At 46.7% G+C, this 144,179-nt stretch overlaps 1 pseudogene across 1 annotated transcript; it reads left to right on the plus strand.

Moving 5' to 3' along the window:
• Positions 1–19,166: 19,166 nt before the first annotated feature.
• LOC149362375 (calcium-activated chloride channel regulator 4A-like) lies at positions 19,167–68,041 on the plus strand (annotated as a pseudogene). The gene is made up of 13 exons (XR_016288994.1): positions 19,167–19,640; positions 22,319–22,580; positions 30,871–30,977; positions 36,143–36,313; positions 43,545–43,669; positions 46,148–46,253; positions 46,711–46,941; positions 49,857–50,147; positions 51,295–51,479; positions 52,714–52,975; positions 58,164–58,265; positions 60,627–60,824; positions 65,571–68,041. The product of XR_016288994.1 is annotated as a calcium-activated chloride channel regulator 4A-like (transcript).
• The last annotated feature ends 76,138 nt before the right edge of the window (positions 68,042–144,179 follow it).

Here is a 144,179-nt window from a genome sequence, read left to right on the forward strand (position 1 = left end):
GCTGTGCCCGCATTTATGGCAGCACACATGCTTTAACTTCTCGTCATTCCCGCGCGCCATCCTAGAATGACAAGATCGCACGTATTTCAGTGCTTCCTTGATACAGCCCGCTGCGTGTGCTGTAGTGAAGAACAAATATGTAGCGGCTCCATGGTACGAAGCAGGCGCTAATTTCCCGGATGGCGCGCCATCCTGGAATGACGCGCCATCCGGGAAATTAGCGCCTGCTTCGTATCACGGAGTCGCTACATTGTTGTTCTTCACTGCAGTACACGCAGCGGGCTGTATCAAGGAAGCACGGTACTGGCTCTATGGTTTTCCGAAAGAAAGCTGCACTGCGGCTTGGACGCTGCGAGCCAAGTGATGGAGGGCATAGTGACAAAAATAATCTAAGTGGTCACACTCGCCACTGGCCTCGCCTTCAGCCTAAGAACTTAATATGCATTTGAAGATTGCGGAAGTCTTCTTCACGTAGAGCCGCTCTGTGTAACACTGTAGCAATCCGCTGCTACCGTTCAGCCTCAGTGTGGCACCTAAGACCAGTGTTCCTCCATGCATGTACATTATGCATTCCCTGATATCAGCATCGAATTTTCCTTTCCACAGAAAGCGCACTTTCCAGTCTCGTTACAGCCACATTGAGAATTATTCAGGGGCTGCCCAAGTAACACACTATGTTCGGCCCTTGTGGTTCCCACATGATCAAATGTTACCGCGGCAACCCCTCTAATTCTTGCTTCGGTACCTAGCTGTCAGTAAGTAAGCAACCCAATTGGCGCTTGCCCCTCTTAATCCAATATGGGTCTCATAATGGCATTCATAGGAATGTCCGATTAAATTCCTACACCAAGCCCAATTTGGTCTCTTGTCGAATACTTGAGCGCCGATACAACATAAGTGTGTTCTCTATGTAGGAAGCCTCGTCTAATCCAAATAAGGATACCCATACCGCCCCCCCCCCCCGCTCTTTCGTAATAACCACTGTAGTTCCCACGTCGCCCATGCCAGGCCTAGAAAAGGCAGGTACCCACAGGTTGTCCCCGTCGATCTCTTGTCAGTGACTGGAGAGGTGTAACATAAACATGGACTCTATGCCAGAAAAAGTGCAGCAAGCCAAATGACTCTGATGATAGAATGCCACATTCGGTGCTGCATCGGCCGTAGGGGAGCTCAATAAATCGACGCGCGTGCATTCCATCATGGGTGCATGGTGCAGTTATTCAAACAGGGCATCTGGAGAAAGCCCAAATTGGGCTTTCCTGCAATGAACTAGCGTCGGTCTCGAGTCGGGCCGAATTTTTGCATTGGAGGAGCTAACATTGATGAAAAAAAAATGTTCCTCCTCAATGGCTATCTCATCTGTACAAAGTAGGATCAATAGGGGAGGTAGATGGGCTGCCAGCATTGGGTATTGTGGGCCGAATGTGGGTAACCCCAGACGTGCCGTTCAATGGCCTCATATAAGAACGATCGGGGAATGTGAGGGGAGCCAACTGGAGGCCGACGTGGGGCCCCGCTGGGAATCCCACATTGGTCCTACTGGAGCTCACAAGGGCTTCCCACATCGGACCAACAGGGGATACCACTTTATGGCCCACTTTGAGCTCCTTTGGCCGCGTTTGCCAGTGACACCCTAATTTCAGCTTGCCCAAATGAATACAGACGACTGACGTTGTGATAACACCGAACGAACTGCTCTGATACCGGATGTCTCTCCAAAGTTGTCCTGAAGTTTTTAGAATTTACCTTTTTGAGTTAGAAGAGCTTTTTTTTCGGCATAGCACTGGAATTGGTGCAGTCCTTCACAATATGGCTAATAAGTGCTATCTTTAGGGTCATTCATTACTATTTATTAGTTAACTTTTTAACTAGTACTGTTAGCCTCCCTATTATATCGAATGCGTACAGCCCACCATTAATTTCATCACTTTTTAGAACTCAGAATACTCGGCTAGCTTCTGCGCTGTGGCCCACCAAATTCTGTTCATTTTCATGAGTTACGTGCACTAGAGTGGCTGCTTTGCCTCGAAGCTTTTCGAAAAGGCGAGATGTAGGCAACTCCGCCTTCGAAATTCTAAAAACTAATACAGGTGTTACTTAGAGAGGCCTGCAGACGTGTAAATTATTAAGTGACTAACAACTTACGTAAAAGTTAACTACTCGATATATAACCAGCCAACTAGTTAGCACGCCTAGGGTATATTCTGATGCGCCACACTGCTGACACTGCTATTGAAACCAAAGTGCACTTTTGCGTCAAAAATCATAATTTAAAATATTGTACGACATCTTGGGTAAAGCACCCTCTATCTTTGGGGCACTAAACTAGACATTATTGCAAAAGGAGTCACGGCGCCACGTCTTTAAAATGTGTGTAGAAAGTGATGGCTGGCAGAACGTTCAAGAAAAGCGAGTGACCTTATTCAATATGCGGAGGAGGGCCTGGCCTATGCTGAGTATGGCAATGTCTATGGACGAGACACGCCAGGGTAACCGAGCTCGTCTTTTAATGTGGGTTTCTTGTTATATTACGAGGCATATATCAAGAGTAAGAAAAAAATTGAAATGGTGAAAATAGCTTGATTTTTTTTAGTCAGCCCCTACTCTGTTCAAGCAAGAAAAATTGCCTGCGCACTATTTAAGAGTGCCTGGAGCATCATAAACACTTCTGGCGATGGTAATCACAAAATGAACAAGGGAGGGGAAAACCTCAGGTTGCTTCAGCCAACGTTTCGACAAGGGGACTTGTCTTCGTCTGGGCAAAGCATTCATCATTGGCAGGGATTAAATAGGGCCTTCGCGCCGAGGAGGAAGGCCCCAGGGGTGGAGAAGGAAAGTGGTGTGAGAGGGGATGCGTGTCAGGAAGGGGAGGGAGCTGAATCTTGATTCGTTAAGCTGCAATTGTGGAAAAACTTATATCCGGGGGTGTGTAATGAATAAAGGCTTTGAAGGGGCTGCGACGGGGGGGGACGCTGGGTGGACCTGTAAAACTCAGATAAGAGGATTAGTCAGCGTGGCACAGGGAAATGAGAACAAGGCAAACAATAAAATAGGGTGGCACTGGAAGCAGATAGAAAGGGGGGGGCATTTCCAAGGAAGGACAGGGGGGGGGGGAATGGCTCGAGTTCAGAGAAAGCCAAAAGGTGGGGGCGGAGGGGGTAACACGAATGTCATGGTTTCCGAGAACTGATAGGGGATTAGGAGAAAAAAAAAGGTGAACAAAGAGAGGGGGTGAGAAGTCCGAAAATGTGGTGGAAGATATGACGTGGGAAGGGTGCAAAGAGCGATAATATACTTATGCGAGGTTCTAGGAAATGATCTGACCACGTGCAAGACATTTGTTAATTTAAATTTATGCTAACCCTGGAATGTGCCTGAGAGATTCCAGGTTTCCTCTGGACATGTTAATCCCTGTTGGTTGCAGTGTTTTAAAGTTGTGGATTAGGAATGCTTCTCTGTATTTTCTGTCCCTAGTCGATTTGAATCCTGACTGAAGAATGAACATTTTGAGTTAGTCGAATTTGTGATAGCGTTGATTAAAATGCGTCGACACTGCCTTCTGTTCATTCCGTGTTGTGTCAGCCCGGTGCCCGTTTAATCTGGCAATGATTGTTTGCCTGGTTTCTCCGATATATTGTTTCTGGCAGAACGAGCACTGGAGCATGTAGATAATATTGGACGATGTGCAGTCAAAACTGGTCTTTATATCGAAACTGAAATCGCTTGCCGTACTTTTAACCGTAGTGACCCTTTGTAAATGTTTGCATGTCTTGCATCTAGGTCGAGAGCATGAAGTTACTGGCGGTGCTGATTTCTCTACCGAGGCTAGCATGCACCAGTATGTCCAACAGGTTTGTGTTGCGTCTGTATGTTACCCTTGGTGCGTCGGGAAATAATTTCTTGAGACGGTCGTTACCAGTTAAAATGGGGTGGTATTTCCGCAGGATATTGTTTATGTTTGGAAGGTCGTTTGAGTATTTCGTTATAAGCGCAGGAGGTCGTTGACTGTTAGATTTTGTTCGTTTTTTTAAGAACTACATCTCGTTTCAATGTCGTTGCTCGTTGGAACGCATTATTAAGGGTTGTCTGTGGATAGTTTCTGGTGATTAGCGTGTTTTTTAGCGAGTGGAGGTGTGTCAGGTAGTCGTCGTCGTCGCTACATATTCTTCTTAGTGTCGTTGACTGTCCTACGAATATACCTTGTTTGCAGTGTCTTGGATGATGGCTAGTGAAATCTAAGTATTGCTATCGGTCAGTAGGCTTCCTGCAAAGTGTGGTTTTGAGCTTGCTATTTTCTAAATGGAAAGTGGTGTCAAGGAAATTGACTTGCGTTTTCGAGGAGTTGAAGGTGAATTTAATGCTGGAGAGGCATGAATTGAAATGTGTGACGAATGCCTTCAGGGTCTCAGCCCCATGCTCCCATATCATAAAAATGTCGTCTATGTAACGCAGGTATATAAGTGGCTTTTTTTAGAAATGAATTTAGAAGTTTAGATTCTAGTAGCCCCATAAAAATGTTCGCATATTTGGGCGCGAACGGGGTGCCCATGCTTGTTCCAAATACTTGAAGGTAGTAAGAAGAATCGAATTCAAAGTAGTTGAGTGTTAGTACCAATTCAAGTAGCGTGAGGAACACTTCAGTTTCGTGCGGGTGAGGACTTTGAGTTAGAATATTGGAGAGTGCGTCGATACCTTCATTTAAGGAAATATTTGTGTACAAAGCGGCGACGTCAATTTTGACAAGTATGCTATCTGCTGGGATAATGGAAGCGTCATTCAGAAACTCTATTATGCGGAGAAATTGCGGTGTATCCTCGACAAAGGAAGGGAGGTGGTTGGGAATATCTGTAAGATAGTTGTTCAGGATTATTGATACTCTGTGGGCGTGTTATTGTTTGTAACGATGGGCCTGGCGGGGATATCTGCGGTAGAGAAGTCTTCTGCGGAAACCTTATGGATTTTGGGAAGAAGGTAAAAGCGTCCTGCCTGTTTGTTTAGCGGCTTTAAGAAGTGGTAGTCGGACTGCGTGATTTGCGCCCAAATATGCGAACATTTTTATCGGGCTACTAGAATCTAAACTTCTAAATTAATTTCTAAAAAAACCTCTTATATACCTGCGTTACATAAACGACATTTTCATGATATGGGAGCATGGGGCTGAGACCCTAAAGGCATTCGTCACACATTTCAATTCATGCCACTCCAGCGTTAAATTAACCTTCAGCTCCTCTAAAACGCAAGTCAATTTCTTTGACACCACTGTCCATTTAGAAAATAGCAAGCTCGAAACCACTCTTTGCAGGAAGCCTACTGACCGACAGCAATACTTAGATTTCACTAGCCATCATCCAAGACACTGCAAACAAGGTATATTCGTAGGACAGGCAACGAGACTGAGAAGAAGATGTAGCGACGACGACGACTACCTGAAACACCTCCACTCGCTAAAAAACACACTAATCACCAGAAACCATCCGCCGACAACCCTTAATAATGCGTTCCAACGAGCAACCACTTTGAAACGAGATGTAGTTCTTAAAAAGCTAACAAAAGGTAACAGTCAACGACCACCTGCACTTATAACGAAATACTCAAACGCGCTTCCAAAACATAAACCATATCCTGCGGAAATACCACCCCATTTTAACTGGTAACGACCGTCTCAAGAAAATATTTCCCGAAGCACCAAGGGTAACATACAGACGCAACACAAACCTGAAGGACATCCTGGTTCACGCTAGGCTCGGTAAGAAACCACCACCTACAGTAACTTCATGCTCTCGACCTAGATGCAAGACATGCAAACATTTACAAAGGGTCACTACAGTTAAAAGTACGGCAAGCGATTTCAATTTCAATATAAAGACCAGTTTTGACTGCACATCGTCCAATATTATCTACATGCTCCAGTGGTCCTTCTGCCAGAAACAATATCTCGAAGAAACCGGGCAAACATTGAGTGCCAGATTAAACGGGCACCGGGCTGACACAACACGGAATGAACAGAAGGCAGTGTCGACCCATTTTAATCAACGCTATCACAAATTCGACGAACTAAAAATGTTCATTCTTCAATCAGGCTTCAAATCGACTAGGGACAAAAAATACAGAGAAGCATTCCTAACCCACAAATTTGAAACACTGCAACCAACAGGGATTAACATGTCCAGAGGAAACCTGGAATCTCTCAGTTACATTCCAGGGTTAGCATAAATTTAAATTAACAACTGTCTTGCACGTGGTCAGACCATTTCCTAGAACCTCGCATAAGTATATTATCGCTATTGGCACCCTTCCCACGTCATATCTTCCACCACATTTCCGGCCTTCTCATCGTCTCCCTTTGTTCACCTTTTTTTTTTCTCCTAATCCCCTACTATCACTTCTCGGAAACCATGACATTCCTGTTACCCCCTCCGCCCACACCTTTTGGCTTTCTCTGAACTCGAGCTATTCCCCCCCCCCCCCCCTGCCTTGTCCTTCCTTGGAAATGCCCCCCTTTCTTTCTGCTTCCAGTGCCAGCCTATTTTGTTTGCTTTGTTCTTATTTTCCTGTGCCACGCTGACTAATCCTCTTATCTGAGTTTTACAGGCCCACACAGCGCCTCCCCCCCAGTCGCAGCCCCTTCAAAGCGTTTGTTCATTTCCCACCCCCCGGATATAAGTTTTTCCACAATTGCAGCTTAACGAATCAAGATTCACCTCCCTCCCCTTCATGACACGCATCCCTTCTCACAGCACTTTCCTTCCCCCACCCGGGGCCTTCCTCCTCGGAGCGAAGGCTCTATTTAATCCCTGCCAATGATGAATGCTTTGCCCAGACGAAGACAAGTCCCCTTGTCGAAACGTTGGCTCAAGCAACCTGGGGTTTTCCCCTCAGTTGTTCATTTTGTGATCGCCAAGGACCATCTACCACACCCTCTCTCTACCATGGACTCTGGCGATGGTAGATGGATAGTGGGCAAGACTGCATAATAAGTAAATCGCCTTCTACCTATCCATTCAAAATACCAAAAGACTGGTACGTAACGGACTGGCTCTTGACGTCTAGCCGAATTCGTCTGCAAATACAGTCGCCGAACTCCAGCCAAAGCATTCGACATAACGCTCAGTTGCTTTAAACGAAGAACAGCTCGTTTCGATAGTTATGGTGGTCAGCGGCTGATCCGAAAGACGCGGGTTCGATCGTGGCCGCGACGGCCGCATATTGATGAAGGCGAAAAGCTTTAGGCCCATGTAATGTGCGGTATGAGTTCACGATAAAGAACTGCAGGTGGTCGATATTATCCGCAGCCGCCCACTACGGCGTCCCTCATTGCCTGAGTCACTTTGGGATGTCAAACCTAATAAACCAAACCAAACCCATTGTTCGTAATCAATACTGCATGAATCCTCCAGAGCTAAAAAAAATGACACGCGATAAATGTGCCGATCGGTCGGAAATATGCAGCATAACATTTCCATTCACGTTTTCAACACACGACAAAACACAGATATTTGTTTACATCCACCTAATTGCTACACAGGGTCTCCCGTCTGTCAGAGAGGAGCTCTCAGAATACTTCGTTGTTCGGCTGGGCAGGATCGCCGCTGGTATTCGACGCTTTTTGCGCCGCTTGCTGAAGGTCCGGCTTCCATGAGAATATCAATGAACCGTTACTGGAAGCTTTTTCCTATTCACCAAACTGGAAAAAAAAATAACTAAGACATTCGGCGCGTGAAGTGCTCGTATTATATCACCGCTCCTCTTCTTAGCTCACTTCTTTCCTCATCCCCCCCCCCCTTCCACTGTAGAAACCGGGGGAGGGGGGGGATTTTCCCGTGGCGGCCACCTTTAGTCTGCACATTCCTCCGCCGGTCTCAGAACTTTCGCCTCCATCTTAGCCATACGCTTCGTTCTTCCCGTGGCAGGTAACTCCCGGCCTGACAGTCTCCACTTTACCGCCTGGCAACCGTGGGATGTTGTAGGCAGTAGCTTCAGATAACACCGCCGATGGGCACTTGTTTCAGCAGTGCAGTGCTAATGCGACACATTAAAAGAAATGTTAGGACGGCACAAATGCCGCACTCGACATTGAAGAGCAATGAACTTTTTTTCCCCAAGTCCAATTTTTAGAGGAATTCCGCAATGTGAAGTTCATTTTCTATGTGTGTGTCCTGCTTTTGCGCACAAAAGACATAGGCAGCATTATGCTCTGCATCTCCTTGATCCTCGCCTTTTAAAAAACCGTGGCCACCGCAGTCGACTGCTCTCAAGGGCTACAAGGCACTGCTTTGCTACCTGAGAATTACTATGTTGAGTGAAAAATCACTACTGCTCTCCTCAGCGCTTTTATCCGTCCCTTTTCAATCCGCTCATCCCTCTTTTTCAGTGCAGTGTAGCCCATAAGAACACACTTCTGGTTAACATCCCTGCCCTCCCTCTTTCTATTTATCTCTTCCTCTAAAGGAAGAGTAGCTTTTTAATAAGGAAATACTTATTCAATAGCATCCTCCAAAGCGCAAGTATAGAAAGAAAACGCTATGCACTTTCGCTTAAACTGCGCAATTTGAAGAGGAATTCTCCTGCTCTGGAGTACGAACTTTGGACCAGCGCACCACTGAAGCAGCCGCTCTACCAACCGAATTAAAGGGAGCGCCAACCACATTTTAGGGAGAGAACAAATTCATCAGCAAACCGAAGTAGGAACTGTGATGGTGAAAAGTTTAAGGGAATCCCCAAGGTGGAGTGATTTGGAATGTCGGAGCATCGAGAGCGCGGGACACCGGGTGTGGGCAGCCAAGTTTGAAGGCTATTTCTCCCCGAAGCGAATTCGCCTGAATAACTTTCGGAATTAATTAACAATTATATTTCCTATTTCTTTCTAGGGACTCTTCACTATTGAATTTACGGCTGAAGTTGCACACAAGCCCTCTATTTTCAAGAATTTCAATTTTGGGCCTGCATTTCGTAAATTGCTAGTGAAAACATATCAATCGGTTTCTTCCCTTTCGGGACAGTAGGGACAACAAACTTCAGCGGCTTCTTTGAAGCGACCTATTTTTCAAAAATGCAAACCTTAAATATTCGAATCACGGCGTAGTTTTTTATCCAAGAACGCCCTCAAAATTCCCTCGAGTCCGTCACGTTTGCACGCGTAACATCCTTTAATGATAAAAAATCTTAACTGCCAATTATACCAAAACTGATTTTTTACATTTTTTTAAATTATGTTTGCTATGACGTGCAGTCTAACATGTCGGCCGCAGCACGAAAAATTATTTCCACAGAGAACACAGAGATGTGACTGCGTTCTCAATATGAGCGGTCGGGCGTGCGCCCTCCATCAGCCTCACAAACGTTTTTCCATAAAGCCTGCCGCAGATTCATTCATGGTACCTTTTAAGTATTAAACGAGAAGCGTATTGGCAGCGATGGCGTAGAGATAGAGCATCGGCCTCGCGTGCAAGAGGACCGGGGTTCGAATCCCGGTGCCACGCGATTCTCTACCGGGTTAAAAAGAAGAAAACTCCGAGAGTCAATGGAATTGCATAACCAGACCTGGAGTGCGGCCTGATGTCGGTGACCAGAACTGACCACGCACTTCCTCACCAGAACAGAATTTGGCGACCCTTGTGTAGTACCTGGCAGCAACTTTCTATGAACAAACCGATTAACCCTCGGCCCTCACTCCCCAGCGGCTGCGGAACGGCTGACCAAGGCGGCGGTCACATGTGTGACGCAGCGGAGGTTGCCAATATTTTCTGGCTCCGGACAGGCCGCCATTGGAAACTGAACCTGGCACCGTTTAACACAAGAACCTTATTCAGTGAAGCTAGCTTAGCAGTGCTGTTGGAGGAATTAGCGGGTATTAAATGGTATTTAATAGGGCTTAGTGAGGTTAGTAGGATAGGTGAGGCGTATACAGTACTAAAGGGCGGGCACGTACTGTGCTGTAGTGGATTAGCAGATAGACGAGAACTAGGTGCGGGATTCCTCATTAATCAGGATATAGCAGGCAACATCGAGGAGTTTTACAGTATTAACGAGAGAGTGGCAGCTATCGTAATTAGGCTTAATAAGAGGTACAAGCTGAAGGTGGTGCAGGCCTACGCGCCTACATCAAGCCATGATGACCAGATAGTTGAAAGTTTCTATGAGGATGTGGAATCGGCAATGACCATAGTAAAATCACAGTACACTGTACTGATGGGCGACTTTAATGCAAAGGTAGGTAAAAAGCAGGCTGGAGACAAGGCGGTAAGTGACTATGGCATAGGTTCTAGGAACTGTAGGGGAGAGTTATTAGTAGAGTTCGCAGATAGAAATAATTTACGAATTATGAATACCTTCTTCCGCAAACCAGCAAACAGGAAGTGGACATGGAGGAGCCCCAATGGTGAGACTAAAATGAAATAGACTTGATACTCTCCGCTCAGCCTGGCGTCGTAGAGGATGTGGAGGTCGTCGGAAAGGTCCGTTGTAGCGACCACACAATGGTAAGGTCTCGCATTAGCTTAGATTTCAAGAGGGAACGGAGGAAACTAGTGAAACGGAAGGCTATTAATGAGCTAGCTTTAAGAGGGAAGGTAGAAGAATTGAAAATATCGCTGGAGAACAGATTTTCCGCTTTAATTGAAGAAGACGACCGTATTGTTGAAACAATGATTGATAATCTCCCAGCTATGGTTGCAGAGTGCGCCGCAGAAAGGTGGTAGGATGGTTCGACAGGATGCCGGCAACTATCTCAAAAGACTAAATATCTGATTACGAAACGCCAAAGTATGAGGACATCTAACTCTACAGACACGATAGAACTCGCACAGCTACCAAAGTTAATGAATAAGCGCAAGGTTGCCGTCATAAAAATGTTTAACATGGAGAAAATTGAGCATGCTCTAAAGAACGGAGGTAGCCTAAAAGCAGTGAAGAGAAAACTAGGCATAGGTAAAAACCAGATGCATGCGCTAAGAGAAATAGAGAAAAAGACGGCAATGTCTTTAGCAATATGGATAAGAGTGTTAAAGCGTCCGAAGAGTTGTACACAAATCTATACTGTAGCGAATGCAATCATCAAGTTACTGAGAGAGGCGGTCGAGCGCAGCAATGGGACATCCCGCCAGTAACGAGGGAAGCAGAAAGGCCTAGGAGCAATGCAAAGTGGGAAAGCGGCTAGTGAGGATAAGGTAACAACAGATTTGTTGAAGGACGGAGGAGAGATTGTGCTAGAAAACTAGACACGCTGTATACGCAATGCTTTGTGACCTCGAGAGTACCAGAAGCTTGGAAGAACGCTAACCATATCTTAGTTCATAAGAAAGGAGACGTCAAGCACTTGAACAATTACCGACCGACCAGCTTACTGTCTGTTGCCTCCAAGGTATTTAATAAGGTAATCGCTAATAGAGTCCGGACATCCTTAGACTTCAATCAACCATATGATCAGGCAGGCTTTCGTAAAGGATACTCGACAATATACCAGATTCACACTATCAACCAGGTGATAGAGAAATGCGCCGAATATACCCAACCCCTATATATAGTCTTCATTGATTACGAGAAAGCATTTGACTCAGTGGAAACCTCAGCTGTCATGCTGGCATTGCAGGATTTAGGTACTGAAGAGTGTTATGTGAATATATTGGAAGATATTTATAACGACTGTAGTGCTACTATAGCCAGCAATAAAATTCCAAGAAGGAAAGGTGTCAAGCAGGGAGACACCATCTGGCAAATGTTATTCACCGCCTGCTTGCAGGAAGTATTCCGGGGCCTGAAATGGGAAGAGTTGGGGATAGCAGTTAATGGAGAATACCTGAGTAATTTGCGATTCGCTGATGACATTGCCTTGCTAAGCTACTCAGGACATGAACTGCAAAGCAAGATCAATGAGTTATACCGGCACAGCGAAACGGTGGGGTAAAAAATTAACATCCACAAAACCAAAGTAATGTTCGACAGTCTAGCAAGGAACAGCAGTTTGCAATTGGTAGCGGGGTTCTGGAGGTAGTAAGAGAATATGTCTACTTAGGTCAGGTAGTGACCGCTGCTCCGGATCATGAAAGGGAAATAACTAGAAGAATAAGAATCGGGTGGAGCGCATATGGCGGGTTCTCTGAGATCATGAATGGCAGTTCAGTTTCAGTTTCAGTTTATTACCCACAACAAGTACAGGGCATATACGGGGTATGGTGAGGGTGACGGGATAAAACCTGCGTCAAGGGCAGCTTGACTGGCCCCGTCTCCCCGAACAACATGGCAGCAAGCATGACAGTTCGTAAGTACATAAAATATATATCATGGGGAGAAAATCAAGGAACAATGGAAAAAATATACGAACAAGATAAGTGCATAAACAATGAATCAGTGCATTAGTTAAAAAATACAATCAAATCTTACAGTACCGGTTAGTTAATAATGTCGAATAATTTTTTCTTGGTTAGAACCCGCAGCTGCTCTTCCGTTAGCTTATATTTGTTTAGTGTACTAGGCAGCCTGTTTCGAAGCATCTGGAGACCGTAGTTAGTACGTGGCCGCGGAACGTGCCAGTGTTCATGGTGGCGGGTGGAGCAAGATGACATGTTAATCTGCAGTTCACCAATATACCTCAAGAGAAAATTATACAACAGCTGTATCTTACCGGTACTCACCTACGGGGCAGAAACGTGGAGGCTAAAAAAGCGGGTTCAGCTTAAGTTATGGACAACGCAGCGAGCTATGGAAAGAAAAATGATAGGTGTAACGTTAAGAGATCGGAAGTGGGCGGAGTGGGTGAAGGAACAAACGCTAGTTACTGACATTCTAGTTGAAATTAAGAGGAAGAAATGGGCTCTGGCAGGGCATGTAATGCGACGGCAAGATAACCGCTGGTCCATAAAGGTGACGGAGTGGATTCCAAGGGAAGGCAAACGTAGCAGGGGGCGGCAGAAAGTTAGGTAGGCGGATGAGATTAAGAAATTTGCGGGAATACGGTGGCCGCAACTGGCAAAATACCGGATAATTGGTGAGACATGGAAGAGGCCTTTGCCCTGCAGTGGGCGTAGTCAGGCTGATCATGATGAGGCTGATTAAAGGATAAGGCCTCAGGGAGTCTGGCTATGCTAGCATTAACATCCAGCAGGACACTGCCGCATTCCATCTAAATATGTTGAATTGTTTCTTCACATTTTCCATGTGCAGCACATGCCATCACCTTGTTTAAGTTTCTTCTCAAGAGTCGTCTTAGCCGGTGTGGGTGTGGACATCTCACTGTATTATGACATCTTCACCTTCCATTTGCACTCTACCTCTTCCTTTCGTTCTCTTTCATTTCTCCCCTGTAGATTAGCAGGCCAAGGTCACCCTTCCTCTATCAAACTATACTTTCTGTCTCCTTTTCACAGCCTTTTTCTAACTCGCCTGACTCGCCGCGTTGTCTAAGTAGAAAAGGCGCTCGGCTACTGAGCCGGAGTTCCCAGGTTGGAACCCTGACGCGGCGGCCGCGTTTTGATGAAAGCGGAATGCAAAAGGCACCCGTGTGCTCTGCGATGTCAGTGCGCGTTAAAGAACCCCAGATGGTCAAAATTATTCCGGAGACCTCTATAACGGCACCCCTTTCTCGCTTTCTTCTTTAACTCCTACCTTCCTCCCTTCCCTTACGGCGCGGTTCAGGTGTCCATCGAGATATATGAGACAGACACTGCGCCATTTTCTTTCTTCAAAACACAATTTACCCGAGTGTTGTGCGAGGTCCCTACACATTAAACATGCTCAGGTAGTCGAAATTATTCGGGAGGCCTCCACTACAGCACCTCCTTCGCTCTTTCTTTTTTAACGATCACCTTCCTCCCTGCCCTTACGGCATAGTTCGGCTGTCCAACCAGATTTGAGAGAATTACTGCGCCATTTCCATTCCTGAAAAACCAATTATCAATTTTCCGCCTAGGCCGCCGCAGTGGCTCAGTAGTTATGGTACTCGGCTGCTGACACGAAAGACGCGGGTTCGATCCCGGCCACGGCGGTCGAATTTCGATGGAGGCAAAATTCTAGACGCCCGTGTAATGTGGGATGTCAGTGCACGTTAAAGAACACAAGGTAGTCGAAATTTCCGGAGCCCTTCCCTTTGGCCTCCCTCAGAGCCAGAGTCGCTTTCGGACGTTAAAATCCCCATAAACCAAACTAAAAATAAATTGGTTTTTGTTTGTTTGCTTTGTTTTGTTTGCATGAACCTATTAAGCTATCACCTCATCGCTTCATGATCATCATCATCGTCATCATTAGCCTGACTACGCTCACTCCAGGGGAAAAGCCTCTCCCATCTCTTTTCAATTAACCCTGTCATTTGGCAACAGCAGCCACCCTATCCCAGCAAACTTCTTAACCTCATTCAACCACCGTACTTTCTACCGTCCTTCCTACGCATACCTTTTCTTGGAATCCCCTCTGTTCCCTTTAAGAGCCAGCGGTTATCTTGACTTCCCATAAAATGCCCTGCCCAAATCATTTCTTACTCTTGACTTCTACTTGAATGTAATTAACCCGCATTTGTTTCCTCACCTTTTCCGCCGCTTCCGCTCTTATAAGTTATACCTATCATTTTTCTTTCGATAGCTCGCTGCGTTGTCCTTAACTTAAACTGCACTATTTTCGTTAACCTCTGCGTTTCTTGCCTATAGATGAGTACGGTACAACTGTTGCATACTTTTCTCTGTAATGACAATGGTAAATTGCTGTTCATGATCTCAGAGAAACTGCCATATTCCCTCCATCCCATTCTTATAATAGTAAATATTTACTTCTCATGAGCCTGTTCAGCGGTCACTACCTGCCCTTAGTAGACGTATTGCCTCATCACTCCAGGCATGTGGAGACCAGGTGTGAATTGCTGTTGCCTTGCGAGAATGTTCAACATTGCTTTGGTTCCCTGCGTGTCAATTTTTATTACCACCCTTCTGGTCTGCCTATCCAACTCACTGATCATGCTTTGCATTTCGTCTCCTGAGTGACTTAGCAAGGCAATGTCATCATTACCTCTTATCCTCAACTTCTCCATATCCCCGCCTCGGAATACCTCCCGTGAAAAAGCAGTGAATGGCATTGGTCAGATTGTGCCCCCCTGCCTGGCACTCTTCCTTATCGGAATTTTATTGTTGAGTTTATGGATGACTTCGTTGCCGTACATTCGTTCCAATATTTTCATATAACGCTCTACACTCTGATTCCGCAATGCCTACATGACTGCTTAAGATCCCACTGAGTCAAATGCTTTATTGTAATCAGTGAAGGCCTTATATAGGGGTAGGCCGTGTTCTGCGCATTTTCCTATTGCTTTACTAATAGTGTGAATATGGTGCATTGTTGCGTACCCTTTAAGGAAGCCTGCCTTATCATTTGGTTGATCACAGTGTAAGGTTGTTCTTACTCTAGTAGTGATTACCTTAGTAAATAGCTTTTCGGTAACGAACACTAAGGTGACCGATCGGTAACTTTTTAAGTGCTTGAGGACTCTTTTTTATGCATTAAGATAAGTCTTAGCGTTCTGCCAAGGTTTTGTTACTTTCAAGATCACAAGGCATTGCGTATACTGGGAGACCAGTTTTCCTAGCACAATCTCATTTCCATTCTTCAAGAGATATGCTGTCGCATTGCCCAGACCAGCTGCTTTCCCCCTTTCCATTGCTTTGAAGGCCCTCTTTGCTTCCTGACCAGCGGAATGTCCCATTGCTGTGCTCAACTACCTGTCTTGTTAATATTATGATTACGCTGTCCACTGTATAGACTTGTGTAGAACTCTTCCGACACTTTCACTATCTTCTCCATATTGCTAATGGAGCTGCCCGCTTTGTCATTTAACCCATACATCTAGTCCTTGCCCTTGCCTAGTTGCCTCTTCACCGCTTTCAGACTACCTCTGTTCTATAGACAGAAGCCAACAGCCACAGAAACCAAGGGGCACAGGGGATTTTTTCTTTTAATTAATTTATTTATTTTGTGGTGTTGATCAATTTTTAATATTACTGAATATGTCATCGCTTAAAGTTAATTGATTAGAAAAGCAGAAGAAAAAACAACCTCATGCCGCCGGTGGGATCCGAACCCACGACCTCCGAATTACGCGTCCGGTGCTCTACCTCTGAGCTACGGCGACGGCTGTCAAATCTTCTGCTTTCGGGGGTATTTATGTTTACAAGTAACCTAACCTTGAGAGTGTTCATCAGCGCCACCCACGTTCATAAGCGGCGGACGTTGAACGCACTGAGTTACCGCAAGTGTGACGTAGAACGTCTTCGAACGGAGAGGGTGGAAGCTGTGTGAGAACCTTCTTATGCTTCCTATGGCATCAAGGCTGCCAAAATCGAAGCCCTCACTAAGCAATTAAGCAAACAAGGAAGGGGCATGAGGGGCTCGTTGTAAATATGACAGAAGCCAACAGCCACAGAAACCAAGGGGCACAGGGGATTTTTTTTAATTTATTTATTTATTTTGTGGTGTTGATCAATTTTTATTATTACTGAATATGTCATCGCTTAAAGTTAATTGATTAGAAAAGCAGAAGAAAAAACAACCTCATGCCGCCGGTGGGATCCGAACCCACGACCTCCGAGTTGGCTCGATTCTCTGTATAATAAACTTCCTTACGTCGGCTGCCTTACGCTTCTTTGTTAACGTTGATACATCTGGCAGTTCTGTTTTGTCTCTATGGTTAGACACTTTTATGCAGTGGCCTTTCTTAATCGGATTTTTCGTCTCCTGAGGTAGCTTGCGGTATCCTGTCGAGCCATCCTACCGCCTACTTCTATGCGCACTCCGTAATGATAGCTGTGGGCTCACCGTTCGTTGGTTGAACATTATGACCCTCCTCGGTTAAACCCGAATGTCTTTTGTGCATAAGTACCCTGAAATTCTGTACTTTCCCTTTTAGGTTAGGTTAGGTTTATGGCGTTTAACGTCCCAAAGCGACTAAGGCTATGAGAGACGCCGTAGTGGAGGGCTCCGGAAATTTCGACCACCTGGGGTTCTTTAACGTGCACTGACATCGCACAGTACACGGGCCTCTAGAATTTGTCCTCCACGCCTAACTCGTTAATGAGCTTCCGGTATCTTAGGTTCTCCTGTATTCTAATTCGACGTCTTGTCATCAGGTGGTTCCTTGAACCACCTTCCTTCACATCCTTAAGCGGAGATGAAATGTCCCCTCCCTTTTCGTGTTTCAGTTTGAACGCCGCGGCCTATTTGTTAAGGTATCTGAATAAAAATCTCAATAACGCGTCAACTTATTATGAAAGCGTTCTATTGAGCATATTGAATTAAAAGTCAATTTAAAGACAAATTATTTTTCTAAAGGTAGGACCGGAAGAGAAAAATCCTGAAGCACGCCACTCATATGGCGACGGCTTGAAACTTTTTTTTTTGTACCATTGGACCTGAACACTGAAACTTGCGGGCTGCCATATTGGAAGGCGAGGAAGCAAGCCTTCCGCCGAGCAGTAGAAATTACAAAGATAAAAAGGCCGCAAAGGAACAAGCGTTGATAAAACGCGGACTTCTCTACCATTTCACAATATACAGCAAGCAGCACTGCGGCTGATAAAGAATTTTTGGAGTACTTCCCGGTGGCTTCGGGCAAAGTAACCATGTAGCATCATTGAAAAGGAACGATTCGAAATGATTCTTCGACTTTTATAAACGCTAACTTTTCTTCATTCTTCTAGAGTTGAAAGTCGTATCCAGGCTTAAATAGCTTAAATAGCATAAGCTCCCCACGAGGTATGTGGGATCAAGGGTGCCGAAGGCCCATTGTGGCTACTCTTCTTTTCATAATCTATAATAACTACTGTCCTGACTCTATCGTCCCCCTATTGACTTATTCGCTGACGACTCTTAGATACCGTGCATCCAGGTACAACTTTGCCGTGTTAGCGCTACAAAATGAGAGTTTTTCCCATTAGTGTAAAATATTGCTAATGCACCTATATATTATGAAACACATGCTTATGCTTCTGTTGCGTGCTAATTCTGTCCCTGCTTAATATGTTTTCAATGACGCTTTCCTGGAACCCGTTTCAGGGTTTAAGAATTTAGGTGTGCATATAATATCTAACCTTATTAAAAAGTCTCAAAATAACTACACCATCGACAGCGCACATCAAACTGTGGGATATCTACATCGGATTTTTTAAATCCACATTCTGCAGTAAAACAATGTGAAGTCTACACACCTTACTAGAGGGCTAGAAAGGCGCACCTCGGAGAGCACTTATAGCGTAATTTACAAGTGGCCTAGTACTCAAAAGAACAGCACATCGTGCGAGCGCTTTCCCATGGTTTGTATTTCACTCGCCATTGCCCTAAAAACTATATCGAGTCCGCCAGAGAGCGGCGAGCCTCATCATTGCGCAACACAGGCCGTCGTTCCAACACTCTAGACAAGTGTGTAGAGAACTGTGCAAGTCATTAGTTCGGTTTAAGTTAGAATAAGCGCCTCCAATCTGGCACCCTCCATTTTTCGCACTTATATTTTGTAAATAATTGTGGGTAACTCAGCATGCTTCATGCTATTCATGTATAACCGCAAAAGCAGCGTCACATCATTCAAAAATACCCTATACCACTTCTTAAAAATTGTTAGACTGTTTATATCGCTGTTTCCTTTTTTGAAATTTGGACACAAGTTAAAGTCATCACGCCGTGCGAGTGCGCAGAACATAACTCATTCCTGCTAACTCTTGCTAGCCAATCTGCGGAAATGTGTGTGAGAATACAGGGACATGCATGCTTTATTTGCTGGAATCAGCACCAGACTACCGGGTCTCAAAGCAGCTCACATATGTTGCTTATACTGTGTTTGGACACACTTGCCGCCCAACAAAACGTTCATTGTCAATTATTCAAAGGGAAGTCCTCATGCGTACTGCCCATATCTTCTGTGATCCGGGATATGCATCACTTCATCCGTCTTGACGTTCACATTCCTTGTACGGTGATACAGCATGTATGTTTATTTTCAGGACAGAGGAAGCAGCCAGGGGAAGAGGGCAGGTGATGTATGTTGATTTTGAGGGCAGAGAGAAGACAGAAATGTGGGAGCGTTGTCACAACGTCTGCTACTCGCAATTATCGGTGGACAGTCAGCGCGGCATATGCGCTGACTGTGTGTGCGTTATCAGCCGACCTTGTTTGGCAGTCCTATCTGTTGCTTCCGCGACTGTTGTCCCGGAGACGCAGACGCCTCGCGAGGAGCGGCGCACCCTCGTAGCGCGCGTCACAGCGGGGTGCGGCGCCGATGACGGGGCGGGCGCCTGCCACCGTAACCCAGTGCCTGAGTCCTCAGTGTGTCCGCGCCTGTACGCAGTAGAATAAAGGCGACGACATCGCAGCGCTCGTTGCTGTCACCTTGTCGCTCTGTTTCGGAGCCCCTTCACCGAGTTTGCCGAGACACGGGAGCGAATATGGTCTGCTTTCGAAGACTTCACAACCATGGCAATCGCTTTTTTCGCCTAAGTTGTGTACAGGATCGTACACAATGCCGTGTTCACTGTGCACTGGTGCTCCTACTTCTTGTGGGCTTGCATGGACAGGCGAGTGCCACGATCCGTCTGGAAGATGACGGCGGCTACGTGGACGTAGTGGTCGCTGTGCACGAGGCGCTGCCTGTGGACCCAAGTTTCCTGGAACAGCTGAAGGTGAAGCACTAACTTTTTCGTTAGTGTTCCTGGTGCGCTGTCTGTACAAGAGCTTTAGTGTTCGTTACAGCATTTAGTAGAGCGTGATTGCTGACTTTGGTTCTCGACAGCGTTACACATCAGCTGGGAAGTAGCCCTCGTCCCCGTGAGCTGGACATAACCGGGCTGGTAGATTCGGTGCTATCTTTTTAAGTTTCTTTAGAAAACGTAAGTTTCAAATCCGTGCCTTTCTTAAAGAGAGCTTGATTTCGGACTGAGGTGTGCGGGGATTGCACTTTTTGAGCTTAAGGAGGTGCTGACGACCACAACTCCCGAGTAGTTTCATATAGGTATTGTTGTACCATCGAAGTAACCAGATTTACCACTGCTAAAGATATTCCTAGTTCTACCAGGCATGAACGTTATCCACCTCTTGTAGCTGCCATAAACCCACAACACAGCTATTAGGGTTATATTTATTTTCTTTTGCCATCTCCAGAAATAAAGGCCGGGTCAATGCTTCCATCTATTTAGGTGTACCACGCGTCCGCAACCGCAATTATATTCTTCGCCGCAGTGGACGTGGTAGGTTGTTGAACGCGCCCAGGAATATTTTGGCCACACTGCAAAGCAGAGCTTCCAAATGTCTTGCTACGCTAATTCACAGTCTAGCGACTGAAACACTAGCTTGCTACTGCGAAACGAACCCGGGAATTCGTAAGTACCTTCTTAGGTGTTCTCCTGAGCACAAAGCCCATTCGTAAAAGTGCTTCTCAGGCTGTTCCGCACAGCCCTTTTTCTGTGGTTATGACTTTCCAGAGGTTTTCTAAGACATCGCTAAGAAATGGAAGGCATATGATTTGATAGAACGAGGTTAGGACAACAGTTTTGTTACTTCATTACTGATGCGTTATTTACTACTTCTCTTTTTAAAATATAATCGTAAATCCCGCACCGCGAGTCAACCGCGCGATTTTTGCCAGTCCCTGCTGTGGGACATTTTGGTGTCGTGATCACTGCAGAAATACAGAAGACGCTTCTTCCAGTTCAGTAGGATTATGTCTCAGATGAGGCATCCGTGGAGGAACGTGCGCTGCTTCGGCATACGCTCAATATTCTCGAGTTTGGCGCTTTCATTTTCAATAATCAGCAGGCTTTTATGGCAGTGGACGCTCCCAGTAAATTGTCGAGACAAAGGTCATTGCTTATAATGCCTCGCAGTGTAGAATGCCTCAGCACAAACTTCGGTTTTAGGACCACTCAACTTATTTTGACAGTTGCTCGTCCTCAAAGTTTTGCATGGGGCGTTCAGACACAAAAATATTTCTTTAATTTTCGCTTCGCCAGGAAGCATTTCATACTGTCAGCGGGAAATTGTGTGGGAAACTATTCAGGTCTTTTTGTAGCTATTTTTCGTAATTGGAGCTTTCTCTTATACATTTAATAATAACAAGGTGCAGTCCGACGCAGTGTGCTCTTTTGGGCATGCTGTCCTAGCCGGGAGGCTTAAAGGGTAAGCGAAGAGCCTGGTTCTGTTGATGGAAGGTTCCGATGGCGTCACTTTTTTAAATTATGCACTTTCATGGATGTGTCATAACGAAAGGCTACATGATTTCTTTATACTGCGTGGCAGAAAATACTTTTAATGTTACTGGAATTCTTGTGTTGTGAAGGACCGAAGGCTGTGAGAGCAATCTAGACGCATAGTGACCGGAAGCTGGTATAAGAGGGCTTTTCTGTATAAGGATCTACGCATTCCTTCGAGATAAAACTCAATAACAATGGCACTAAACATGTATGTATAGTTAAACAGCAACGTCTCTTAGCCCATTACGTTTTCAGGATTAAGATGTGGGGGTGCATTCTGCATGGCGCACCTGATCTCACTATAAAGAAATGAGTAGAATAAACTTTGCGTATATGCAGTAATGTAAGGGCTACTCAGTTGCGTACAGCGTAAATTATTCTATAGAAGCACTCAATTAAAGAGAGGTCATATGCCAACTTAGGGTTCACCGTGTCTTCCTAAAATTTTGGCCACTTTTCAAGCAAACATGGCCAAATTCAGCAGACAACCTATATCTACTTTATTTTCCGCAGAACTTTCATTAGAAACACGTGAAATATAAAAGTTATGCTGTTTTCGAAGGATACGAGCAAGTTAATCGTGTATTTTTTTTCTTCGGGAGGGGAGAGGGTGGGGAGGGGGAGGGTTTTTGTGATGCCTTCTGTTTTATACATTTTACAATGCTAAACGCTATGGTAAGGTCCACCTGGGAAATGACATAGAATCCGTGTAGTAGCAACTAACATGGGTGAACTGGGACGCCAACCGCGAACGGGGAAAGCGCAAAATGTCTTCTTACTCCCTCCTTTATCCGTTCCCTTACGGCACGGTTTATGTTTCCCACGAGATATAAGATGGATACTGCGCCATTTCCTTTTCTCAAAAGCCAATTTTCAATTACGCCATTAAGGCATTTATGCGTTTAGAAAATGACAGATGTTTTACCGTGGTTAGGCCAAATGCAAAGTAGGTGCGCTCGCATTACGATTTTCACTTTCGTTTCGGTTCGAGGCCCGCTTTAAGAGGGCAGTGCAGTAACGGTGTGTTGTGGATCCATTTCTATGGATCGATGTCGATGAAGACAACAATGTGTTTACGTCTGCTGCTTGCCTTTGTGGTTTTCTCTTTGCAGTCTGTCCTCTCCAATTCTTCGGCTTTCCTTCACCGTGCCACTCGCGGCTACGTCCATCTACGTGACGTCACCATCGCACTCCCTCCTCATTGGCCGCCCGCGGAGCACGGGGATGCCCCGGCTTCTCTCCGCGCGCATGCGCCAATCCGAATCGTGACCGACGAGTACTCGCGGTGGCCACGCACAGAGCAGCCTCGGCCCTGCGGCCAACCTGGCGAGTACATCCTGATGCCCGTCAACGCTATCAGGCATCCACGGGCAGGTAAGTGCTTTACAATCTCTTCATTTTCGTCGTGATTAAAAGAAAAATAGTTTTGTTCTTAAACTTTGTTTTTATGTCACTGTATCAGAATTCTGTAAACAATTCGGGATGCAGCGCGAAAAAATCCATGGCACAACGTGAATAGTGATATAGGTGAAAATTTTAATTTAAATTGCAAAGCAACACTGCCTGTCCACGTAATAGAGGCACAGGTAGTTTTAAAGAAATAAAATATGCCCATAGTGAGCGCGCACAGCTGCAGTGATGTTCTACGAGACGCAAGTGTGCTGAAGAGGCATGGGTACTCGTAACTGGAGTGCGCAGTTGTCAAGCGCTAGCGCTTGCGCTCAATATTTATTCTTCATATTTGTTAATGCCATTGAAAAAATTAAAATTAGCATGGCGGAGTGTATCCTGGCGGAACTGGATGAGCAAGAATGAGCAGCGTCTTTCATGCATAGTGCCGACATGAGGGAGACTTGTTTTGATAACTGTGCACAGAAATGAAGAAAGTCAAGGGAGTAAGAAAAATTCGTCAGTTACACTTAAGACTCCTTACGTGTGGGAACGCGGAAGCATTAATGTCCCTGGGTGCACTGACCTCTACACGCACACATGCCCGTTTGACACCACCCGGAACGCTGAACGATTAATGAGTGCACCAGAATTTTTATATGAAAACTGGATTTTGAGGCAAGGAAACAGCGCGGTAAGTATCTCACATCTCTATGGCTACCTCAACTGCACCTAATGAAAAAAGCAGAGTCTTGGAAGGCATTAAACCAGGGTGTCGAACCGGAACCGAACCTGAACCGCAAACCGGAACAGAACCCGAATTTTCAGCCGGAACAGGAGCCGAACCGAACCCTTATTTTTTTCGGCATCTTGGAACTGAACCCGAACCAGAACGATTCAAAGGAACCGTTCCGAACCGCTTCGGGATTCGGTTCCGCGCGATTTTTTTTTTTGCAACGCCGCATACTTTTGGTTCAGACAAAATGAGATGGTCTAGCACGTAGGTTTACCTATCCGAAGCTGTCTGCGTTGGAAGCATGGGGCGAACCACAAAGAAGAGACACAGAGGCACACACATAGTGTGTGTCTCTGTGTCTCTTCTTTGTGGTTCGTCCCGTGTTTGCGCAACCTTCACCTCCACTACAGCGTCCATTATATAGCCTTCGTGTCCACTCGACACGTTAAACACGAGGTATTACTACTATTAGTACCAGTGCCCGCCGGGGTGGCTTAGTGGTTAAGGCGCTCGGCTGCTGACACGAAAGACGCGGGTTCGATCCCGGCTGCGGCGACTGAATTTCGATGAAGGCGAAATTCGAGAGGCCCGTGCGCTGTGCGATGTCAGTGCACGTTAAAGAACCCCAGGTGGTCGAAATTTCCGGAGCCCTCCAATACGGCGTCGCTCAAAGCCTCCTGAGTTGCTTCGGGACGTTCAACCCTAATAAACCAAACCAAAACTATTAGTACCAAATAAAGGATGGATAAATTGATGCAGCTTCTTTTTTTAGAGTCCGAATATTCTTTTCTGCACACGACAAAAAAAAAGCAAGGAAAGCGCGGGCTCTTGGCAGCGATGGAGATATCAGGAAAAAGTTATATACCGATTACACAAAGGGGGAATGTCGAAATGCATGCGTCCGCTGGCACGTGATAGTTATAACGCCCTGAAAGTTGCTACTGCAATGAAATATAACTGCGGTGACATTATTTCGTTACGCATTCGCTGAAGTGTTCTGCTTATAAAAAAAAATGATACCAGTCGCTTGCGGGTGGCTTCATGGCACTGTTCTCGGACTGCTAGATCTTGAATTCTCTGTTTAACGGCTTATATATACTTTTCGCGGTCATACTCCAGGTTCTTGGCGTCTTAGACGAGAGGCTTATGCTTGTTTGTGGTTTTTCGTAGAACACTTGGGCGACGGCTTACGTTGAGCATTCACAACAATGCGCCTCGGCTACATCGGGTGCAGGTGGGTGATGGGGGGACGAGTGAAGGTTGCTGAAGATGGGTTTTTACCAGTGAGTGCCCGCATGTTCGCCCACCGGAGTGTGCATCGAGGGTGGAGGCTGCACGCACGCACACAGCGTGGTTATATTTGGGAAAGCAGGCTAGACTGCTAACGCAGTAAAAAAGAGAAACTGAAACTAAAAGAGTATGCATACTCCGAGTTGGATTCGTACCAGTGGCGGCGCAACAGAAAAGCTTCGTTTAAGGCTTCTTCGTCATCTCCGAGGCTCCTTTTTATCTTTGTTACATCTAATATTAGGAACCTCTCTGACCCTTATCGTGCCTTGCTTGGTCTCGTCGAATAAAGCGATCTCGGCATAAGGCCTCACGCCACCACACATAAAAATTCCGGAACCAGTCAGCAGGTTGAACTTGCGTAACATATTCCTACTGCGTTAAAGAGCACTGTTGTTGGAACAGTGACCTCTTTGAACGCGGCGGTTCTGCGTGCTCATCCATCATGCGGGTTTTCCACACGCTAAGGAGTCCTATGAACACGAAGAGTTCGCACGGAATTCCGCAGACTTTCATCGCGGACAATGAAGTGCATGATCTCAATGCCTTTTGAGAGATTGCTGAAGTATTTCCCCCCCAAAAAAAAACACACAGCATCACGCAAAAAAAAAATAATTGCTCAATCATTTCTCGTTGGTCGCACAGGTCGCAATTCCCTGAACATGCCACAAACACCTCCATGCCGCGAAGGTACGGCCTAATGCCTAACGTCCATGTTTGAAGCGTGAAAAAATGTTTTCGCCACCGATTGAATCTACAGTCGAGCCCATTTATAACGATCCTGACGGTCACGCGGATTCCGTTAGATATACACGATGTTTGTAGTAAGTGGACCATCTCTATATAACAGCTAAAAATACTAAGGCTGCTAAAAGTGGCGTTTATTTCTTATAAAGCCGCGTTGGCCGGCAGTTACTCACTTTCTCAGTAGAGAGTTATAGCGTATCGTTACCTCGTTTACGTTACCTTTTACAGTATTACTGAACACCAGACTTTCCAGTCAGCGCTGCGCACGGCAGTGCCGCCTTTTATTGAATTTTTTGGTTGAAATGTTCTTTCCAGGGCACTATCGTGAAGGTTCAGAGGCGCTCTTTCGTTTTCTCGCTTACTACAGGCCACTAACTCTTCAACTTCGGGGGTAGTTTACAGCGCCTCCTCGTTCGCTGTAACCTAGTGCTGCGGCAAAATTTGTTCGCTGTATCTGCGGTAAATTGTCATTGCCCTTTTTAGTATATTGACGGTAGCACCGCAGCCTTTCGTAATAAGCGAGCATTCGTTATATCTGCTGTCGTTATAAGTGGATTCGACTACATCTGCTGAATTCGCTTTAATACACTGGTGTCAAGAAATGCTAGGTTTATGGTTTATTGGGGTTTAACGTCCCAAAGCAAAGACTATGAGGGACGCCGTAGTGAAGGGCTCCGGAAATTTCGACCACCTGGGGTTCTTTAACGGGCACTGACATCGCACAGCACACGGGCCTCTAGAATTTCGCCTTCATCGAAATTCAGCCACCGCGGCCGGGATCGAACCCGCGTCTTTCGGGCCAGCAGCCGAGCGCCGTAACCACTAAGCCACCGCGGCGGGAAAATGCTAGGTAAGGTTTCAGATATATAGGCAGAGGAAATAATGACAACCTTTGTCACCTGCCTTGCGGAGAGGTCGTACAGGTATCCTAAGGAAAAGCGAAGAGTGAGGAAACCGAATAGATCAGCACAAAGTTCTCTCACGACCATGTCCAGAAAAGACAGACGAGCACTGAGTATTCTGTTAAGCACAGCAGTCAAAAAGGGGTCGTTAGTACGTAGTTTTGTAAACAAATGCCCTGAAAGAAGTTTTTGTAAAATGGTGCACTACAAATTAACCAGACTCTTATAATAAGGGAGTAATTACTCATTGACGTCCGCCCGATCGAGCGCAGCCATACGGCCACAAAGGAAAGCTATACAGCTTTCACAGAAAATTCGTAGTTAAAGAAAAATTCGTCCTGGTCCGGGGTTCGAACCCGGGACCACCGCTACACCGGAGCAGTCGCTCTACCAATTGAGCTAACCGGGACGGCAAGCTTATGGTAGGGCGAGAGCGAATTGATCTATAACTCGAAGAGTGGGAACAGTGCTTTGACCAAATATTTAGGGGAATCCCCCAAGGTGGAGTAGATTTGTAATAAGGGAGTAATTACTCATGTAATTACCCGGGACCACCGGTGTAGCGGTGGTCACGGGTTCGAACCCCGGACCAGGACGAATTTTTCTTTAACTACGAAGTTTCTGTGAAAGCTGTATAGCTTTCCTTTGTGGCCGTATGGCTGCGCTCGGGTGGACGTCAATGAGTAATTACTCCCTTATTACAAATCTACTCCACCTTGGGGGATTCCCCTAAATATTTGGTCATAACCAGACTCTACCAAGGGCGCAAAAAGTTCTGCAGAGGCGCAGGTCCTTTTGTTAGAACCCCAGAAAAGTTACAAAAATTCTATATAGTGCAAGTATACCTTCTTTCTCGCAGAATGCTGCACTTGCAAGAATGTTGCGATGAAACTTCGCAACGATGTTGACAATTTGCGTCCATGCAGAAATGAAGCGTTCTCAATGTTCTCAATCCATCCGAATGCACTTTTTTTTATCAAACTCTTTTTATCAGTCGGAATTTCTCACATTGGCGAGAAGCCACGATTAGCTATGCTTTTGAAGTACTGAGCTATAGGAGCTCGAGATATATATTACGTGAGTCACAAAGGCGATATCGATGAGGTGATTCAAATAAAATGCGTTTGGTAGTCTCTTGATTTTAAGGACAGCCAGTGCTCTCACAAGGCTCTGGTTGGGTGGGGGATGGGCGGTTAAGGGGTTTCGTACCATGTAGTAAGGGGGGGGGGGGGGGGGGAGTGACTGGCAAGTCGGCTTCGGGGCTACGGTAAGGTGTCTCTCTGTATATATAGGTGCCGATACATGACAGCTTCGTTTACCAATAGTGCGCGGGACATTAGAGGCCACGTGCAGTGGTCACGTCGGCGTCCGCGTAAGAGCACTGCGTACAAGAAATTCCCGACTGACTCGAGCTTCAGGGAAGACCAATTACTCGCGCGACGGGTTCTCCGAAACTGCTAAAGACGGAGGGTTTTGTAGATGCAGAATTCACCGGCTTTTGGCCTTATACCTCATCAGATAGATTACGCGTACACATGATAGATTGTGCGTACACATAGCCAATTTTAATTAATTTCGACTTCATTTGATTTCGCTACTATTGCCGTAAATTCGCCTCTTTGCAGCGGACAATACATAAGTGGGTAAAGTGAGAACATCTCACATTAGTCCATTTTTTTGCACTTTTTATTCTATATATCAATGCGCGAGAAAAAAAGCAAACTGCATAACAATGTTGATTACAACCCATCTACGTTCTAAATTTTTTGTCCTGAACCCGTTTGAACCCGTTTGAACCGGTTCAGTACGGTCCGAACCGGTTCGAACCGGAACGAAATGTCGATCTGGAGCAGAACCCGGAACTGAACCCGAAAGGCGTGAACCCGAACCTGAACCGAACCCGAAAAAATTCCGGTTCGACACCCTGCATTAAACTAAAGAGGCTCATGTCATCGGTTCGAATCCCTGTCGCAAGCTAGCCTGGAACTTGACTAGCACAAATGAGCTATATGCAACCGGAAACCGTGTGCCGTGAGAAACCGTTTGCCGTGCGTAGTTCCGGGTGGTATCATAACATCTCTCGTTGCGCATAGATTACATGTGGTAGTCAAGTGGGAGGCTAGCTAGTCACTGCGTTCGAACCGACGACATATGCACCTTCAGTTTTATGCTTTCCCAGACTTTCGTAGCAGAATTGTGATGCGAGCGTTAGTCGTGCAGTTTCGGGTGGTATCATACCATGCGTTTGTGTGTGTGCAGGGGTGGGAGGGGGGGTGGTATTGAAAGAAAGAAGAAAGTGCATTTATTTAGCATAAAACATGAAATACGAAAACAAAACTTCAGGGACCCAACAAAATTTGTTTAAGGGTGCCGACCACTATAAGCGAATACATATGATGTAGACGACAGCAACAAATAACGCAACTATATAGCAGTTAGTATATTACAGCCCTCGACACTTGATATTAGTGAAAACATCAAGTAAACATATTATTTTTAGACAAAAAACTAAAACCAAAGCACTACGGATGTAGACTAAGATGGATTCAGTAGAAAATGTTTTATTTTTTTGAAAGGCATTAAGAATAGGTGAAATTTGAACATTATAATCAAGACTATTCCATCTTAAGTCATCTTAAGTGGCTGCGGAATTTTTTGTCTTGCCACCACTGGGATTTTCTGTACCATCTGCGAGTACACACACAGACTAACACGCATGCACGCCACCGGCTTCTCTCGTAATGTGTCTAGCAATACTTTTCTATTAATTCATTCGCGTAAAATGCGCTTGGGACCGAGCGGGTCAGTTCAGAGTAGAACTGCGCTAACGGAATGGGTACAAAACGCTGGATGGACATGAGGAAGCAATACCGCAGCAGCTACGCTTGGGACATCATTAGTTCTTGCCTGCCTGCTCCACTTATTTGCGCTCCTTCTGCGCCCTCTTCTGAAGGACATTTTAGCTCCTGTTAGATAAATAGCCGAGAAATATTCTCTTGAAGTCCATGTAGTTGTGCCATCTGTCGACCATTTCTCTTGAACAGAAAATATATATAACGAGTGTCCCTTTTCAGCACTCGTTAATAATGCCGCAAGTTGAAGGGCCAGCAAAGAGGCTACAGATGAGGCTACAGACAGCGTACCGAGTGATAGCAACAAGCAACTGCTATGTGTGAGGCCAAGCGAGAGACAGAAAGCTTCATAGTCTACGAAAGAATAGAACTTGAGGATGTTACATGCAGTGAACGGCAGTTGTGGCTTGTAACAGGAAAAATACCGCATGTTGTGATTCAATTGCAGAATGGATACCTTGAAAAGGAAGCGCCACAAGTGGGCAGCACAGAGTCATCTGAAGTCCGCAGAGTTGGAAATTGGCTGGGATAAGGTAGCCACTGACAACCGCAATGGTTTTCATTTCAAGCAATACCTTCGTCCTGCAGTGAGCGCAGCAGTATTGTTGACGATGATGAGGAGCGTCCGACAACTCGGTCAACTAATTTAGCTTCCGCTTAATAGTCTGTGCAATGTTTATAAATCCTTTGCTTCAGTTTTGTTTGAGATGTTCTGATGAAATTCTGGGGCTAATTCGCAAAACTCTGAGCGCATAACCCTTGCGTTACAAAGCCAAGTTGCGGCAATAGTAACAGGTTTAGAGCGCTTACTAGGAAAGCAGCCTTTGCTACACTTTACAGAGACGACCTTCCAGCAATGACACGTTCTAATTGGTAGTGCACCATATCACCGAGCCAGCAACTCTAGGAAAACGAAAAAGATCTTGAACACTTGGCCGTCCTTAAACATCACCTCTCGGACATCTCGTACAAGATTCGTTTTTTTACGTTTTTAGATTGTTCATGATCTCAGAATTGCTTGCATTTTTCTGAGGACGCTGCTGTCCTCTGATAAACTCTTCAAGGGCTGCAGACCTTCTGCTATAGATATTGTGTGCGTTCGTGGCAGTCGCTACCGCTTTCATGCTTAGTCCTGTTTCTCATGCAGGTTCATAGCTGAGGAGACGCCCAGTAGGACTGCTGATTGCTTGTTCAGTAGGTGCTTGGTACAGGGCGTGAAAGATTTCTTTAAAAAAATGCTCAAGCAAGGCTTGCGGAGGACTTGCACCTCTCACGATGCAGCATTGCCGTGAAGATCATTTTGACAATGCGAATCGCTGCGTAGAGATTTACTCTTATACCATTACTGACATGAGTGCAGTGGTTGTGACAAGTACTCGTCAATGATGGTGCTCCGCACATGCAAAGAGTTTTGGGATCAAAAAAGAAATGCGGGTCATTTCTGCCCACTCGCACGCTACTTAAAATGAGAACTGTGATCTTAGAAGCAGACCCGCCGAATGACGTGATGTCGAAAATTACACTTCAGGAGTTCTGCTGTCGTGACTTTACAGGCGCTGCATGATTTGTCTTGCACAACGATATCAAAGCGAGAGCGCAGTGCGTACGCTCAAAAGTTGAGAATGCACAGCGTGCAGGCCGTATGTTGTGCGGCGATTGTTTTGCGACGCCCCGCTTGAACGAGAAATGTAACTAACTGCGTTCACCATTTCAAGACTGGCATGACCTGGTTGCTGTCTTCGTTTCCGCAGACTACCTGATGGTACACGAGTGGGCTCACCTGCGGTACGGTGTTTTCGACGAGTTCGGCGCACCTGGTCACCCGCGGTACCCGGCCGTCTTCAAGCGCAGAGGACAGGCAAGACACTGACCACAGTAGAAAAAGAGGAAAAATATGTACAGTATGTGTCATACTTAGACGGAACACGACAATTCGTGAAAAGTAGCCCTCAGGAAGGAGCTGAAAAAAGATGCAGAGAACTCGAAAGAAGGAGCCTGAAGTCGCGCCCCTGATTCGTGCTGAAACAAACAAATCTCCAGCCGCCGCGGTGGCTCTGTGGTAATGGCGCTCGCCTGATGACCCGAAAGACGCGGGTTCGATCCCTGTCGCCGGCGGTCGAATTTCTGTGGAAGCGAAATTCTAGAGGCCTACGTAATTTGCGATGTCAGTGCATGCGATGTCAGTGAACCCCAGGGGGTCGAAATTTCCGGAGCCCTTCACTACGGCGTCCCATAGGTTGAGTTGCTTTGGGCCGTTAAACGCCAATAAAGTAAAGTGATCACCTCGTTAAGAGACGATTTAACAATTTCTCGTGTTCCCTCTAAGAATTTTGCGTACTGCACATAATAAGCGCATGCCGTACTGGCCTTGCAGCCAAAGACTATACCTCTATTTAATGTCGCTAATGAGACCTAATCGCTCGTAAGCTCTTAAAGCTTCGAGAAGCAATGTAGAAGCAAGTTCTAGTAGCCAGATGTAATCGAATGGCTGATACAACGTTGGTAGGTCCACATGCTAACAAATATTGTCTAATTTTCCCAAATGGGAAAATACACGCATTCAGGAACGCACAATGGCTGAAAATATGTGAACGGTCGTTCTGAAGAGCTGAAGCTATTTAATATTTTTGACATGTGACGAATCTGCCACTGATACTCTAAATAATATCTTCCTGTTAACTAAGTCACCATGATTAAGAATGGATGAATTGTTAGGCCTAATGCTGTTAGTTTCTTGTTTGGTCTGAATGTACCGCTATATCCGCTTTTAAACGAAATAAAATGACGTCTAGGAGTCTGGTCGATAGCGCACAGTCGTCTGTTGTGATAAAGGTCACTATGCAAGGCAGGGAAGTGTAAAACGAAATTTATCTAATGGAGGGCTCAACTTAGTGCATTGTCAAGCTCTCTTCTGAGCCGCATAGCGGAGCGCTTGAGGAACTTAACAAGGTGTAAAGTTGCTAAAGAGAAGACCAGTTTTTTTCCTTACAGAGGTTTAGAGCTCGAACAGTGCCGGAATTAAGTGTTCTACTGAACTTCTGCCAAACTTGTGCGTGCAGAGCATAAGAAAGGTCCGCAACTTTACTCCATCCTCTATCGATTTAGGCGTTACTCTTGATGGAAAATGCTTCAAGACTTTGCCAGAAAACAACGTGCCGAACTTGAAAGGACTGCAGTGGACTGTGTTGAAATTGGATCACTTTAAGGCATACATAAATATGTTGGGAACGAAGTAGACACAAACAGCATTAGAGGATAAAATGACTGGGAAACTGCATTGGTAAAATAAATTGGTGTAACCGCATCGTTTGCATGCGTATTAAGTCAGTATAGACGCGCCATTTTGGTGGCATATGTTTTATTGTGTACAACGGTGCGAAAAACACTTAGATGCATGAATCACCACGTGGGAGTCGCCTACGACCGCTAAATAATTAAGGGCACACATACATACATACATCTTTATTAACTCTCACAAGGTTACATTAGTAACAGAGGAGAGAGGACGCAAGGCAAAAAAGCTGCGTTGGTGCAGCTTGAGGGCCACCCTGCGCCCTCTGCCGGCGGTATCGCCTGGCACCTAATCACAACAGCAGAGGAAGAGCGCGCTCACAAGCACAAAAGAAAATACAGCCACAAAATATATACATTAACATTTGCATGATGTTATGCTTCTATTATCACTCGACTTTATTTGCCAAAAGAAACTGCTAAAAATTTTTATGTACAGGAAACGCATTTATAATCAACCGAGATACAAATCAAGTAGAAAGAAGATACACAAAGCTATATATATATGTTCTAATCATGAAGTCAAAATTATGCACATTCAAACAAAGGAATAAGTGTTATTAATTTATGCCGTCAAGTCTTTTCAAGTATGTTGTTGTTCTTGTGCAGAATATTGAGGTGGTGTGGTAGACTATATGTCGGTGACTGCTTACCGTATGTAGTGCGGCAGAAAGGTACGGACCATGACATTTTGTTCCGTGTGTTATAAGATGGAATCGAACGAATGAGGTTGAAACTTGATAAGAGGAGATCATTCTTAGTTGAAACAGCATTTTTATACATAGAGATTAACTTGAATGGGAATAACTCTGAGATTTTCATGATACTGAACCTTGCAAAATAGGAACCCGTATGAGTACACCACGGCACATTAGCTATTAATCTAATTGGTCATTTTTGCGCCATTAGAATTTTCATTTGGTTTTGCTTGGTTGTTGTCCCCGAGACCATAAGACAATAAGTTATATGTGGCAATATTAATGCATTGTAAATTAATATTTTAACTCTAGGCGGAAGTGTGTGCCTCTGGCGGCATAGGATGTCATTAATCTTGTTTATTTTAGCGCAGATATTCTCAGTATGCTTATCCCAATTAAGTGATTCGGTCCAAACAACACCAAGACATTTCACAGCTGTCACGACATCAATTTTTTTGTTTGGTAACCAAAGGTCAAAATTTGCACGCACCGTTCTGTTTTTAGCTCGGAATAATATTGCTTTGGTCTTCGTGATGTTTACCCTTAGGTAGTTCTTAAAGGACCGTTGACGCAGGAATTCTAAGAACTTATTGTCGTGTTCTAGCAGGTCTGTTTCTGTGTTACCTGAGGAAAGCATTGTGAGGTCGTCTGCATACGCTATTATGTTGACAGGAAGGGTAGCAGAAAATAAATCATTAATGTAAATATTAAATAATAGTTGGCCCAGAATGCTGCCTTGTGGTACACCAGAGAGGATAGCTTGCGAGGTTGATATAATGTTATTAAGGGAGACCATTTGTTTAAGATATTTCAGATATGAGTCAATTAAAGATAAGCTGTTACCTCTAATTCCACAGTTATTGAGTTTATGTACCAGTAAAGCATGATTAAGCAGGTCAAATGCTTTGGAAAATTACACAAATATTCCTAGTACAAGAAGCTTTTCCTCAAACGCATTTATTATTATTTCTTTTCGCTTAATTAGTGCCGTTTCCGTGGACCTTTGTTTTCTGAAACCAAACTGACTGTCTGACAGAACTGAATGTTTGACTAGAAAAGTATTGATTCTCACATAAATAATCTTTTCCAGACCTTTGGATAATATCGGACGAATGGAAATAGGCCTGTAGTTAGCCATATCTGAGGTAGCACCACCTTTGTGAATGACAGCCACTTTTGCTACCTGCATTTCTTTTGGAAACATGCCAGATTATATAGCTAGATTATAGATATGCATTAGTATTGGAGCTAGTATGTCAATTACGAATTTGAAGCGTTTGATCTGAAAGCCATCTTTATCTTCAGCTCTGCTATTTCTTAGATTTCTAAACACTGTCACTATTTCACCTTCATCAGTGGGATACATGAACAGGGATTCCGGAATGCATGGTGTATTATACGCGTAACCCACAGGTATGTCAGAGGGGCAGCATAACGTTTTGGTTATGTTAACAAAGTAATTATTAAATTAATTACACAGTTCCTCCCCACCTATTGGTTTACCATCTTTCATTATTGTCGTAATAGTTGTTTTTGAGGTGCGATTTAGTAATTTGATCAGTTGGTCCCACTGGTTGTTAACACTTATATTGGACCCCACCGAAAACGCATTACTAAAATAGCTTAGCTTAGCAGTTCGCAATTCTTTATTCAGCTGGTTTCGGTATTTCTTATATTTCTCAAGCTTGGAAGGCTCCCGTGATTTCATGAATTGCGCAAGCATTTTCTCTTTGGTCCTTATTTTGCGCAGCAGTTCTTGCGTAACCCACGGCTTATTTGGATTGCGTTTGCGCGGACGGACTAGTGGAAAACATTTATCATAGACAGTTTTAACTTTGAACAAAAAGGCATTGTACGCCTTAATCACGTCTTTTAAAGACAGCACATCGCCCCAACTAGTTTCATATAACATGGAACGAAAACGGTCGAGTGTGGTTATATAAACGCGTCGAAAATGTGGAGAGGGTGCTGCGGGGACTCGATAAAGGCGTTCGGCTGGGACGAAGGCAAAAACAGGGAGATGGTCATTTAAGTCGGATAGTACTGTGCCAGCTTTTGTTTCGCATTTTTCGGTGTTCGTGATTACAATATCGATACAGGAAGATGTGGTGCACGTGATGCGTGTAGGTACTTCGATAAGATTTAAAAAGCCATATGCATCTAGTAGGCTTATGAATTCTTGTTGTGCTGCTGAATGAAATCGCGTATCAACATTCAAATCACCCGATAAAAATAATATTTGCTGGTTTGTTACGTAATCAAACAGGCTTTCGAGAACGTCTAGGCACCCTCTCAAATTTCCATCAGGAGGACGGTACAGAACGGCAAATACGTCATTCCCACCTTCAACTGTCACGATTTCAATAACTACGGTAGAAACTGTGAATTCTTTTTGTTTTCTTTTGCAGTTTGTGTGTTCAATATCTATAACGACACACCGCCACCTCGGCGCCCAGGTCTATTGAGAGCAAAACCGGTATCTCCAAAAATATCATCTGCGACCTCTATTGACGGCTACTAACTAAAGTGGTTAAAATATGTGACAAAGGAAAGCCTTGCAAACCAACTCATAACGCAAACTGAACAAAAGCATGGACCATTGGTTTAGTGCTGCGCACAACAATAAAAAAAGAGAAAATGAAAGAACAAACGGCATGCGATATAATTGTTTACTCGCGATAAGGACGATGTGCACAATGGCAGAACATGACAGGCAACTAGTGACAGGCAACCAGATTTGTACACAGAAAGCGCCCACAAAGGAAAAATAAAGGTTATCAAGGGTGGCAGACAGCTGAGGTGGAGGGGGAAGTAAAGAAAAAATGTAAGTGTAGCGGTGTAGCTATTGGCCCAATGCTTCAATCATTCACGGATGCCTTTTTCGTAGAAGGGAAGCTTACTGTTGTTAACCGATTAAGCTTAGCACTATGAGCACAGCGGCACTGACGTACGCAATGCAGAAGCCTGCAGTCGAACACGCCGTCGAAGCGCCCTCTTTGCTGACCATGCGCAACGTGTCTTCTGTGCTGCGCAGACGCTGTTCAACACGTGTAGCGCCACCATCGTGACGTCACCACAGATGCAGGACGGTTCGCCCTGCGAAATCATCGAGGGCAGCCTGGAAGAGGACTGCATCGACTTCGAACCCGTGGCGGAGCTGACCAATGCGCGCTCATCCGTCATGTTCCTGCCTCCGCTCCCTACGGCAAGTGCACGAAGACCCGTGAGAGTGTCCCGATGACACCACACGCACACACACGCACACGCACACAGATGCTCACAAAGTGCAACTGATCACTAAAAAAACATTTGAGTGTGAAGGTACGGAAAGGTTTTGTTCCTAAGCGATCTCGAGAGAAGTTACATTGATAGCGAGGAATCGAAAATGTAGTTCTGCAAAGCCCAAAGCATCAGGGACCTGCATAGCTGGCATAATTTTTGGCCGATAATGATTAGTTAGCTTTCCATGTGGCAATGTTTGCTCGTTATTTTCTACCATTTTTATCGAGAGCCTTCCCAAAATTGTACTGAACAAAAAAGTTGCTGTTTTCGCAGCCTAAGTACTAAACCAGATACCTTGAATTTGTGTGCACGCGATTATTTACTCAGTGCATACTTATTCAGTGCACACACGCAAAAAGAGCTATGTAGCTCATTTTGTTCAATCTGATGAGCATTTTTATTCTGAATGTACAGAGTACAAAAGCCATGATCATACTTTATGTGAAGGCACCCGTATATGAGACCTATTGCAGTCCATGTGTTGTTTGTAGCACTTCGATTTAGTAACTGCGTAAATGTCTAGCAAAAATTCACGACGTCACATCGCCTGAGCTGTTATCGTTTTCGCACTAACCGCATTTGTTCCCTCTCGTTAGTCTGCTGAGCTATTTAATGCAATATTCACCTTTTTTTTTATTTCATGAAACAGTACATACAAATTGTCTGTAGCTATAATCTTCACGGCTATAGAAGGGCGCGAATATGAAAAAAAGAGAGTATAGGGAGAAGAATATATGGCAGTAGCTTATGATGAAGACACAACACACACACCAGCCAAAGCAAGTAAATACTCGGCACGCTGAATAAAACAAAAGAAAAAAAATGAGCCAACAACAGATGCAAAAATCAAATAACACAAACTCTTTCACTCACAAATTTTTGTGGACTAAAAAAAAAAGCTGTTTTGAGGCTACCAAAAAATTATGCTTGTACTTGATGTCAAAAATGCTTCAGTTATTAAACGGGAGCCGTTAACCTCTTGTAATCTTTGACCATTTGTGGCAGGTTTCCTACAGGAGTTCAATATTAGTGACTTTTCCTGTTTGTCTTATCCGTGATTTCAACGGTGTACGAGGCAAGGGATGATTATTTCTTATTACTGCGTTTGCTGCTTGAGTTATCTTCTGTTGGTGTTCCTTTGATGCCGGTAATCTGCAAAGTTGCTGGAACGATCTCCGAATAAGGTCAGCAGTCAATGAAAAATTTGCAATACGAACAGTATATTTCTGTGGTCGAATCACGGCACTGGCCTTACGTTTCATTACTTCAGTCCTAAAATCGAATAAATATCATAACTGCTGTGCAGAAACGTGTCCCGGTGGTTTAGTGGCCATCGTACTCAGCTGGTAAATCTAAGTATGTGGAATCGAATCTTGACCGCGGTAGCCACATTTTAATGGAGGCGAAATGCGAAAACGCCAATGTCACTGTGCGATTTCAGTCCACTACAACACACTGCACTCCATATCATTACGTACCCTTCGCAATGGGCTCTTTTACAGCTTATGTTGTGTTATTGCACCACTCCGTTACTCACGAGTAGCTTTGCGATTTTGAACCCTGCATGCCATTCCAAAACATACGATGTCATACTATGGCACAGCATAGAGAAGAATAGGCTCGACAACAGGAAAAAAAAAACCGCATCATGCCTACAAAAGAAAAACCGAAACCTTGTCTGGCGCTTACAAAAGCTTGACCACCAAGACCTAGTTGAGCGGAAAAAATATATTAAGACGGAAGCCTTCAATGTCTCATCGTTGTAAGCAGCTGTCGTCGACAGAAATGTCACGCTTTTCAATTGGTCGAAATGGTCGTGACCTCACAGTGCGCGAATTTCAAACTGGGCCAATTGTACTTTGGCTAGTAACCATGCAACCAATTGAAGGGGTCGTATAGTGACGTTCCAAGTAAGTGGGACCAAGCTTAGTTATTGCTTAATTACCCAATTAGCCTAATTAACTTTTCTAGTCAGGCCATATAAATAAATAAAACCAAGTAGGAAATTGGTCGAGCTCGGGAATCGAACCCCGGTCTTCGGCGTGCGAGACGAGCATGCTATCCACTCCGCCATGCCAGCTCGATGGTTTGGAATGAACAAAGGCGCGTCTAGTGAATACGGTGTCTTCGCTCACTCCCAGCCTCCTCCCTTCAATTCCGGCGAGGTTTAGGTGTCCACAGAGATATGAGAGACAGATACATTTCCTTTCCTAAAAAACCAATTTACCGACGAGCGAGGCGTAGAACCTAATGAGCGATGGCGTTCTATGGACTCCCTGGCAGCGTTGCAAGACGCTGTCGCGTTCCACACTCAGAGGCGAAGCTTAACATCTTAACCACACATCTGTGACCACACTTTAGGTCAAAAATGGCTGAGGCTTAACTTGGTTAAGCCTGGAGAATGCGAAGCATCATCGTGTCGCGTAATTTGAAGGCGCACAACCACAGCGACGGCGCGAGGTGGGCCCCCGTTGATTGATTGATTGATTGATTGATTGATTGATTGATTGATTGATTGATTGATTGATTGATTGATTGATTGATTGATTGATTGATTGATTGATTGATTGATTGATTGATAACTTTTATTTCCACCGATGTAGGAGGCCCCCTACTCCCCGTCCCTGGCACGCAGGCCTAGGGAACGGGGGACGGGACCTCCGCGACTAAAGACTGGCGAAGATACATTGTCTCTTCGCGGCTTCAGCCGCCAGGCGGACAGCTCGTTTCTGGTCGGCGGGGACCTCGCTTCGCAGAAGGGCCTCCCAGGCTTCTCTGCTCTTAATATTGTCCTCAGCACCCGGGGATCCAGGGCATTGCTAAATTATATGATCGAGGGTCCCCCTCGCTCCGCAGGTCTTACATTTGTCACCTTTTTTATCGTCTAACGTGGTTTGAAATAACCAGACAGGGTTAACGAAATTTCCGGCCTGTAATCGTCGCCAGGCGATGGCCTCTGTATTGGTTAAGTTTGGATCTGGTGGTGGCCTTAGACGCCTGCCTAACCTGTAGTGCACGGCGATTTCCGCGTACGTTTTCAAACGTTCGTCCATCCCCTGGGGGTCGGGCGGCTCTACAGTTACCCGGAAGTAGAGATCTCGGGCTAACATGTGGGCCGCCTCGTTACCGGGGACGGATGCGTGTGCTAGGACCCAAATTAAGGTAATCTTGCGATCAATTTTGGCTGCGGACAGAATTCGAGCCGTTTCTGGCGAGACCCTGCCCTTTCCGATGTTGCAGATTGCTGTTTTGCTGTCACTAAGAATCAAACTAGCCTTGGTTCCGGCGCAAGCAAGGGCTATTGCGACCTCCTCGGCCATATCTATGTTTCTACTCCTAATGGAGGCGGCAGCGACTGGTGCACCTCGGCCGTCGACTACTGAGGCGACCGCCGCCCCCGACCTGTCACTCGCTGCGTCCACGTAGGCAACCTCATTTGCCCTCAAATTTCCGGCCCTTTTAACCAGCGCCTCCGCCCTCTTCTCCCGTCTTTCCCGGTGATGTTCTGGGTGCATGTTGCGGGGGAGGGGAGGAACGATGATATTCTCGCGACATTGTGGCGGTAGGGCGACCTTGTCGCATATATCCCTATCTACTTTTCGGCCGACCCACTCTAAGATGGTCCGGCCCGTATTTGTTGTACTCAGTCTGTCGAGCTGGGCGATTCGCACCGCCTCGGCGAGTTCAATCCAAGTATTATGCACCCCCATTTCCAACAGGCGGTCTGTAGAGGTGGAGATAGGTAGGCCCAACGCCCTCTTGACGCAATGCCGAATAATTGCGTCGATCTTCTCTCTCTCGTTTACCCTAATATCGAGAAATGGCGTGGCATAGCATATTCGGCTAATAATAAACGCCTGCGTCAGTTTCAAGAGGCTGCTTTCTTTGAGGCCCCTGCCCTTCAGCGCGACCCTCCTAAAGATCCCTGTTACTTGCGCAGCGTAGTTGCTGAGCTTCTTGATCGTTCCTTCATTGTAACCGTCCTCTTGGATAAAAAGTCCGAGGATCCTGATGTGATTAACTTTCGGTACAGCTTTGCCCTGTACCTTAATTTCAAAATTCCAGTCGCGCTTGCACCGGAGCGCTTTCGGATTGTTAACAAAAAGTTCTGATTTCTGCGGCGAAAACACAAGGCCCCTTTCGGCCGCGTAGGACACTACAGTGTCTGCCGCTGCCTGCAGCCGCTCTTCTATGCTACCGTCACTACCACTGTTCAACCATATGTTGATGTCATCTGCGTACAAGCTAAATTTTATGCCGTCTATGTTCCTGAGTGCGGCGGGAAGGCCCCTCATTGCCACGTTAAAAAGGAAGGGGGAGAGCACCGATCCCTGTGGCGTTCCCTTACTTCCCAGGTAAACCTTGGGGAATTCTAAGTCCTGAAATTTTAGTTTTATCGTCCTGTGCGACAGGAACTCCTTGATGTAATTATACATCCTTTCACCGACACCTATGTCCTGAAGCCCCGCAAGGACGGCCGCATGCTTAACATTGTCGAAGGCTTTGGTTAGATCTAAACCTAAAATCACCTTCGCGTCTTTGGATCTCGAATTTATAATGTCATGTTGCAAGCGAAGCATCACGTCCTGCGTACACAAGCCCGGCCGGAACCCGACCATCTCGTGCGGCCACAGGTCGTTCTGCTCCATGAAGCGTGTCAGTCTAGCCTGGATGACGCGTTCCATAAGCTTTTCTACGCACGAGGTTAGGGAAATTGGTCTCAGATTTTCTAATCCGGGCGGTTTACCCGGCTTAGGGATTAGCACCACGTTTGCAGTTTTCCATTGCTGAGGGAAACGGCCGCTACTCCATACTTCCTGCATGTATTTCGCGAGCGCCGTTATGGACATGTCGTCCAGATTTCTTAATAACTTGTTCGTAACCCCGTCTGGGCCGGGGGCCGATCGCGTCTTTAAAGTCAAAATTTCGGCCCTAACCTCCGCCTCTGTTATGGGCGCATCGAGAGTCTCGTTAGGAGGGCCCTTGTACTGCGGAAGGGGGAGGGATTCTGTGTCGCCGATATAGGTGTTTACTAATTTTGCCACGAGCTCCGCGTCCGTCCCCTCGAACGCGTGCCTGGCCTTCGCCAATCTAGTGCCCGATTGTGTTTTTGAGCTATCAGGGTCCAGGAGATGTCGCAGCAGGCCCCACGTCTTGGAAAGGCTCATATTGCCTTCCATTTCATCACATCTACTACACCAGTTTTGCTCAGAAAGTTTAATTGCGTATTCCTCAATTTCCTTATTATGCCTGGCTATTCTTCGCCTCAAATTTCTGTTCCATCTCTGAGTGCGGAGACGCTTTTCAATGCCTCGTTTAGCTTCCCACATGTGCAAGAGTTTGCTGTCGGCGGTTGTCGGTGCGTCTTCCTCCTGTAGGGTCATGGTAGCGGCCTTAACTTGGCGCATGAGGGCTTCCACCCATTCGTCGATACTCCACTGTCGTGACGTCATCGTGTCACGCGGTGCGACGTCATGTATCACGTGATTTGGAGGCGCACAACCACAGCGACGGCGCGAGGTGGGCCCCCGTGTCTCTACTGTCGTGACGTCATCGTGTCACGTGGTGTGACGTCATGTATCACGTGATTTGGAGGCGCATAACCACGGTGAAGGGCTGAAGTGGTAGCTAAAGTAGTATGCTTCGCATAAAAAAAAGTGCCCCCCTGAATTTTGACGGCTGTCCACCGAGATATGCGAGACAGTAATTCTAGAGGCCCGTGTACTGTGCGATGTCAGTGCACGTTAAAGAACCCCAGGTGGTCCAAATTTCCGGAGCCCTCCACTACGGCGTCTCTGATAGCCTTAGTCGCTTTGGGACGTTAAACCCCATAAACCAAACCAAACCAGTTACTGCGTAATTTTCTTTCCTCAATTACAATTTCATTTTCTTCAGTACGGGCCCTCATTGTCTTCTTTCACTCCAACTTCCTCCCTTCCTCTACGGTGCGGTTCAGGTGTCCACCGAGATGACAGATAATTACTGCGCCATTTCCTTTCCTCAAAAAGCGTTGCGTTCAAAGGGCAAGGCATCGCGCCGAACGGGTGGTGGCGTTCCGTGGACTCCCTGGCAGCGCTACAACACGCTGTCGCGTTCGACTCCTAAAGGCGAAGCTTAAGCGTCATTAATTAGGAGTTAATTAGTATTCGGTTGGTTGGTTGGTTGGTTTGGTTTATGGTGTTTAATGTCCCAAAGCGACTAAGGCTATGAGAGACGCCGTAGTGGAGGGCTCCGGAAATTTCGACCACCTGGGGTTCTTTAACGTGCACTGACATCGCACAGTACACGGGCCTCGAATTTCTCCTCCAAAGAAAGTATTCAGGCAAAAATAAGTAATTAACCATTAATTAGTGATTTGTCATCACTTAGTAATTAGTACTCAATTTTATGTGACGCCACCAGTGCCACAGAAGCAGCGAAAGTGGTGCGGAAAACGCTTCCGCCTCTACGCACTTTAGACAGTCAAAGTGCCCGCTGAATTTTTTTGTTTTTTTTTCTTACATTTATTTTTAACATCGGAATAGTCGATTAACAGAAGGAAAAAAATTTTTGCCCTGATGCACCGCCCTTAAAGAGGAAGTGATTCACGCAGGATATGTTGGCGAGAGCAATGAGGTGTTCACTTTTCAGTTTCGTTGTATTGTATACTTTATTTCGTGAGAATTTCTGCGAACGACTTCTTATTATTGTTCGTGGTATTTTGAGCCGTTATAACCCGCGCTATATGCCAGGCAAAAAATTAATTTCTAACCGAAATTAGGAAGTATTATAGGCCGGAATACACAAAATGAAGAAACGTGCTTCACAATCGCCCTTCAATAAACAGATTGTCGCTCGTTACCAAGAGCGGTAATCACGAATACCTTTAATTGAATACCGTATCTATGGTACTGTCAGTGTTGCTCTGCCATGACACAACAAGGCGACTCCTATGAAGCAGCACCATTAGATGAAAAGTCAAAGAGCGCATGAGTGTTGCGGTGCGTACTTTTAAACGCCCTTTTCCATGTGCGCCTTCTGTTCCACTAGCGTTTGTGGCGTCTTCTCCTGTCTTAGCCCTTGTTGTTACGCGGTAGTTATTATGCCCTCTCACCCTTCTGTCCCGCCTTTCAACGCCTTCTCAAGACTGGCAAGACGAGCTTCGAACCTTGCAGGTTGACTCCTTTTGCGACGACAGCTCAGAGCTGGCCCACAACGGAGACGCCCCTTCGCCGCAGAACGCCTTATGCGACGGTCGGAGCACGTGGAGCGTGATCTCCGGCACGGAGGACATGCGGCGGTGAGTCTAGCCTTCGCTTTGCAGAGATCTAAAGCCATCATTGACAGTGTCTGACTGGTTTTATTCCACATATTATTACATTTAAAGCACCCAGCGGTTTTTTTACCAATACCACAGTAGCTAATACCTCGCATTCACTGTACCTATGCGCATTCTTCTGTGGGCTATCCCTGGATTCATCTCCATGAAAGCATTACTTTTCGACGTACTCCTCCTGACCTCGCTCTAGCGTGCATCTATGAAGCCGGCTTGGCCAGTGTTGCAACAGGGACGAGCTCAATTTTCTCAGGCGTATGCTGGACAGAAATGCGCGGGGCAAATAATTCAAACTAGTGACATAAAGGAGAAAGCCGTGGGATAACAAGGTTGGCTAACAATCCGCTATGCGCGCTCTGAAGCTGCTGAGGGTTTAAAATGAAGAATCTTGTGTGCTCATCAGGTTATAAACATCTGTCGTTCGCATTGAGGTTCAGGTACGAGTGCGCCAATTGGCGAATTGTCGCCTGCTGCTCCCATTCTGAAGCGATATTGTTAATGCTATTTTGACGTGATACTGAATGCGGACGAAAGGAGGTTGCGTAGCAGGTTATGATGTCACCGTGAATCAGCGCAAAAAATATGATTAAGTAGAACGTGTTGTCGGGCTAGTTGGTTCAATACTTCATACATGGCAGTTGCGCGAAACACACACACACAAGACAGGTTACGGGACGAGCGCTAACTTACAACTGATTTTATTCAAAATGCAAAGCACATATTTAAAGGAAGAAAATAGAATGCACTTTGAGCATGCGCATCGAAATTATACATCATGTGGCAATAAGTAGCATACCAAGGTCTGAACTTACATCGTCCTATCGAGAAAGGCTACCTCACTATTGTACAGTGCAACCGAAGAATCACTGATACATGCTTGTCCTCTTTTCTTTATGAAATACGCTTCCATCACTTCACGTGCAATTGAATCTCGACTTTTACCCAGAACTCTGATCTCATTAAGCCGTGGCCGACAGTGACTGCAGGACAGACAATGCTTTGCCAAATTTGATCCCTCCCCCGTTGTTAGCGATAACCCATGTTCCCGTGCACGATCGTTCAAGCAGCGTCCAGTCTGGCCTACGTACGTTTTTCCAGAAGTCAGTAGTATTTCGTAGACAACTCCGATGCGCATGCTCAAAGTGCATTCTATTTTCTTCCTTTAAATATGTGCTTTGCATTTTGAAAAAAATCAGTTGTAAGTTTGCGCTCGTCCCGTAACCTGTCTTGTGTGTGTGTGTTTCGCGCAACTGTCATGTCTGAAACGCAAAAAAGAGTGTACAAATGTGGGTCGGAGCCCAGGTTCCGTGGTTACAAACTCGATAACAGTTATGACGCAAAAGTCACGGGAGGTTCAAATCTATTGAAAAGCAATGAGCAGGGAACATTATTTAGATCACATACCGAAATAAATATTTTTACACAAAATGAAAATTGAATAATCATGTACTTCCCACAGGTTTTAAACGTTGGAAAAAGTTGGCAAATTCGAAGACGTCTTTACTAACTGTCCTTTTATTGCAAAATATTGCAGAAAGAAAAAACGGGAGATGTCAAAATGAAAAATTCACGCCATGATAAGTAAAATAATTAACATTGCTCCCTTCATTATTTACGGATGATAAACTGCGGATAACACGCAGGCGCTCATCAAATCAAGAGCAGAATTTAGAATTTTTTTCCGTAAAGCTGCCAGTGAAATATTACGACAGAAAAATGTTTGCCTGTTTTGGTGTTGGGCTTAGCAGTTGCATAAATTTCCTTTGAGCAGGCTTCCCGCAGCTCTGGCAGCTTACACTTTGACATCCTTTCTATAAATACGCTTCAAGAAACCGTTTATTCAAAATGTTAGAGCATGTAGTTCCGCGGGCACAAATAAAAATTGCTCGCATCTTCACTCATGGCATGATGGGTTGTACACCGGCATCACAGGTTAAAAATACACTATGTAGATAGTAAGGAAGTACTACCTTGCTTTGTATTCATTGGACATGTGTTTTACAAGGTAGGTTGCATGTGCATAATGACTTCTATTAGGCGCAACGAAGGCTACGCTATGCACCACTAGAGTACTCAATTTAGGCCTAAGAGATTTTAACCTAGCTCACGCAGTCAACCGCACTCCGAATTGTGTATTGCTCAGTTAAAGTTTCTACCTGGGACAGCAGAAGCACTAAGAAGGCACTGCAGCATTCGTTTCTTGGAGCTCGGAATTCATGTCCGTTGCTTCGTATCACCTAAAGCCGAGTTCTTTGTAAGCGTCATATTTACACTTTCTCTGTTCAGCACAACTAGGTGCATCAGAATTCATTATGAAGAAGGCCTCACTGCGCTCCTTCTAAGGGCGGTTACTCTATCGAAATGATGACATACATGAAGATAACGCTTGTTCTGAACCCTCTATGCCCAGTTCACCAACTGTCCACGACTTCTTGAACGCAGGCTCAAGGGGCCATCGCCTTTGCAGCCTACTCGAATTCGAGTTGTGCGCTCTGGATCCAGGCCTGGGCGTTTGGTTCTTGCCATGGACGTCTCTGCAAGCATGGCGGTGAGATTAATATCAGTTTCAGTGCCGCGATGGCTAAGATAAGCTGACCGCAGACAACAGCGTATATCAGAAAACACGAGGATACATACTTGCAGAAAACTGGTATTAACACGTCAAGTCAACGGTGACACGAAGCGTTCATGGGGTACCTTTGTTGAAGACGGAATTCGCTACAGCATTCTTTACGCGCTCCCATACCACGGGTAAGCCAGCCGCGTCGAGTTTTTGGAGGAAAGCTGTCCCAGCTGTGAGTTTGGACCACACGGCGCGGCTCTCCGAGACGCGGTAGAGGCCGTCTCTCAGTACAGAATATCCTGACAGGCGATCGAATTGTGTGATCTCCGAAAGAGTAACCTCGCCTTTATTCATTAGTCTCTCTCTCTCTTCCTCTCTCTCGGAAAGCGTAGACTTTCTCGTTTCTCTGAGCCATTGTGCCGTCCGCATTCTGGAACTGCAGCAAGGAGACCGCTTGGTGCAACTGCACCGAGCCGTGGGCCGGTTCCTGGAGGACGGAGCGCCCGACAATACCTTGGAGGTGTCGCTAGTCGCGTTCAACCAGAGGGCGAGGGTGGTGGCGCCCCTCATAAGGCTGAACGCAACCGTGCGGAAGAGGCTGAGGGAGACCGCACGGCGTGTGACGGTCGGAGGAAGGACGTCGCTCGGCGCTGGGCTCATAGCGGCGCTCAAGGTAGGCTAGAAAACGTGAGGAGCGAATTGTAACGCCTAGGAATTACACGGCTGAGTAAACCTTCTAAAAGTTCCATCGAGCACCAGGCTATACTGATTTCTGCTCCCCAACAAGTGTGCCTACACTGTCATCGCCACGATATGCGTAGAAACAAACGCAACATTCTCTACAGCGTTCTTCTATTTGCCTCCCAATCTTCCCTCCAACTAAAGCGTCCTCTTAAGTATAGGCCCATCTTGATTTGGTGGCCGCACAGGCAGCATCAGGAGCGGCCACCTCTCGCCTATTTCGAGCAGTCACCGACATGCAGAGGAGTCCTGTACAGTTTTTGCTATGGCCATACTACGGGCCCTTCGGCTGTGATTTACTGTGGTTATGATCCCATACCGTTCGAGCCGTCAATGCAAAAACTCTGACCTTCACTGTGGCTCTTCTTTTATAATGCTGTATAAAAAATTCCTTTTATGAATTAAGTGACTGGAGCATTATGACAGATTGGGATCGAAGCTACCCTGCGTAGCTGAGGGAACCTTCAGTGACAAGGTTTATTTGCGATGCAAAGCCTTGATTACGTGCAAAACGCCCCTTGCCGTCATGTGTTCCTCGTAGCCCCGAGCTCTTACCCATTAAAATGGGCGAGGGGTGCTCTACAGTGCAGCTATCTCGGTCTCCCGTTTTCTCTGGCGAATGATGAGAAATCTAGGAGCTTCTCGCTTCCAGTGCACTCACACAACCTTTTGGAAACAGCTTGTCACTGGTATATTTGCATTTGTATTAAATTCGGATGATTCAAAATTGTTCTTTAGCTCGACTAATGAAGTTGGTTTGTTTAAAATGGCAAATAATGCGTTGTCTAAACTACTGAAATGATCCGAAATATACAGCTTAAAAATAAATGAGAAAAAACAAAAACAATTTCATTTCCACCTAAATATAAACGTTTGGCCTCTAGTCGTGCGCTAAAATTAGGACCTAATGAAAGATATATCGTAAGGAACATAAAATACTTGTTGTCCTATTCTCCAGTCAGATGACATGGCACAGTCATGTTGTGCAAATAGCTAAAAAACTCTCATCTGCTGTAGGTGCCTTATTTCAAAGTATTATCTTTTTCCGCTATCCATTAGACTACAAGTTTACCACGCACTCTTCCGTTCACACCTAAACTATTGCACACTAGTATGGGGAACGACTACAAAAAAAAAACGTCGGTACACTTCTGCATCTAGAAAAAAAAGCCATATGTGTTGCACAAACAATGTGCCATATTAACATCCTTCAGCCGCACTATTTCGTCAGCATCATGTCATCAATATCGAGCCTCTTTTTAGTTACCGACTCCTCTACCACTTTTATTTTGCTAATCAAAGGAATGAACAATTCTTAATGATACTCTTAGGTGCAACGTTACGCTGCAATATTTCTAAAGCACGTGCCCCTGAAAAATTGTTGATTCCACACCACGGCACTAATTACCATCTCCAATCATTAAGCTGTACAGTGCCAGTATTACTAAATAAGATCAGTGCATCTAGTTTTAATAACGCTTGAATAACGCGCAAATTTTTGCGTTCAATGTTTCTAGAGTGACCCGTGTTTGCTGTTTCTAGCGTGAAATGCTAACGCGTACAGTAAAAGCATACACATGGTAGTTTGACCTCTCATATCTGCAATTATCGCTTTTTTTGCAGTATCTTGTGCATGTAAACCCTAAATATCGCAACATGTTGTAATATGTTAAAACTAAATATCGTTTTGATTCATTTACTTCAGCTCTTACTTTTGTAAATTTGTGACAAATGTGACTGTGATAAAATGTGATAGCAGTTGATACCTTCTATAATATTTTTTTTGGTACTGCTGTCACTGTTTCCTGCCGCCGGTTTACAGGCCTCGTCAAGCTGTTGCTACAGCCTTTTGCCTAGGAGAACGTCAACATCGTAAAATATTAAAAATAAAGATGAACTGAATTGATTTGAATATGCGGTTAGGAAAGAAGGAAAGATACCCAGGTTGGAGAATAGGTACGAAAACGCCCGTGTAATAAACGGGTACATGTAAAGGGATACTTTCCGTAGAACTCCACGGCGGAAATAGAGCATTCAATAATCGTGCTATATTATAGGCCTTGAATATGCGGTGAGCACACACACATGTGCATATCCTTCGAATACATCTCACTGCATTCGGAAATGAGTGCAAAAATAGCTCGTAGAAAATTATTCTTGAGTGCTCAGTACACTCGATTCGCATGGGCAAATAAAAGTCATTAATGGTTAGCTTTAATCGACCGCCAAGGCGCGCATCGTTTATCAGCACGGGGTTTATCCTGCAGAAGCGCTGTAGTTATTGTTCTTCTGAGCGGACGAAAAAGAGCCAGCTGTCCCAGCTTTATTGTGCATGTATCGCGCAGGAAAAACGACAGTAGAGGTCCTGGGAAGGGTGCTCTAAGCGTTCTTTTAAATGCCTTGTTCCCGCTTAGCGCTCTCGTGGCAGCTCTAGTAGAAGTTGCTTGTCAGTGGCGCAGCGGCAACTCCGCCAGTTATAGCCATGAAGAGCCAACAACACGCAGGAAAATTATTATTAATCTGTTCATGTTCTTGCCGGGTCATGGATAATTACAACGAGTCCCACGCGAGTAACGCAATCCTCACGTGTTTTCTCTGCACATCGTCTAACAAGGATTAGGGACAATACCGTCTCCTGGACAAACCGGCTTCGCTCCACGATTTAGATGGGCAGTGCAAGCACAGTCGTACTCAGAAGTAAAAGGCATACAAAAGGACTTTTCATGTTTGATACACTTCGCTCTAAATTTCGCGTTCGCCTGCATCAGATGCCTAGAAAAACAAGCTCAGCATATAGGTCGCTTAAGAAGGCGTCAATATGTGAGAGAAACTTACTTGGTGGTCCAGATACTGAAGTCAGCCGGCTCAGAAGGGAGTGCCGTGGTTCTTGTAACTGATGGTGAAGAAAACACGCCTCCTTTCCTGGCCAATATTCTGCCGGAGTTGGTGGGGGCCAAGGTAACGCTGCATGCTTTGGCCGTGACGGCCGAGGCCCAAGCCACGCTTGACAAGATAGCTCAGGACACTGGTGGACGAGCGTTCACGGCTTCCGGCTCAGATGATGCGGTCTCCAGCATCCTGGATGCTTTCTCCTCGGTCGCTGCCGAGCAGCTAGCTGAAGCTGGACGCCCAGTGACGGTGAGCAGAAAAGCGCACACACGCATTTGGGTCGAATGTCCTCCTTCGCCTGGTAGTACCACTTTCTGCTTGTCAAACTATGCTCTAGCCAAAGAGTCCTCTTCAATTCCTTCTCTTCCATTTGGTCGCTTACCACTGGTGTGTCTATGGCCGATCTCAGCGATGCCCCTGGGCTCTCCGTCATGATCCCTCTTTTCCCTCATTTTCCTCACTTTTTTTTTTACGCCGCTTTAACGCGGCCGCTTCTGGCGAGTTTTAACTCGCCATTTAATCAGCGCTACCTTCGGAGCCTCCCCGTCTCGACTGTAAGCATTGACCCCTTTCGCGCCTTTTTAAGCCAGCCAGCACTCGTCGCGGGTTGGGTTCGCCGGCCTTTGGCGCCACTGAGTCCTGTCGCTCCTTTCGCCAATCTTTTTCTTCTCCGTTTATTTTTTTTTCTCCGCAGCCATCTTGCCTCCCAGATTTCACTCTCTGCAGAAAAACAGCTTAACAGCACACCATGCGTGTGTTCTATTTCTTGTTCAACCTATAGCCTTAAGTGCGTATACACACTCTTTTCTGCAATGATTGCTTTTAACCAACAAGCCGAACTCCAGAGTGCTCTCAAGATACAATAATGTTTGCGCTTGCAAGTCCTTACCGTGCGTAGGAGACAAGGCAGTCGTTCTTGATAAAGGTAAAGCATTGGGGCGTAAAATATTAGTCCCAGCTATAGACCCACTGAGGTCTTTTTGTGAACATGCCGCTGTAGCTTATTCCATGTGGTGGTTTCCGTTGACAGACGAAGGTATTCTGCATAACTTAATACTTAGGACTCAGCTCAGTGGCTGTATTTTTTGTTGTCCTGCGACTACTGGGTTTGAAATGTATTTCAGAAGGCATGCCCGCACGTGAAGTTTTTTGGATCTTTAGTTGTGCGGCATGCTGATATTTTCGAAGAAATGGCAAGGGACACGCTAAAAACTCCACAGATGTCTCTGCCATGAGAGTATCGTAAAAGTCATCACTTTATCTTCACTGCTTTTTAACTCTAAAGTAAATTCTTCGCCAAACCGAACCTCATGCTCTTTGTGACTTCACTTCTTGTCAACGGTATTGATGTGCACAGTGTATTCTGCGGTATTTGCGCACTCTTTCACGCGTACAGGTGGTCAGCGAGTGGTCGTGAACGGTACCCGCATTGAGGTGCCCCTCGACGAAGAGCTGGGTCGGAACACGCAGTTCGTGAGCTCTTCGCAGCGGCTGGAAGCAGTCAGTCCATCTGGAGAACACTTTGTTGGCACCTACGACACCGATCTCCAAAGAAGCAAGCTTGTGCTTGACAAAGCATTGGTGAGGCCGCATTTTGGCGCACACTTGAGTATATTTTCTACGCTCTAATGCATAAATAGAACACTAGGAAAATCGGTTTGTCTAATAAAAAAATGGCCTGTTCACGCTTGTGGTAAGGCGAATTTCACTGAAAACAGGGTTGGTGCAAAATTATGATGTTGGCCCTAGTGTTTCGTAAATCTTGGTGGGTGTGTGATATCTCTCTTGAGTTGTTACCACTACACTTGCAATAGCGCCACGGGCAACCTGTAGCGAATGTATTGCACTGAGAATGCTGAAGTGGTAGGGAACACAAACCAATGATGGCGGAGGAGGGTACGCGGGCAGGATGGGCGCCCGTCATGCGTAAGACTGTACGTCACAGTGGAACACGCAAGGTCGCTCATCCAGCCATTTAAGGCGAGCTTCAAGCGGAACAAGCGCAGGAATGAGAAATGTTGAGACGAGAGCAGGAGGGCGGAGAGCGCTACAGACGACAATGAAAAAACTATAACATTCTTGCCACACAGAGCAATCGCTGCCGAAAACATACGGACGACACCCGCATAAAGTCTGTGACGAAAGTATGCATGTCACTCCTTAAATGGCTTGCGTGTTCACCATTGTATATTGGGTAGTGAAGGGTCTGAGAACTTTCTCACCTGCTGTTTGCAGTATTTGGGCGTCAAGAGTAATGCAGAAACATCAAGGCTGCCTCGTGCACTAGGTTTTGAAAATTTTCGTCGTAAATTTCCTGCCTTGAACAAAAACTGAATGCATATGTCTAAAGTGCACAACTGCGCTCAGTGCACATTGTCGGTAAAGCTTATTTACAGTACATTGGAAGTCATATTAAATTCTTCAGAAACCTTGAGCGTACGAAAACCGGTCATGGTGCAATGTGGATGGTAACGATAGCAACAAGTGGGAGTAAATTAACCTGCATCCGGGAGCTGCTCCGTTGAGGGAATGCTCGAAAGATTCCTTTCAGCGCTCCGAATAAGATGCCTTCTATAAGCCCTTGTCATTGAAAGTACTGCTTGTTTTGTCTCTAAGGCTTTCTCTAAATTTTTCCGGGATTTCTATTGCGGAAGCACCATTGGAAAAGCCACAAAGCATGGTCCCGGATTAAAATAAGTGGAGGAAAGGGCTCATCAATTTACTTGTTGCCCGATTCGGGGTTCCTTCAAATATTCTTCGCTTGTTAGGTTCTGTCCGTAACACCCAACATTTAACGACGACCTCTGCCATGCAGACGGGACGCTGGACTCTGCAGCTGTCGGAGCCCGGACGTATATCCGTCACCTCGGAGCCGACGGGCACCGACCGGCCGATCCGACTGCGGGCCTTCCTCGCCAACGGTGTGCTGGAAAGGGCCGCCGCACACTTGCCTCCGGCAGTGGTGCACGCCGAGCTGATGCGCGGAGCCACGCCTGTGCCGGATGCCCACATCACGGCATCGGTGCGTACGGCACGGGGCAGAGAAGTCAGCTTGCTTCTAAGGGACGACGGCGCCGGTGAGTGGGAGTGACGTCCCATGTGCTCGAATGTGTGCTGCAACGGTGGCTGCTCTCGATCAGCCACAATGAGAGAAGCCAGCAGTTTTTATTGCGAAAGCAATACTACGCCAGGTCTAACCACTCGTCGCGTGGTCCGCGGACCCCCCTGCTCCTCGAGGAGCCGCCGCAGCGGCTAACAGGTGGTGTGACGTCAGCCTCTCCGTTGCTATGGCGATTTGTGACGTCAGCTCGCTCTTTCCACAACAGTCAGGATGAGCCGGTCGTGCCGCGCTCCTCGAGGAGTCTCGCCATGGAAGTCACCGACGAAGACTCTATGTCTGAATCTACTTGCTCTACTGCTTCTGAACAGTTTAAATCTAAGGCGGCAGCCAAGCAAGCTAGGAAGAATGCAAGAAAGAGGCTACAACGTGCCCAAGAAACGGAAGAACAAGAAGATGAACGACTGCGGAAACGACGAGAAGCCGAAGCAGCTAAACGGAATGAAGCCAAGCGGAAACACATCCCCAGGAAACAGAGGAACAACGAGAAGAACGTTTACGAAAATTATGAGAATCAGAAGAAGCTAGGGAAGCTAAGCTTTCGCAACCAACCAGTTTTAACCAGAGCTAAACCATGCCAATTTTTTTTATGATCGCAGCTGCGGAGGCAAAACCTTACTAGGAATTCAGGCCAGCATTCTGAGCCGCTTGCTAATACTATAGGGCGCTGGGCAAGAAACTAACGTCGGGATTATTTGTTAAAAAAATGCTGCGGAAGCAAGAGCTAGATTGATAACCTCTTTTTCTATGCAGTGTTGCGTTAGACTACTAGGGTACGGTGAGATTTATACATGGGTGCGGATGCGTTGGCTTATTTCCCTGCAGTGTGTGGCGAGAAAGTCGAAAGAAGCATAAACAAATTATGAAGTCATGGATTGCAAGGGAGCTGCATATCAGAAGAGAAAAATCGAACGTTTCCCTACTTTATCAAAAACGGAGACCCATGTCTTGTGAGTAAGTTGAAACAATTAAACAAAGTAATTACTAAACAAACTGACCATAGGTGTCAAGAATGCAAAGTCAAATTATTTACAAAATAAATTCTAGAATCTTCAGCCTGACGGCAGAATTCAGCGAACATGTTGAAAAACAAATTTACAAGGAACCAAGCTTGATGCAGAGTGAAGGAAATACATATTGACAATCTGCTTTTAACTGGGAAGAATCTAGGAAATGCATGAAATGGCACATTGTCAAAGTAGATGTTTACTAAAGAGGATACGACAGTGCATATGGCAGCATGAAAGTCGACAGCTTGGTAGGGCTCATTTTGCTTGCTCCGACAGGAACTTCGGAAATCAGAAACATAAAATTCATCTCCTCTGCGGTGGTCACGGGGTAAAAGTCTTGCCTAGTAAACGCCTATTATGTTGATAAGTCCTATATTATCGCACATAATAAATGAAACGCTTTTTAGCGGAGATGTTCCAGACGAGTTAAAGAATGCAAAACCTACACCTATTTATAAAGATAGTGATGAAAATCACATCACTAACTACAGACTAATCTCAATTCTCACAGTGTTTTTGAAAGTATTTGAATATGTCTTAACTCACAGGTTAGGGGCTTTTTAAGAAGCACCGAGCGATAACATATCCTCAATGTGCTTTTCAAGCGAACAAATCAGCAGAGCTTGGACTCCTTGATATCAAGGATACACCAATTTAAAATATTGAAAAAATTGCTTACTCTGCTTATTTCTAGCGAAGCCTTTGATACTGCTCATTATAACATTCTCTTTAAAACAACTGGAAATATATGGCATTCGAGGAGCAGCGCTGAACCTGCCTGGAAGTAAGTAGTCGGAACGCTGCCAATATATACGGGTTAATAATCGGCCCTCCATCAGAAATAGTCTGATGGAGGGCTCCATCAGGGTCTATTTCTGTACCCTTCATTTTTCTTATTTACATAAACGAAGTTACAGCAATGCCTGGCTGACCACAGAATTATAATGCATGCACACTGTACTAATGCACTTTTTACCGGAGAAACAGCGGACTTTCTTGAGAACTCTGTTAAAGGTGTACTGAAGACGAGCTCGAGAACTCAATCTAAACGTTCCCAGCATTCTTCGAAACTTCAATTTATTGCCCTGCGCAGTCGATTTCCGTAATTAAATAGGATTAACGTCCGGCTCCCACCTTTTTTCTTTAATTCCCCGCATACGTTGGGAGGAGTCGACCAAAGCATGGAGTGCCTTTCAGGCAGTCGCGTGGAGACTTTGTTTTCGCTTTAATTTTGTTTCTTTTAGATTTCCGTGAATAAATAGGTCTAGCCAGAAAGTACATACCTGCAAATTAGGCCCACGGAAACAAAAATACGCGTGGACTCATTGCTTTCACCGATCACTACGCATGACTCCGCCGATGGCAGAGCGTCAAGCCACCACGGGACTGGCGGAAAGGTTTGTCAACTCCTCCCACCGTTTGCGGGGAATTAAAAAAATGCGGGAGCCCGACGCTAATCCGATTTAAATTACAGAAATCGGCTGCACAGGGCCATAATTCGAAGTTTCCAAGAACGCTCCAAACGTGCAGATCGAGTTCCAGCTAAAAGGCTTCGGACAAACCGTTTGACTCTAGATATAAATAACACAAAGTACTTAATTTTTAAGCCAAAAGCAAACAAGCTTCTAGCACGGTTAGCCTTACATTTGAAGGACGCTCGCTTGAACGGGTAGCCGAACAAAATTATGGGGATGTTCGGTTCATTCATGGCCTCTGATAGAATACTCGTATTAATAAAGTTAAATCAAGTCTGTCTCGCACTATAGGCTGCATTTATAAAGTGCATCTAATACATAATCGCTTAAAACAAGCACTGTACTAATCTTTAGTTTACTACAAAATAAGTCATGGTATCCTTATTTGGGTAACTGCAACAAATTTTTAGTAATAACAAAGAAAATATTAGCATACTGAAAGTCTATAAAGGAAATAAGCACTCTGTGAGAACGAAGGCATTATTTGCCAAATGTAATATTTTTAAGCCTGACCACGCGAAAATTATTGCAATGGAACCATAGATACAGGCCGCATACTTTCTCAGTACATAGTTCAAGGGCATACATCATTTGATACCCAAAACGAAAAATGCCGCAAGGTAGAACTATCTAAGGAAGTCAAGCATTACCTTTCGAAATAACTAAAGTTTTGAACAGAAGGTATATACAGACAGACTTCAACAAAGGGGCACAAACTTTTCAAAATACTGTGAGAAGTTTCTTGTGTATAGGAGCATTAAATTTCCATTGCTGTAATCATTCCAAAAAGTGTAACCTATGTTCTTTCTTGCATTTTTTCTTCTCATTTCCTACGAACTGTGGTCTGATCTACTGTCTTAGCTTCGCGATGAATATCACGGTTGTGCCTGATGGTGTAGAAACTGCTGACCTAAAACTAATGTGTAGTGCTTGCATTCGTTTGATATTATAGACTGTGTTTCCGGTGTACCATTCAAATATTTTTTATATTGTACCTATCATCTCTAGGTATAGAAAGTCAAATTGTTTGCACTGACATATTATTCTGACAGCAACTAGTCTCTTTTGAATTATTGTTCTTGTCTGATCCTAAGTCGACCCCTTGATTGAACTTTGTAATGGTTTTTTTCATGTATTCTGTGCAAGGGGGCCTGGGCTATTGTCAGGTGCCCCGTCGCATTTAGCCTCGGCCGCCTCTTTGCCTTTGTCCAAGGAAACAAGAAAGAAAGAACGAAAGCAAGAAACGGAGAAAGAGAGAAAGAAAGAAATAAGGAAAGATAGAAAGAAAGAAAGAAAGAAAGAAAGAAGGAAAGAAAGAAAGAGAGAAAGGAAGAAAGAAAGAAAGAAAGAAAGAAAGAAAGGAAGAGAGAAAGAAAGAAAGAAAGAAAGAAAGAAAGAAGGAAAGAAAGAAAGAAAGAAAGAAAGAAAGAAAGAAAGAAAGAAAAAGAAAAAAAGAAAGAAAGAAAGAAAGAAAGGAAGAAAGAAAGAAAGAAAGAAAGAAAGAAAGAAAGAAAGAAAGAAAGAAAGGAAGAAGGAAAGAAAGAAAGAAAGACTTTCTATAGAGTGCAGTCGAGCTCACTCCAAATGAACCTGACTGTCGCGCGGTTTTCCTTCGTTGTATCCGAGGTTCGTAATAACTGGACCTCTCATTTTACAGCTAGAAATACGAAGTCCAACAAACAAGAGGCTTGTTTTTTACAAAAGCTCGTTATGCGCATCGGCTTCTTCAAAAGAGACCACATACCGGCGCTTTGCAAGCCTTCGAAAGCAATCATCAGTTGCTAGATACTTCAAAGACTTGCACTCTGCGGCCTCTGAGTTTAATGCCTTTTTCTCTCAGGTCTACGTGGTATTTCCTTTATCCCACCATGAGCTTCCAAGGTCTTCATATTGCAGAGCTTCTCCAGCTTTTCTCCGCTATAATATATCTCAGGATCTTCATAACCTAATCTTTAACTTGAATAGAAAGCGGCAGGCATTGAAAATATCAAAATCATTCACCTCCAACGTAATTTGGCGGTACTGCAATCGGTACTTCTTTCCATGTTGAACACTTTCAGTACTGACTCCTTCATTCCACACAATGTAAAAGACTCTGGAGGTAGGGCGTCAGCCCTGATATTGCCATCGAAACCTGGATGTTCGGGGACGAAGGAGATGGTGTGATCATGTTGCTATATTTGGGATATTAGTCGTATTATACGCTGTCTCTAAACTGTCTACTGTTCCGTCATGCTCAAAGCCGCTGTCACTCGGCTTTATCACTTTTTGATGAGAGACCCGACTAGGATGGCCTCTAATTATCGCATGCTCACGCAATTTTTTCGAGATCGTTCTACTTTGTTTTAGATGCGTTCTTCTGCTTTTCTAGCGCACTGCCGACCGCGGAAGAGATTCTGGTCTTGGACAGCCACCAGGCACGCTTGCTGCTTTAACCGCTACAGTGGGCGCAAATCATCCCAATAAGCAGTTTCTATTTTAAGCTTGTCGGTATTCCTAATTGCCAAACTGCCGCCACCACTGCATCTCAATATTAACAAGTTCATCGTAGAATTCCTTGCATCATAAAGCTACTGAGAAAGTAATTCATGACCTTAATTTGTTTTCCGAAGTATGGTTCACTTTGCCCACTATAGTCTCACTCCCTGCACCTCTGACGCAGGAACTGATGTCACCTCTGGAGACGGAGTGTACAGTGCAGCGTTTGGCACCTTCGACGAGCCCGGCCGCTACGCAGTTCGGGTGCGCTCCCGGAACCGCCGGGGTACGTCCCACGATGCCCTCTGCAGGTGGTCGATTTATGTGACAGCAGTGGCAGCAGTTAGAGAGGAGACGAAATTCAACGCTACTAGACCTGCATGGAAGTAAAGAACTTGGAATGAGGAAAAAGACCGCTATATACTGCATTACAGATCTGTACTGAGAGAAAATAGAAATCGATAAAATTTGAGCGTATGCTATACGAGTGAAATAGGTTATTTTGTCCAGGGTGGCTTACTTGAAGGGTGTACGTAACAATCATAATGATTTTGGCAAAATCCACTGTGATTTATATTCTGCAACGATTTGTTCGCTGCAGAGTTGAGTTTTGGGACGCGCCCAAAATTTACATTCACCAATACTTTGTGTACCTTCGGTCGAGGATAAATATTTACGAGGTCTCTCGAAATCAGTTCGGAGTGCTTCAATGTGCTCTGCGCCTATCTCTCAGCAGCCTCACCCACGGTGCGTCTCCTCATCAGACCCGCTGCACGCAGAGGCAGGTCGGTATTCCTTACTGCCAGACTGTCGCCACCACTACGTATCAATATTAATGACTTCATCATAGAATTCCTCGCATAATCAAAGTGCCCGCGTGAGAAAGTAATTCATGACTCTAACCTGTGTGCGGAAGTTTAGTTCACTTTGTCCACTATAGTAGCGATCCCTCCACCTCTGCCGCAGGAAGTGAAGTCGCCGCTGGAGACGGAGTGTACAGTGCAGCGTTTGGCACCTTCGACGTGCCCGGCCGCCATGCGGTTCGGGTGCGCTCTCGGAACCGCCGTGGTACGTCACACGATGCACTCTGCAGGTTGTTGATTTATATCACAGGGGTGGCAGCAATAGGTGAGGTGCGTTTCCAGATTCAGCGCAGAGGCTCATGGGAAGGTCGTCTGCTACCGATACTTCCGGTTCCAAATTTCTTCCCCTGCTCGCTTGCTTCACGGCAGTCCCTGTGGTAATTCACTTCTTACACTAATTTATTTTCACTGCAACACCACTGATCGTATTGCATCGTCGCAAGACCAACCAGACGTCGACTCTCTTCTGCTTCGTAGCGTTTTTTCGCATGAAGTACAACTAAAATAGTGTAAACGGTAGGAGGCTTTCTACGCGTATGCAGTACGATGTGTTCAGACGCGCTCTGCGCAAGGTTGCATGTTTGGATAGTCTGCTAGCCCACTGGCAGCTTTTACACTCTTTGAGGCAAATTCATCTATCGTTTGCTAAACTGTGCAAGCTCAGCCTTTGTTGTTTTCGTGGTGCAGCAAAAAAAAAAACGCTATATATAATGACCAACGCGTTATACTTGTTCAACCGTGCACACAGCCGAGTGCCGTGCATAAGCAGAACAGGCAGTCTACGCTGCGAATATTATAACCACGAGAATACACTCGTACCTTTCGTAATTGTCATTTTCTGCGCTCCGGAGGCGTTCATGCACAGCACGAGCTGATCTTACGGTGATGCTGTGCAATACGCAGTGTCGCAGCACAAAGAGATTAGCGAATAAACGAAGCCCGAATGCACGGCAATTGCTATGCAGAAGGCATTGCGTGGGAGAGACTTGGAACCGGAATTAGCTGGCAGACAATTTTTCCATGGTTGTTTGCATTCACTGTAAAAACGCACTTCACTTATTAGAGAGGAGGCGAAATACAATGCTACTAAACCTGCACGGAAATAAAAAACTACGAATAAAAAAAATGCCACTATATACTGCATTACTGCTGTCTACAGTATAAGTGAGAGCAAATAGAGATTGATAAAACTTGATCGTATGCAATACGGGTGAAGAGGGTTATTTTGTAGAGGAAACGTTACTTGAAGGTAATTGATTTATTGGGCTTTAACGTCCCAAAGCAACTCAGGCTATGAGGGACACCGTAGTGAAGGGCTCCGGATATTCCCACCACCAAGGGTTCTTTAACGTGCCCTGACATCGCACAGTACACGGGCCTCTAGAATTTCGCCTTCATTGAACTTCGGCCACCACGGCCGGGATCGAACCAGCATCTTTTGGGTCAACAGCCGAGCGCCATAACCACTGACCCCCCGCCGCGGGGTGATTACTTGAAGGGTGTACGTAAGAATTATAACGGTTTTGGCAAAATTCACTGTGACTGACATACTGCAACGATGTTCTCGGTGTGGAATCAAGTGTTGGGACACGCCCAAAATTTAGATTTACCAATACTGTGTGTACGCCAGGTAGAGGTTGAATATTTATGTGGTCATTCGAAATCAGTTCGAAGTACTTCAATGTGCTGTGCATCCTGGCAAGTGAACTTAGCGCACCAGACTGCGCGTATCTTTTAACAACCTTACTCAGGGTGTGTCTGCTCATCTGATCCGCTGCACGCAGAGGCAGATGGCAAGGAGCCCAGCATCTTTCGTTACGCTGACGCTGGTGGTCTTTGGGTGGGCGCCGTGGAGGGTGGCCTCGTGTACCCACCTTCCACTGTACGGGACCTGCGCGTGCTGGGAGCGAAACGCACTGCCCTGGGAGGACTGGTCACCCTCGCTTGGACTGCGCCTGGAGACCAGCTGGACGAGGGCACGTGTGAGTGGTGCCGAGATTCTCTTGCGTAGATTCTTACTGTCCTATTGTTCTTAGCTCTTCGTTCAGTTTTGCGCCATCGCCGGCATCCAAAATCCCACCTACAGCCGCCACAGTTAAAAATCAATCTTCAATCTATGAGCGCAACGACTTCTGTAAATGAGGCGGATGAGCTATCTACTAGGCAACCGCTACAGTGGTCGGGTGCTTGGTGAGAAGTTTGTAAGCAAACATTCTAGGAAGTAGTTTTAGGAACTGCTTTAGCTGTTGTTAGCTCTTTATTCGGTTTTGCGCCGTTGGCGGCGGCATCCGCAAGTCGACCGCCGAGCCCCAACCGATTAAAAAAGGGTAGGGTATTAACGTACCTGATCCGACTGCATGTGTGAAAGCCCGTCTTTTTGCTAGTTGGCAGAAGTTGTTGCTTTGCCGAGTCATCGGCATGTCTGCCGACGATATTAGACTCAGATTAAGCTCTGATGGAGGTTAAGATCATCTTATCTGTTCGCGGCGGAGATGGAAGGTGATGAGGATGTGCAAAACACAACGCCAGAGAGTGTTGCAGCTTGTTTGGATCTGCACCAAACTAGTCAATTCCCCACCGTGGGAATGTTCCATCGCCTTTTCGGCAACAACAACACGAGGCGCGATCGGCTGTGGCTATAGCTTAATGCTTTCGTGCAGTGACCAGGGAAGGTGATCAAATCTCGCTGCCTTTCGTTGAAAAGCCAGTCACGGAAATATTTATTTTGTCTCTGCACCCTGAGGGTCATGGAGACTCTAAGATTCTTTGTTTTGTTTGATCCCGCGAAGTGGTGTTTTAGCCCTGAAAAGCACGTCCCACATACGAGCCCAGGATCTGCCACCGAGCGTCTCTAGCATACGGGCCTCATAGTTCTATGTCCCTTCTAACACGACTGCGTTCTTTCGTGATCACAAGGCCTCTAACACACTTGTATCTGTTCTCTCAATAGTTTATTGCGTTAGCACTACTATCCGCGTTGTCGCAAAAACCCAATACCTGGAGTTGATTTTGCATTTGTGACAGGTGGAAGGGTGGTTGCCAATCTTTCTTACAAATTTCGATCGGCAGACCCATCTTTTTCCACCGTGATTTGTCGTGTCTGGTCTTTCCCCTTTTGCAGGGGTTCGACACAGAAAGGAGAGTGAGATGCAGATAGACCGTACAGAAATAAGTAGATAAAATAAAATAAATACAACTAAAAATGACGAAATAAGCATGGACAGGGAAAATGAGAGTGGTACCCGGTGGAAATAAATGGAGAGTGCCCTGAACATGTAAGGAATAGGAAGGGACAGTATTTCCCTACATCTTATATATTCTGCCCACACTTCATTTTTTGTATCACACGAGGTGAAAACATGGGTTTTGCGATTTTGCGAAATCGATAGTTTAAATCCCTGCTTAAAGTCGAATAAACGTTTGTGCAACCTGATCATTTTTTCAGGAATAGTGCGCAAAAATTTCTGTTGGAAGCGGTGCGAAAATATTGCTTGGCTCCTAGAATTCTTGCATAAAACAAATCGCAAGCATTATTGGAAAAGTAAAGCATTTTAATGAGGACTGTTTTTAGGACATATATGGCAAAAGAAGGAATACGTAGAACATGAGGCTGAAGGGTTTTCTGAGTACTAATCTCTTTTTTTATTTATCGTCGGTCAAGATTTGTATTTTAAACGATCACAAAATTTTTATTTTGGCACTGAAATCAAAAAACTGGAGGCCGAACTTCCACGGAGGATTAACAAAAAAACGACCCTTCCAATTTTCTTCAAAATGTCCCCGAAAGAAATCTGGTAATTCTGGAAGGACCAGAAACTTCTCAATTAGTGTTAAAACTATAAAAATAAACGCTTCACGCACACCATATTTTGTTCAGAGACTTTTTCCGGATATCGTTTCTTAAAAAGAACAAAGGTCCTCAATTTGAATTAGAACATAGTTCATGTTCTGGGATTTCAGTTAGCATATTAGAATGATCGGAGAAAGTGCTTCGTGAGCACTGTTTTGCCTCTCAGCCCAGTGTTAATCACGCTCTACTTTAATATAAGTCCATTATTCACGTAACCTCTCCAGGTGTCGCTAACGCCAGCAAAAACAAATATTCTCTCCTTCTCAGCTTCAATGTTCTGTTGTTTTGATATTTAGCTATGGTGAGTGTTGTTTAGTTATTACATTTCTTTAGTTCTTGTCTATTAACAAATTTTTTACCTGCGCTGACTTCCCCCTTGAATTTATTGGCGTTTTAAGAAGGGCGACTTTTTCAAATTTACATATCTGTACCTCGTTCTCAGAAGAATGCTTTATAGTGCAACACGGCAGTTGATGTACCGCAACGCAGTAGTTACAGTGAGTGCAAGAATGAGCTGGATTGAGCAGCAGTCATTGGACTGCAGCTAGAGGGATCTCTGGGAAGGAAAAAAAAGTAAAGAAAAGAGGCTTATCAATTTCTACAACCTATAAGTCTAAAAATTGGCACTGCGTGCTGATAAAGCAAATACGTCGACGGTTTGACGAGAAGTTTATCTTGTGCGCCTAAAATTAAAAGTGAAACATTATGTGCAGACAAAATTTGTCACCAGCTGCTAAATTACCTGTTCTTTAAGAGCAACGAAAATGGGGATTATCTATGAAAACATCAAACCAAAGCGCTGCGAGAAGTTGACAAGAGCACACGAGCATGCCGAAAAACTTTCTCTAAAATAAGCAAGAGTGGTCCCATATTTCTGTTCATTCTACCTGACGTTCTATGTGGCGGCATATCCATCTCACAGTGCAGTAACCGATCGAATTTTTTTTTCCCCACTGATGCTGCTTGGAGTAATATGGGCATCGTACAGTCCTCTAAGCGCTTAATCTTACTTGTGAAGCTCTGAACCATGGAATATGCCAACTGGATTGCATGCGATATCTTTAAAAGAGTGGTAACTGTGGTGAGGAACACAGAACTGTATTTGGCGCTTTAGCAAGCATAGGGCCATGATGCACGAATGATACCTGGTGCTGGGTGCCGTCCTGTCCGCGATTCTTGTAACCCTTCCAATTTTGATTTGCTACCATATTGTGCACCGCCTTGTCAACAACGAGAGCAAGACTATGGAACTTGCTCCGCACCTTTCATTTCACTTCATTTTATTGCCTTAAAGACCCCGCTTTTTGGGTATTACAAAAGTGTTTGAGTAAAGAAATGCTTCCTCATGAGATCGTTGCACAGAGTATTTAAGCAGTCAAGAAAGATCTCTGGACAGGTTATGGCAGTTAAATCGTTGTAAAGGCCATTCTAGCCATGATCCAAAAAGGGGAAGCTTTGGGCCAGTTGGTCTGACATGTTGGAGAGGAGGAATAACCGCGAACTTGACAGGACTGAAGAACGAGAACCGCTCGTCCTGTCCTCTTCTCGTATTTCAGTCCTGTCAAGTTCGCGGTTACTCCTCCTCTCCAACATCTAGCCATGATCTTTGAAGAACCAGCGCAAAAGCAAAACGAACTAGAGTAGAAGGGGACCGAAGTGAACGGCTCGCAGTCGGCAGCAGTCCGAACGAAGACGCGGAAAATGGGACGGTGCGGGTCTGTTGGCAAGAAACTTCTTGCGGATGGCCAGTGCGAGGACATATGCGAGGTGCTCGTCTGGTGTGACCGATTCGTTAAGCAAAGTAAAAAAAGAGCTAATGTAACAGACAAAGAGAAGCAGCAACACGACGTTGATGGGCCGGACCTGTCGTACATGATTCTATATTAAGTTATGGTACACTGATGTCTATCAATAGGCAGAATGAACGAATCGTGTGGCACGATTTTAAAGTGACTCTAGTATGCTGATGAGATATGCTTGGTGCGGGCTCCACATAGCATATGCGTATTCTAGTTGGTCTTATAAGAGTAGGCGAGAAAGGGGTACGCCGCAGACGACGCTTCGAAAGCGCAGTAGACGCTTGGAAGAAACGACGATGTATGTGCGTGCACCAGGAGCGATTCTGACAAGAAATGACTCCTGCAGGCATATGTATGAGTGACATTCTAGCTGGACATTAGCCACTCAGTGAAAACGCAGCAGTTACGCCGGCAGTGAACACACCTGAGTTTATGTATATTCGGAAAAATAGTTTACTTTCCACCGTTTGATACTTCGCCAGACATCACCTGAGTACAGCTGCTATAAGTTTAGCTTTGCCGCAGTGACATGGGGATAGAGTAAATCAGTTAGGAGTTCTGTAGCCCTCCTGTCATTTCATACAGTATATCAACGTGTAAGAAAACACTGGGCCTACCAGCGTCTTCACAATTTCAGCTACACATTTCCGCGAGCTAACACTGCGTTAAGCATGGGTATAGAACTTATGAACTTCGTAGTATGGTGTCTATCGTCGACATTTAGGACGTTAGATGTGGCCGAGCGATCGCAGTTGGCGTTATCTGAGGCATCTGGGCTGGTGTAGAAGGGGGTTGAAAGAGACGACAGGTCTTTCTGCCCTGCTTGGCATCGGCTAAGAGGATTCGTGTGTGGGCCATTTGGTTCATACTTTCTACGAAACAGATTAACACAGCGCAACGGAACGAGGACAAGATAGAAGAAACACGATTTCTGTGTTTTGTGTTTCTTCTATTTTGTCCTCGTTCCATTGCGCTGTGTTAATCTGTTCCGTCGAAAGTATGAACCAACTAGCCCACACCAAATTCCTTTTAGAACCTATTTCTCCTACATCGTGCTTTTTCTTCTGTCATTGGGACAGGCGCCGGCTTCGAGCTCTTCACAGCAGCCGCAGCTGCTCCGCTCCGAATACTCCCGGAAGGAGCCACTGGGAACGACTCATCCGTGCACCGGGTTCTGGAGTCCGAGCTCGTGGCGGGCAGCCGCTTAAGCCCGCCTCCGGCGGCAGGGGAGCTCCACCAAGTGTCCCTGGAAACCACATGGGCCCCTCCCGACGGCGCGCCCGAACTTTTCTTTGCCGTGGTGGCCTTGAGTCACGGGGGCCTCCGGTCAGCGCCCTCCAACGTGGCCGTTGCTGTTTTTCCGGCCAACGTGGAACCCAGGACGAGAGCCGCGTCGTTTCCCCCATGGCTCCCGGTGCTGCTCTGCTCTCTAGCGGCGGTCGCCGGAATAATGATCCTGGCCGCTGCGTACCTGCGCGTGCGCCGCCGAGAGGTGTTGCACTCAGACAGGCCAGTGTCTGTCTTCGCGGCGTCGCCTGGCAAAGCTCAGTTGGAGATGGCTTGCAGGAGGAGCCTCCTGACGCCGCCCTGAGGCGTTCCTGCTCTGCCGTCGCTGACAAATAAGACTTTTACCCCAGAGCGGCTCAACCCCATGTTTTATAGTGGCTACACCTTTCAAGGTGTAAATCTGCTTCTGCATCTAATCGGTGTTATTGACCAGGCATATACAGAACCGCTGGACACTGGGTGGGTTATAGGGCGAACGCACCTTGGCTGTATGGCACAGATGTCGGCATCGGCAGCGCTCAAAATTAAAGCGCTCAGTATACCGTGCGCCTAACTACACCACGGCGAGCTGGTCATACAGCGGCGCCGATGACGGCCATCGAGTGAACGTGCGGTGTGGAACAGTCAAGCACGTTACAGAAGATAAGTAATTGACAACTGCGAGTGGTCCCTCTAAAACGTAAGTGTTTAAAGTCATCAATTACAGCCGAAGAAAACTAGCTAAACAGTTTGAAAAAACTAACAATAATAATTTGAAAACGTTATTTTCCTTCGAACTTGCCGGAACACTTATTAGCTAAGACTGCACTGAACTGTTCCGGCTTGCTTGATGATTTTTCACACGTTGTTAATTTTGAAGTGCCGTTGTTTTTCGTAGTTGTCGTCGCTAATTTTCCCACATTTCCTCGTGAAGGGATCACAAGCACGCCGAACACTCTCTCATTGTATGCTCTAGAGCGAAGCGCGGGGTGAAAACATCAGAATAACTTGCGCACTAACTCGTGCTTGTGCATTTCTTCCATGCGAGAGTTCAAGTGCTCTATGATGCGCCACGTTTATTTGTTTCTCCTTGCTTTTTGTGCAAGCGTCCGAGTTGCATGTAGTGGGAGTTAAGTTGCCACGCCATCTGAGAGGAGGTGGCGCCATTGCAGAGCGGTCACGTGATATATCGAGACGGGAACTGCCGTAGAAGTCGATGGTTACCCGGCTGTTGTACGGAGATGATCGCCGGATGCTTCGCCGCAGCCGGTCCGCTCTGTCACGAAGAAAACACGGCGTCGTTTGCAGTCAGGTCGAGATTCCCAACGTTGTACCGCTGGTTACTACTTGTTTTCTAGAAAAGGAACTGATTATCAGGAATCAATTACAGGCAAATTTAATTGAATCACCAAAACGTTGCCAGCTGAAACAGTTCATTAATTACTAAATTAATATAAAATGTAATGCAACGTAAATAATTAATTTCAATGCGTTACAGACAAGTCTGCTGTGGGAGGAAGGGGATGAACGATGTCCTGTGTCTAAAATGCGCAATCACAGCTGTATTTGAAGCTACTCCACCAAACAAAACTTCGCCTTCAGTATCGCCCCTCACTGGTGATAAATTGACCTGCTCTGAACAAACTTTATTTCTTCAGTTACCGTCTCTCGTTTCATTTACTACTTGCCAGTGCTCTCTAGGGTAAAGAAACACCCTTCAGATCGGCGTAAAACACAATTGTGTTCCCTTTCTAATAGCCCCCCGCAGCTTTTCTCAAAACTTCTCTATTCATAACAAGACTCTTTCATTACTTTCCCTAATAGTGACTGCGGTGAGTTGGGAAGTAAAAGTCCCTTTGTTATAGACCAAGAGGAAACATAGCTAAAAAATTAACAGGATGGTTACCGCTATGTAAGTCGTAATTCAGCGATATCTGCTAAGGTATGTACATTTTACGACAAATTAAGTTAGAAAATATGAAACCGAATTCATATCTGTACAGCTGTAGAGCGCTTCTCTACGTTTTTCCTCACGTATTCGCTCTTAGACAATCTCTCCTTTCCATTTTGCAGCTCTCTGCGGGGGGCTTCGACACCTATGGCTCTCACCTCAAGAGGCCATTCTATATTCCTCCGTTCTTGCCATATACTCCCTCTTGCGGCAAGAAACACCTGGAAGAAAATAAGCGTGTCGCATGTGCAACAGGGCTAATCTACAAGATCTCCCTAAGTTGTGGGCGTTTTTATATTGGACAAACCGGTAGGTGCTTAAATTATCGCTTGAGAGAACACGCGCGTTCCATGGGGGAGCCGGGGGGGGGGGGGGGGTCGAATCTGTCTGTTCATTGCCGCAGGTGTCGGGGTTGTTGCCCTCAGTTCAGCCAGACCCAGATTGTTGGAAGAAGGAAGGGGCAGCTTGAGAGAGAGATTGTAGAGGCCATTGCCATCTTGCGCTCGCAACCGGATGAATGCGTTAGTTCGCCTTCGGTTTCCATCCTCCAAAAAGAACTGGGTTTCCTTGACAGGTAACAGGTTGGGTTGCTTCCTTTTGACGTTCTTTTCCTTCTTTTGTCTTGTGGTTTTCATGCTTCCACATGCGGTCGACGGTTTTAACACTTCTCATATCTGTAGATTGTGACTCGCATGGTGAGCATTGCATAACGTCCATGTGCAATGTTGTCAGTTAGGTCTTGTTATCTGTTGCTTTTCATTCATTCTGTTTACCTGATTGTAAGATCACACGTGCCTCTGTCTTTAAAAAGCCATGAAGTTTCAAATAAAATTTTAGTTGCAAGTACCGCCCTGTGTCGTCTTCTTTCTCTGTCCCGTGTCCGCTGCGGTGTTTAGCTCCTTCACTCCCTCTTCCTTCCACGGTAACCACCCTCTCGCTGGTTACCATGGTAACCATTCTCCGGTTATGCATTCCTATGCTCTCGACTAACCCTCCTTCTTCCCCAATAAGCCTGTTGCCCTCTATCCAGAGTAACCACCCTCTGTTTCCGCTTCATGATCTCGCCATACCTTTCTCCTTCCCCACTAACTACTCTCCTCCTAAGCTCCTAAGCCATTCCCTCCATCTTCCTTGGCAACGTCCTAGTGGTGGTTCCAGCGGCGACCACACGCTGATTGCGCCGTCTTACGCTCTAGCCATACCCTCCTTCCTCCACATTACACATGCTCCGGTTGGGGACTGCTTAGCTCTTGCCACACCCTCTTATTCTATCATCCAGATGGATCCCATGGTAAGCACAGCGCGGTTATGCCTTGCATAGCTTTCGTCATACCCTCCTCCCTCTACGGCAACACTTCTCCTTTTTCCAACCTACCGGTTATGCCTTTATAGGCTTCCACGATACCCTCCTCACTCTACGGCGTCCACGATCCGGATGAATTCGGCGGCCACCACCCACTGGTTACGGATCCCTCCACTCACGTCATACCCTCCTCCTTCCACGATAACCAACCTCCGAATGGTTGTCATGGCAACGCACCGGCAGTTTACACCGACGACTACGACATACTACTACTACTACTACTACTACTACTACTACGACGCGAGACCCAGGAACTGGCGTTCAACAGCTGTCGCTGTCAAAATAAGAAAAAGTATGCTTCTCACAGTAATCATTAATTGGTGGCTCAGTGATGTGGTACGAAGTACAATCACATAAATGGAAGCTTGGGTCAACCCACTGCAGGCAGTGATACTTGGCGCTAAGGTAAACTCACAGCCAGTGCACTGATGAGAAATGTTACAGAAGTTGTCATGTGTTTTTTACTCTGTTCGTTTGCTTTAGTGTCAGCTTGAGGTACTTATTGTGCGCAATAAATATAAGCGTGGAAACCAGCCAGTGATGCCGTGCCACAGGGGAACCATAGCAGGATCTAACTCACTGCAAAAATGAATAGAGGTGTGGGAATATTCGAATTGTTTTATTATTGAATGAAATAGTGGTTGCTCAAATTGTTGTAAACTAATCGGATAAAATCAGAAGTTTTCGAATAGTGTTCGGAAAACAGACTTGAAGTTCGGAACAGTGCAAACGCCAAAGCCACAGAGCACGCTGCGGTGACTCACATCTCCGTTCACTCACGCGACGCGGGGTCTGTTCATCTGGGGTCGTTAATAAGCCTGAAAAATATGGCCTCCGAGACTTGATCGCGCACCACAGTTCAGCCAGGGTTAGCGTGCATGATATCAGAGGTCATGGCTTACGACACTCGTCCCTCTCATCAACTCAGATATGACGTTAGTTTGTCGTTGTTAGTAGCAGAAGGTGCCTTTGCTATGCCCATGACAGGACGGTTTGACAGTTGAAATGATTTTATGTTGTGTGTCCCTAGCAGAGATTAGTGTTTGTGCTTTTACAGCTGTAGCTTTATCCCCTCGAGCTAAATCGGCCCCTTCACATAAATACCCGCTTAAGTTGCTAATAATATTCGGTTTGTATTCGATTTTTGTCATAGCGGCACTTTTGTACTAAATGCGGTACCGTAGGTAAACAATTCGTATTCGATTCGATTTCACAAAAATACATTTCGCACACCCCTAATGATTATGTAGCTGGTTCTAATCATCGCTTAAGAAATTTTATTTTATGGTTTCTGAAAGACGACATTCTTTTTCTATGCTGAGAGTGCACACAACGACCGGTATGGAAGATTTAGTGGGTTCTAGGCTTCGTTTGTCGTTTTAGAGCGGAGACGCTATGAGAGCTACAATGAGTTAAATTGCTTAAACTCTGAATATGTGAAGCACTGTTTGGCGGAAGGCTTAGAAGAGAAAGAAAAATTTGCCTCTGGTCTTGTATTCTGACTGCGTAAAACGCAACAAGTTTGTTTCTTCACGTGTTTTATCCGGTCATTGCCTGTATGTCTTTTTGTGCCGAATCGCGATAACAGCCTTTTCATAAGCTTCTGTGGAGTAAACATTGTTGTCTTTAAATGTGATAATAATGGACATTCAACAGCGTCGTGCCTTTGATGGAGGCTAGAATTCTACAGTTTATTCTTCAATACTGGCAAAAATTATCTGCTTCCGTCTTGCAGCGCACAAGAAAAAACGGTCACTAAAACAAATGCACATAATGGACTCATTAAGCTTATTTCTCCGATTAATAAAACCGTGTGCACGGATCAGATGAGAGCCTTCACATGACGTGAATACCAAAGATGTTCTGCGTTCTGATGTCACATCTGCGGTTGAGGAAGGCAGTCGTGCTTTTTATAGCGGTCATCTATCTTTAATAATTAGTAGCGAAGAAAAATTAAAGAAAATTAAGCCTATAAAAGGGCTACTTCTTAAATCTATTAAAGGGTTACGAACCCCTGTGGGCGCAAGTTGCTCCGGGTCTAATAGGTGTGCCACGTCGACAAGAAAAAGCGCGCGCAAAAAGAACGTTGTCCTTTAGGGGAAGACCGCACTTCTCCTGGCCGTGCTCTTCCCCGCACAGCAGCAGACAACCGAAGACAAAAAAGAGCTGCGGTTCCGGCAGGGTCGGGAGATCCGCACGAGGGGTACCCCCGTTTGTAATAAGATCCTCCAGGACGGGCCACACGACACGACACGGAGGAGAATATCGACACAAGCACGTCGTCCCTCACGTTTTCTGAATTCCCCTCGTATTGTGGCTCCCTGGACACGATGCAACTCCACAGTTCTTCCGCATTGCTCTAGAACTCGTGGCACCTTTTTGGTGAGGACAGCAGTTCACGGAATATCTTTGCCCCGATCCTTGACCCGAGGCCCGCGAGCTTGACGGCTGGTGGAAAGTCCATTGCGTACCAGGGAATGTCGAGGTGCACGGGCTCTATTGGCGACTCTTCAGCTCGCTGGTGTTGGCCGAGTGCCAGTTCAATACCGAGCGAGTCGTCGTCCAGAGTCGCGTGAGCCGCTTCGGCTGCAGCCATCCAGTTCACAAGAGGACTCTAAGTCATATCGGGGAAAGACGCGTAAACACGCTCTGTACGAATTGGTTCGCATGCGATCAACGCGTACAGGAATCGTTCCTTAACGCTGATGTAGGCGGGGCACTCTCCGAAGAACAACCAGCCGGTAATTAGAGTGTCATCCACGGAAATCAAGACGCGTTCAACGAGTGTGGTGACGTTATTGTTCACGGCGCTTGCTAAAAGAATTTCGCGCACGAAGGTTTGCTGGAATGTGTAGTGCATGAGCTTGTCAGTTTGATGAAAGCAATGGTCGCGGTGTTTAATCGAAGCCTGTTGATACGCGTAATAGCTGGATATAATTTTCTTGTTGGTGAAGGAGAACAGTGCCTGCACACACATGTAACCAGAGAGGTCCATTGTATTCGCAACTACAAATCTTCTGTAGGGCAAGAATACGGCCGAGAAGTAAGCTGTGTTGCGTATAGTTACGGGCACTGAGAGGTTGCTCGGTATTTTCCAGTACTTAAAAAGTGCTGGTTGCCAGCGTCGCTTCGAGGTGGCTTTGGTTCAAGGGTGAATATCGGAAGTGGTTCTGGTTGGTATTTTTGGCCGGGCCAATGATGCATTCAACGACGAAAGAAGGCGCTTCTTTTGATCGACGAGGCTTCTAAAGCGCCTGTCGACGTCAGAAACGTTACCGGCAGAGAAGGCCTCGTAGAGAACACGGAAAAAGTTCTTGGCGCTCGTCTGCTTCATTTCTCTATCAAGGTTAGGAGTAATGTGAAACACCGGCACCGTATCGGATATCACGACTGTTCTGGACTCAGCACTGCCGTATATCGACAAACGTAAAAGAATCGGTATCCTGACGACCTGAGACATGTAGAACATCGCGCCTACTATGTCGTCGTTCATGCCTACCTTCGGCCATGTGAGGCTGCCATTTTGAAGCAGCCGCTTTACGTCATTGATGTGTTCTTGCGAAGCGGAAACGACTTTATCGCAGGCGGCGAAGTACTGAGCCGCCTTCTCATGCGAAGTCTGCCGAAGCTAGGGAATGGGAACGCACCTGGCTGGTCTCGTGACGTTTGCAATGAAGTCGTCACACACAGCTTGGTCGAGTGTCTGCAAGTGGGCCCGATGCCATCCGGCGCACACGTAGTCATGGAAGTCGACGCAGGCTGAGGCGCTCCCGTTAATGGCCTCTGAGAGCAGTGCGGCCAGCCTGCTGCAAGCTGCGCTACCACAGGGCATCGGCGGCAGTGTCTTGCTTCCGAAATGAAGTGGCCTGAGCCGATGGGAGTCAACACCGGTGACCACGGCGGCTGCGAGAAGTGCCACGAGAAGATTAGCCAAGATTAAAGTTTCCTTGGCCAGTTGATGCATCGCGGGTGTCTTGCGGGGTGCATGGGCACGAAAAGGCAGGGTATCCACGGATCCTGTTTAAAGCTTCAAGTATTAAACGTCACTACTGTATCCATCTACGCAAGAAAGAAGCTGGACAAGGCAACGCACTGTACCGGCTTTTGGCGTTGATGGTTCAATGTTTGGCGGTGAGTGTGACCCTTCTATAGTCTGACAATATTTCGTTCACAAATGATGCACTCAGCTCATTTCGCCATTACCAGTGTTAGCTTCCCAGCCGCTGAATGTAGGATGGTCACATTCCCCCTGTTCAAGATTCCATTTACTTTCATATCACGACGCAAATGAGTATGTAATCTGGAGTCAATAAAGCATGGCTTCCAACGTAACGCAACGTCAATTGATTCACTTTCATATGTGTCTTTAGTAAAGTCACTTAAGCCCTGGGATTCATTTTTTAGAGCTGTGGCATTAACTTTAGGACCCTATTTATGTAAGGAGATGGCTCCAAAAAACAGCGTTACCATGCCTTCTTACGAGGGGCGTTCAATAAAGATTTCCCCTGACTCACTTCCATTTATTACAGTACGCTGAAACTGCGCGTGTGTAATGACTTAACCCACTATAGGTCAGGTGTCAATGTGCAACTCTGAACTAATAACAGTCTTTTTTTTTAGGTGTGCTGAAGTGGTGTGAGGTGTGATAATGGATGCATTGGAATACACAACAGTAGTCAAGTTCCTGTACTTGAAAGGCCGCATTCCAAAGAGACGTTCAATGAGACAAAAGAGGTTCATGGGGAGGATTCTCCATCATTTGATGTAATTAAGAACTGGTATCGTCAATTCAAATGTGGTTGGACTTCGGTGGAAACGGCTCCGATTGCAGAGCGACCCCACTCCGCTATCGATGAACACAGCATCCAGCAAGTGGAGGCCGCAATTTCGGAAAAGCGCCGCGTAACCTTTTGAGACCTAGCCCAAAATGTCAAGATTAGTGTGGGGTTCATGGAAAAAATCATTCAGGACTATCTTCATATGCGTAAGGTATCCGCTCACTGGGTTCCCCGCCTGCTCACACCTTTCCAAAAGCAGGAACGAGTCGAATGCTCTCAGGCTCTTTTGACCACGTGCCGTGGAAGCCAGGAGGACTTTTTCAACAGACTGATTGCACAGCATTAAAGCTGGGTCCATCACTCTGATCCGAAGACTAAAGTCCAGTCGACGCACTGGAAGCACTTGGACTCACCCCGCCTCCAAAGAAGGCACGCGCCCAGCCCTAGGCGGGCAAGGTCATCTCACAGCCTTTTGAGACCAGCACGGAGTAGTCTTGATGGACTTCCTAGAAAAGGGTGCCACGATTACTGCGGCATAGTATGCTTCACTGTTGCGGAAATTGCGGAAGACCATCAAAAGCAAGAGACGTGGCATGTTCACCAAAGGTGTCCGCCTTGTGCGAGACAATGCCCTAGTTCACAACTCACATGCTGCCCAGATGGAAGCCCGCTGCTGCGGCTTTGAAATTCTACCGCATACCCCTTATTCACCCGACCTCGCACCATCGGACTTCCACCCCTTTCCAACAATGAAATAATATTTGAAGGACAAGAATTTTCCAGATGATGAGAATGTGATTTATGAAGTCACAACATGCACCTTTGGAGCAACCTGTCAACTTCTACATGCAAGGTGTTTGCAGTTGCATAAAAAAAATGGGAGAAGTGTGTGTACCTGGGTGGCACCTATGCTGAGAAGGACTAATAAATCTGCAAAGTTTCATTGCTCTCCGTCCACAGGAAGTGGGACAGGGGAAATCTTTAATGAACACCCCTCGTATGAAGCTCTACGAAATGCAAGAGGGACGATGACGGAGTGAGAGCGATGCTTGGGCAAACCTGCTAATTATTCAGCCAGTTCAGCACCGACACTTATGAGTTGAGTTAACTTGGAGCGCAAAATTTTTGTCCAGTTAAACCGGCTTATTTTATGTACAGTGTCAGTTAACTGCCGACTTGTCCGTTCGCCGTTGTGACTTTTCGGCCGCTGGCTTTGTCTTCTATCATTTATATAAAACGTTCGAACTGCGCTCCAAAAACATCATTATGACATCACGGTCTTTTTCCTTATTTTTAATACGCATCCTCTCCCAGATAGCACCGTGAAACTCGTGCTTCGCTTTGTCACCACGCTGGCGCCCTGTTATACTTAAGCTAACAGTTTATATACCTTGCTTCAGCCGCTGAAACCTGTATAGAAGAAACGACCAAACCTTAGGATCAGACCAACTGGTAACTTATGAGTACGCCTCAAACTTTTGCTGCATTTTCAAATAATTTAAGAAACCGCAGCTCTTGTAGGCCTGTAATATAATAGCTTCCAATTTTTTAGAGCGAAGAGCTCTGTTAGGGAGGTCACGAACCTCAGAAATTGATTGCCATCACAGGCGCAGCTCGTCCTGCCGTTACACGTGTCCTTCGGGTCAGCCAAGCTTGTCGTCATAAATTAGCTGCAGCCGCGGCGTCGCCCTCGCCGATGTTGCCGCTGCAGCACAACCAGCCCCAGCACAACCGAAATGGCGCATTCGGGGGGGAACAGGCTGCCTCGGTGAGCAGGACATAACACCGCGCGTTGCTCTGCAGGTGCTACTGGCCCATTCGAGGTCGATTAGCCGACGCAGCGTCCGCCCGCTTTCAAAAAGGATGTTTCTTGAATCTGCTACCCAGGAGGATGCTGCGCTGACCCCCTACCTACTCTGGACCATCGATGAAGCCGCCCCAGTAGAAACGTATGCTAACGGGTGAACACCATGCTCGCGGAGTCGAACAGCAGCGGGAACGCCGCCGTGGCGAAAGCTTCTTGCTTAATCGTTTGTTTTAAGCAACAGCTTAGCCGATGTAATTTTTCTGTGCAGCAGGTTTAGAAGCATCGAACGTGGAGTCGCTCGTCACGTTGATGCTGAGGCGTTAAGCTGAAAGCAAACGAGCAGTTCGACAGTAAATGCTCACGCAACGTCAAGCACAGTCTGCGGGAGCAGACCCTGCCCTTTTTACCGATCTCGGTGTGAATAAAATTCGAACTATACTTTTTATGCGTAGCTTATTGCACTCACTCAGTTCAGCCCTTGGGCGTGGCCGGGCAGCCACCAAACCACGTGACGTGCCGTCACGTGGTTTAGTGACTTCACGTCACCACGTGACGTCACCAAACCACGTAAAAAAGAAAAGAAAAGAAAAAAAGAGATAAAAAAATGAAAAAAAGGACTGCTGAGCATGGTGGCGGTTGCCACCGCCCCGTTTCAAAGGGGGCGCTCCTATCCATCCATCCATCCATCCATCCATACGTCACGGAGGAAAAGCTGCTGAGAAAATCGAGTGCCACCAAGCTATACCTCGCGCAAAAAGACCGCGCAATATGCAACGCATTCTTGGCTTAACCAAGCTAAGCCTGGGCGGGCGTCTTTTTATGCGTAGCATATTGCAATCACTCAGTTCAGCCCTTCGGCGCGGCCGGGCAGCCACCAAACCACGTGAAGTGACGTCACGTGGTTTGGTTACGTCACGTCACAGAAAGAAGAAAAAAAAAGAGAAAGAAAAAGGAAACAAGGAAAAAAAAGAAAAAAAGAACGGCTGAGCATAGTGGCGTTTGCCACCGCCCCGTTTCAAAGGGGGCGCTCCTATCCATCCATCCATACGTCACGGAGGAAAAGCTGCTGAGAAAATCGAGTGCCGCCAAGGAATAGTTCGCGCTAAAAGACCGCGCAATATACAACGCACTCTTGGCGTAACCAAGCTAAACCTGGGCATCTTTTTAATTTTTAACGCGCCCAAATACTCTAGGAAGATCCAGTAGTGTGCTGGTTGCCCCAAGGAATATTGATACACCTACGCGTTGTTGTTCCTGCTGGCAGAACATCTCTTTCCCTTGCGGTTTTCCTGTGTGGTGCTGATGAGCAGATTATCGGTTTTATTTCCTAAAAACACGGGATTTGGTGCCAATAACAATGGTGAGAGCACTTCACAGAAAACTTGAAGGAGGGAGTGGGGCCATGAAGCTTCGCCTGAAATATATGACGCGATGCCGGTAATGGGTTCCCGCGGCGACCTGGGCTGCTGTTCGCATATTTCTTTCGTCTTGGTCCGGCCTATATGCCCTGCCCGTATTGCGAAATAAGTGATTCTATACTTCACCTTAATTGATCGCGGAGAGTCCTCACACGATTACTGGCGTACTGGTGCTACGGTAAGGAATGCGTCATTCCCTCGCTAGGTGGCTGCTTCAAAGTAGCCACTGGCTGGGCGTGCGAGACTCCGATTGCGCTTTAAGAGCGCTAGTAAAGCTCATACCCAGCACCATAGTGGGCTGTTGGCAACTGCCCTGAACTTGCCGCAACATGGCGGGCAGGCTGTCTCCTGGCCACCGTGACAAGTGGACCAACATCAAGAGAAGAAAGGCCACCTTTTTGACAAGATGATCTTGTCAAGAAGGTGCAGTGTAAGAAGGCATCATGTCTTATTCTTTCTCATTCTGGGGCAGGTGCAGGTACTCGCACGAAGTTATGAGGCGCTGGGAAGGGAGGCTTGACGTCCCTCGGCGCAATAGTGTGCTGCTGGGTAGCGTTTGTGCCAGTTGCTACTCTTTTCCTTCTTCGGTTCGCTTGATCGGTACCTAGGATGCAAATCTGGTGTCATTAGGTTCATGTGAGCAAGAAAAACAATTTGGAATTTCGGGCATGGACCACGGAAAATTTCATAATTGCGGAAATATGCGATTTTCGACCTGCGCGGAGGTCGAAAATCGCGATTTTCGACCTGCGGAATGCAGCGTCGTAGGAGCGCTGAAGCGGCTTGCGGATAGAGTCTCGGCGAACAAAGACATGTGTGCCATTCGCTAGTGCGGAAGGAAAAGTGTGAAGATGGCCGGGACTGACGTCGAAGATGAGGCGCTCGGAGATGACGGCAAAAATGGCGGAGCTGCGTCACGTAATCGGTTGGTTCGGGACATGTGCATGAATCGGTTGATTTGAAAACTCACCGGGAAGGTGCTGGAGCGAGACGAAGACAAGTTCTGCCGGAGTGCAACGAAGATCTTGTTTCAGGGTAGCACGGAGGCTGAGCAGAAGCAGTGGTAGGGAGACCGTCCTGTGGGTAGTGTCGAGGTGGTCTTTGAGGGATGTTTTTAGCGAAAGATGGAAGCGTTTGATGATGACGTTGGCGATTGGATGGTAAGCAGTAGTTCTAATTCGGGAGGCTCCAAGTAAAGTCATAAGGTTATTAAAAACGAAAGATTCAAATTGGGCGCTACGGTCAGTGGTGATGGTCGAGGGAACCCCGCACCGGGAGACCCAGCCGGCGACGTATGTTCTGGCGATGGTGCCACTGTTTTCGTCAGGCAGAAGAAACGCTTCGGGCCAGCGATTAAACCGATCGATCCAGCAAGAATATATGAATATCTACCTGAAGGTAGCCAGGGACCCAACATATCGATGTGGACGTTGTCAAAACGGGCTGACGGCGGAGGGAACGAGCCCAAGGGAGAGGTCATGAGCCGCTGAGTTTTAGACTGCTGGCAAGCCAGAGAGGCACGGGCCCAGGTGCGCGCGTTCTTGTTGATGCCTGGTCAGATGTAATGTTTTGTGAGAAGGTGCTGCGTGGCGCGAATTCCGGGATGGGACAGGCCGTCGAGAGCGTCGAAGACAAGGCGACGAAAGGCACAGGGGACCAAAGGGCGCGGAGTGCCGGCCGAAGTGTCTCTTCTCTTAGAATCCTCTCTCTCTTTATCTCTCTCTCTCTCTGTCTTAGAACCTTCTATTGGAATCTAGTAAGTTCCTCTTTGGGACCAGCGGTTATCATACCTTCGCATTACATGCCCTACCAAAGCCTATTACTTCCTCATGATTTCGACTAGAACGCCGTTAACAGGCGTTTGTTCCCTCATCGTTACTTAGCTAATTGCCCTTGAACTAGGAAATAAATATCGAACTGGTGCTTGCGGCATCTGCCGCATGCTGTCGGCAGAGAGCACTGTTTCTCAACGGTGAACAACAAAGGGAACCCCTCATGCATAACGTTTCTTTATTTCTTAAGTGGTACGGCGCGGCCTATTGTCTTCATAACAGCAGCTCGGCGTCCCATCATCATGAGCGGCGCGTTGCGCTTTCCAGACACAAAGGCCGGCAGTGAAGGCGCGTCCGCAGAGCGCAACTTCTCGCCACCAAGAACTCCGCAAAGGGAGCAGCTACAGCGCATGGAATTTGTGGAGCCCACGTTGCTTCCACATATGAAGTGCACGTAAGCCCGCTTGTCTTGACGGCCAATCTATGACCCGCAGAAAGACAGAAATGGCTCGGTGTCGATATGCGGGTTTTGGTGCTTTATATATCCACTCCCCGAAAACCAAACAAGTGATTTTGAGCGGCAAGTGAAACTTTGCTCTCTTCCACAGAGACATCGCTTACAGCCGCTCGAAGAATGAAGGAAAAAAACATAATAGGGAGCCTCACGTGAGATTTTTCGAGGTTTTCACATAAAGGAAAAATTCTGTCGGTCGCACATGTCATCCCGTGGTAGATTTTGTTTTTAGCTGGGCTATCTGCAGGCCGTCAAACAGTGCAGACTCTGGCATCCCCACGAGGCTCACTCACTCTGGCTCGCTCACAGGCGCCTTTTCCCCTATTGTTTTGCCACGTATCATTGTAGTGTTTGTTCGTTCACGCTCAAGGCTGCAGGAAAGGGTTGTTATCACTTTTGTTCGTGACGCGAGAAGCGACCGGACTAATCTCGATTGATCGCTGCCATGAAGGGCTGCATCTAGGTTTTTCCAGATTACTGTAGATGATCTTGTCCTGTTATCTGGAAGTTTCCTTGCCGGCTTTAAATTGAGCGATGCCGTGAGTGGCGGACATTCATAGTTCGACGACTGACGAGCACGTTTGTTGCTTACGCCGCCGCCGAGTGATTCAGTTCTTTTGCGGGCGCAATTCAGCCCAAATAAAGAGCTTCGTTTGCAAGGCTTGTTGCTGTTTTCCTTACTGCTGGATTGCCGTCACTACAACGTGACATCTGGTGGAGGTGCGGGGTAACCTTCCATGTTCCGGACACCCCCTTCAAGTCGTGACGCCAGCCCTGTGAGTCATTCACCACAGGATCTGAGGCCAGTCCACCGCGCAAGCCGACGTCTGCTAGGTGACGCACCTGAGTTCGGGACTCTGCCGGACCCTACCCGGAAGCGAAAGCCAGTAGCAACGTCCACCATGAGCTTGCCCCAGGTGACGACTCCAATCATTTTTCACCAGCCCAGGGTGCCACCAACCTTCGACGCTACGCCTGGTACCGACCCGGAAGAATGGCTGGAAGAGTTCGACCGTGTGGCTATCTTCAACAACTGGGACGATGCCACTAAACTTAGGTACGTTTTCTTCGCCTTGGAGGGACCAGCAAGAATCTGGTTTGAGAATGAGGAAGCTGGCCTGACGAACAGGGAAATCTTCAAGGAGAAGCTTCTCCAAACCTTCACAAACGTCGTGCGAAAGGAGAGAGCCCAGCAGCTCCTTCAGTCTCGCATACAACACCCAAACGAGACCGTTGTAGTCTACACTGAGGAGACGAAGCGTCTCTTCCGGCGGGCCGACGCAAGCATGAAGGAAGAAGAGAAGGTGAAGTTGCTTATGCGAGGAGTTAAAAAACAACTCTTTGCAGGCCTCGTACGCAACCCACCCAAAAATTAGGAGACACTTTGGCGACTAAAGTTGTTGAAGGCGAAAGCCTGAGTAGCATTCTGCCACGAATGTGGTTGTGAATGATGATTCAAGTGCTGCCAGCGAATGACGCGTCCATTGACTGTCTGCTTGTGTCACTGATGTGTGGTTAAGATGTTAAGCTTCGCCTGAAGGAGTGGAACGCGACAGCGTCTTGCAACGCTGCCAGGGAGTCCACAGAACACCATCGCCCATTATGATCTACGCCTTGCTGAACGGTAAATTTATCTTTGAGGAAAGTAAATGTATCTCTCTCGCATATCTGGGTGGACACCTGAACCTCGCCGTAAGGGAAGGGGGGAAGCTGAGAGTGAACGAAGACGCCGTATTAGCTAGACGCGCCTTTGTTCATTCCAAACCATTCAGCTGGCGTGGCGGAGTGGCTATCATGCTCGTGTCGCACTCCGGAGACACTGGTTCGATTCCCTAACTCGACGAATTTCGTAGTCGGTTTTATTGATTTATGTGGTCTGACTAGGAAGGTTAATTAGGCTATTTGATATTTACATTATTGCAATTCTGTCCATCGTGTTCTCTCATTCACCTGTCAAGTGTTCGAACTGTCTAGGATGTTCGACACAATGTCTATGAAACGAGAAACGTCGAAACGGGGAGCGTCGAACTGGGTGGGGACGTAGGTGCTGGTGGAGCGAACGCGGCTTCGGCCGCTTATCTGTTTTTTCAGCGGCGTCTGCTTCCGCGGACGCGGTTGTTGCTGCGACGCGCGTCTTTTTCTTTTCCTCTTTCTTCTCACCTCTTGATTCTCCTCTATCTTAATTAGGCTAATTGATTAATTAAGCAATTAACTAAACTCAGTCCCACTTAGTTGGAGCATCACTATTCGATCCCTTTAATTGGTTCCATGGCTACTAGCCAAAGCACAATTGGCCCCATTTGAAATTCGCGCCCTGTGACGTCACAACCGTTTCGACGAATTGAAAAGCGTGACATTTCTGTCGACAACTCCTGCTTACAACGATGAGGCATTAAAGGCTTCCGCCTTAAAACCGTCGCGGAATTCGTCGAAAAGGCATCCACCATGGAAAAAACTCTTGACGCCCGAGCCCGCCAATATGACCACCACGCAGCCCATGGAGCCCCCAGCCATGACATGCGCCGCAGCAGTGCGCTGTCCTGCACCTCGACGACGGGCCCCAAGTCCCTGTCACCCTCAGCCAGCTGCGCCATGCCGCCGCCCTCTCGCCCCAACCTGCCCGTACTACGAGCGTCGCACAGGGCCGAAGAAATGCGACGAGTGGAGAACACCCGACAACGCCGCCCACTAGACTTCCACTGCGGCGAAGCCGCTCACATTCTCCGGTACTGCCCATACAGGAGAATGGGCATCCGAGGGTTTTGTTACGACGCCCCACGACCCCGACCCGGCCAGCGAGCAGCCGAAATCGAGGAGTTTTTGCGTCGGGAAGAATACTCATCGCCGAGCCGCCTATCGCGTTCTCCGTCGCCATCGTCCCCGCGCTTTGTGTCTCCTAGCCGAGGTTACGCCGTGCGTGGACGCTCCCCCAGCCCCCGAAGTTTAAACTGAATAAAGCTTCCTCTGAAGGTGAGGTTGCTTCTAAGCGCAATCACTAAGACCCTCCATCGACGAAAACACAAGACTATGCCTCAACTACGACGAGAACTACGACGAGAACTACGACGAGAACTACGACGACCCCTACGACGACGACCCCTACGACGAACACCCCTACGACGACGACCCCTACGACAACGACCCCTACGACGACGACCCCTACGACGACGACCCCTACGACGACGACCTTTACGACGACGACAACTACGACTACGACGACAACTACGACTGCGACAACAACTACGACTACGACGCGACTACGACGAGAACTACGGCGACGAAAACTACTACAACACGGACGACGACGACGACACGGCCAGACTTGAAGCTTTTACCGCTGCCCTTAAATCTTATTATGGACGCTAAAGGATTCGAGGTTTGCATTCTCCGTGTTTATTTTGATTATAAAGCATCTGGACGATGCTTCTTTGGAAGGGGGGTAATGCCACGTATCATTGTAGTGTTTGTTCGTTCACGCTCAAGGCTGCAGGAAAGGGTTGTTATCACTTTTGCTCGTGACGCGAGAAGCGACCGGACTAATCTCGATTGATTGCAACAAAGAAGGGCTGCATCTAGGTTTTTCCAGATTACTGTAGATGATTTTGTCCTGTTATCTGGAAGTTTCCTTGCCGGCTTTAAATTGAGCGATGCCGTGAGCGCCGGACATTCGTAGTTCGACGACTGACGAGCACGTTTGTTGCTTACGCCGCCGCCGAGTGATTCAGTTCTTTTGCGGGCGCAAGTCAGCCCAAATAAACAGCTTCGTTTGCAAGGTTTGTTGCTGTTTTCCTGACTGCTGGATTGCCGCCACTACAACGTGACAGTATTAGCTCACTCATAGAGGTACTCAATCAAACACATCCGCTCATTATTTTGCGCTCATTCAGACAGTCGATTCTTGGTTCGCTCACTGGGGCTCCCTTTGCTTACAGAGTATTCACTCCGTATCTATATGCACATACCTGTCCATGCACGCGCACATTATATCGGCACACTTTCAGTAGTACACTCGCTCCGTCATTCATTTGCGCAAACACACTGCTCCCGCACTCAACCACCGTACGGTGAAAAAAGCCATCACCTCAGTCTAGGGTACAGCATGGCCTCCGGATGGATGCCTATGCGCGCTGTGCAGCACTGCTGCGAGCCACTCACGATCGCGTGCCGTACAGCGCGGCGCAGGTGCGATTCGCTCCACAGGGAAACCGCCAGCTCGCATGCCGGCAAAGGACCCCAGCCGCCTCCGCCGCCGCCGCAGCCCCTGCAGTTTCTACTGCTGCTGCTGTCCAGTTGGTTGGCTGTTTTTAACAGGTCGCAATTTTTTGTCTTGTCTGGTTTTGTGTGACCAGAACGTTGTACTTCAGAGACGCCTAGGGCATTAAATAAGCTGTAGGACTTTCTGCAGGAAGAGCGTGATGTCCCTCATGACCATAAAGTCAGTCTTGTTCAGAATGAATTGTGCTCCAGGTCCTTCAAAGTTGAATGAAATGGTGTCCCGAAAACTCAAAGTAAAAATGCACTGGAAACAGCTAATAAAAAAACTTGCACAGTGATTGGTTTGCCTGTCGAGGACATTGACATCGAGGTTTGCCACCATATTCCAACTAACGATAAAGACAGTTCACCAAACATTGCTATTCCGTTCGCACAAAAGGCAAAACGTGAATGCTTCCTTGAACAAGCAAAGAAATATAACATACAGTCTGAGGAACACGGTATTGAGGGGAACGCAACTGTTTATATAAAGGAACATCTGTGTCCCTTCTTTGGTAAAGCGAATGCTAAGAGGAAGCAATGTGGTTGGAAATACATCTGGGCGAGGAATGGAAATATCTTGCTGCGTTAATCAGAAACAGAAAATGCCCTTCGCGTAACACACTCTGAAGACCTAGGTAATATTGTACAGACACACATGTTTGGTTTGCCTGCTAGGAACACGAGAGAAAAAACTAAACATTAGCCATATCCGATGTGACGCTAACAAATTAATTGCAAAAAAGGCTAGTTTGTCGGTCATGTTAATGTTCGCCCCTACATTAACAAAGATGATAAGGCAATACTTCTTCAAACTATGCCTGTCTCAATTGATGTAATTATGCTCGCAGAAACGTGGTGCACACAAGAATAATACTTGTTCCATCCCTCTGCATTTGTGTTATTTTTCAGAAATCGCAGTTGTGCGTCCTTCTTGTTCTGGTCGTTTGTCTGCAAGCGCTGTTTTTTCTCAAGATGATAAAGTTGCATTCTTTGTTAGGGAAATTTCTCTGCCAGATAACAGAGGTAGCTTTTGACCTAACCTTGTGTGCAGACATTGATGTAAATATGTTGGTAAAAACTTGCATTCAAAAAGAAATTCAGTCAGTGATTACATCTTAAGGATTACCAAAGTAATCACTAAACTGACATGTGTTACCCAAGAGACTACTTTATCAGTTGTATTCATAACAAATTTAAAAGTCTATCAGAGAACTCCAGATACAGTTTGCACAGGCATAAGTGATCATTTCAGCATATTCATATTGCTGAAAAAGCATGCAACATCTTAAGAAATCCTCGGTAAGACAACTTTCTTCATGTCATCAGTTTATCATATCTTTCCATAGTGCAATCAGGCAACAAACCTTGGCCACAGTCTACAGCCCTGACTGCGCAGAAACGGCCTATAACCGTTTGATCAGCAATTTTAATAACACGTATCACTTAGATTTTCTTTTAAGAATATAAAGACGCCCTGCGGCGTACGAAAACAGTGGGGGACATGCCCCGCAGAAAAATGGCTTCTACGCACAGGTAATAAAAATGAAGGATAAATTAATACTGAAGCAGTTAAAATAATTTCAAAATAACCAAAGAGCAATGTGTAAAAAATCCAGACATGTAGTACATCAATATGTTATGCAAAGACACTAGGTGCAAATCTGATATAATATGAAAAAAGCGGAACACTCTTCTGCATCCTAATGAGCAAGAACATTCGTCATTGGCCACGAAGGCGAACACTTTTTGGATATATTTAATAAACTTTTTTTTGCTAAAGCAACACTACGCGAGTCGCCGAGCCATTTCGCGGAGCTGACGAAAGGATGCGCGAGGAGCAGTGACGTCACACGGCGAACAACAGGCGCGCCGCCGCCATCGCGGCGCGGGTGACTCAGAGGCATGGAGGAAAAAAAAACTAGGAGGAAGTGCGCTCAGCCTCTGCAAGCCATCCTCCTCTGACGCCGCTGCCGAGGGCCCTTTTGCGTACTGACTCTTGGGAAATAGGCCCTCCACGGTTACCAGACAGCCAACCAGCGGTGCTTTTTAGTGAACGTCCGTGCTCCGATGCAGCGCAGAAGCGCAGCGCCTGTGTTGCAGCTTTGGCGGAATGCGTACTGAGCTCGAGGTTGTCTGAAGGCTCCGCGTCTCAACACTTACGTTGATTACACTGGTCAATTTTTGGGTGCACTGTAGCAAACTGCAGGTAAACTTTTCATCAAAGGGTGCGGCCGCGACCTCGTCACTGTTCAACTGTGTGTCATAAAGAGAATGGATAGGAATTCCTTTCTTCGCTATACAGACATGCGGAGCATGTGTGTATAGCATGTGTGCATGTGTGTTTATTTCAGCGCATGCTATAAGCGGAGAACTCGGCAGTAGGCGAAGAGAACGAGCCTCTAAAAAAAATTGGCAGTGGCTTAGCTCTGGTTAAGCCCGGATATACAAGCGAAAAGCTGCAGTTATGCTTTGTTTGACGTCATGGCTGTCGCAGTTCGCGCACAATGCACTGGGACCACCACGATAACGGTGTAGGCAAGCGCGTTATTAGCCCTCCTTCCGCATGCGTAACAACTGAGGTAAACACGCGGCTGCAACGAAAGGGCAAACGGTGGGGAGGAGGCGAGCGCGCAGTAGCCAACTCGCTCGCTACCACTTCTGGGTCTTCTTTTCCTCCTTCCATGGCGAATGTCTGCGCCTCTTCTATGCCCGCCGCCGCCGCTCACGCGTTCTCGCAACGCCTTGCGAAAGAACCTTCTCCTCTTGGGACGGCGGGGGCGAACGCGTTGCAGTGGCGAGGATAAAACAGTGGCGAGGAGGAGAAGTGGCGACGTAGCGCGCGCCGCGGCGGTGGTGGTGGTGGAAAACATTTATTTACACATGCACTACTGGAGGTATTGCATGAGCTGACCCAGAGGGGGCCAGCCCTTACAAGTACTAGGTGGAGGTCCCTAGTTCGGGACCCCAGTGGCGTCGGCCGCCGCCCGGGCTCGCGCGACCAAGGCCCGTTGGGCCTGCAGGTCAGAGCAGCCGAGCAGGGTCGCCTCCCAGTCCTCCCGGGTTGGGTTGGGGTGAGGGGGGATAGCAGGGTTGGAAGGGCAGGCCCACACCATGTGGTAAATGTCCGAAGACTTCTCCGCACAGTGCGGACAGCTGCCCGAGAAAGAAGGGTCGAAGTGTTTGAGAGCTGTTTGAGAATTTGAGTGTTTGAGAATTTGTGCACGTATGTGCACAAATTCAGACTTTTGGGTGGAGCATTGGAGGCCGCAGCGGCGAGCATAACGGTCCACTATGGTCGCCGCCTCCTGCAGGTTGGCCTCAATGTCTCCAAGGGAACCCTGTGTAGCCCACAGGGTGATGTCATCGGCGTACAGCGCATGCTGCACACCGGCGACAGCGCCCAGCTGGGCCGGTAGGCGCATCATAGCCAAATTGAACAACAGGGGAGACAGCACCGCGCCCTGGGGTGTACCCCTGGTTCCTAAATGAAAAGGGCCATGTTCTTTATCCTGGACTCGAATGTAAGATTGTCTGTCGGTTAAAAATTGCCAAATGTATTGAAAGGCGTTTTTGCCGCAGTTAGTTTGAGAGAGGTGGGTGAGAATGATCTCGTGGGTAACGTTGTCGAATGCACCCTTCAAATCCAAGGCGAGTACGACCTTGTCATTGTGAGGGCATTCGACGGGGTCGAGGACATCCCGATTTAGTTGTAGCAGGACATCCTGTGCAGATCTTTGTGGGCGAAACCCGAACATGGTGTCTGCGAAAAGGTGTTTGGATTCCATGAACTCGGACAACCTGTCACGTACCATCGTCTCCATGAATTTGCCCACACAGGAAGTCAGAGAGATGGGGCGGAGGTTGTCCGTGTTGATGGCCTTGCCAGCTTTAGGAATGAAGGTGACCAGGGCGGTCTTCCACTCGATGGGGAGTGGCACTTCCCCAAGCCAGATTGAGTTAATGTAATTCAATAAAGACAGGTATGCCAGGTCGGGGAGGTTGGCTAACAATTTGACTGTAATTTTGTCCCGACCCGGAGCGGTGCCGCGTTTCATTTTTGCCAGGGCCGCCCTCAGGTCGTGGAGCTGGAACGGTTGATCCAGCTCAACGTTCTCAGAACCTGCATAAGAGTACGCCGGCCCGAGGGGGTCCTGTGTGGTGCTCAAGTACTGGTCCCGGAGCTTGTGCGCCAATTGAGTTGTGTTGCCCTGAAAGCTGTGTATTGCTCTTTGTAGGTGTTTTTGAGTTTCCATGCGTGTTTGCGTTGGGTCAATTAGGGCGCGAAAGAGCCGCCACGTGTTCCGGCTGGACATTTGCCGCGCGGCCGTATTGCATCGGGCCACCCAGTTGGAGTCGGCGAGTTGGGCCGCATACTCAGCCGCTCGTTGAGTGAGCTCGGCGATGCGAGCTTTAAGTTTTCGGTTGTGCTTTTGCCGGCGCTACCGACGGACGAGGCAATGCCGGGGCTCCCAGAGGTGGAGCAGGTGGTTGTCCACATCCGAGACCACCTCTGAGAGTTGAATTTGAGTTTCGGAGGAGCGAAGGCAAGAGACCAAATGTTGTGACCAAGACAGCGGCGCCGAGGGGTGGCTCACGCGAAGCACGGTGTTGACGAGCCCAGTGAAGCTTTTCGCTTCAAAAAGGGCGCTGTAGCTTCCAGAGCGCTCATGGCGGACGGACGTGTTTAACGAGCGCTCCGGCGCGCTGCACAAGATTCTATTTCTCGGGGAGGTGGACTTCAGCACGCCCATGGGCCCGCCGTTCTCCGCTATTCTCGACGCACAAGTCGCGCCGAATACGCTCACGCACGTACGCGGTTCCGACGTGAAATGCAGCACTGAAGTATTTCTCTCTCTCGCTGTCGAGAGAGAGTGCCGGCGGCTTTACGCCTGCCCCTGCGCGGTGTCTCCCGGCCACTGCGCACAATCACTTACAAAAAGATGTAAACTGTATGTACTGTATACGCATAGCCGCGCGCACGTAGCGTCCTGTCTCGGACTAATCGCGCGCGCGGCGCACTGCACTAGCGGCCGGGGTGGGGCGTCCGGCCGCGTATACCGTCCGAGGTAGCACCCACGGAGCGTTCGTGTCACGCGTGCACTACATGGCGAAGAGCAAGCGGGAAGTCAAGTCCATCTGCTCGATGAAAGCACAGAGGCTCACCATTGTTCTGTCACGGGTGCGCGCACTGCCGCGCGGCCGCAGGAGCGCTTCGAGACTGTCCGAGATTATTCCCAGCGCCCTGTAGGCCGCGAGCATCTCGCGACGCGGCACTGCAGAAGCGGCACTGCAGAAGCGGCACAGCGAAGGAACATGTGCTCCAATGTCTCTATTGCGCCAGTCAGCGCACGCGTAGCTCAGGGATCGTGGCCGCTGCGATGAGCGAGCAGTTTGTGCTCACCACGGAGCCGTCAAGGAACACAAGCAGATGGTCGCGCATTTGCTCATAGAGCGAGAGAGCGAAACCGAAACCGAAATCCGGCTAAGAGCTACCACTGCCTTGTGACGTGAGGGCCTTCTTCCCATGATGCTTTCCACTATTTATTTATTTATTTATTTATTTATTTACTCTCAGGGCCGAAGCATTACAGAGAGGAGTGGGTGGTACACAACAAAAACAGAACAGGTAACGCAGCACTACAATGTAAAATAAATTACAGCGTTTTTAAACAAGTCGGCGTTTGTAATGGAGGCGATGGAAGCGGGAAGGTGGTTCCATTCCTTAGCAGTCTTGGGGATAAAAGAGGCGAAGTGTAAGTTGGTGCGACTGCTGGGTACGCCAACTTTGAACTGGTGGTCGCTGCGGGATGAAATGTAAGATGGTGGTACAAGCAACGTATCTCTGAGATGATGATTTGAATGGTAGATTTTGTGAAATAGGCATAGACGGGAAATTTTTCGACGAATTGAAAGATCCGGTAAGTTTAAATTTGCTTTCATTTGAGTTACACTTGCGGTTCTATGATAGTTAGAGAAAATGAAACGGACAGCCCGATTTTGAATGGCTTCGATTTTCAGAATTAGTGAGTTAAGAGGAGGGTCTCATACAGACGACGCATATTCAAGTTTTGGCTTGACTAATGTTTTGTACAGTATAAGTTTCAAGTTAGTGGGCGCCATAGAAAAGTTGCGACGTAAGTAACCGAGAGTACGGTTAGCGTTACTTGTGACATAGTCCACGTGAGCTTGCCAGGAAAGGTTACTGCAAATATGCACACCAAGGTACTATATTTTTTATAACCCGGCTTCAAGATTGTGACGTCATGCTCCCTCCTTGTTTTTACTTCCTCCATGCTCAGAGGTGCCACAGTCGAGCTCGCCAGTTGCGCAGGCGCAGCAGCGGCGCACAGCTAGCATGCAACGGCAGCCGCCGCTGCCGCGCGCTCTCCATCGCCTCTCTCTTTCTCTCGCCGTTGCTTTCGCAATCGTCCAGGTTTAGCCGGAGCTAAACCATTGCCAATTTTTTCGTACCGCGGGGTACCGAATACCTTGATCCAGCTACCACCTTGGCACCTGATGCCGAGGCATCTATGCCAAATAATACCAGTTTGAAGTCATTTTTTCTCAGCCCAAAAGACTGTGAAGTAGTATTTTCGTCTTGTGTTATTAAAAACAGGAAATCGAAAGATTTGAACCGAATTCAGATAGCCCTTGTAAAGCATCTACTTGACTTGATCTACATTGTGTTAATAAATGTCTACAATCTAACACTTTCAAATGGTGTATTTCATCAAAAATGCAAAAAGCGCTAGTGCTCTCGATATTTAAACAAGGCGAAGTAGATTGTATTCCTAATTACCACCCTAAATCAGTATTGCCTCAATTCTCAATAGGCACTAATAAATTAATACATACAAGGATATCATCATACCTACACCAAAACAAATTGCTACACCACTTTCAGCCTAGTTTCAGATGACATCGGTCCACTGAAACATTAAATCTTTCATGAAGAAGACATTGGTAATAGGTATATTGTTACGTGCTTAGCACGCACGGGGGGTTATTCACAGAGGGGATCGGTTGGAGCAGGATGGAAGCAGGAAGCCTACCAGCGTCCTTCAGCTTTCTCTTCTTTCTCTCTGCCAGCTTTCTCCGCAGCATTCGTGCGGGTTTCCTCTATTCACAATCAGTGCGAATCTTTTGAAGCTGTGGTAGAGCCTACGACACTCGCCTGCTCTAAGAAGAGTATCGTCGTGCCTCGTTGCGTCGTTCCCGTGGTGAGAGGCCGTACTGAGCTGTGGACAGTGAACCACTCTGAAGAGCCAGCTGTGTTGCCCCGGGGCCTCAAACTCGCCCGTTTCGAGGAAGGTGTGTCAGGTTCCGTCGCGACGTTAACCAACTCTGTCAGTGAGCAGCACGTGAAAAGAGATATGGAGACCCAAGTTAAGGCTATGATTAATCAGGCTCTTCCCACAACCGAGCGTCGCACTCTAGTGGAACTCCTTCTGAAGCACGTGTTCGTGTTCGACTTTGCCAAAGACGATTCTACACCACCGCCTACCAGTCGTATTCATCACACGATCAACACCGGCTCCGCACCTCCTATACGCCAGAAGCCCTATCGAGTCTCAGCCACTGAACGTAAGTTAATAGATGACCAAGTTCAAGAGATGCTAAAGCGAGGCATAATTCGAGAGTCTTCAAGTCCTTGGGCAGCTCCAGTTATCCTTGTTAAGAAAAAAGATGGCACATGGAGGTTCTGTGTTGACTACCGTCGCTTAAATACGGCCACGAAGAAGGACGTCTACCCGCTTCCACGTATAGATGACGCAATTGATTGTCTGCACTCCGCTTCATACTTTTCTTCTATTGATTTGAGATCCGGCTACTGGCAAATCCCCATGCACGCTGCAGATAGGGAAAAAACGGCATTCATAACACCAGACGGACTTTACGAGTTTAACGTTATGCCTTTCGGATTATGTAACGCACCTGCAACATTCGAGCGGTTCATGGATACAATCCTGCGTGGCCTTAAGTGGCAAATTTGTTTATGTTATTTGGACGACGTTGTAATTTTTGGCAAAACGTTTAGTGAGCACAACAGCCGCCTGGATATTGTGCTTGATTGCATGGAACGAGCTGGCCTTATCCTGAATTCCAAGAAATGTCATTTTGGGAACCGTGAAACAATTGTTCTTGGTCATTTAGTTGATAAAGAAGGTGTTCGACCAGATCCAAAGAAAATTGAAGCTGTCAAAAGTTTTACGGTGCCTCAATCAGTGAAAGAGCTGCAGAGTTTTTTAGGACTCTGCTCGTACTTTCGACGCTTTATAGCTAGGTTTGCGGACATCGCTTACCCACTGACGTGTATGCTGCATAAAGATGCACCGTTCAATTGGACCAGCGAATGTGACGCAGCTTTCCGACATCTGAAATTTCTTTTGACCTCGGGCCCCATCCTACGCCACTTCTGCCCATCTGCACCAATTGAAGTGCACACTGATGCAAGTGGTATCGGTATCGGCGCTGTACTTATACAACGCCATGGTCACGATCAGCACGTGGTAGCATATGCCAGCCGGTCATTGAGTAAGAGCGAAAGAAATTACACGGTTACTGAGCAAGAATGTCTCGCCGTTGTTTTCGCTGTACAGCGCTTCCGCTCCTATCTGTACGGGAATGCTTTCACCGTCGTGACCGACCACCACTCGCTTTGCTGGCTAGTGAGTCTTCGTGACCCATGTGGCCGGCTTGCTCGATGGGCTTTGCGCCTACAAGAATTTAATTTCACTGTGGTGCATAAAAGCGGCCGTAAACACTCAGATGCCGATTGTCTTTCCCGTTTGCCGCTTCAAACGACTGATGACGACGCAGACAACTTTGATGAATACTTGGCGTCACTTTCACAAGCCTTCCCCGATCTTCAAGTTTTCCGAACTGAGCAACGCAAAGACCAAACATTAACCTCTTTGTTTGATGCCGCTCAAGATTCTGTAAAGAATACTTTTTGCATTCGCGACGGTTTGCTTTATAAGAAGAATTTCGCTTCTGGAGGAGCACGCATGCTTCTTGTCGTACCCGAAAACCTACGCATCACAGTTCTTGAAATGATGCACGACGACGCCACGTCTGGGCACTTGGGAGTGACACGCACACTCCACCGCACACAGCAACGATTTTACTGGCCTAACATGCGTTCAACCATCCAGCACTATGTAGCCAGCTGTGTGCAATGCCAGCGCTTTAAGCTGCCGACTTCAAGTCCACCTGGCAAACTGCGGCCAATCACACCTCCAACAGCCCCGTTTGAGCAAGTTGGCATTGACCTCCTTGGACCTTTCCCACGGTCCTCGAAAGGAAATCGATGGATTCTTGTGTGCGTAGACCACTTAACCCGTTATTGTGAGACAGCCGCGATACCAGCTGCTACTGCGTCTGAAGTATCTAACTTCTTACTTCGTTTCGTCATTCTTCGGCACGGCCCTCCTGCAGTTCTCATTAGCGACCGTGGACGCCAATTTACAGCGGACGTTGTTGAAGAACTTCTCCGCCTCAGCAGCTGCAGTTTTCGCCACTCCACGCCATATCATCCCCAAACGAACGGTGTGGTAGAACGCACTAATCGGACGCTCACCACCATGCTTGCTATGTACGTCGCTGCAGATCATAAAGACTGGGATGGCGTCCTCCCGTTCGTTACTCATGCATACAACACAGCGCAACATGAGACAACTGGCTACAGCCCCTTTTACCTGCTCTATGCTCGCTCGCCTCGCTGTGGCCTTGACACCATTCTACCATTTTTCATCCACGACGAACCTTCTCTTGCGACCACACTCTGCAGAGCTGGAGAAGCTCGCCAGCTTGCCCGCGTTCGAATTTTATCTTCGCAAGAGCGTTCCAAGAACCGCTACGACGTCCAACACCAAGAAGTTTGTTATGTTCCTGGTGACATTGTGTGGTTGTGGACCCCTCTACGCAAGCGTGGTCTGTGTCAGAAACTGCTATCCCACTACACTGGACCGTTTGTTGTGTTGGAGTGCATTAGTGACGTTAATTACGTTATATCGCGACTAACTGCTAGTGGTCGACGGTCACGCCAGTCTCAGGTGGTGCATGTAGCCCGCCTCAAGCGATTCCATCCCAGGCGGTCTGTTTAACTCGCCCGACGGGCTTCGTCTGCGAGGAGGGAAATGTAACGTGCTTCCATAGAACCTCGACGGAAGAAGCAGAAGATGAAGGACGAGCAGAGAGAAAGAAGAGAAAGCTGAAGGACGCTGGTAGGCTTCCTGCTTCCATCCTGCTCCAACCGATCCCCTCTGTGAATAACCCCCCGTGCGTGCTAAGCACGTAACAATATACATAGACTTTTCAAGGGCAGTTATCTGAGCCCATACAAATTTTCCTTTCCAAGTTTCAGAAATACCTTTTTCACGGGAACGCGCAAGCCTTCCTTAAATATTGTTTACAGTATAGAACACAGTATACAGAACTGAACCATGTGAAATCATCTACACTGCCTATTAAAACATGGGTACCTCAGGAGAGCATTCTATAGCACAGCTGTTATATTCCATTTATACAAACGACATAACCCGCTGCAAATTTTTATCCTATGCGAATGATACATGTTTTTATTGAGGTACTTGAGAAACTGGCATCCAACTCTGTGCATATAAAGTGTTGGCCGACATTCAGACATGGTTTGATGCAAATAATCTTTGGATAAATCAAAATAAAACAGATTGTGTTATACTTGCCGAACGGAAAACGCACTTCTGAGCTCCTTAATATAGGCCTAGGCAGAAATATATTTGAAATAGTCGATTCAGTAAACATGCCACAACTCATCTTTTCAATGCGTTCAATGAAAAAAATAAAAAATCTTTTTTCCGACTGCGGTAGGGGTGTTTGAAGATTAAAGATAAATCATACAACTCAACAAATTTTAAAGCACGTTCCACAGTTCCCTAGTGTTTTCTTTACTCGACATTCTAACTTCGTTTGTGGCACAACTGGTGTCACAAACTTGTTAATTCTGCACTTACTCTAGATAAAAATCCCTGAAATGGATACCAAATGCTTCTTCTTACTGTTATCCTTCCGATTATCTCTTTTTGCCATATGATATTCCCCCCGTTTTTTAGAAAGTATATTTGTTGGTCGCTGATGCCGCCGCGGTGGATCCAGCGTTCGGCTGATGATCCGAAAAACGCGGGTTCGATCCCGGGCAGAGCAGTCGAATTTTGATGGAGGTGACATTCCAGAGGCCCGCGTACTGTGCGATGCCAGTGCATGTTCAAAAACCACCATTGATCGAAATTTCTGGAGCCCTTCACTACAGCGTCCCTCGTATCCTGAGTCGCTTTGGGACGATAAACCTCGTACACCAAGCCAAACCATTCACAGATTGTAGGTATGCTTCAAGTTCTCTGTTAAAACCAGCGACAGCATCTTGGCGTAAATCGCACAGCTGGAAAAGCAAGAATCTTGTCTCGTCATGCTCAAACGTGGAATGTACCCACGCCACGAGTAAACTACTGTCACCCACACTTCGCACAGTTTTACCTGGGAAGCTCCCAGACACCCTTAAAGCGTGTGGGGGTAGCGGTCTCGGACTCTAAGGAGATGCCCTCGACTCAGCGTGGCAAGCTCGGCGGAGACCAGCTACCAAGTGACAAGAGGTTTTTGGCCGTTTGGTGCCCAGCTTTCGCCGGTCGCAAGCCAGAAAATGGGTACGAGCCAAAGGTTCACAAACAAAACAATATTTATACAGCAACGAGACGATACAGAGGATTTCACAATCACTAGTACAAGCACATACAAAGTGATTAACAAAACAGTGCAACTCGTGCAAAGTTAAACTCGAGAGAGAATACAATACTCAACGGAAATATTGCACCTAAAGTGCACTAATACAAGAGAGAGACAAACAAAACACAATTTGTTCACCGGGCACTGCGGCAGTCCGACGGCCAGAGTTCCACGACGATGCCGTCCCGCAGACTGGCGAACGTTGCCTCGTTGGTCCGATGCTGGCCGAGTGGTGTTCTCTCAGGAGTCGAACGGGCGCGCTTCGATGAAGCTTAAACGGCGGTCCGGACTAATCTGTCAGCGGTCAACGTCCTTCTTTTATAGGCTCGCTCTCACATCTGTTTTTTCTACGCGCCAGAGTAGGCGCGCACATACACGCAGCGTCGGCAGTGCTGTCTCCTCCTCCCCTTCACACAGGCCGCGCGTCCCCATTGGTCAGAGGTCGGGGATCGCATCTCAAAGATTCGGACTAGTTCTGGCGTGGCGCCGTCGCCGACGTCCGAGTGCGGAAGAGGGGGACATGTCGTAGCGCACGCAAGGCTACCCCCTTTTTCCCCGGTTAGCAGTAGAAACGACTCGGACGTTCGAGAGAAATCTTTGGCAGGGATGACTCAATCCCTTCCCGCACGCCTGTCGGTGAGCGGTGGTGGAGGGGAGAGAGATACCCACGCACACAAGCTAGGCGCTCAGCGGGGGTTTCCTTCTCCCTCGTTCGGCTCGCGCTGGCGAGACGCGTCCGCGCGGCGCTGTTTTTGTTTGTTTCCAAAATTGCGCCGAATTTTGTGACTACTGCAACAAATCATTATCACACACACTCCACTTAGTTAAATCGGTTGCAGCAAGTGTCATTTGGTCCTTTTGTAATATGAATTTCATTACTAAGTAATTTTCGTCATCATTACCCAAGTGAAGTGTGTGGTATGTTTTCGTCGTTCCCACATAACTTTTGGATGACTGTTTCTTCATGTCTACTCACATTCATTTTCGATACTTGCTGTGGCCTCAATAAGTCCTTAAAAAGTTGGTAATAATTCTGCATTCTATCCTTTTTCTTTACCTCTGAATTACTTGTACATTGCCATATCTATAAGACGCCAATTTGCAAGGGAGCAGGACCCGTGTCACGTTGTTGTCGTGGCTTTTTTGCTTGTCTCCTCCACTGAAAAAGCAATTACAATAAATGTATCGAATTGTTCATTTGGTTTTATTTGCTTCTCTTTTACACACCGGAATCTCAATACCCCTTGGTAATACATTGGCCACCTGCAACCGGCTCTCTTCTCTGAGCACCTACACTGGCGCCAATGTCGAGCTCCACCATAAAACAAAATACGATCTGGATGGTCAACTGTACGAACCCAAACAAGGCAAGTAATATTTTGGGTGACTCAATATGCGCTGAGACTGCGTTGCTTATTGTCACGGATTGCTCCAAAACACATAAAGATGCATCGATATTCCCTTAAAATTATCTCACTTATCTTCTGCAACAGTCGTAAAACACTAACACATACAGTAGAAAGGCTTTTATGCAGTTCCAAATTCGAAGAAAAATTAAATTCTACAATGAATTAAATGTGGCTAAACAGCACACAGGACTACCCAAGGGTACTTCAGGAGCAACGTAATCGTGATTGGGATTGCCTTCAGTAACCGTAAGCGCAAGAGCAGCCACTTCACAGAAATACTGATAGCAAACTTAACGTTGGCGTGCCACTAGTACTCCTTCTCGACAAGGAGCGCGACACACCACGAGCAAATCATAGCGAAAATGTTTAAACACAAAATCATTGGTGGGTTTTGGTACGAGCAGCCGACATGTTAGTAAATTCGTAGCAAGTCTACCTGAAATTGTTCCTTGATGAGAACTCAATAACCAAAGAAACAATACGGAACCACATTGTCCTGATGTTCAGTTCAAGCAAGCACCTCAAGCTGTATTGTGTTTTCGCGCCTTCTTACTCTTCGATGCGGCATTTTGCGGAGCCCGCAAATCTAGCGAAGACGATGCAGACTTCTCCAGAAGTAATCGAACTTCCTCCGAAGGTTGCGTAAGCTTCTCAAGGGGAGCTCCAGCATCTTCCGAAAGGGATGTAGCCTTTACCCCAGGTGGTCCAGTGTTCTGTGAAAGTGATCCAGTTTTGAGCTGCGAAGAGCCTGCCGAATGACTAGCTTTTGAAGATGATTCGCCCTTTCTCAAAGGCAAAACAAGGTTTTCAGCAGCCGTTCCGGTCCCTTGCGGAGGGCATGTGGCTAACGCAGTGGACGGCGCCACAGATGTCGCGGCGCATTCCGCTGCAGGCGCAACAAGGTTTGCCGGCGCCTGCTTTGACTTCCGGTACCTATCCGGCTTGCTTGATTTTCCCGCCTTCTCAGATGCTCTAAATGGATCGAGGAAAGCCTTCAGGGCCTCCATGCGCTCCCGTGCGTCCAACGTGCCAGGATCCGTGTCTTTCTTTTGATGGGAGAATATCTCGGGAAGCCACTGAACTGCCACCGCGCTGACCAAACTCAGTACCGTCATGAGAATATTCAAAGCTAATACCCGCTGGTGTCTGCCAAAAGCGCCAATCAATGTGGCCACAAGGACTCCCGCGCGGCCGACGGCATAGGATATGCAGAATCCAACGCTTCTTATTGCAGTGGGGAACACTTCACCTGCATAGCTATAGTTGACGCACATAGCCGCAGTAGTGGCGCTTAAGACCATTAATGAGGATAATGGCATCCCGATACTATACTTCAATTCGTAGGACACTGTCTGAAAAACGCCAGAAAAAGAAAGCAGTGCCAGCACAACGGAGAGCGTGAATCTTTGGCCTCTTTTTTTAAGGCTATAGTATGTCGCGATGAGAAGCACGATTTTGAAGAGATGTGCCGATATTGCCCAGTGGGTTGCAAAACTCGTTCGGACCATGCGTGAACCTTAGAAGGCGAAGTTCACTCCAAACCCGGACACACTTATAGACGCGGCACGTTGGCGAAAGGAAGCCGGAGGAAAGATGCTTTCCGATCCACCTGTCCCTGCTCCGGAGGATGTCTCCCGCTTCTCAAGCTGTCGCTTGAGCGCTCTGAAGGTGGCTCTGGCCTTGGCTATATCCAGTCCGTTGCACTTGGCTGCAAGCAGAACGGTGTTCTCAGCCTGTCGAACTCTCCACGTGGCGAGCTGCCAGACGGGGGACTCCTCGAGGGAGTATCACCAGGCCAGCACAATGGCCGTGGCCGCGACGAGGAGCGCGTGCGACAGCCTCCAGCTAGGACGGAGCAGCGACAGCAGGTGGTACAGTGCAGGCGGCACTGAGGTACCGAAAATGTTGGCCAGAAGGATGTACAGCGCCCGGTGCTCATTTCCTGTCACTTCGTAGAGAACGATAAAGTTCAACACGGTGGTGGTGCTGGTCGTAGCGGAGACGACAATCCTGGCCAAGAGGAAGGCACCCAAGGCCTTAGTCGAACTGGCCGCCATGCAGGCCAACAGCATAGTAGAGGCACTGGCTAGGATGACCGGCCTGCGCCCCACTCGGTCGGCCATTATACCGGCCACAGGCACGAGGAACAGCGCTCCCATCGTGTACATGGAGCTGGAGATGGAGTACAGCCAGCTGTGATTGCAGACGAGGTCCCACTTGCTGACGACGCTGTCACTAACATCCGTTGTGTCGTAGTCCCATCGGTCGCAGGCAACTTCGCGGCGCTCCTCTTGGCTATCGTCCTGAGAAACGAGAAAAAAAGAAAAACGAAGCCAGATTAAATGTTCAGGGCTGAGCGATGCCTAGTGATGATAAAATGTCATGCTCAAATAATAACTTAATATGAAGCTTGAGCAAAATTCACGACACAACCAAAGAGTTTGAAAACATTGGCATAGAATGCGACAGTAAAGATAAAAATATTTCTTGCTGGTAATAGAACACAGGAGCAGCATTGCTGAATTCACGTTATTAGGCAGCTGGCAAAAGAGATATGTCGATGTAGATAAAATAAGTTATCAAAACAAATCTTTATTAAGTGCCATCCTTCTCCTTCAAGCTAGAGGAAGTGAGAAAATACTAGGGGCAGGAACAAAAAGCTACAGGCATTGTAGCTTGGCAGGGCTTCTGCTCTTTTCTTGGCTTAGGTGGCGAACAGACTTGCATGGAACTGCAGATTCCCGAAAGTTATCAGGCACACATCTAATTTAGGCTGTACATTTTCGACAACATTTACTTAGGCAAAGAACACAAAAGTAACAAATGTCGAGAGTTATGGGCATGCATACACACATTCTGCCCTTCCGCTTAACAAAAACACATGTAGTTTTCAGACACGGAATATAACCATATTTACAAAGCTGTTTCGAAGCATACATTCAGGGGATGCAATTTCTACGTTTGTTCACAAGTCCACATATTACCGCTATCGAGCAAACAAAATAAAAAAAACGAGTACAGAGGATTACAGCGCACTTTTTTACGCGAAAAATTTTGTTGATAACGAAATTCATAATTAAAATCAGGATGTGTTTTCGGCACTAGGGTACTCTGCAGTTTTTGTTAGACATGTTATTTGAGCTGATATTTAGGTTTACTAAGAAATTTAAGTAGTTCGACATGTGGTGCTGCAACCTGTGTAAGCCTTTATAGGTACGGGAAACGGGATGGACCAAAGTTCTCCTTTCCTGACAGAATACAGCGTTTGCAAAGTTTTCCTGACAATACACTGGTTCAAAAAAGTGTTGTACCTATGAGCTTATTTATATTGTTGCCATCAGAGGAGCCGTGAAGGTAGGTGTAGGGAAGAACCCAAGACTGGGAGCCTGCTTTTAATAATTGAGCCAGGTCTCAGACCCCAGAACAGAGCCAGCGCTCCTCGACAGCCCACCACCGCTTCGTCGTCGTTTTCGACTCAGCGCGAAAGCCACGCGGCGCGTTAGGCGCGTGGCATTATTCTCCCCCCCCCCCCCCCCCCCCTCCGCGAAAGCAAACATCGTCTTGATGTGGAATGGGATATGTAAAGGGAGAGAAGGAGGAGTAAAAAAAGAATAGGGGTGAGGTGAACTATACAATTCACGCTAGTTGAGATGCGGGGAGAGTCAGGTTCTCACGTGGGATAAGGGGATAAAGGTACGAAACATAGCGTGAACACAATGCTCAGTCACGCGAAAAGTACGCCTTTAAGCGCACTACATGCCCGATTTCAGGCCGTTGACGCTGGGGGCCGACGATCACAGTTCCATCGGGGACATCTTCGGAGTTGACGCTGTGGAGGCGGCGCACGACTATGTACGGTCCAAAATACCTGCAAGGTGAAAAACGCAGCGCAAAGAGACGAGGACACCGAAAGACGGACAACACAAAGACGGACGTGTGTTGTCCGTCTTTCTGTGTCCTCGTCTCTTTGCGCTACGTTTTTCACCTTGCAGTTATGAACCAACAAGCCCAAGCATATACCCTTCCAAAATACCTATTTATGAGCTTTTCGCACAACCGCTTGTGGCGCACAGGTGTCCACACGGACACGTGGTCACCCGCGCGTAGTGCACGTTCCTGTCTCGAAGGTTATAGTGTCGGGCATCGGCGGATTGCTGGTCCTTGATGTGCAAGCGGGCCAGCTTACGGGCCTGCTCTGCTTGTTCCAAGAAGTGGCCTGCTTCAGGGGGGAGCTCAGCGTCGCCGTACGGGAGCATGGCGTCTGACATCATGCGGGCATCCCCGTCATACACGAGACGGAACGGGGTAAACTAGGTGGTTTCCTGCGTTACGGTATTATATGAGAATGTGACGTACGCCAAGGCCTCATCCCATGTTCTGTGTTCAACGTCGACGTGCATCGAGATCATGTCCGCCATACTTTTTTTGAGCCGTTCCTTTAGACCATTCGTTTGGGGATGATACGCTGTTGTTGGTAGGTGCCAAGTATGGCTTAGTGTTAAGATGTCACGTAGGAGCCGGGCTGTGAACGCATTGCCTCGGTCAGTAATGATGGCCGATGTGGCGCCGCGTCTAAGCACGATGTTGTGGCATTATTCCCAATCGCGAAAGCAAACATCGTCTCGATGTGGAATGGGATATGTAAAGGGAGAGAAGGAGGAAGAAAAAAAGAATAGGGGTGAGTTGAACTATACAATTCACGCTAGTTGAGATGCGGGGAGAGTCAGATTCGCACGTGGTTCGGATGCCGCCGAAGTGAGGAACTTCGGCGGCAATACCTCGCGCAAGGGAATTAATTTCAGCGTAACGGGTCAAGTAGTCTGTGGCGACTACGATCCACTTGTGGCCGGTCGACGGGAAAGAAAACAGCCCCATGAGGTCCTTGAGACTGTAAAATAGTATTTGTGGCGGCTCGATGCAGTGAAGCAGTCAGGGAGGCTTGAACGCGGGTTTTTTCCGCCGCTGGCATTGCCGGCATGTCCGGACATAATGCTCGGCACTTGAAGGGAGGAGGGGCCAGTAATAGTCCTGCCGGATGCGGGATAAGGTGCGTGTAACACAAAGGTGGCCCGAAGTCGGTTTATCATGGCACGCAAGGAGGACTTCTTCCCGTAGATCAGATGGCATGACGAGCACGCAAGTTGTCGGACTGGAAGCAGAGTTCTTTTTATAAAGCACCCCTCTCCGCAAGCAGACCAATGATAGTCCACGAGCTAGGTGCCGTCGTATTTCCGGGCGCGCACACCTTCGAGATGTTCGATGTTCGAGATGAGCAGACGCAGCTCGGCGTCGGCACGCTGTCTGGAAACGAGCTCAGACGTGCTGACCGCTCCCAGGAAGCTCTCATCGCCGGTGGTGTCTTGTGGAGGAGGTTCGACGGGAGCGCATGACAAGCTATCAGCGTCGGTGTGTTTCCGGCCTGAGTTATAGGTGACGATGAAATTAAATTCCTGCAGTCGTAATGCCCAACATGCAAATGCTAGGCGGCCGCAAGGTCCTTAAAATTTTTCAGCCAGCACAGACAGTGGTGGCCGGTGACGATACAAAACGGTGTCCCATACAGGCATGGGCGGAACATAGCGGCGGCCCATACGGCCGCCAAACATTCTTTTTCGGTGGTAGAGTAGTTCAACGCAGCGCGCGACAGAGCGCGGCTGGCGTAGGCAATTGCTTTGTCGACACCGTTTTACCGCTGAAATGGAACGGCGCCAAGACCTACGTTGCTCCCATCCGTGTGTACTTCCGTTTCGGCAATGACAAGGCTATATTTGTGGAAGTGCCGTACAGGAAGTACACTAAACAAGACAAAAAATTCTTGTGAATGCGCGTCGCAGCTGGTATTTGCTATATAGAGAATAGCCTTTTTCTGTATAAGGTGTAATTTATTGACGTTTGTCTGAGATTTCTTTGCCGATATAGGGCTGCTGTAACTAATATGTGGGAGCAAGGTTGTATTATAGAGTACAAGCATAAATTTTACAGGAAGCACTTGCATAAACGAACTCAGCAGACCAAAAGCTCTTGATAGCTTTCCTGCTACATGGTCTACAGTTATCCCCTAGGTTTTAGCTTCTTTAAGAAGTTTTACTTCTTCTGTCCCGAAATTTACCCTAAAATCTCGAGGAATAATTTTTTGGTACAGGTTCCAATAATGGCTTTTCTCTTTAGGCATTAATTTCTAAACCAGTTATATTAGTCCACTGTAGCAGTTTGCATAGCGCAATATTATCGAAATGTATGAGGTCACAAACGTTTCTTGACTGGAAGAAAACGCTAGTATCATCCGCATAAATTATGTAACGTGGATGTTTAGTAGTATTTATGATGTATTTTACAGATATCAAATAGCACTTGTCCAAATACACTACCCTGTGGTACTCCCGAAACAATATCTAATACAGCAGAACGCCATTGATTATTCACTACACATTGCTTGCGATGAGTAAAATTAAATTTAAGGAGCTTCCCAGGAAGTCCACGGAAACCATAATGTTTAATTTTGTAAATAAGATTTCATAACCAATTTTCAAATTCTTCCGAAAAATTGATTAAGATGCATGGCTTTAGTTTATTTTCTCCAGATCTCTTAAGTGCGAATCCTTTGTGTTAATAGAGCTTACTCTAAAGATCTGCCATGACGGAACCCAAACTGCTCTTCTGATAGTATCTCATGTTCGTCAAAGAATGAAGAACTCTTTTGCCTATAACTACTTCTAATCCCTAGAGAAGACAGGTAACAAAAAAATCGGGCGATAATTTGAAAAATTCTTTTTATCACCAGATTCATGCACAGCTCACACTATAGCGCACTGGATTTTTTCTTGAAAAGTACCAGTCTGCAAGACAGGGTTGAAGATGACACAAAGGGGGATGCCAAAAGGTCGAGAACATGTTTTATGGATTAATTTCCAAGTCAGTATCTCGGACCATGCTATTTGTCACCCCACTTCGCGCACTTTTAACGTGAGTTCCCAGACATACCTAAGCGTGTGGGGGTAGCGGGCTCGGACTCAAAGGAGATGCCCTCGATTCAGCGTGGCAAGCTCAGCGGAGACCAGCTACCAAGTAACAAGAGGTTTTTGGTCGTTTGGTGCCCAGCTTTCGCCGGTCGCAATCAAGACAATGGGTCGCAGACAAATGTTCGCGCCAGAAAATGGGTCGCAGCCAAAGGTTCGCAAACAAAACAAAGTATATGAAGCAACGAGATGACAGAGAGGATTTCTCAATCACTACTACGAACACATACAAAATGATTAACAAAACAATGCAACTCGTGCAAAGTTAAACTCGAGAAATACTACAATAGAAAAGAGATATCCCACCTAAAGTGCACTAACACAAGAGAGAGGCAAACAAACAAAACACAGTCCTTGGCGGGGGCGAGTGGCGTTTTCCCGGGAGTCGAGCGGGCGCGCTTCGATGAAGCTTAAGCGGCGGCTCGGGCTAATCTACATGAGTGAGTGATTTGAAGAGGAAAGAGGGATGGCACGAGCCTATCTACTGGTCGCTAACCACCACGCCCATTCCTGCCGTGCCGATAGGTGTAGAGGGGGGAGGGGGAGAAAGGCTAACCGACAGCGGTCAACGCCATTCTTATATAGCTTTTCTCACGCCTGTCTGTTCTTCTCGCCAGTGCAGGCGCGCACATACACATAGTATCGGCCGTGCAGTCTCCTCTTTGTCGCGCTGGGCGCGCGTCCCTGATTGGTCAAAAGCCGGGAGTGGCTTCCAGGAGCATCTGGAAATTTCTGTCGTGGCGCCGCCACCGACGTGCGAGTGAAGAGGAGGAGAACATATCTTAGCACACGCAAGACTACACCCTCTCTGCCGGTTTCGAGTAGAAGCAGCTCCGACATTCTACAAAAATCGACGCCATGGCTGACTCATTCTCTCTCCGCGCGTACTGTTGGCGAGCGGTGGTGGAGGGCAAAGCCACGCACACAAGGCTAGTTGCTCATCGGGGTTTCCTTCTCCCCCGTTTTACGACCAACGCTGGCGAGATGCGTCCGCACAGCGCTCTTTGTTTCTTTCATTTCAAAATTGCGCCGAATTTTGTGACTCGGCCCTTCCTTTAAGAATAATGTGCTACAATATTCACAAATCACAAAATTCGCGCGCACATGCATGCGCTCACAAACTCAATGGCATGTCAATACAATCGGTCAATACAATGATGTTTCCGCATAAAGAACACAGTGCAGTGGGAGAATGCACTTCAAACATGCCGTAGTTCGGCAGCACAATGACACAGAATTATAAATAGGCAGCACACAAGTACGAGGCATCCTTTCGCCAATACTTACAGGTTTGGCCTACACAGTGGGTTCGGAACACGACTGTTTCGCTCAAGCTTGCAGTCGCCCTCCCTTTTAATTCTCTTGCTTACGCGACTCTGTTTTCTTCCTGGCGCGCGTTCTAGTCTTCTTCCGCCTCATTCTGAGGCTTCTCTTCCGAACGCTGTTCTGTCCCAGTTTCTTACTCGTACTGCTGTGTGGTTTTGCGCCCAGACTTTGAGCCCTTCCACCATTCGTGTGGCTACCGCGTTGGTTACGAACGGATTTAGCGCCAGTTCGCACATGATCGCTCCACTTCTCGTGTTCTTCTTTTCGGGGTGCACTCTTCTCTTAGCGCTTTCTTCTCCAGACGGAGTCCTTTCTGTATGGCGGGCTCGTTCGTCTGAGCTTCTTCCTCATTTTGCTGCTATGCTCTTTCAGCTGGCTTGGACTCGACTCACCTGTTTTCAGCTTAGTTCTCTTTCTGTCCATTCCCTTCCTGAATTTTCTCCGGGGTTTTCGCAGTTCGATTCCACCTGTATCGGCGGTGCTCGATTCGCTTCTCTTTCTCTTTACTTCCTTCCAGTTTCTCCTTCGGGTCAAGCACGGTTCACCGTCAATTGCGTCATCCGAGCTCTTCTCTCGCGATGAAGCCACAGGTCCAGCTTTCTTTTGTTCTTCTAGGACTGCGCTTTCATCCCCAAGTCCTTTTTTCTTTTCTTCTTCCTCACTACTCTTCGAGCACAATGCTCACAGCTTTTCTCAGGAGTCTTTGGAGAATCATTCTCCTCACTTATGAATTCTTCTTTGCCAATTCTTTGCTTCAGTTGGTCACTTTCGGTGCAGTCGCAAAAAGGCTTTCATTCTACTGCACCTACTCCTTCCTGAGAGGCAAAAGATTCCTCGCCTTCGTCATGGGCACCAATTTCCTCGCCTTCCTCATAGGAAAAGCCCTCCTCGCTGCCCGAGAGTTCACGCGCAACAGACTCCTGCGTTTGACATGTAGTGCTCTCCGGAGCAACAGCGACGTCAGAGTTTTTGCACTCTTTTAAATTTGACCGCTCTTCCTCACGGTGCCTACTGCAACTCTCAGGCATGCAGCACTGTTATTTGTCGCTGGAGCTCCAATTTTTATCCTCATTTTCAGGCCACTGCCCTAAGGTGCCCTCTGACCGAAGCGTCAGGCTGGCCTTCTCCTCAGTGCCTACTGCCTCGGTAGTAGCTGCACTTTCACTTTCACCGCTCACCGGGGTTTCCTTCTCCCCCGTTTCACGACCCGTGCAGGCGATATGCGTCCGCGCGGCTGTGTTTGTTCGTTTTTTTAAAAATGGCGCCAAATTTTGTGACACTATTTTTCAGCGACATAAAAACAGTAGATTTCTACGCAAGCTCTTGGTTCAAAAAAAGTTGTTTTAGAATTAGGTGCGCCTGTGTATTTTACAACATCACCCTTATCGACTGGGGGTGATGCGGTGTTGAGATTCACATAGTGTTCATTAAGCTTCTCTGGTAATTCCTTTTCCTCGAGTGTTTTTCCGCGTACTGTTAAATAAAGTTCCTCTCTGTGGCGAGTGCCATTTTTCGATAATTTGTTATGCTCACGCCAGTGAAATATGTATTTTTGCAAAAAGTTTGTACACGGTTTCTCTATTTTCTAAAAGCAGGAAGGCCACAGATGTTCTTTGTTTGGATAAACTTAGCGTACAACTGTTTCTTGCTCTTAATCATCCTAAGCTATTCATTTGTCATCCATGGTATGCGTTGCTTTTCGATTTCCCTGTCCCTTTTAGATTAAAACAGTCATAATAATCTTCCTATACTGGGTGTTTCAACGGGAACTTTTAAATATTCCTAAAATTTGGGGAGTTCGATTTGAAATCCAATCTTTTCAGGAAGTAGATGGCTGCTTTGGTGGACGCTAGTTCCTCTAGATTTAATCTTAATTAGGTAATAAGCCACTAAACATGGTTAATTACCTTTCAAACTACTTATTGTGGGGCTTAGTGACAATTTGTCAGATTTTTACAAAAGTCAATACCTACAGAGCATAAGAAGGGAGAGGTGTACAACTTGAAAAATTAAAGACCTATGAGCTTACTGACCGATGCCTACAAGATATTTACTAAAGTAATCGCAAACAGAAGCAGGAAACCCTTACACTTCAGTCAGCCAAATGACCAGGCAGGCTTTCGTAAAGCATACTAGGCAATATACTCTATTCACACTATCAATCAGGTGGTACAGAAATGCGCAGAATATATTGCGTTTGTCGACTACGAGAAAGCATTTGACTCAGTGCAAACCTCAGCAGTCATACATGCACTGCAGAAATCAGGGTGTAGAAGAGTGTTATGTGAAGATACTGGAAGATATCTAAAACGACTGTGGAGCTCCCATAGTCCTCCATAAAGTATACAATGAAATTCCAATAAAGAAAGTATCAGGCAGGGATGCTTTATATCTCCAATGCTATTCACGAGAGGTTCACAGAATGTCTTCCGATGCCTGGATTGGGAATATTTGGTGATAAGAGTTAATGCAGACTACCTAAATAATTTGCAATTCACTGATGACATTCCCTTCTATGTCACCCCTTAGATGAGCTACAAAGCATGATCAGAGAGAGAAGCGGAGCAGAACGGTGGTTCTAAAAACCAACATCTAGGAAACCGAAGTAATTTTGAACAGTCTAGCAAGGGAACAGCAGCTGGCAATAGGTAGTGAGGTGCTGGAAGTACGAAGAAAATATAACTACTTAGAGCAGGTAGTGACCGCGGATCTGGATCATGAGAGAGAAATAACTGGAAGAATAGGAATTATGTGGAGCTCATAAGGTAGGTTCTCTCAGATGATGAATAGATTTTTACCAATATCTCTCAATGAAAAAGCATACCAAAACTGTATCTTAACGGTACTCACCTATGGGGCACAAACCTGGAGGCTAACAAGGGCAACGCAGTCAGCAATGAGAAGAAAAATGATAGGTGCAACGTGAAGAGACTGGAAGCGGGCAGAGTGGGTGAGGGAACAAACGCATATTAATGACATCCTAGTCGCCCTCAAAAGAAAAAAAAATGGCCTTGGGCAGGGCATGTATTCCGAAGGCACGATAACCGCTGGTCCTTAAGGGAAACGGAGTGGACTCCACGAGAAGGCAAGCGTAGCAAGGGGCGCAAGAAAGTTCGGGTGGCTCATAACATTAAGAAGTTTGCGGGGGTACGGTGGCCGCAGTTGGCAAAGGACAGCATTAATTGGGGAGACATGGAAGCGGCCTTTGTCCTCCAGTGGGCGTAGTCAGGCTGATGGTGACAGAGCCTATTTTGAACTACCTGTGTGTTCTTACCGCATCGTGCACTTTCTATCCATTATCCGGCTGCCGAAAGGAAACGGAAGTCATGTCTAACTGAATACTGCGACATCTGCTGTTGGCGGTTAGCCAAAGGATTTTGTACACAACTTGCCGTCGTAATTACGTGTAATGACGCCAGCCCAGAGAGGTAACATTTATATTCGAGAATTTTTCATCTATCAAATACTATCACTGCTGAGCCAAATGTGAAGCGCTTTAGTGTTTCACATACAGACAACACATATGTCATGTAGGTGCTCACCTATAGGGTAGGAATGTTGAGGCTTACGAAACGCGTTCAGCTTAACTCTTTCCCTACCGCGTCCATTGAGCATCGTTAGCCCGCAACGATCATTTCATGCCCCGATTTCAGAACCTTATGCGTTGCTAATGACCGCGCTGGAGTTGTAGTTTGTAGGCCAGGAACCAAAGTTTTGTTTTCGATGTAGTTTTCTTTTGTCCCGCGAGGGGGCAATTTCTAACGCACTGCGAAGAAATGAAGACGCGGACCTGCGCTCTTTGCCCGCCATGTTGCCCGAGATGACATCTTCGCCGCTCGACTTCGGAGCCTTCCGCGTTGCTTACAGGCACGATGCGCATCTGGCTTCTAGCCGGAGAACTGAAGTTTTGTTTGCGACATAGATTTTTTTTGCCCCTACAAAATGGCATTTTTTGAACGCACTCCGAAGATGCGGTACCATCAAAGTCGCTTGGCAGCCTCCGCATGCGTGGCACGCGCTCTAAGACATAGCAAATCTCAGGACTCCGTTTCGTCTGCGAGTGATTTAATCGACGTCCTGTGCAACAACGAGCCTGAAAATGTTGCTTGCAAGGGTGGAAGAGCGGTGCTAGGTTGCTAGGTTGCAAGGTGCTGGAGATCATTCAGTCTTCACATCAGTGATGATGGAAACCAGCCTGAAACACAGGCGGCCGCATTCCGATGCACAACTATAGGGTTTCCAGTTATTGTTTTGTAGCAACAATAGTATTCAAGATAGAAATGATTTTTTTTTGCAGAGTGTGGCCAATAGAGTAACAAACATTTTGCATATTTCAGAAAATTTTTAACAATTTTTTCTTTTTAAATACAAGCGTGTTTTTGGAAATTTTGTTGAATTTTTTTTAAATCTCATTTTTAGCAAATAATATTTTTTGTTGCAACATGGAATTTGTTGTTTAAACGTATATTAATAGAAAGCACCTTTATTCAGCTCTGTTTTTGGGTATTGCAATCAATATTGAATGCAATAGTTTGTACAGAAAAAGATTTACTCAAACCCATAAAATGGCCATTTTCCCCATGGTAGGGAAAGAGTTAAGATAAAGAGGACGCGCAACAAAACGACGCAACAAAAGGCGCAACAAAACGACGAGGACGAAGATGATAAAAGAGACAGAGAAGTGCTTGAGTGTATTCGTGTCTCCCCTCGTCTTCGCCCTCGTCATTTTGTGGGCGCTGTCAAGAAAAAATCGGCTCGGGCGCGACATGTGATGCGCAGACAAGATAACCGCTGGTCCGTAAAGGTAACGTAGTGTATTGCTAGAGAGGGCTAACGTAGCACGGGGCGGAAGGAAGAGAGCTTGCTTGATAAGAATAATAAGTCTGCGGGGATAGAATTGCCACAGATATCAACGGACAGGGTTATTTAAAGAGGCATGGGAGAGGCCTCTGCCCTGCTGTGCTCATAGTGTCTGACGATGATGATGGCACATACGCTGTAAAAATTAAAACTGCACGTATATGTTACAGTGAGTAAGATGCTAACATTTCGGAGGTGCCCGCAAGGGTGGCAGAGAGAATAAAATGCAGTCACAGGACGGTTCCTGTGCGTAGAAGGTACCGAGACAGAAAGATGGTAAGTAGTGGCAAAAGAGGAAACCTCGCTCGCACAGCTAACATATAGCTGGTAGAAATATTGAGAGAAATAGAATAATCCATTGGCTTACCGGAACCGGCGGGCTGTATACTGTGCACTTGCTGAAGCTTCCGTCGGCCAGCACAGGAATCGCCACGTTCTTCCACTGCTGGATGGGCCAGTTGCTGAAATCCGGAGGCGGCTGGCACCAGTGGTCCACGGGGCGGCCGATGAGGCGGTAGGCGAACGCGTGCATCAGGAGCACGATGACGGTGAGGGTGGTGCACAGCAACACCGACTGCTGGAACCATCCGTGGCCCAAGATGACGTAGACGTTTTCCTGAATCAGGGCTCGCGAATCAGTGCCCACGAAGCCCTCGAGGAGGCAAGCAGTTGGTAATTTGGGGCCCATTTCCGAGCCTGCATCCTCTTTTGGGGGCATTGTCTCGTCAGGACGGACGGAGATTCCCTGCAAGTAGATGAAATCCTACCAGTTATGCCTCTGGGGACAAGCACCAGCACAGTTTCCGTGCAGCCCTCGCCGAAGCTCCCACCAGTGAGGATACAATACCGCACTGACCTGTGAAACACCGAAGTGGACGACCACGAACGTGGAGGACAGCGACTACAGTGGCGCCTATGGCTTGGGTTCAGGAGAGACTCTGCTGTAACCTGTTGTTGTTGTTGTAGCCTACGACAGAATGGCACATACCCACTCTGGGGGATCGGCCAAGAATCGGGTGGAAACCTCCAGCCGCTGATGAGCTGCTAAGCGGCAGATTTTTTCTACGTCGTCTGCGTCTTCTTTGGTGATTTGGTTGTTTCGCATGGGACGCATGCATTGAAGGTCGGAACAAGTTTTTTTATTTGTCGGCGTTCATGACAATTGTATGTTGATGGCAGATGTTTCAGTATGCATTCTTATATAAATTTAGCAGAAAATCTGTTTTAAGTGGAAACGTAATATTTCAAACAATTAGAGGCAATTTAACAACCGCAGCGCGCTGCAACCAATAGCTGGCTGCTTTGTAAATAACCTGTACCTAGGCCTCCGTATGCATAAACGCGTGCAACAAATTCGATGTCAGAAAAAAAAAATTGGTGCCTACTGGTTTGGGCATCGGCCTCCAATGCGGGAGGTGAGGGTATCGATTGCCGACCGGTCATACAGTAGGTAGAGGCTCCTTCTGTCCAGGGCAGCGGAGTAAAGGAAGCCGAGGCCCAGTGGGGACGTGAACTTCATCAGAAAACTCGATGTCGGCAATGTGAGCGAAATATTACAGGAAGGATCTGGCAGGGTGTCCCCAGAGGACAACCTGGGACGCAAGTGGGACACGCAGGTCACGTGACCTTTCGGCATCATCGCAACCTGCCACCGGACAACTGTTAACCTTGGTAGGGTGCAGTTAAATTAATGATTGATCGCTCGGGAAAAGCAACCTGGGCCGCTCAGGACCCACCGCTGGGAGCTCCTGCCATCGCAGGGAAGTGGCGTAGCGCTTAACCGCTGGACCACTGCGCCAGATAGGTATGAGGGATGCCAGGGATCCATGTATATAGTGAACTATAGTCTCGATATACGATCGTTATCGCGTCATATCCCTATGATGGAGCGTAAGTGTCCCCTCAATTTTTTTGAAGGGCCATAGTATACGTAGAGTGATTTGTAGTGCGATAGCAGTTGTAACCGGTATTCCCCGCATTTCCCCGTTATGTCTGTTCTTTTGTCTCACTGAAGCCTGTTTTGTTTTAAGCTGATCAACGAAATGCGGGATGGAGCCAGTTGTGTGTGCGTGTGTGTGTACTGCCTATTCTGAAACTGCCCACCTCCACAGGCGGCCGTTCAGTTAGTGATGACAGCACCAGCCATTGCAGCGCAGTGGCCCGTCGCTCAGCCACTGAGCGAGGGCGCCAGGTGCGGTATGAGGACTCCCAGGCAACTATGATTGCGACGCAGAGAATGATCACATTCGTGTCTATCGACATTCACTTATTATGGATATGCAAAGAATATCCATTCATGAACAAAGGATCGGAAAGCCAGAACGCCGCGTACCTCTCATATTTTAGGGCGGAAGCCTTTAATGCCTCATCGTTGTAAGCCCAAGTTGTCGACAGAAGTGTCACGCTTTTCAATTGGTGGAATTGGTCGGGACGTCACAGAGGCCGAATTTCAAACGGGACCATTTGTACTTTGGCTAGTAACCATGCAACCAATTAAAGGGATCGTATAGTGATGTTACAAGTGGGGATGAGTTTAGTTAATTGCTTAATTAACAACTTAACAAATTAGCCTAATTAACCTTTCTAGTCAGACCAGATAAATAAATAAAACCGAGTAGGACATTGGTCGTGTTGGGGAATCGAACCAGGGTCTCTGCAGTGCGAGGCGAGCACGCTAACCACTCCGTCATGCCAGCTCGATGGTTTCGAATGAACAAAGGCACGTCTAGTGAAAACGGTGTCCTCGTAAACTCCCATCTTTCTCAGACCTCCCGAGACTTCCAGCGACCGGATGGAAAGTAGTTCTGCGTCCCAAAGAAGGACTTACAATGCTGAAGAGCACCACCGAGATGAGACTTGCGGCGGCCATCAGGGAGAAAGCCAGAATCAAGGACGAGGAGGCACTGAAGGACAGACTAGCTGTAAACGCCAAGCAAGGAACGATTACCTACCACTCGCCTAGCTACGAAAACGCGAGGAAGGTAGAGAAAATTGAAACTGTCAAGATCGGAGACAAGGAACGCGGTGTGACCACCTACATGAACGCACCAGAGAGTTGCGGCTGCGGAGTCATCCATGGAATCGATGAGGAATACACACACAAGTATGTACTAGAAGGACTGAACATTAACGGATTCAACTCTCTAGTCATAGATGCCCGAAGAATGTGGAAGACCAAATCTTTCCTAATCACCTTCGAAGAAGAGAAAGTACCACGCAGAGCAGTCTTGAGCGGAATCACTTTCAAGTGCTTTCTATGCAAGAAACGCTATGAGGTCTGCTACAAGTGCGGAGGACTTGGCCACCGCTCGGACGTCTGCGACAGTGAGGTGACCAAGTGCCCTGGCTGTGGTATGACATCGCCCCCCGAGGGGCACCAATGTACACCGCAGTGCCAACTATGCCACAAAGAACACTACACCGGGGAGCGTGTTCGCCAAATGCAGCCGGTACTGCCAGCGATGACAGCGCCGCCCACCGGTAGGTAGCAGCCACATTAAGGCTGGTTATAAATATTCATTCACAACGACGGCTTGACATCGCCGCCGCTAAAACGTTCTTTTTTAAACTACACACAGCGACGCTGCCTGTCAAGACATTTCTTAGTGACAAGGGGATGTTTGTACCCTGGAATGTGAATTGCCGTCTGTGTAACGTGCCTGAGACAATTGATCATTGCTTCATCCTGTGCCGTGATGCCATGTTCTTTTGGGACATACTACAACAAACTCTTAAGAAGGACATTGAAATTACACCATACACTATTAGATTTCTGCCTGTTGACAAAAACTCTCTTGTGCCTTATGATCTGTTCGTGTTGATGGGACTATTCAGTCTTTGGAAAAGCCGTATGATGGACAGACATGCCGAGCCACCAAGATCGTCCAAATCTGTGTTTCGTGAACAGTGTAGTTTGGTGAGGAGTGTATATGCTGCACGCGAAGAACCTCCAAGCTGGCTGCCGTGTCTGGATGAATGTGTGTGCCTCCCTGAATTTTGATGTTTGGATAGAGATGCAGTGTTGAGGTAGGGCTATGGCGGGCTCCTATTAAGCAGCCCGGTAACTTGTGACTTGAACCAGTCTGACTGAAGTTTTCCTCCTTTCTACGGAAGTTCTTCCATGCAATAAAGAAAAAAAAAAGAAAAAAGCCGCTATGGCGCAGTGGATTGGAGGCACGTGTTGCGTATGGAAGGTCGGCCGTTCGACTCCGCTCTCGGTACTGTAATTTTATTGTTTTTTAATTTCATTTTTTTTTTCAATTTTTTCCCTTTTAGGTCGCAAATCGTGATGCTTAGTGGCATACAACGCCGTTTAAGAGGATTTATTATCCCTTTTAGGTAAGCCGTTGTGACAATCTTCATTCACCGTGATCAATTCACGGTGGTTTCAAGCCTTGTGGCTGTACAGGCTGCAGTTGGCGAATACGCCACCGGGGACAAGAGGTGCAAAAATCTCTTTCGCACCCCTCATACTGTCAAGAAACGCCAATGGGAAGCCAAACAGGAGGCTGAAGAAGCGAAGCAAGAAGACCGAAGGAACAGCCGCTCCCGTAATAGATCTGGCAGCAGAACGAGGTTTCGGTCAGAGTCCTTCCCCCGGATACAAACCGGACAGCAACAGCAACGCAAGGAGCAAGCTGCAAAGGTGAGCTGGCCAGCTAAAGTTTCCCAGGACTCCGGGACAGTTAAAGAATTAAAAGAACTTATTAAACAGCAGGCAGATCAGATTAAGACACTAACTGATTATATTAAGAAGCAAGAAGAGCGGATCAAAATGCTAGAAACGACAGCTAAACAGCCCGAGGAAAACAAACCGCAACAGGAAAAGGCAATGGCGCCTATTCAAGTGGAGCAGGATAAAGAGGTAGAGACAGCGAAGGTTGAAAAACCCCCTTAAAAAAAAACGTACCAAAGAGTCGGAACTTGAGACCAAATTCGAACAACTAAACGACAAACAACAGGACATGAAACTACTGAACGGAACACTAATGTAATTCATGAAACAAGTCAAAGAAACGATCAGAGTAGAATTTGCAAAGCGAGACGCTGCTCTCACGGCGGAATTTGAGAAAAGGGACCAATGGATATACGCGGAATTCCAAGCAACCAAAAATGCCTTGGCCAAAGAACAGTAATACTATCTGGCAGTGGAACTGTAGCGGCTTTCTGCGTAAACGGGCCGTTTTACAATCGTTCCTTGCAAACGGAGACAAACCCGAAATTATAGCTTTACAAGAGTGCGGGAAAAACGCGAAGCTGCCCGGTTACAAATCGTACCCGGGCCGAGGGAACAATACGCAGGTTGGCACCCTTGTCAAACGCGACGTTACCGCGCTGCAGCACGAGACAAGACACGTCCAATTAGATCACACCCTAATCGAAATGATACCGCGTAAGCGGAGAGAGAAAAGCCTATTCGTCTTAAACGTATACAGCTCTCCGAAACAGAGAAAGGATTGCGGCTTCGACAGGCTATTCGCAAAAACGAAAGAGATAGCGGGCGAAAACCCTATCGTCATTGTCGGGGACTTTAACGTTCATCATCCCGCATGGTGATACAAATATACGCAAATTAAGGGCAGAGAACTCTGGGACAGCATTCTCCACAATGAGCTCATCTTGATCACTGACCCCATCAAACCAACAAGACAGGGCAATAGCGTGAGTAGGGACACTACACCTGACTTAACACTCACCGGAGGCCAAATCATGGCAAGGTGGTGTAACACGGGGGAGGACCTAGGAAGCGACCACAAAATTATTGAGATCGTGGTAGAAGACGGACCGCGCACACCGAAACCCAAAAAGGTCGCAGCGGTAAATTGGGATCTATTCAGGGCGAACCTTCATACCCGAGACGCAATCAGGGACATAGAATCTTGGGGCACAGACATTCTCGCGGCAGTTAAAGAAGCCACCGAAGAGGTGGAAGCAGACGAAACGCAAGAAGAGGTGGAAAGGCGTATGATAGGCCTGTGGCGCAAGAAAAGGGAGCTAGAAGAAAAACTTGCTCAAAACAAGGGGAACAGAAACATACGTAAGCTCCTAACATACGTAGCCAAACAGAATAGAGATATCGAGGAGCACGCGCTGAACTAAACCAGACAAAACTGGGGTAGTATCTGCGAGGAGATGGACCGCAGAATCAGCAAAGCCAACACGTGGAAAATGCTCAGACATCTCTTAGACCAGGACAAGACAAAATATGAGGCACGACAACAACTACAGAAACTCGTATATAAATACGAAGGCACCAGCGATCAACTAATCTCTAAAGTGAGGGACAGGTACTTGAGGTGCACACCACCCACGCCCCTCCCCGAGTACAAGGGCGCAGAGAATCCTCTTCTAGATGGGCCCATCACCATCGGAGAGGTTAGGGCGGAGTTGAACATACTCAGAACTAAAACTGCGGCAGGTCCAGACAGAATCAGCCATCGCATGCTGAGGAATTTCGATGATGCATCAATGAGAAACCTAAGAGCGTACATGCAGGAATGTTGGGACAAGGGCCGAATCCCACCTTCGTGGAAAGAGGCCAACCTAGTCCTTATTCCAAAACCAGGTAAGAAACTAAGTCTCCAAAACCTGAGGCCCATTTCGGTTACCTCATGTGTAGGTAAGCTAATGGAGCACGTTATTCAAACGAGGATAAACAGATTCCTAGAAGAACAAAAACTTTACCCCGACACGATGATCGGATTCAGGACACATCTTTCTGCATGCGATGTTATGCTTCAACTTAAAGAACAAGTGCTAGACAACGAAACAGCTGATACCAGAGTAATAGTCGGCCTTGACGTGGCCAAAGCTTTTGACAACGTTGACCACGCAGCCATACTAGAACGCTTAGAAGCTCTAAATGTAGGGGGAAAGGTATACAACTACGCGAAGGACTTTCTTTCAAACAGAACAGTTACTATCAGCCTAAGAGGGAAGGAAGAGAAAGGCATAAGGCCGGGCAACAAAGGTACTCCCCAAGGCTCGGTCCCAGCACCAACACTCTTCAACATTGCAATGATTGGCTTACCCGAGAAATTGGCGTGTATAGAAAGACTCAACCAGACAATATACGCGGACGACCTCACCCTCTGGGTTACCAGAGGCAGTGACGCGCACATCGAAGGTACCCTCCAAAGAGCGATCGAGGATATTGAGTCGAACCTAAAACAAGTAGGACTCAAATGTTCTGCCGAGAAATCGGAAGCGCTCTTCATCGGCCCAAAAAAGAGATAAAGAAAGCCCCATGAACATGGGATAACGCTAACGGTAAACGGGGACAAAATACCTTCAGTAGAGATGATTAGAGTACTGGGTCTTAGGATACAGACAAACGGTAAGAACACCGAAACGATACGAAAACTCGAATCGAGTGTAAGCCAGACGTGTAGGCTACTCAAAAGAATAGCAAATAAACACGCGGGAATGAAGGAGACGAACCTCTTAAGACTAGTTCAATCATTTCTAATCAGCAGAATCACATACGTGGCACCATACCTACGGCTAGCCAAAGCAGAAAAAAACAAGACTGAAATCCTAATTAGGAAAGGCGTCAAAACCGCTCTGGGCCTCCCCCCGTACACATCCACCCAGAAAATTCTGAACATGGGGATTTCAAATGCACTGGACGAGCTCATTGAGGCTACCGGAGTAGCGCAACAACAACGACTCCTACGCAGCCATTCGGGGCTAAAAATACTAGAAAAGCTAGGCTTCGAACCTCGAGCGCGGCTCAAACACACGGAGAATATCCCAACAGACATAAGGAACAAAATCAGAATCCCACCACTCCCAAGGAATATGCATCCGGTACACCACGAGGGTAGGCGAATGGACAGAGTGAAAGCTCTGCAGAAAAAAATTAGCCAATAGACAGGACGTGGTTTACACGGACGCGGCGGAATATGAAGGCAGAACGGGTTTCGTAGCCCTAGCGACCAGGGAGGGCGGAGACCGAGTCTCGTGCTGAAGCACCCAACAGAGAGATGCAACAGCGGCGGAGGAAGTAGCCATTGCGCTGGCTTTAACTCAACGGAATGTCACGGTAATTATAACAGATTCCAAATCGGCTATCCGCAACTACAACGCAGGCAGGGTATCTGTCGAAACAGTAAAAATTCTTAGTGCCGGCCCGACACCGGCAGAACTAATTAACCTTGTTTGGACTCCCGCCCACGAGGGCCTCCGGGGAAACGAGACAGCGCACGCATTGGCCCGAGGACTCACACACCGGGACCCCAGTGCGGTCTCGTCTAGCAGAGAGCCCCTTCAGACGAGCGAGGAGCTGAACACGTACCAAGATATTCTTAGCCATTACAGATTAGGAAGACAGACACTACCTGGAGCATGCAAGGGCCTCAGCAAAAAGGAAGAGATCATATGGAGAAAGTTACAGGCGGGAGTTTTTCCGAACCCACTCGCACTAAGCAGGTGGCATCCGGCGATCCAAGACCCGAGGTGTAAACAGTGTAATGAAATAGCAGACATGATCCACATGGTGCGGACAGACCCTAGCCACAACGAACCAGACAGGAATATAGAGTCCTGGGAGGCTTTAATGGAATGCCATAAAGAAAAAGAACAAAAAGAAGTCATCCGTCTGGCCCTGGACACCGCTGAATCCCAAGGGATCCCAGCCAGCTGAAAGGGGAGGAAGATGACGGCGGTCAAGACTCGTCTTTTTCGCCCTCTGATTCCTTGACGGGTGCAAATAAAGTTATTTCATCATCATCCCATCTTCCTTCCTTCCCGTTACAGCGAGTTTCAGTGTCCACCAAGATTTCCTTTCCTCAAAAACCAATTTATCGACGAGCAAGGCGAAGAGCCGAACGGGCGATGGCGTTCTCTGGACTACCTGGCAGCGTTGCAAGTCGCTGTCGCATTGGATGAATCAGGCATGCTATATACGCAGATGATATCACAATCTGGGGGACAAGGGGATCCTTAGGAGAAAAACAAGAGCTTCTTCAGCGAGCAGCAGACACGGTCAACGCATACGCCCGACACTGTAGACTTGCATGCTACCCTGAAAAATCCGAGGTGCTCAGAGTCTACAGAAAAGGGTATAATCTGCAAAACTCCATAGATATCTACATAGGGGAAACGAAGGTTCCGGAAGTATCGAAAGTTTGCAAATACCACAGCACAGATCACCAGGATGATTCCAAGAATCTCCAACAGAAGAAGAGGTATGAAGGAGGAAGACACATGTAGGCTAGTACAGGCCCTCGTGGTCAGTAGGATCTTATACGGCGTCCCCTACCAAACACCGCTCGAGCAAGAAAAGGAGCTGTTAGAGGCAATTCTTAGAAAAGCATACAAATGCGCTCTCGGACTGCCGGTCAACACTTCGACGGAGAAATTCCTTAAACTTGGCATAACCAACACAGTACAAGAACATATAGAGGCCCACCTTCTCGCGAAGAAAACAAGACTGATGCTATCGGAAACAGGTCGAAACACGCTGCGGTTGCTGGGCATGAGGGACGCTTTGAAAGAAATCAATAGCACAGCTAGCGTTCTAAATGAAATCAGGAGAATCATTGAGATCAGTCCGATTCCAAAAAACATGCATCCAGATATACATAAGGCGAGAAGAAACGCAAGATCCGAATTACACGAAAGAAGCTTCGCCGGGGCAAAAGACGTATTATACTTTGACGCAACAACATACAGACAGCGACACGGCTCGGTAACCAGCGTGGCGGATCACCAGCTCAGGGAAATCAACTGCGCTTCGATAAAAACCAACAACATCCTCGAGGCTGAGGAAGCAGCAATTGCACTCGCCCTCACCCAGCAGAGTGACGAGCCCCATGCACACGTCGTTACAGACTCGCAAGAGGCGTGCAGAAGGTACAGCAGCGGACGCATATCCACTGCAGCCATTCACATACTCAAGGCGAGGACAATCACCTTTACGAGATGCTTCATCACGTGGACACCAGGCCATGAGGCTGTCAAAGGGAAACAATGTATGGACGCCAACGCCCGAGCATACGCCAACCGGGAGGCACGCACAGAAGGGGAACTGGACGCAGTAACTAGACGGTATGGAGCCATCTTAGAACACCAACGAGCCCTCCAGAGGACCTACCCTCCTCCCCACAAAGACCTTAGTAGAGAGCAGTCGGTTGCCTGGAGACAACTTCAGACTAATACATACCCCAATCTCAGTTTACTCAGCAAAATCTATCCTACCGCATATGACAACAAATGCCTGCTATGCGGTGAACATCCAACGCTTTACCACGTTACATGGGCCTGTCAGAAAATGCAGGCAGCGCCGATAAACAACACACCAACCGGAGCAGTGGGAAGCTGCGCTGTCCAGCTCGAAGCCTGAAGAGCAGCTCAAGCTGATCGACAGGGCTCGCAAGACTGCAAAGGCCGCTGGGGCCCTGGACTGAGGGCTCCACCTACGCTGCGAGAAACAACCCTTGTAGTACAATAAAGTTTTCCTTCATTCATTCATTCATTCATTCATTCATTCATTCATTCATTCATTCATTCATTCATTCATTCATTCATTCCCCTCTTAGAGGCCAAGCTTAAAACCTTAACCAAGCATCAGTGACACAAGCAGCAACACCGCGCTAAAGGCTTTCGCCTTACTGCAATTTCGGTCAACAAAGTGCCCCCTGAATTTTTAAAAATTTTGAGAGATTCGCCGACGCGGTACATTAAGATGGATTGTGCAGCAGTACGGAGATTTTGTGCCTGAAGTAGGTTAACCGTCAGACGAATAATTTAAGTTGTCTAAAACCGTATTTTATATTTGATTTCGTGGATCAAGGTTAGATTCCCAAATTCACGGCTGTAAAGCGAAGGTCAGCCTGGTTTCTAAATTTTCGTAATTGGCAATGCGTTTTGAAAAAGAGCTCGCTGAGTAGGTTTTTCGCATTTTTTTTTTTGTAAAATTTCGTCCCTCTCATTTCATAGGTATCAAAACCAGGCGAGGTTGCTGATTTTTATGATGTCGAAGAATTTAATATGATTTGGACGATGATTCCACAAATGACGCCATTTTTTACATATTGTTACGTACTCAATTGGCACTGAGAACGACTGGGACGTCCTTTCGAGAGGTTTTATGACGGGGCGGAGAGCTCAAGCCAGCCAGGCCGACCAGCTTCGTTTTCCTCTACCCTCCGATCTCTCCCGCTTCGTCGTCGACACAAAGCACGTTACAATATATAATGCGGATTTTAGATACGTTTTGCATATCGTTTTGCAAAGTGTACTCTCTCTTTGCTCTCTCCTTTTTTCCCGGTGTGAATTTTGTTATGTATAGTGAGTTTTCTGGCCCCTTACGCTTCCCCAGGGGGTTGTTCATGTCGTCATCTTTGGATAATTCCGAAGAAAACAGATTGCAGTACATTTGCCGTACGGAAAACGCACTTTCGAGCCGCTTATTATACGCCCAAGCACAAATACGTTGGAAATAGTCGATTCTGCAAAGATGCTTGGTCTCATCTTTTCAATGCCCTGAACATAGACTAAGCACATAGAACATCTCTGTTATAAAGTAGCCTCGCAGTAAAGGTCTTATGAAAATTAAAAGTCATACTTGTCGAAAAATTTACAATTATGCTCCACAGTTCCCTGGTGTTTTCTTTACTCCAATATGCAAACTTCGTATCGGGCACAAGTGGTGCCACAAACTTGAGTACTTGCAATTACTCCAAAAAAAGCCTTAAAATGTATCCCAAATATTCCATACGTTATCATTTCGATGACCTCTTTTTGCGATATTTTATTGCTACCATTTCGTGAATTATATAATTGCAGATTGCTAATACCGCGGCGGTGGCTGAGCAGTTATCGCGTTCGGCTGCTGATCCGAAAGAGGCAGGTTCTATCTCGGGCACAGCGGTCGAATTTTTAGGCATGTGACATTCGAGAGGCCCGCGTACTCTGCGATGCCAGTGCATGTTCAGCAACCCGACGTGATCGATATTTCCGAACCCTTCCCTGCAGCTGCTCTCATACCCTGTGTCGCTTTCGGATGTTAAAATTCTTAATCCAAACTAGACCAGTCACAGGTTTTTGGTATGTTTCAGGTTTTCCGTTAAAACCAGCGATAACGTCTTAGGGGAAATCGCGCTTCTAGAAAAGCAGGAATCTTGTCTCTGTCCTCCTCATGTTGAAACGTGGAATGTGCCCAAGCCAACTCATCTTCATCATCATCAGCCTGACTACGCCCACTGCAGTTCAAAGGCGTCTCCCAAGTCCCTCTAATTAGTCGTGTCCATCGCCAGTTGTGGCCAGCGTATTCCCGCAAATTTCTTAATCTCATCCGCCCATCTAAGTTTCTGTTGCCCCCTGCTACGCTTGCCGTCTCTTGGAATCCACACTGTTACTCTTAAGGACCAGCGGTTACCTTGCCTTCACATTACAAGCCCACTTCTTCCTCTTGATTTCAACTGCGATGTCATTAATCCGCGTTTGTTCGCTCACCCGCTCTGCCCACTTCCGATGTCTTAACATTACACCTATCATTTTTCTTTCCATAGCTAGGGCGTTGTCCTTAACTTAAGCTGAACCCTCTATGTTATCCTCCAGGTTTTTTCCCCATAGGTGAGTACCGGTAAGATACAGCTGTTGTATATTTTTCGCTTGAAGGAAATTGGTAAACTGCAATTCATGATCTGAGACAACCTGCCATATGCGCTCCACCCCACTCTTATTCTTCTAGTCACTTCCCTCTCATGATCCGGATCAACTCTCACTACCTGCCCTAAATAGAAATATTCTCTTACTACTTCCAGTACCGCGCCGTCAATTGCGAACTACTGCAAGGAATACTTATCATACACACTCTACTCTTTGTTAAATCGGTTTTAGCAAGTGTTGTTTGGTCCTTTTTGTAACCCGAATTCCATTACGAAGTAATTTTCGTTGTCTTTACCTAAGTGAAAGGCGTGGCATGTTACTTGTTCCCATATAATTTGTTTTCGAAGACGCCTGTTTATTCATGTCTACTAACATTTATTTTAATACTCGCTGTGTCCCCAATAACTCCTTAAAATGTTGATAATATTTATGCATTCTATCTTTTTTCTTTACTTGTGAATCACTTGCGCCATACCCATATCTATAAGAATGCCAATTAGTAAGGTGGCACGACTTGCGTCATGCTGTTGTCACGGATATTGGCTTGTCTCCTCCTCTAAAAAAAGTAAATAAAAGAAATGAAGTCCACTTTTTTTAGCTTTTATTTCCCCCTTTTTAAATGTCGGAGTCTGATGCCCCCTTGTAACACATTGGAAAGCAGCGGTTGGCTCTCTGCTCTGAACATCTATACTGACGCCAATGACCAACTCCATCAAGAAACAAATTACTATCTCTATGGGCCACATTCCGCACACAAACAATGCAATTATTATTTTGGGTGATTCATTATGCGCAGAGACGCCGTTGCTTTTTGTTACAGAAAACACCAAAACCCATAAAGACGCAACTAAATTATTCCCTCGAAATTCTGTCATGTACGTTCAGCCACTCTCATAAGGCACTAACGCATACAGTCAGACAGGCATTTATGCAGTTCCAAACACGAATAAAAGAAAAATTCTCCAATGACTTACATGCGGCGAAATTGCGTACAGGTCTAGCCCAGCCTACTTCAGGAGCAACGGAATAATGCGCATATAGTCTTCAGCAACCGTAAGCGCAAGAGCAGCCAGCTTCACAAAAATACTGACAGCAAACTCTAAACGCAGGTCCCCCATTGGTACTCCTTCCCGCCCCGCGACGAGGGAGCAACATTCATGCAGCGAATCATACCGAAGATATCGCAACAAAAAATTATTGATAATTTTTCTTCCAGTATCCGAAAGAGTATAAAATTTATAACAAGGGTCCCTGAAATTGTTCCGTGATGAGAAGACAATAAACAAGAAAGAATACGAAAGCACATTGCGCCGATGTTCAGTTCAAGCCACCACCTCCAGCGGTGTTGTGTTTTCGCGCCTTCTTACTCTTCGAAGCGGCCTTTTGCGGACACCGCAAATCATCTTGCGAAGGGGATGCAGCCTTCTTCAAAGGGGATCGAACTTCCTGCGAAGATGGCGAAAGCTTGTTAAGTGGAGATCCAACATCTTGCGAATGGGATGTAGCCTTTACCGGAGGTAGTCCAATGTTCTGTGAAGGCGATGCAATTTTGTGCTGTGCAGAGCCTGACGAACTAGATTTTGAAGGTGATACGCTTTTTCTCATAGGCGAAACAAAGATTTCAACAGCTGATCCAGTTCCTTGCGGCGGGGAAGGGGCTAACGCAGGGGACGCCGCCCCAGATGTCACTGCGCTTTCTGCTGCCGATGCAGCACGGCTTGCAGGCGCCCGCTTTGACTTCCGCTGCCTATCCGGCTTGCTTGACTGTCCCGTCTTCGCAGATGCTCGAAATGGATCGAGGAAAGCCTTCAGGGCCTCCATGCGCTGCCGTGCGTCCACCGTTCCTGGATCAGTGTCTTTCTTTTTATGGGAGAATATCTCTGGAAGCCACTGAACCGCCACCGCGCTGACCAAACTCAGTACAGTCATGAGAATATTCAATGCTAATACACGCTTGTGTCCGCCGAAAGCGCCAATCAGTATGGCCACAAGGACTCCCGCGCGGCCGACGGAATAAGATATGCAGAATCCAACGCTTCTTATAGCAGTGGGGAACACTTCGCCGGCATAGCTATAGTTGACGCACATAGCCGCAGTAGTGGCGCTTAAGACCATTATTGAGGATAAGGGCATCGCGATACTCAACTTCAGTTCGTAGGACACTGTCTGAAACACGCCAGAAAGAGAGAGCAGCGCCAGAACAACGGAAAGCGTGAATCTTTGGCCTCTTTTTTTAAGGCTATAGTAGAGCGCGATGAGGAGTACGATTTTGAACAGGTGTGCCGATACTTCCCAATGGGTTTCCAAACTGGTGTGGCCTATGCGTGAACCATAGTAGGCAAAGTTCACACCAAACCAGGACAAAATTATAGACACGGCACGTCGGCGAAAGGAAGCCGCAAGGAAGATGGTTTCCGATCCACCTGTCCCTGCTCCGGAGGATGTCTCCCGCTTCTCAAGCTGTCGCCTGAGCGCTCTGAAGGAGGCTCTGGCCTTGGCTATATCCACTCCGTTGCACTTGGCCGCATGCAGCACGGTGTTCTCAGCATGGTGAACTCTCCACGTGGCGAGCTGCCAGACGGGGGACTCCTCGAGGGAGTAGCACCAGGCCAGCACAATGGCCGTGGCCGCGACGAGGAGTGCGTGCGACAGCCTCCAGCTAGGACGGAGCGGCGACAGAAAGGAATAGAGCGCAGGCGGCACTGAGGTACCCACAATGTTGGCCAGAACGATGTACAGCGCCCGGTGCTCATTCCCCGTCACTTCGTAGAGAACGATAAAGTTCAACACGTTGGTGGTGCTGGCCGTAGCGGAGACGACAATCCTGGCCAAGAGGAAGGCACCCAAGGCTTTAGTCGAACTGGCCGCCATGCTGGCCAACAGCATGATGGCGGCACTCCCCAGGATGACCGGCCTGCGCCCCACGCGGTCTGCCATTATACCGGCAACAGGCACGAGGGACAGCGGACCCACGATGTACACGAAGGTGGAGAAGGAGTACAGCCAGCTGTGTTCGCAAACGAGGTCCCACATGCTGACGACGCTGTCACTAACGTCCGTTGTGTCGTAGTCCCATCGGTCGCAGACAACTTCATGGCGCTCCTCTTGGTTGTCGTCCTTAATAAAGAAAAAAAGAATGGAGTCAAAATAAATGGCAAGGGCAGAGCGATACTCTGTGAGAATATAAAGTTATATTTAAACTATCACTTAACCTTAAGCGTGAGCCACGTTTGCGGCAAATCAAAAAGAAAGAGCTTGAAAATATAAGTATAGAATCTGACAGTACAATCAAAAATATTTCTTGATGTCATTAGAAGCGTGGAGCAGTACTGCGGGATTCACGTATTTAGGTGACTAGTAAAAATAATATGTCGATATAAATAAAATCACTCATTGATCTGATATACCAGACGTTTTAACGAGAACTTTCAAAATTCCTAGAACTAGCGGAGTTCGGATTTGAAATGGTTTCTTTTCAGGAAGGAGATGTCAACATAAGTGGACTTCCGTTTGTGTAGAACTAATACTAATTAGGTAATTAAGCCACTAAGCATAAATAATCAGATTTAAGCTATTCGCTCTTCTAATTAGTTCCAATTTTGCGTGTTTAAAAAGTTCAATACCAAGGGGCCTAACAAAGGAGGCTTCAAGGAGTGTAAAAATTATACACGGGTCAGCTTACTCTCCTTTCCCTACAAGATATTTACTAAGGTAGTCGCAACGAGAATAAGGACAACCATAGACTTCAATACAACAAAAGATCAGGCAGGCTTTCGTAAAGGATGCTCGAGCAGAGTCCATAATCACACTATCAATTAGGCGATTGAGAAATGCACAGAATGTCACGACCCCTACATATAGTGTTCACTGAGTACAAGAAAGCGTTCGACTCAGTCGAAACCTCAGCAGTCAAGCAGGCATTGCGGAATCAGGGTATAGAAGAGTCTTGTGAAAATACTGGAAGATCTGTATAGCGACTGCACAGCTAGAGTAGTCTGCCATACAATCAGTAATATAACTCCAATAAGGAAGGATGTCAGGCAGGGTGGCACAATCTCGCCAATGCTAATCACGACCTGTTTACAAAAGGAGTTCCGAGGCCTGGATTGGGAGCAGCTGGGAATAGGACTTTACGGAGAGTGGTTCATGGTTCATGGGGGTTTAACGTCCGAAAGCTACTCAGGCTACGAGGGACGCCATAGTGAAAGGCTCCGGAAATTTCGACCACCTGGGGTCCTTCAACGTGCATTGACATCGCAGAGTATACGGGCCTCTGGAATTCCGCCTCCATCGAAAATCAGCTGCCGCGGCCGTAATTGAACCCGCGTCTTTCGGGCCAGCAGCCATGCGCCGTAAACACTGAGCCATCGTGGCAGGTTACTTAATGGAGAATAGCTAAGTAAATTACGAATCGCTTATGACTTTGCTTTCCTAGGTGAGTCTAGAGATGGGATGCAAAACATGATCAATGAGTTACACAGGCAAAGCAGAATGGTTCGTATTAAAATTTGCATGCAGACAACCAAAGTAATGTTCAACAGTCTCGCAAGCGAACACCAGTTCACAGTTGGTAGCGAGGTGCTGGCAGTGGTAAGAGAGTACATCTACTTATGGCTGGTGAAGGCCGCTGATCCGAATCATGAGAGGGAAATAACTAGATGATGATGATGAAAACAGTTATGGAAAGCCGCAATGCCTTAGTTGAAGGGAAGGCTGATCGGGTCTCTAATCCGGGACGCAGTTGGTAAAAGCCGCTGCCCGTGCTCTGGCGACGAGGGCCCGTTGTTCCTCGAGGTCCGAGCTGGACAAGGCCGCCTCCCAGCCCTCCCGCGTTGGCTGATTTATGATGTCTATACTGTCATTTTTCTGACAAGCCCGTACCATATGGTATAAGTTTGCCTAGTGGCCACAAAAGTTGTACTGTGCCGAAAAGGACTCGGGCTCAATGGCGTGAAGCGTAGCTGGATTATTGAAAGACATAGTTTGTAGGCTGCGAAGGTGACATTCCTCTGATTTACTGAGACCCTTAGCGGGCCTCGGGAGTGTCTGCCTTTCAAGGCGCAAATGGTGTAATATTTCTGAATATGTTGTTAATGGAGAAGGGGAGATTGAATCAGTAAGGGAGTACGTAGAAGGATTACGCTTCAGTCCATAGAGGTTGCGCATCGACTACCTGCCCAAAAGGGAAAGATACCAGCTGTGCTAGTGAAATTCTATTCACATACTGCTCAGAAACAGTGGATAAAGAAACGCTACGCACTTAAGGAAGAAGATGTTTACATTAATGAGAACCTACCTGCCCAGACAAAGAAGTTGTTGTGGCAAACTAAACAGGAAGCAAAGAAGAAGTCGTACAAGTTTGTATGGCTGAAAAATGGCAAAATATTTGTGTGGAAGATGGAGGGCTCTGGAGCTATAAGAATTGAGAGCATATGTGACTTTGATAAGCTTGAGTAACCATGAGTGAGGACTTCGGCTCATTTACAGACTGGAATACACACAGAAGTAGTTTGTTTAACTCCCAAGTCAATTCTGCACTAGATCTTATCCATATAAACATAAGGAGCATCAAGAAGCACTGGAATTTATTAAATATCTACTTGTCTGATTTCCTTGGGTACCTTGATATTGTACTTTTGACTGAAACTAATGTTAACGACTATGAGTCTGATACGTTTATTCTTCCAGGATTTCAATCTTTCTCTTGTTGCCGTGACTCTGGTAGGGGTGGTGGCGTATTAGGATTTGTTAAAGAATGCTGGCACATTGAAAGAGTAGCTTGTGCTTTTACTGCGGCGGAAGTAGTAGCTCTTTCGCTCAGTTGCAAAGACGAGACATTTATTGTGCTAGCAGTTTATCGCCCTCCGAACTCAATACTCGAAGTATTTTTTTCTGAACTTGCGGAATTTTTAACTCACCACAATCGAATTAATGTAATAATAGCTGGAGACAATATTGACATTTCCGAGATAAAGAAACCCGGTGTTGAGTGCTATTTAGATTTACTAGCTTCATATGGAATAGAAAATATGATTTCTAGTTTTACCAGGGCAGAGGTCATGGGCACGAGACTTACTCAGTCGTGCATCGACCATATAGCAGTCAGACTCCCGAATAATGTCGCTAACGCTGCAGTAATACAAAGAAAGGTGGCGGATCATTATTTCACAGCGCTATGTGTTCTGGCGCAAGAAAGGGAAACGCCTGGTCAAACCGTTAGAACGATAAAAGTAATTGATAACAAGTGCTTGGACGAGCACGTTCAAATTTTGATTGGAGGTCTCTGCTAGGTGAAACTCACATTGATGCTTATAACTCGTTAGTAGCTAAGTTTGATGAGCTATATGCCAGTTCCACGAAGGAGGTTAAAATCAAGTTAAGAAATCCAGAGAAGAAATGGATAACGAATGATATACTTAAACTTTCTCATGAGAAGGACAAACTATGGAATGACTATAAACAAGATGTCGAGAATCTTGCCTTGAAAGAGCAGTATAGGGCACATCGTAATAAGCTTACTGCTATGCTGAGGCAAGCAAAGAAGCAATATTTTTCTGCTGAGTTTTCTAGGTGTAGCAGCAATACGAGGAAAACTTGGAGTCTATTAAATGAAGTATTAGGTAGACAGAAGAAATCTAATTTGGATGAGAAGTTGCATTGTACTTTTCTAAAAGCAGATCCTTCGACCATTGCAAATTCTTTTAATGATGCGTTTGTATCATCCATTAGGGAACTTAAAAAACAAACTGTCGTTTCTACCATTCAGTACCAAGGCAAGAAAACAATTAATTCTGCTGCTTTTCCTCCTGTTGATCAAGATGAGTTGTGGAACCTTATTAGGACGCTACCAGACAGCAAACCACCAGGCTACGATAAGATTAGACTCCGTGATTTGCGAAACAATTACTCCAAACTTAAAGATGTACTTTTACATACACTTAATGGATGTTTCAAGACAGGAGAAATACCATCAGGTCTGAAGATCTCATTACTACGACCCATCTACAAGTCGGGAAAAAAGACAGATCAAACAAATTACAGACCAATTGCCATACTACCAGTCATTAGCATCCTGATGGAAAAAATTGTGCACCAATATATGACATGTTTTTGTGACAAGTATTCTTGTTTGAGTACTACACAGTATGGTTTCCGTCGTAATATTGGTGCGGTTGAGCTTCTCGAAGATTGCTGTGATTTTATCAATGGTAACTTGGATGTTAATCAATGTGTTTTTGGATTGTTTTAGGATTTATCGAAAGCATTCGATACCGTGGAGCACTCTGTTTTGTTAAGTAAGTTGGAAAGTATTGGATTCCGTGGTCCATACCAACAATTTTTTGCAAGTTATTTGTCACAGCGTAAGCAAGTAGTGAAAATTAAAGAATCATTTAGTGCTTTTTCTGATATTCAGTACGGCGTTCCACAAGGTTCTGTTTTGGGACCCTTTTTGTTTAATATTTATGTAAATGATATGGTTAACCTTGCATTAAATGCAAAATTATTTCAGTATGCTGATGATACAGCTTTAGTGAAATCCCATGAATCTAGCCCACTCGCACTGAAATTAGTACGATATCAATAAAATAGTAGACTGGCTATCTGGAAATCAAATATACATCAACATAAACAAAACTGTGTTAATATGTTTCAGAAATCCGCACAAGAATGTTGATCTTACCCAGTCGGTTCTACTGCATGGTAGCAACTGTGCCAATTGCGAATGTTCGCCACTACCCTACTCGAGCAGTGTTAAATATCTTGGCCTATATCTTGATTCCAACATGTGTTGGTCTTCCCAAATTGACTATTTATTAAAACGACTCCGTGCTCTTTCTGTCCAGCTTTATCGTATAAAATACACTACACCTATAAACTTGCGTCAGACTGTGTATAGATCTTTAGGAGAATCTATCCTTAGATACGGCGTTTCAGTGTATGGTTCTTGTGCACCTTGTAAGATTAAGAAGGTAGATAGTTTCCTGTGCAGAATCTCCACTAATTTATTGTATGGCACTGCTCACGAGAAGTCCGACCATAACACCAGAATGGTTAAAGCAGGAGTTATTCCTCTGCATGACTTGTACTTACAGGTGGTAGTTCTGAAAAATTACTTTTCAGCACAGTTTAAACAGCCAGATAAAAAACCAGAGTCACTTAGGCATATAGCGCGTTATAAAGTTCCCAGGGTTTACACACATTATGGTAAAAGGACACGACAGTTCTATATACCCTACCATTTTAATAAACTACCTGCTCAGATGTTTAGTTGTGATTCGTTGACGGCTGTGAAATCTGGACTGCAAGCGTGGTTTGAAAGTTTCAAAGAAAGGAAATACTGATTTGCTTTGTAATTTCTATCTTGTTTTTAAATTTGTGTTCCATTTATTAACTGCAGATTTTCTTTGCTTTACATAATTCTCAATCGCTAAATTTGTTGACTGAACTATATGTAATATTTCGACTTTGTGTTATTGCTTTTTTTCTTCTTTCTTCTTCTTCTTTTTCTTTATGGATTGTAAAGTGTGCACTTTCAGCGTTTTGTATTCACCGCATGCTGTTGTGACTGCCGTGGCCCGCCCACAAGCGCTTGCGCTCCTGCGGGCACACGCTATGTACTGTGTATATATATCTTGCAATAAAATTCATGTATGTATGTATGTATGTATGTATGTATGTATGTATGTATGTATTCCGGGGAAGAAAGATTCGGGCCGAAGCATGTGCGCGCTCGTTTCCTTCAACTCCCTGGTCACCTGGTACCCATATTAATTCCTTCCGTTCAGCTGAAGTCCTACATTGACTAAGAATTTAGCAGGCTAGCGGCGTGATTCTGCCACGCATATAGTTTCTATAAGTCGCCTGGGAATCTGTAACTATGTATTTCGATGCGGAGTGCGTTGCGGCTAGGGCTATCGCTACTTCCTCCATGGCCTGTGTATCCCGGTTACGAACTGAAAGCCCGTCCACGACTTGCATTTGGTGCACTACTGAGATTGTTGATGTGCCTTGTACAGGACCCGCAGCGTCCACGAAGCAAGCTCCTTCTTTTGAATAGCACTCGTTCATCTTCTTGCTCCTCGCCACTCTCTGCCTCTCCCATAACCGAGCAGAGTAAGCATGAAATGTTTACGGGCATAACACAAAGCGTACGAGGACACGACGAGACGCAGGCCTGACAAGAATGTATATGCAGCGCGTTCGAAACTGTCTAACGTGCGTAGAGGCGAAAGCGTTCTCCGCACCACTTAGCCTATGTGACACTGGTGACGTCACGACTGGATTACGTCACACATAATTGATGATGAAGTAATAACAAATTACTAATAGCGACTAATTACTGATTAATGAATAAATACTTGTTAACTGCTAATTAATCACACTTAAGCTTCGCCTTTAGGAGTGGAATGCGAAAGCGTGCTGTAGCGCTGCCAGGCAGTCCACGGAACGCCACCACCCGTTCGGCGCGATGCCTTGCCCTTTGAACGCGACGGTTTTTGAGGAAAGGAAATTACGCAGTTATTCTCTGTCATCTCGGTGGACACCCGAACCGCATCGTACAGGAAGGAAGGAACGCCACCACCCGTTCGGCGCGATGCGTTGCCTTTTGAACGCAACGCTTTTTGAGGGAAGGAAATGGCGCAGTAAATCTCTGTCATCGCGGTGGACACCCGAACCGCACCGCACAGGAAGGGAGGAATGCCACCACCCGCTCGGCGCGAAGCTACCGGCGCTTGTATGCCGGTCCTGAAGGAGGGCTTAGAATGTCTCGTTAAATCTCGTACGGTGCCCGGATGCTCTCGTTTCAGCTCCCGGATGTGTGGAATTCAGTGCCCTGACGAATGGAATTCAGTGCCCGGATGTTGGCTGTTGGTCTCGGCGTGACGTCACCACACTGCCTACAACGGGAGCTAAAATCATGTCATGCTTACAAGAATTGGGTGGAGCGCATATGGCAGGTTCTCTCAGGCCATGAATGGCAGTTTACCAATATCTATCGAAAGAAATGTATACAAAAGCTGTATCTTACCGGAAGTCACCTTCAGGGCAGAGACGTGGAAGCTAACGAAAATGGTTAAGCTTAAGTTAACGGCAACGCAGCGAGGTATGGAAAGAAAAATGACAGGTGTAGAGTTAGCGACCTTCCGGAAACGGGATCAGTGGGTGAGGGAAGAAACGCGGGTTAATGTCATCCTAGTAGAAATCAAGAGGAACAAATGGGCTTGGGCAGGGCATGTGATGCGAAGGCAAGATAACCGCTGTTCCTTAAGGGTGACGGAGCGGATTCCAATAGAAAGCAAGTGTAGCAGGCGGCGGCACAATGTTAGGTGGGCGGGTGAAATTAAGAAGTTTCCGGGGATACGGTGGCGGCAGCTGGCGAAAGACAGGGTTAATTGGCGAGACATGGGAGACGCCTTTGCAGTGCAGAGCGCGTTGTCAGGCCGGTTATGGTGATAGAGGATAATTCGAACTACCTCTGCATTCTCACCACATCATACACTTCCTTTTTGCTTATCCGGCTGTCTAAATGAAACCAAAGTTGTATATAACTGCATACTGCTACATATGCTTTTGGCGGTTAGCGAAACGACTTTCTAGACTACTTGCCTATTCACGTAAGCCTTATGACGCGAGTCCAAAGAGAAAGCATTTATATCAGTGGATTTTAATCAATCAAATACCATGACGGATCAGACAAATGTGAAGCCCTTTAGTGCCTCAAACAGACAGAAGAGCTCTATCCTACAAGTGCTACACTAAGGGGCAGGAATGTGGAGCTTTACCAAACGGGATTCAGGAGAACGCACCGAGCTATGCAAAGAAACATGATCGTGTAACATCGGAAGCCGGGAGAATGGATGAGGGAAAAAACGTTAGTTAATGACATCATAATCGAAATCAAAGCGAATAATAAGGGCTTAATAACGTGTAGGTTTGCGCTAGTTTGTAATCCATTCTTTAGAACCAACCGCGAACCAGTACCACGAGGACGAAGGCGAGAAAGGACAGAGAAAAGCGCTTGCCGGTGTTGTTTACAGCAGTTAGTTGGTTGGCCTCAAATAAAATGGCACATACCCACTACGGGGGAGTGGCCAATACACAGGCAGTGAACTGATGGAAAGTGGAGCATTTATAGAGGAAATGTAGTAGTAATATTCTATAGGCTGACAGATTGAAGGACGCAACGACAGGGGACCTGTTGGCTGGGAGATCGAAGACTGGACGATGGCTTTTTGTACAAATTTGAATGCAATGCATGTAATGGTTCAATTTTGCACTGACTGAAAGACAGCGAAAAAAAATAATGAAATAAATTTTTGCAAGCCATGAAAATAAAAACAAATAGAAATAATAACTATAATATTAAAAAATGAGCATGGGAGTTGCTGCGTTTCTAGAAGAAAATTTTGAACAGCACAGCGCACACTCCTGTTGCTTCGCCCAAGCGATGAAGCGCCAAAGGAAAGAACAATAACCGGAGTGGACACAGGCAAACCCAGGTGGTGAAAGGGAATTTCTAATTGACGGATTGACTGTGCCGTTCTCTGGCTTGCTCCATTCTGCCGAGCACTGCCCCACAAGCCCATTGTTGGCTTGGGCAAGCTCGTATTTGTACAATGTCATTTTTCAAATAAATAATTATTATTATTATTTTAATTATTAATAGGCGCCTCCTCAAAGAAGAGAAGCGGCGGCAGAATAGCAGGTAGTGATCCACTGTCTCAGGCTCGGCACAAAATGGGCACAATGGAGAAACCGCCAAACCAGATCTGTGAAGATAGAAATTTAGCAGAGGTACTCGGCATCGCAAACGCGTGAAAGAGACCTCCAGTCTGCGCGACCGCCAGTCTTTGTCACACCAAGGATGCAGAAGATGCTGATATTCGGGAGATGAAGTAAGTGCCGAGGCTGAAAATTCCTGAAATAATGTGTAACTGCGAATCCTCACGGCACCCGCATATGCACAGGTTGGCAGGATAGCAATTACTGGGCCACAGAGAAGGGCCCTTGCTCAGGAATCGGCAACCTCATTGAATTGAATGCCCATGTACCGCTGTACCCAAAGCAACCCCACCGAAGTTACATGGGGCGCGGTCAGCTGCTTAAAGAGGCGCAATAAGCGAGACTCAGTGGGTTATGATAATGTACAGCAAATAGATAGAGAGACCGTCATAACCATTACTTGGGAAACGGTTGGATTTAATTTTTGTAAGGGTAAAGTTACTACTAATAATTCGGCCAGATGAAGTGAAGTCTGGAAGACGGACAGAAAAGGACCATCCCAATGTAGGTGAAAAAATGCCCGACCTGCCTTTTCACGATCCAGCGAGGCATCGGTAGCAATGTGAATATGAGAAGGAAAGGACCTTAGGTGGTCCTGCAACAAACCGTGGAGGAAAGGAATGGGCTGCAGCTTTGCATTCGATGGGAAAATGTCATCAAATGCAATCTTGACTGAAGGACAGAAGTTATACATTTGTTGGAGATCTGTGAAATGAATGTTTAAGGGATCAAGGATAGACTGCACGTAACATAACTGTGGGGTATGCAGACTAGACCAGGTTTATATTCTAGGCACTATAACCAGGTTATAGTAACCAGGTGGAACATGGCACCTTTCGTCGTCTTCGTCCTCGTCGTTTTCTAAAAGCACGCTTTGTTGTGAAGAAAAAATTGGCTTCGGCACGGCATGTCACGTGAAGGCAATTTAACCGCTGGTGCTTAAATGCAACGGAAAGGATTCCAAGAGAAGGCAAGCGTAGCAGGGGGCGGCAGAAAGTAGGTGGCCGGATAAGGTCAAGAACTTTGCGGGGATACTGTTGCTGCAGCTGACGAAGGAGAGGGCTATTGAAGAGACATGGGAGAGGCGTTTGGCCTGCAGTCCACATACTTAGGCTGATGATGGTGATGATGATGATACATACGGCTGTAAAAATTAAAACTGGACGTAGATGTTACGTGCCATAGGAGATAAGTCTCTAACAATTCGGCGTGCACAGGGGGGGGGGGGGGGGGCAGAAGGCAAAAATACAGTGCCAGGACGGTTCCTCTGCGAAGGAAGTATCGAGGCAGACAGTAAGTAGGGGCAAAGAAAGAAACCTTTCTCACAAAACTAATGTAGAGCAGGTAGAAATACTGAGACAAATGAAATGATCCATCTGGCTCACCGGGACTGGCGGGCTGTATACTGTGCACTTGCTGAAGCTTCCGTCGGCCAGCACAGGAATCGCCACGTTTTTCCACAACTGGACGGGCCAGTCGCTGAAATCCGAAGGCGGCTGGCACCAGTGGTCCACGGGGCGGCCGATGAGGCGGTAGGCGAACGCGTGCATCAGGAGCACGATTACGGTGAGGGTGGTGCACAGCAACACCGACTGCTGGAACCATCCGTGTCCCAAGATGACGTAGACGTTCTCCTGAATGAGGGCTCGTGAATCAGTGCCGAGGAAGCCCTCGAGAAGGCTAGAAGTTGGTGATTTGGGGCCCGGGTCCGAACTCGCATCCTCTTTTGGGGGCATTGTCTTCTCAGGACGGACGCAGATGCCTTGGAAGTAGAAAACGTCTCACCGATTCTGCCTCTAGAGTCAAGCACCAGCGCAGCTTGCGTGTTATCACGCGCAGGAGCTTCCAGTAGCGAGGATTCAATACATCGAAACCGCACTGACCTGTGGAACACCGCAGTGGACGACAACTAACGTGGAAGACTGTCAGCAGTGTGGCGCTTTGATTGGGTTCAGAAGAGACTCTGCTAGAAAACCCGGCCGCTCAAGAGCTGCCAAGGTGCCGAGCGTATCAATGTCATCTTCTTCTTCTACGGTGATTTGGCTGTTTCGCCTTTTACGCATGCATTGAAGGTCGGATAAGGCTTTTATTTTTCGGCATTCATGACAAGTGTATGTTGATGGCAGATGTATAAGCATACTTGATATCAGAAATTTAGACAGCAAATCTCTGTTGTAAGTCGAAAGGTATTTTTCATAGGATTAGAGGCTATATAAGAACCGCAGCGCACCGCAACCAGTAGCTGGCTGCTTTGTAAGTAATCTGTACATAGCTCGTTCTTCTGCGTAGGAGCGTGTAACGAATTTAATATTACAAAAAAAGCGGTGCCTATTGGTTTGAGCATCCACCTCCGTTTGCGGGAGATTCGGGGATGGATTGCCAGCCGGTCATGTAGTAGGTGGAAGGCTTCCCCTGTTTCGAGGCGCCGAGTTAATGATGCCAAGCCTCAGTGGTGACATAAACTTCACCAGAAAACCTGGTGTCGTCGTTGTGAGCGAAAATCACAGACTTGGAAATTGCAGTTCAGTTCATGATTGCAGCTGAGAGGTTGCTCGCGAAAAGCAACGTGAGTCGCACAAGCCGCACCGATGACAGCACCAGCCATCGCCGCACATGGCGCGTCGGTTAGCAACTGCACCAGTGCACAAGGAGTTCGAAATATTTGCCGTCAAAAGCGGGAATTTGAAAGCTGGCTGAGTTGGCTTTTCCGCTTTGATTTTTACAACATGGCCTCCCTCTCATTTCATAGGTACCAAAAACAGGCGCAGTTGCTGATTTTTCTGATGTCAAAAAATTGAACTTTATTTGGACGACTACTCCACAAGAAACGACGCGATTTTGTAATTAGGTAATTTTTTGCAAAGTACATTCTCTTTTTGCTCAGTCATTTCTTTCCGGTGTAAACTTTGTTATATGTAGACAGCTCTCTGGCCCCTTAGGCTTTCCCAAGAGATGTTCGTGGCGACCGCAGAGCATCAGCTACGTGCCGAGAGGTCAGAATTAAGAAGTTCGAGAGAACTTCATGGTAACATCAATGACACTAAATTAAATGACAGAAGGCAAAATCTGTTAGTTGGCCTTGTGCTAGTTTATGTTTGAGCAGGACAAAAAATCATGAAACAGTATAATTCAAATACAGCCGAAGTAAGGGCAACAAAAAAAGACACCACTGCTTGCAGACACAGTCCTTGACCCAATTTGCTGCTGCAGTTATTCCTGGTTTGTGGGGTTAGGGCCGTGGTGCTGAACTGGGTAGCACAAAACTTAAAGGGCGATGGCTAATTTCTGGAATCTCTTCAATGACAGGTGAATCGGCCTGGATTCTGTGCTTAAGCACGAGAGTGCTTTGAAATGGCAGTCGAAAAAACGTTTTTATCACTTCAGGTCTCTGCGTTCGTTGCGCTCAATTTGGAATTTCGCGATTCGTATATATTAAAAACATTCTTCCCCTGGCGCTGTGCACGTTGGCGCGGACATTGTGTGATGGTTCGAATCGCAGCTCTACCAGTGCATGGACCTTATTGCGGACGAACTTGTGGACGCGCCTATCACGTTTTTTCTTGCACTGGTTGTACAGTAGCAATGAATTCTTGAACATCTCTAGTTTTTGCTCAGGCTCTAAAGTGATTCTTGAACCATTCTATACGGGACATTTGTACCTTGTAGTAAAAGGCCTCACACGGACACATTTCGATAAGACGACGGTAAAAAAATACGGAGTGCAATTAACACTGCTCACATGCTGCGAAAGTATGATTGTATCATGCTGAGTGTATATGTCCTCTGTGAGAATCCTTGTGGCGAGCTTGCGGTTCACTTGACTAGCAGGTGTACGCTATGTGTAACGAGAAATCGTATGATATCACCCGGAAAGCTGCACGACGAACGATTGCGTAAGAACATTGCTAAAAAAGTCAGGAAAACTCTCGCCACATCAGGTACTACAGTACTTACGCTGTAAATGAAAAGGTCCACCGGAGGCGAAGTGGGGTAAGAAGGTGGCTACCCTACTTGTTCTTGAGCATGCCCTCGTTGCACGTTCCGCCTCGGTGGTCAGGCGATTTCTCTTGCGACACCATTTTGTTAGACCATCTCCCGCTCTCAATGGCCACAGTCGCCGATACACGTTTGTCTAATGGAGCTCATAAGGTTTTTGCCTTAATCCCGATCTCTCATTGCTTCTTCCCAGGACCAGAAATTTTATGCGATTCGCCAGGTCTCGGAGTGTGGTTAGGAATTCTGCACCTCAATCACAAGCACCTGATGGTGATTCTAAAACTCATGTCGTTCTACAATCAAATTCTTATGACGCTAGGACTGTCCAATAGGCGTCTGGCGCCGTATGCCCCGTGGCACTAGTCGATGTTGTCAGCTGCGATGCAGCCCCTTTCCGGGTCATATTTGCCAATTTTCATGAACAATAGGCGTCGTCGCGCGCAGGACAAGATGGCAGCCGTAAACAGGACTCCGCCTGTGATAAGCCTGGGCGCATTAGCAAGTTTCCTTCATTTTACGATTGAGCAGTTTCTTCGTTGGAGGTGAACGCCCAGCTTTACCTAAACACTCTGTATAGTCGGTGTAATACACAACACTGGTGGCGAACTGTAGATCGTCGATCTGTGTCTACCGACTTCTGCCGTGCAAGGGAATCGCTCGCGATCGCCGCCCTCCTCCAGGACGTTTTTAGTGACGTCAAGGTCGGCAACACGGACTGTTCCCAACTCGCGGGAAGGCAGAAATATGCAAGAAAGTCTCGCTTTTCCTGCTGCATTGTTAAGGTGAACAGGGCTTTGCGAAAACATTGCATAAAGCTGAAAGCGAAAATGATTCGCGATGGTTTCACCTTGAACCATCCAGTGCTTAAATTTCAGTTCATTAAGCTCGACCCTTGTAGCATTTGCTCTCGCCATCACTTCAGTCTAGCAAGCATGCGTCCTTTTGTGTACATTCATGAGAAGACATGACCAGAGTGTTAAAGTAGTGTGGTGCGGAATACATGACCAGAGTACTAAACTGGTGTGGCGCGGAACAAATCATAGCGCTCAATAAGTGCTATGTTAAGGGCAATGTGTTCGTTCGTTGTTTCTATTTCTGTCGAGATTAGCTTCAGCGCTTGCACTCGCCCGGAAACGCACTGACTGCAGCAAAATTTCGCTCCGTTTGTTGTGCAGAGGACCGCTCGAGCGCACGCCTACAAGCCTGCTCACGTCTGCACGTTGCGGCGTTAACTCAATACCATCGAGTCCAGGCGCGCCCTCTGAGACGCGGAGGCGCGGATAGCGCAGTTCTCTTTGCGACGAGGTTTTAAGGAGGAAGCCTTTAATGCCGCATACTGTCGTGACCAAGAAATGTTAGCAGATGTGTCCCCGCTTCGGCGTGACTACTTAAAAAAGAACTGTGTCGAGGCTGGGAATCGAACCTGGGCCTTTGGCACTTCAAGCGGAGACGCTGCCACTCCGCCACGAAGGCTCAGGGTTTGCGCGTGAATAAAGGCGCATCTAGTGAATGCATGGGTTTCATAAATGAAATAAAATAAATAAATAAAAATAAAACATGTAAAATAAAAAAATGCAAACAGTGCACCAGGAAACGCTTTCGCCTTGCAGCACTTTAGAGAGCCAAGGTGCTCCCTCCCTGAATTTTATTTTGCTGACCGTGAAACACTAGTCTTTGGGTGAAAAGGCACGAAAACGAAAATTTAAAGTGCAGAGAGGAAAAAGTAAAATGCCGGCGCGTTAATTGAAGCTTCGGTTACGGCGACGCAGAATTTGGCAAGCATTACGGCTTCATCAGGGCAGCAGTTACAGTCAGCAGACTCGATTTACACCAGAGTCATTCACTTCAAACGAACGAAAGCTAAAAGGCACCGAATCCTTACCTGGAAGAGAGATGACGTGTCCTTGAAAATGCTGTGAAAGCACGACCATCATCGAAAAGACTGGTTGCCAATCCGCACTTTCTCTCCGCAAAGCTGCATTCCCTTCGGTCTACTGGCAATCGAATTATACCTCTATGCTTTTCCATCTCGTTGACGTAGGAAAATTCGGGCAGCACTGCTGCCGAGCTTGTTTTGGAGGAAAGAAAATAGCGCCGTAATTGTCTCACATCTTGGTGGACGCCAGAACCATGTCGTAAGGGAAGGGAGGAAGGTAGGAGTTTGGTTTGGTTTGGTTTATGGGGTTTAACGTCCCAAAGCGACTAAGGCTATGAGAGACGCCGTAGTGGAGGGCTCCGGAAATTTCGACCACCTGGGGTTCTTTAACATGCACTGACATCGCACAGTACACGGGCCTCTAGAATTTCTCCTCCAAAGAAATTCAACCGCCGCGGCCGGGATCGAACCCACGTCTTTCGGGTCAGCAGCCGAGCACCATAACCACTGAACCACCGCGGCGGGTGAAGGTAGGAGTGAAAGAGACGAAAGAGATGAGGAAGGGTTGCCGTAGTCGAGGGCTCAAGGTATTATCGACCACCTGGCAACCTTTAACGTACCCTGACATCGCACAGCATACGGCCGGCATTGCTTTTGAATTCCAACGGGAACACCGGGCACCCGGGAACAACGGTTCAGTAGCCGGGCGCCGTATGCACTCAGCCTCCGCGTTCTATTTCCATTTTCGCAATATTTGAAATTTGGCTTTTTGTTGCTTCTCCTTGTAAGTTGTCATGATATCTGTTGTTGCGTATTGCTTACCAACCTTTAGACCGGCTCAAACTGAGACGCGTTAAAAATGGGACCTCGCTCGTTTTCATAATGGCCCTCTTCAGGCGTGAAGAAATTCCGGTTATCAAGAACCTTTTTGCTTGCCTTGAGTTCCGCGTGTGGGTGCTGCTTCCCCGGCGGCGTATACTTCATAGTCGGCTACCCATAGCGACGCATTTACTCCAGCTGCGTCCTCTTTTGAATAAACAAAATTTGGCTACTTCGACTAGTTACGCGCGCTAGAGGGGTTGCTTTCTGTGCAGTTGCGGTTCGGAATAGCAAGTATTTCTGGCACGATGCAGGCAAAATTAGTTGAGCCATAGCGGAGAAGGTAATTGAGTTTTGGAAAATGTAAAAATTTATTTGGCTATTACTAACGGCCGGCTACATCTTTATTTGCAATCAACGACCTATCGGTAATACTTAAAAAGTTAACTTTAAGAATATGTTAATCACGTTACTAGTTGGCATGATTCGCATTCTTTTACATCCGCCAGCGCTGGTAGTACTATGCCGGAAAAAAACTGCTGTTTACTTCAAAATCCCCATTTTTAACAATTACTCAGCGGCATCTCTGAAACGCATGGTATATGCTTTTTGACAAGGTCTACGTGTTTCAGCAAAGCAGCTAGTTTTCGTTATCAACATAAATTTGTTTACAAAGTTTTGCCGCTTGTTGTCCTCAACGGCATCCAGTCTTTCAAACGGCCTATAGTAAACCGGGTCCTGCATAATATCATGCCGAAACCAAATGCAATATTTCAACTTTTCACGCTGTGCAGTAAAGAGCGATTAATGGACGGTTCGTTATTCTTGGCCTACGGTTCGTCCGAAGTCGACATTCAGCAGCCGTTCCTACCGCTGTTCCACATCAATGTCGAGCAACACACGAAGGGGTTATAGTGCATATGCGGGCTCTTTTAATCGGGCATGGAAGTGTATGCGCGGAAAAACACGGGCAGCTAAATGTCACGCATTTCTGGGCATATGAGAGTTGTTCCAAAAATTCTACCTTTGTTGCTACAAATTAGGCTCAGCGGTACAAACAAAACCTTGCAAGCAGTTCACAAAAAGTGAAGAGGTTGTGTGGCGTAAGCAACAAACCGGAGTATTCTAAAAGCCGCCAGCTTTATAGCAAATGGCACAAGGAGGCTTTCTGTCGCAGGTATTGCGAGGGCATAGTGAACATGATGCATATGATGTGGACATGTAGTAGCTTTGGAGAACCTGACAGAACAAATCAGTCCTGGGAGGCACTGCTTCTCAAACAGGAAGAAAAGGGACAGCGTGAACTCATCCGTCTTGCCGTGGCCGCTCCTGAGATCCAGGAAATCCCGCTAGACGGCTCAGGAGAGTACATGATTGGGACCGAGCCTCGTCAACCTTTTGGCGGGTGCTAATAAATGTGATTTCTCTATCTCTCTCTGCATTTGCCTTAATGCACGCGAACACGAACACAGGTCACGTTACACTGAAAAGGTTTTGTTTCGTTTGGTTTATACGGTTTTACTTTCAACAGCGAATCAGGCTATGACGAGCGCCGTAGTGGAGGGCTGTGACCAACTACGGTTCCTTAACGTGCGCTGGCGTTGCAAAGCAGATGACCAGCTTGCGTATCGCCTGCAGCGAAACGCGGCAGCCGCGCCCTTCATTGAGCCTCCGCAGCGGGGCTAGCCCAGAAAAGATATGATATGCTAATGTAATCAGTGTTTTGTGGTGTGCTCGATGATTAGTGAAGTAGCCCCAACTTTCACAGTCCATTTCCGATGTTCTAATTAATTTTAGTAGAGTGAGTAAAGGACCCCAGCTGGTAGAAAAAGAATCAAATTCAGCTTTTACAGTCTCATATGCTGTTTACCATAAAGTAGCAACAAGTAAAATAGGTGAATAAATTAAGCAACTGTCAGCAGAGCCACATTAACTAGCCTTCAACAAAACCTGCAGATGGGAAAGACGGAGAGAAGCCTTTGGAAGCAATTATACCACAAAACATGAAAATGCAAGCACGGAAAATCGCCTGTCCTGTGTATTTATCGTTCTTTTCGTGCCTCACTTTCATTGTTAATGCTACTTATTCTTCCAAAATTTTATTATTGGGAGGTTAAGAATCAACACTAATGTCAATTTCCTTGCATTCAAACGGAGAACAGCGTTGATTAATCTGTACATGCCCTGCTAATACTTTACTACCGAAAATACTTCCATGATTTCACGCGGAATTCTCTCCTTAGCCCCCATAATTCGTTTGGGGATCACGGAGTTCACACAGTAACCTCACTACGCACGCAATGCTACCAGCGAGCTTGCTGAGTCGGCATGCATGAGTAGTTTGTTGTCAAACAATATTCATTTAAATCTATGTCCCCAACCTCATAACAATGCATGACAGCCCTTATGGCATGCCACGCAGTGAACTGCATCATACAGGGTGTTTCACCTAAGACTTTAGATAGTTTTTAAAGATAGGCTTTTTGAGTTAGAACAGCGCTCACTATTTGTGGGCACAACTGCTGGGCAGTACGCTGCCAACGCTGCATTTAATCCGCTTAATCCTCGACTAAAGAACACCAGTGAACCAGACCACCTCTTTTTTTAGGCAGGCCAGGGAAAGTACGTGCGCCCCTGCGTTGCCTCAGAAAATCCTAGTACAGCAACTAATGTACTGTCCAGAAGTTCGTCGTTTCTCTGCCCAGTGAAGCGCCCGTCGTGGAAGACTGGCACAGCGGCGTCGCCTTAGAAAAATAGAGGAGGGAAAGGGCATGCAAAGCACGTTGCTCGAAAAAGTACGTTTCGAATGACACTCCTCCTCTAAATATAGCACCATGTCTTGCCACAGTGACACTTCAAGAGGCGAAATGCACCCGCTTGCAGTCACGGTATATTTGTCTGCCTGACATCCGTACAACTCACCTTTGTGGCACAGGCAGTGGCGCGCGCAAGAGTGAAAAGGTGAACAAAAACGAAGCTGCCTTCAGGCAAGTGTGACGAAATAAATTTTTCCATCCCGTGAGCACAGCAAACCGAAAACGCATGCAAAAACACGAGAGCAGATCACAAAAACCAGGGTTATTTTGTTGAGGGCCAGTTCC

The sequence above is a fragment of the Amblyomma mixtum genome, chromosome 2 (genome assembly GCF_055824585.1).
Source record: "Amblyomma mixtum isolate Tamu chromosome 2, ASM5582458v1, whole genome shotgun sequence".
NCBI classification, from domain to species: Eukaryota; Metazoa; Arthropoda; class Arachnida; order Ixodida; family Ixodidae; genus Amblyomma; species Amblyomma mixtum.